The 144179-nt window shown below is 38.2% G+C and overlaps 1 pseudogene; it reads left to right on the forward strand.

Annotated features, from left to right (window-relative positions):
• Positions 1–2094: 2094 nt before the first annotated feature.
• LOC140518086 (small ribosomal subunit protein eS17-like) lies at positions 2095–119296 on the forward strand (annotated as a pseudogene).
• Positions 119297–144179: the final 24883 nt, after the last annotated feature.

Below are 144179 nucleotides of genomic sequence, written 5' to 3' on the forward strand. Positions count from 1 at the left end.
AGAAGGCAGATCTAGGTGAGGTTACTTTAACTGCTTGCCTGTGAAATAACATATCTTTAGCATTGGCTGTAGCTTTATTAAAAAAACTTAAGACTGCTTCAGTATTTTAGAGTAGCCAAGAAATGGTTTTATCTAGAGGGAGATTAGAATGGCTCATAAAAGTAGAAAGTGGTTTGTAATACAGACAGTCTTCTAAAAGAAACCACTGGCATATGACACTCTACTTTGGAGTCAAAAGTTTCCTTGGACACGTGGGTGTCCTCTCACCAATGAAAATTGTGTATTGGAGGGAGAATATGACCTAGGTTTATGCTTAGATTGGTATATTTTTACTATTCTTTCTTTTGTCTTCTATTAAGTAAATGATATTTTATTACTGGTATATATTTTTGTCTTCTCATTTAGTAAATGTTTCATGTTTAAGAATTAATGGTGCCATTGTAAGCACTTCATGTAAATGGGAAATACCAATAGAGGCTCAGGAGCTACAATGGTGAATAGTAAGAATTTATCCTCTTGCCCAAACCTTTAGGACCATGAAAGACTGAGTTGTAGCTGTGTGTTTACCCCTCCTCAGACACCACCCAAAACAACCAGTGTTGGTGGAAATTTTGAATGAGCAAACTAGCTCTAGCCTAGGAAGAGAGACAGTCTGAAAAATAATTTATGTGTTGTTATTATGACTTTACTCCACTTATATACATACCCAGAGGTAATTCTCTCTCTCTCTCTCTCCAGCTTGGTTGCAGAGTGAAAATGGGGCTGGGCCTAGAGTCAGTCTTTCTGAGTTCAAATTTGACTTTAGACATTTACTATCTTTGTGATCCTTGACAAATCACTTAGCCATGTTTGTCTCCATTTCCTCATTTATAAAATGATGTAATGAAGGAAATGGAAAACCATTCTAATATCTTTGCCAAGAAAACTCTAGTTGGGGTCACAAAGAGTTGGACATGACTAAAAACTGAGCAACAACAACTTTCTTTTTATCTATCCATTCATCTTTGTATGTGTGTGTGTGTGTATTTGTATGCTTATATGTATCAGCACATACATGTATCTGTGTGGGTATGTGTGTTGCACATGAATTTTCACAGAGAATGTACAGATATCCTCTGTGTACTTTATGTGGGAACTCTGGAATTCCTATTTCTTACTATACGTGACTCAAAAGGGGCTTATAATTGGAGTTGTCAGAGAGCCCTAATTGACTGCTCAGTCAAATCAGTTGCTATCTCAGCGACTCACTAAAAGATAAAACAGTCTTTGGGTAAACCTCTCTTGAATGCAGTTCTCCAAGTGGTCAGATGTAATTCTAGTAAGGGATGAGGAAGAAAAAATCTTCCTCTATCCTGATGTCATAGTGATCCTATGCATGTGAATAAATGAATAAAATATTCATTAAGACCTTACAATAAGCAAAGCACTGTGTCAAGTGATGGGGTTACATTTGGAAATGTAAAACAGTAACAGCTCTCAAGAAGCTCCAAATGTATGGAAGAGACAACTCATATGAAAGGTTTCAGCTGCAAGTCAGGTGGAAAGGTCCTGTGGTCCTTGGGGTGCAACAGCAAAGCATACATTAGCGCATTTTCTCTAATATCATTTCCACCGACAAAATGATATCAGTTTGTCATGTTGAACATGGACAGTGCCAAGAGCTCTGGTGGCAAGATCTTTTCTGGGTCTCCAGCAGCTGTGGCAGTAGAGCCTATAGGAGCAGTTGCCAGCCTGCCTCTATTTCCACAAGGGTTATTGTTTTTCGGAAGGATGACTGAGGGCAGTGGATGGGAAGCATTGCTATTCCAAGGTTCTTCAGTCCATGATTCTGGGCTGTTCTCATAAAGCTCTAAGATGAGATGGTGATCAAGGTAGTGGTAATGGTCTGACTCACCTGGCACAGTCTGCCTCCTGTCTCCATCAGGATGTCTTACTGTTTCAGTTAAACTGACATGTCCACTCTATGTGTGGCAGCTGATTGGAAGCTGGCAGGGCTAAAGTTCCTATTATGAATTTAATAGGAGTTGCTTCCCAGGATAATGTCTGTGAGCACTGTGCTGGAAGCAGGAAGAGTGGCTTTTTCCAGGGGGTACCATGACTCCCAGGGGTTCTGTGCCCATCTTCCTATTGGTGATAATTGACAAGCAGTTAATGCTAGTGAAGATGTCTAGTGCTGGGGAAATAAAACAGGTAAGCATGCCAAGAATAACTGGCTACTTTTGACTCTGTTTTATGGTGGTTTTTTCCTTACCTAGTTGACCCTGTGAGTACGGGCAGTGTCTAGGACTGAGATAAAATGTGAAATGGTTAATTAGAAGTTCTTCAAGTTGTTTTATGACCTGAAGAGACTTCACTGCCAGCTGTCCAACAGATTATAACCAGAGTTGTAAGTTAAATGACTGGATCTTGTTTAAATCATTCTGTTAATGTGTGTTATGCTTCTTCTAAGATTAACCTTTCTTTATATAGAGGAATAAAGGACTTGCTCAATATCTGATGTATGTTGTACAAAAGTCTTCGAAACGCAGACATGAACCATAATTCAAACTATAATTAGCATTTCCCCTTGGGATTTTCTAGGATGGCAATGAGTATCCAAGGAGGACACATAATGCTGTTGATCTGGCTTCCCCAGAACTGAACCCAGATAAACATGAATGACTGAGTATGGAGCTATGACTCAGGTTGCCAGTTCCAGGGGCTTTTGCAGAGAAATGTCTCTATTCTAGATGCATTTTCGTTTATAATGGATTTCATTTTAGAGGTAAGACAAAATTTAAGGACTGCTTATATTTGGAATGATAATGAAGGAATGAAAAAAATGTATTAAGGAGTGTACTAGGAGCTAGAAACACAAATACAAGAACATGGAGAGGTTCTGCTCTCACAGAACTGAGATTCTAATGAGGAGGAATACAGCACATTTAAGGAAGCAGTGGTCAGGGAAAGGTGAAGTTGGATGGACACCAGGCACTGTGCTAAGCAATTTACAAATATTATCTTATTTTATCCTCACAGCAATCCTGTGAAGTAGATACTGTTATTATCCCTATCTTACAATTGAGGAAACTGAGGCAAACAGAAATTATGTGACTTGTCCAGGGTCAGATAGTTGGTGTCGGAGGCTAGTTTTGAACACAGGTCTTCCTCAATCAAATCTCATCACTCTATCTCATTCAGTATGTAGGTGTCATGATGGTATTGACATGATTTACTATTCCTAGTTCATGTGCTGGGGTGGTGGGAAGGAGGTGTTAGGATAATGCACAGGAAGATGACTAGGGGAAAGCCTGAAGATGTGGAATGACAAATCAATACAAAACGAACTCTGATTAAATGATTGCTATGTTGAAGGCAATGTATTTGGTGCTGGAGATTGAAAACAAAAAGATAAAAATTTTTGCCCTCAAAGAGATAAACCTTACTTTGGTTATACATAGCAATCCATACAAGACAATTTGAGGAAGAAGAGAACAGTAACAATTGGTGGGGGTGAAGGAAGGCTCTACCTAAAAGGTGAGATCTAAGTTAATATTGAATGAAGATATAATTCCTCTCCCAGAGCCCATTGGTACTGGACTCTCCCCTAATTTGTGAAGATGAAGGCCTTGGCCTATGTGATGTGTGGGGCAGAATCTTCAAAAGACAGAGCACTTTAGCTCTCAGTTGTCCCCTTATCAGACTCTCCAAGCAAGTGTCTTCTGCTTCAAGGGTCAAGTCAGATTCAAGCTTCAAGAGAGAATATGGAAGAGGCCAACCCCACTACAGATTGCTGAAGGAAAAGACTAAAGAAATGAAAAATGTGGGTAGTCTCCATCATGCCCCTATCCCCAGCTGACTACCTCTAGAGACTTCTGAAAGTATCTCTTTGACTGAGAACCAAGACCCTCTCTATTGGTTGAGCTAAGTTACCTTCCTCCCACTGGAAGAACTCTTTCATTCTGTATTGTCTCATATATACTCTCCCATGGGCATCTTCTATCATTTCTGATTTGCAATGATTTGAAAAAAATAGGTTTTTTGCTATGTGTGTTCATTGTGGAACTGATTGTTGTTAAGTCATTTCAGTCATGTCCAAATCTTTGTGACCTCATCTGAGATTTTCTTGGCAAAGATACTGGTGTGGTTTGCCATTTCTTTATGCAGTTCATTTTACAGATGAAGAAACTGAGACAAACAAGGTTAAGTGACTTACCTAGGTTGACTGAGGCTGGATTTGAATGAAGATAAATCTTCCTGACATCAAGCCCATTGCTCAATCCACTGTGCCACCTAGTCACCAGTAATACCAACGTGGAGCTAGTATTACATGGGAGTTAGGTCAAGCCATGGATATAGAGCTTACAATCTTTCTCCTCCACCCCAAAAAGACAAAGCACATTGGAAGAAATCCAATCATAACTCCCACATGAACAATATTTAAGTGAGCTAATAGATACAGGTCTAGCCTGGTCATCCCCTCACTCTAAGAAGAGCAGAATGACCCCTGGCCCCAACCTTCTGCTTCACCTCCAGGCGTGAATGAAAGATTCCTTTGGAGAAGAGGCTAGAGATATCTATTCTGCTTCCCTTCAAGCCACACCATAATCAGTCTATGCTACACAAGGGGTCTCATTAAACATGGAATGCTGACTTGTTTTCCCACACAAGAACTTGTCCATCCTAACAAAAATAAGGATTCTGAGAAGAGGAGGCATGAGAGACAGTCTATAAAAACAACCCCCTATAATTACATATTGACTTACAGATTTCAGGGTACCTCTTCCTATTCTGTCTCCAAGATCACAAAAACTGAGAGAAATGCAGAAATTCCTAATGATTCCCATCGATGAGGAAATTGATACCCAGAGGTTGTGATTTGCCTGAAGTTACACAGATCAAAAGTAATAAAATTAGAATGACAGTAGAAATTTCCTGGCTCCTTGCCCTTCTCTAACGCACTGCACATACTTTACTTTGCCTATGCTTGCATATAGCATACTTTTTCTTACAAAAATGTGGCTATTGAAATGAAATGCAAATAATTAAATAACTAACCTCTAAGGGATGAATAAAATTAAAACTGTATAAGGAAGGTGATATTAAAACAGCAACAACAATAATAGCCAGTATTTATATAGGACCTTGAGGTTTGCAAAGTATTTGTAGATATTAACTCATTTGATGAACACAATAACCTTGGGAGGTAGGTATTATTGCCATCCCCATTTTAGAGATGAGGAAAATGAGGACAGAAGACTTTCTCAGGGTGGCAGAACCAAGAAGAAAATTGCATTTGAACTTGGTTCTTCCAGACTCCAGGTATGATGCTCTCTATCCATCATGCCATCTTGCTGCCTCCATTGAGATCACATGAGCCCTATAATTAATTATAATTATGTCTTGCATAGATATTATTTATATGTGATTAAAGTTAAAGGGAAGCTCAGAGACATCTAGCTTAACTCCCCTTTCTTAAAAATAAGGAAAGTGAGGTTCAGAGAAGAAAGTACTTTTCCAAGTTTGTCCAGCTTGCGAGCAGAAGTAGCACTTGAAGCCAGATTTCCTGAGATCGAGGCCAGCATCTAACACCACACTTTATAAAATGCAATTGAAGGCACATTTCACCTTTTGCCTATATAAGTGAATACTATGCAGCGTTGTCTCTCATCTGCCTCTCCACCTGTATTCTCTTTGGGAGTTGACCTCAGTCCTGTGACTTTATAAAATTAGGGGTGACCACACTCAAGCTGCCTTCTCTCCATTCAGATTCCTGTTTTCCCCTTGAAAGGGAAAGATTCCCTCAAATGAGGAGCTTTCTTTTTGAGTAGTGTTAGTCACCACTGACATCACATCAACTTCCAGATAGGGTTTGTTACATCAAGCATCAAGACTGGACCTGGGATATCATTAGTATATGGAAGTCCCAAGTGAGAAAAAAGTCTTTCTCCCAAAGCAGGTCAGCACCTTCTCTGAGACTGAAGATCTTAGAGAATTGCCTAGAGCATTAAGAGGTTACATGAGTCACACAGACAGGATGTGTGAGAGGCAGGACCTGAATCCAAGTCTTCCTGGCTTTGAGGCCAGTTGTTTGTCCACTATACCTTGATGTTTTTAAGTTAGTCATTTAATAACTTATTATTTCTGAAAGAGTTATCTTGTTATCACAGTCAAGAATTTTATCCACCAAGGAAGCTAGATAGCCCCTCGGTTGCTTGGTAGATAAGTCCTGAGGTATTTGCAGAAGCCCAGAAAAGTTAAAAGACTTGCCCAGGGTCACACACAGAATAAGTGTCAAATGAAGGATCTGAAAACTGATCTTTCTTAATCCCAACCTAGCAATCTATTTAATATACCACACTGCCTTTTTATAAAGTGAGGCATGTACTTATTCATTCAATAAACATTTATTAAGGACCTGCTATGTGTACTTGTACTATGTGTATATATGTTTGCATGCATGTACATACACATATGCATAGACTCATGTGCACATATAATATATGTGTGCATGTGTTCATTATTATCATTATTATCATCAATCAGTCCTAGATCTGATAACAGGTCCTGTAATTTTGAACAACACCATGAAAGTCACTATATTCTTCCATTAAGAGGGGTTATTGTTTCCCTCCCCTCCACCCTGGCCTTTTTTGCCAGAACCTTTATTTTCCTCTATTCTTCTTAATGTATAGTGGTTTTAAAATAGTTTCCCACCCGCCCTCTGACCAGCTGTGTGAACACATTGACAAACATCTGGATGCTGGGAAACATCTGGATGACTGGATGAATTTCTCAGTTTTCATCAGACATCACAGTGGGCATAGTCGAATTTTCCATTACCAGGTTTCCTGACTTGCTTTAATTAGTCAGATTTTTTTTTAACATGCTCGTCTTCAGTGCGCTAGGTGACTTCAATAAAGTATTATTTATGAAGCACCTATTAAAAATGCTATGGGAAAATAATTCCTGGAAAAACCTCATCATGTGTCTGTAAGTGATGAAGCCTTGCCTGTTGATTTAGTGGACAAGGACTTAAGAGAGATGTGCCCTGTTTTATCAATTCTAAACCTTCTGCCCTCCTAAGAAGTTATGAAGATTTTATTTGCATAAGGATTTCCTTGGACTGAGGCTGTGAAAATCTTCTACAGAGTATTTAGACCTCTTGTAAAGAAGTTCAAATTGGAGAAAGCTGAGATAGAGGCTGTAATATCCTTGCTATGGTTTGAACTAATTCTGATGTAGAAATCTGAAGCTAGCCATGGCCCTCTTCTGGTCATGGAGGCAGGAAGCAAAAGGGACTGATTTTCTCAATCTGTGGGACAAAGGAAAAAGGAAATTAATGGATTCATTGAGCAAATGTTTACTAATACCCTACATGTGAAATTCTTGGTACTAGGTTCTAGAGAAATTTACTCCAATATTCTAATGAATTTGTGATATCATTGATCTACAACAGTACAGATTGCCACCATCCATATATTTCTACACATCTCATGCCACTATTCTATATAGCCTTCTCAAAATCTTTCCTATAAGGGCTGTAAAAAGTCTACCCAGTGTGCTAGGGTGGCCTTCCTTGTATTTTCTTGTCACTCAATTGATAACAATTGAGGTGGTAAACATTGCATTGGTTATTCTTTGTTCTTACTATGAAAAAGTCCATTTTAAAGAAGTATCAGACATCTTTCTGAGGACATCATTCACACCACTTCTATATAATTCCTTATTTATAATCTTTTATAGCCTATCCACATTCACCATACACCTCTCTATTGCTATCTGAGGCCATTCCTCTACTGTAACATGTTGGAGATTGTTTCATTCAATGAGGCAACAGTAGAAGAATGCTGAGGTTAAAAAAAATAAAATGGGACTTTGTTTCAGGAAAAAGTATTGGGTGATTAAAAGATATTACATTTCACAAAATCTTTCAATCAATAAACATTTATTAAGTACCTTTTATTTACCAGGCACTGTGCTAATCACCAGGGATAACCAGAAATACAGAAAGTGAAAAATAGTATGCTTTGATTTGAATTCAGACTTCATCAGTTCTTTCTCTGAATGTAGATAGCATTTTTTATCATGAGTGCTTCAGAGTTATTGAATCCAATTGATCAAGGAATTTCTGAGAATAGCTAAGTCATTCATAGTTGATTATCACACAACATTGCTGTTACTGTGTACAGTATTATTCTGGTTCAACTCCTTTCACTCACCATCAGTTCATATAAGTCCTTCTAGGTTTTTGTGACAGCATCCTGCTCATCGTTTCTTATAGTACAATAGTCTTCCATTACATTCGTATACTAAAACTTGTTCAGCCATTCCACAATGATGGGGATTTCTTTAATTTCCAATTCTTTACCACTACAAAAAAGATCTGCTATAAGTATTTTGGTACATGTAGGCCCTCTCCACCTTTTTGATGCCTTTGGGACATGGACCAAATAGTGGCATTGCTAGAACAGAGTATGCACAGTTCTATAGCTCTTTGGGCATATTTCGACATTGCTCTCCAGAATGCTTGGATCAGTTCACAACTTCACTAACAGTACATTAATGTCTCAATTTTCCCATACACTCTCCAACATTTGTCATTTTTTTCTTTTTATGTCACATTAGCCAATACGATAGGTGTGTGAGGTGGTATCTCAGAGTTGTTAAAATTTGCATTTCTCTGTTCAATAGTGATTTAGGATGTTTTTCTCCCCCTATAACTATAGATATCTTTGATTTCCTTGTTTGAAAACTCTCTGTTCATATCCTTTGACCATTTATCAATTAGGGAATAACTTGTGCACTGATGAATTTAACTTGTTTCTCTATATAGTTGAGAAATGAGACCTTTATCAGAGACACTTGGCACAAAAATTGTTTCCCGGGTTTCTGTTTTCCTTCTAACCTTCATTGTATTAGTTTTATTGAAGCAAAATACTTTTTGATTAGATATAATCAGAATTCCCATTTTACATCTTGTAATGTTCTCTATTCCTTCTTTGGTCATAAATTCTTCTCTTCTCCATAGATCTGACAAGTAAACTATTCCTTACTTTCCTAATTTGCTTACGTTATCACCCTTTACATCTAAATCCTGCACCCATTTAGACCTTAAAGTTTAAATGGGTACAGGTGTATATGGTACATGTATATGGTGTAAAATGTTGATCTATACCTTGTTTCTATCATACTACTTTCTATTTTCCAACAGTTTTTAACCCCTTCAGATAGCGAATATCTATCCTAGGAACTTGAGTCTTTGGGTTTTTAAAACACTAGAATATTGTGATCATTTATTATTGTGTCTTGTGTACCTAAAATATTGCACTGATCTACCACTCTATTTCTAAGCCAGTACCAGATTATTTCTGATGATTATCACTTCATAACAATATTTTGAGATCTGATGCAGGTAGCACACCTTGCTTTGAATTTTTTTCTTTTTCCTTTTTTTTTTTTTTTTTTTTTGGAGGGGGAAAGGCAAGGCAATTGGGATTAAGTGACTTGCCCAAGGTCACACCGCTAAGGTCAGATTTGAACTTGGGTCTTCCTGACTCCAAGACCAGTGCTCCACTCACTGTGCCACCTAGCTGCCCCCTTTACTTTACATTTTTTAGAGGGCACTAGAATTAAGAGGGATTGGGAATGACTTTTTATAGAAGATATACTTTTAGGTGGAATTTAAAGGAAACTAGGGAAGCCAGAAGGCAGAGGTGAGGAGGAAGAGCAGTCCATGAGCAGTCAGTAGAAATAATCCAGAATGGGAAAATAGAGTGTCCTATAAGGTGGGTGGGGGCAGATTATGAAGGTCTTTGAATGACAAATAGAGGTTTTTATATTAATGGTAACCATCACTAGCATTAGGGATGGGGAGGGAAGAAGAAAAAGAAATTTACATGATAACTTTATTATATATTTAAAAGGAATAGTAAGTTGTACATAAATTATCATACATAATAGATCATCTTTTTAATTATACTATGTTATGGAAATGTTTGTTTTATTCCAAAAATTAAAAATAAAATAAATTATAAAAAATGATAGAGAGGCACTAGAGTTATTGAATGAGGGTGGGTTATATGATCAGATCTTCACTTTACAAAAATCATTTTCACACCTAAGTGAAGGATGAACTAAAGCGGGGAGAGACTTGTGACATGGAGACCAATCAGCAGGCTATTGCGACAGTCTGGGCTAGAAGTGAAGAACACCTGCACCTGGGTGGTGGCAATATCAGAGAAGAAAAGGGGGATGTATACAAGAGATACTGTAATCTTAAAATCAGCAGGTCTTGGCACAAGATTGGCTATGGAGAGAGTGGGAAATTAAAAATGACACTTTGGTTGCCAGTGTGACTGACTGGAAAGATGGTGATGCCTTTGATGGTAATATGGAAGCTTTGAAGAAGGAAGAGTTTGGACAGAAAGACAACAAATAAAGTTTTGGGCATGTCAAGTTTATAACATCTATATAGAATGTCCAGTTTGAAATGTTCAATTAGAGGTCCAAAAACAATCCAGATCACTTTCTTCATGTCCAGTTTGATGCCTGGTTAACTGCCCATTTTCAATAGCTTTCCAAATATAGGTACCAATGCATCACCTCTATAGGTTTTCCATCAAGCTTCTTCTCATAATCTATACAAAAGACATTTTTCTTTCATGTTTTTTCCTGTGTAGATAGCTAGGCAAATTTCTTTTGAAATCATTCTGGATCTTATTTTAGAGGTTTTGTAATAATTCTGGGTGGCATGCAGCAACACAATTTCATCTCCAAGTAGAGAAGGACTTTATCATGTATAAGAAATAATTTTTCCATTTGTATGCAATACTGGACACCATACACTGACAACAGCAATCACTTTTTGTTATCATTAACCTTCTTGCTTTGTGTCTTATTTGATATTAATATGATATGATTAATATGATCTTAATAATTACATGATATATTAACAATTATTTCTGCTGCTTCATCTTTCAAGGAATCTTGTTTTATATCGCTAAATGCAGAGAACAATGATGATAGAAAAGAATACTTTGTTCAGTTATTTTTCAGTCACATCCACCTCTTTGTGACCTCATTTAGGGTTTTCTTGGCAAAAACGGGCAGTTAAGTGATGCAGCAGATAGAGTTTCAGGCCTGGAGTCAGGAATCCTTGTCTTCATAAGTTTAAATATGGCATCAGACACTAGTTATATGACCCTAGGGGTCATATGTACGTAAGTCATTTAACCTTATTTGCCTCAGTTTCCTCATCCATAAGATGAACTAGAAAAGGGAATGGACAGACACTCCAGTCTCTCTATGAAGAAAACCTCAAATGAGGTCATAAGGAATCAGATGCATTTAAAAAGTGACCAAATAAGCAATAGCAAAGATACTGGAGAAGTCTGTCATTTCCTCCTCCAGCAAGAGAACCTGTAAGGCTATGTATTTTTCTCTATTAAATCAAATATTTGCATTTTTTAAAATTCATATAGTCAAACAATAAAGATTGAGATATTGCACCCTCTGTATTTTTATGAAATCGCACAACTATAACATTTATGCAAGAGTATCATTTCAGAAAGTCTGACAATACTTCATAACTTCATCAAAAGCATCATCTAGATGAATGGGGGCAGAGCCAAGATGGCAGAGTAGAAGCAGGAACCTGCCTGAGCTCTCCCCCAAAACTCCTCAAAATACCTGTAAAAGATGACTCTAAACAAATTCTAGAGTAGCAGAGGCTACAAAATGATGTCGAGTAGATTTCCAGTCCAAGACAATCTGGAAGGATGACAGAAAAGGTCTATTCCACCGAGCTTGGAGTCGAACGCAGTCCAGGGTAAGACACACCAGTGCTGACAAGACTAGGGTAGGCCTCCAGGAACTAGGTTGCTGGCATCTGTGGTGGTTTCAAGATATCTCAAACCACATACACCAAAGAGAGTCTCAAAGGCCAGTGGGAAAGCTCTCTTACCTTACGGAGAGAGAAACATGGTTTGGCCTCAATTCCAGTGTGGCAGCAGCCACTGCCACAGCAGCTGGCTGTTTCTGGAGCTCTCAGCCTACAGATGGTGGGGGAATCAAGCTAATCTGGGTTTTGGTCCTGGGTTGCAGTCCTGGGACATGGAAGAGTGTTGATGTCACAGAGCTGATGGTGGCTGTGGAAAGGGAGTCCTACTCACAGTTCCAGGGCAGAATACAGTGCTTGTGGTTGCTCACATACCAGCACAAAGGTTGGGAGAGCAGTAAGCATCTCTCCTTTGATTATACCACTTTGGAGAAACAGAATTTACAGGTCCCTAGAGATATCTCTGAAAACAGTTGCACAAAACCTCTGAAACTTGAAACAGTACACATCCAATCAACAAAGACCTCAAAAGTCAAGTAACTGACTATGGAAATGACCAAAAAGGGGGAAAAATAAGACTATAGAAAGCTACTTTCCTGGTGAAAATGTATTTTCTTATGTTGAGAAAGATCAAAGTATACAACCAGAGGGAGACAGCAAGGTCAAGGCTCCTACACCCAAAGTCTCCAAGAAAAATATGAAATGGTCTCAGGTAATGGAAGAGCTCAAAAAGGATTTTGAAAATCAGAAGGCAAATTAGGAAGAGAAAAGAGAGCAATGCAAGAAAATCATGAAAAAAATGAGTCAACAGCTTGATAAAGGAGACTCCAAAAGATGATAAAGAAAATAATACCTTTAAAAATAGACTAACCCAAATGGGTTAGTAAAAAGTCATTCCAAAAAGCGAATGAGGAGAAGAATGCCTTAAAAAGCAGAATTGGCCAAATGGAAAAGAAGGTCCAAAAGCTCACTGAAGAAAACAATTCCTTAAAAATTAGAATGGAACAAGTGGAAGCTAATATTTCAGGAAATTATAAAACAAAACCAAAAGAATAAATAAATAAAAGGCAATGTTAAATATTTCATTGGAAAAACAATTAACCAAGAAAATAGATCCAAGAGAGAGAATTTAAAAATTATTGTTCTACCTAAAAACCATGCTCAAAAAAAAGAGCCTAGACATCATCTTTCAAAATATCATCAAAGAAAGGTGCCCTGGAGGAAATAGATGTGGAAAGAATCCACCAATCACCTACTGAAAGAGATCCCAAAATGAACACTTCTAGGAATATTGTAGCCAAATTCGAGAGTTCCCAGGTAAAGGAGAAAATATTACAAGCAGTCAGGAAGAAACAATTCAGTATTGTGGAAACACAATCAGGGTAACACAGGATCTAGCAGCTTCTACACTAAGGGGTCAGTGGGCTTGGAATATGATATTCCAGAAATCAAAGGAGTTAGGATTAAAGCCAAGAACTACCTGCCCAGCAAAACTGAATATAATACTTCAGGAGAAAAAATGGAATTTAAGTGAAATAGAGGATTCCAAGCATTCTTATAATTGAAAAGATCAGAGCTCAATAGAAAATTTGATTTTCAAAGACAAGAATCAAAAGAAGCATGAAAAGGTAAACAGGAGAGAGAAACCATAAGGAGCTCATTAAAGGTGAGTTGTTTATATTTCTACACAGAAAAATGACATTTGTAACTCATGAGACCTTTCTCAGTATCAGGATAGTTAGAGGGAATATATATATATATATATATATATATATATATATATATATATATATATATATACACATACATGCTTACATAAATATGTATGCATGTATATACACACATACATATATGCACATATACACATACACATACATATGTGTATGTATATATGTATATGTGTGCATATGTATGTGTATATTTATATGTGTGTGTATACACACATAAAGAAGTAAGCTGAATATGAAAGGAAGATACCTAAAAAAATTAAGTGTTGAGAGGAATGTACTGGGAGAAAGAAAAAGGAAGAGGTAGAATGTAATAAAACATCTCACATACAAGAAGCAAGAAAGGGCTTTTACAATGGAGGGGAAGAGGGGAGAAGAGAGAGAGGGAATAAGTGAGTCTTACTTTCATTCAATTTGCCTTAAGGAGAGAATAACACACTCAATTGGGTATGGAAATCTATCTTACCTTGCAGGAAGGCAGGGGGCAAGAAGATAGGAAAGGGAGGATAATAGAAGGGACAGCAGATTGGGGGAAGGGGTCATGAGAAGCTAACACTATTGTGGGGAGACAGGTTAAGGGATAGAATGGAATAAATGGAGGGCAGGATAGGACAGAGGAAAATGTGGTTAGTATTTCACAACATGACTCTTATGAAAGTGTTTTGCATGGCTACACATGTATGACCTATATCATATTGCTTGCCTTCTCAATGAGGGTGGGTGGGGAGGGAGGAAGGGATCAAATATGGAACTCAAAACTTTGAACATGAATGTTAAAAATTGTTTTTTGCATGCAACTGGGAAATAAGTTGTACGGGCAATGGGGTATAGAAATCTCTCTTGCCCTACAGGAAATAAAGTGGAGGGGGATGGGAGAATGGGGGAATGATAAAAGGAAAGACAAATTCAGGGAAGGTGTTAGGTTGCATGGTGTCCTGGGGTGGGGAGAGGGGAGACATGGGGAGGAAATTTGGAATACAAAATCTTGTGGAAGTGAACGCTGAAAACTGAAAATAATGTTAAAAAAGCATCATCTATTCATGTCCAGATTATTTTCATAAAGGTTTTGTAGAACCTTGCACCATGTACCACAATAAATGCAAAACAGATGTTCAATCTGAACGTAAAAAAAATCACAGTATTAAAAATTTAGAGAGAACAATATCAGGTGCCTTTTAGCGATATAACTAGTGAAAAATTCCAAGCCCCGAAATGACATAAATGAAATTCTAAAAGATTAAATGGATTTTTGATTACAGTATTTTAAGGTTGTGCTTAAAATCAATGAAAATAGAATTTGAAGAGATATGGTAGAGTAGGAAAATATTTGCATCAAATATCACTGGTAAAGTCTGACACACATATATAAATATATATACGTATGTATGTACATAAATATATATATATCGACAATACACAAGGAATTGAAAGAAATATAAAAAGAGCCATTTCCCAACAGATAAGTGGTTTATATACACATTCATGTGAATATATGTGTATATATATGTACATACATATATGTTACATATTTATGTATGTATACTTATATATATGTATATATAACTGTGATATACATACGTATATCACAGTTTTCAAAAGAAGAGTAGGTTAATTATCAGATCTGATCAATATTTTAGAAAGATAATTTTGACAGCTGTGTAGAAGGAATTTTCATAGCAAAGAGTCTAGAATAAGAGAGGAAAAGGGAAACAAATTTGCAAAGCTATCATAGTAGTCCAGGGAAGAGGTAATGAGGACCTCAACTAAGGTGTTGGCTGAAAGAAGAGGAGAGGAGAAAGAAAAGGAGAGAAGCATATAAATTTGAGAATTTTTTTTTATTTTGCTCCAAATCTGTGATAATAATGAAGAAGGGAACTCCCAATATGGAAACTCTCTACCAGCTATAGATCAACAACATCACTATAATTTTGTTTGTTTGGTTTTTTTTTTTGCAAATTGCTTGTAGGCACTGAGAAAGTAAGTGACTCAGTGATGACTACACATTATGCATTAGAAATAAGACTAGAACCCAGGATTTTTTGAGTCTTTGCTGATGTTTAGATTTGAGGAAATATAATTTCATCTGAACAGATAGGGAAATCTGGGAGGTGTTTTTGAAGGAGATAACATTTGAATTAATCCTTGAATTAAAGAGGAACTTCCAGAAGCAGAGGTGTGATGGAAAGAAAAGTCTATTCCAGGAATGGATGGTAACATAAACAAAAGCAGGGAGGTATGACAGAACAAAATAAAAAGAGACAGAAAGAAATTCCACTTGATTGGATGACAAAGTACTTGAAGAGAAGGATTACAAGATACATCTAGACAGGTAGGTTGGAGCAAGACTATGGGACATTTTAAATGCCAGGTGTAGGAGTTTACCCCTAACTCAGCAAGCAATGAGAGCAAGGAAGGCTTTGTAGTAGAGAAGGTATGTGGTTAGAATGGTGCATTATGAAGATTACTTAGGTAGTGTCTGGGAAAAGTATTAGGAATTAGAGAGGAAATAGACTGAAGGAAGGGAGACTTCCAAATAATGTTAACAAGCAGCTAATGGTGTTTATTGTTGAAGTAAAGTAACTGAAATTTTAGGACTAACCTATCTATGATTAGAAATTACACATTTCTTTTTTTCAAATTGGGACCTACAGTACCTTCTCCAATGAAGAATTTGATCTCTACTTCCCTCCTCCTTTCCATCTTTCAGATTCCTTTTTCCATTTTTCTCTCCTCTCCCCTTATCCTCTTCAGTTTCCTTCCTTCTCTCTTTTTTTCTTCACTCCTCTCCTCTCCCCTTCCATCCCCTCCTAATTCCTTCTCTATTTTTCCCTCTTTTCTCACCTCTTCCTCTACTCCTCTTTCTTCTCTTTCCTTTCCCCTCTTTTCCTTCCTCTGCCTTCCTTCCCCTTCTACTCTTTCAACTTCCATCCTCTCTTTCCATCTCTTTTTTACTTTTCTTTTTTACTTCTTCCTCTCTAATCAGGCCCATTCAGCAGGATGCAGAGCATTATCTTAGCTGCCTCAATGATGATCTTATTCATTATCAGATAGGCTATTACAGGGAATGTCTCAAGTTACTCATCAGTCCTTCATGACTCCATTTTCAGAAGGCAAGAGCTGGTATCTGTTGTCTATCATAAAGCAAATAGGAAAGATTACACCAAATCTGCCTGCCCTAGTAATGATTTATAAATTCCTTTCAGGGACATTAAGGCAAGGGATTGAGCTGTAAATAATCTGACTTCACTTACTGTTACAGAAATTGAGGTAGTATGGTGTAGTGGGAAGAGAACTGAACTTGCACTCTAACCATCTCAATTTAAGTCTTAGCTCTAGCATTTTCTCAATTCCTTTCTTGGAGGAAGAAAGAGAAAGAAGAAGGAAGTAGGTATTTACATAATGCCCACTACATGCCAGGCTCTGTGCTAAAAGTTTTACAAATATCATGTCATTTGATCCTCCCAACAACCCTGCCAAGTAGGTGCTGTTATTATCCTCACTTTACAATTAAGGAAACTGAAGCAAAGTGACTTGCCCAAGGATACACAGCTACTTAGAGTCTAAGGCCAGATTTGACCTCACAGCTTACTGATTCCAGACCCAGAGCTCCATACCATCTAGAACCACAGTTTGTTCCCTGTAAAATGAGTGATGGGACTCTGCATCCTCTAAAGTCAGCTCTAGAATGGTATTGTAGCATTCTACTACTTTTTTAACTCTCATTTGCATTGCAGATCTAGGTCCCAGAGTCTCTAGTTCTCCACTCATATACTAGGAGTGACCCACAAAGTCTGAGGATTCTAGAATTGTTGTTCAGAAGTCCGGTATGGATGTACTTTCCATTACTTATCAGAGAGGCAATTAATTTTTAGAAAGTTTCATTACTAAGCAGGCAAAATAAAGATAGTTCTTTCAGAAACAATACACCTACCCCCACCCCCAAGTCAGGCTCATGCTCTCTTCTTCCAAATACCATGATTCTAGGGGAAAATGAAGCTTACAGCAGAAAAGTAGTGAGATACACATGTAGAGAACACATATGGAAAAGGGGGTAATTCACAGCTCCTGGTTATTTGGAGTCCTTTTATATCTTATATGTATTTATAGTTATACATATTTATAGTTTTATATCTTTTATATAGTTTTCCCAGGATGTTGCTCTATGCTGGTTTCTGAGAGTTAGTATCTTTACAGAGTTCTTAGTCGGTACTTCTATGTGACAAACGGGGTTGTGATCCCTGAAGCTGCCACTGTTCTTAGGTGACTGGTGCCACCTTGTTGAAAGTGAAAGGATGGATGTAGAGAAACTGTCTGTACTACCTCTTCCCTTCCTCCCATTGTGGTCCACTCTCAGGAGGTGAGTGAGCAGATCATTCCAGTCCTGATTATCAGGCATATAAAAGGAATGGAAATGAGAGATGGAGTGTCATTTTTAAGGAACTATAAGTAGTCTAGTTTAGCTAGAGGTCATGGTTCCTGAAAGAGAATAAACTATAAGAAGCCTGAAAAAGTCAAAAGAGCCCTGATTATGAAGAACATTAAATGCCAAAGATTTCATATTTGATCATGGAAGTAACAGGGGTCCACCGGAGGTCATTGAACAGGGAGGGTGACATGGTCAGTCCTAAATATTAGAAAAAAGAATTATCTTGCCAGCTTCACGGATGATGAGTTGTAGTAGGAAGAGTCATAAGACAAGGAACCTAGTTAGAAGGCTATCAAAAAAATTCAGGAAAGAGGTGATAAGGAATGAACAGCCTAAGTGGAGAGAAAAAAACACATGTGAAAGTTATCATGAAGATAAATGTGATGAAATTTGGCAATGGAATATATCTGTGAAATGAGTGAGAATGAAGCGTTGAGGTTTGGTCCTTGGTTTTTAAGTCTACTGACAAGTATTGTATTTATTTTATAAGAAACAAACCATAAAAATGCATTTTATTGTTCTTTTGTTTTACATTGCTGCAGAGGCATACGTTGGGTTTTTTTCTGGTTTTGCTGGCTATACTCTACATCTGTTCATGATCTTCCTACATTTATCTGAATTCTTCATGTTCCTGAAAAATTATTACAGTGTAATAATTTGTTACTACATTCATGCTCTGTGATTCGTTTACTCATTCTCCAATTAATAATTTGCAGGCCTATTTCCTTTTTTAAAAGTGGAATGCTATTGCTATATTTTGTTTTTATATCACATAGATTTTCCCCTTTATCCTTCCCCTCAACCTTTTTAGAAATCCGTTGCTTATAATGAAGTACTAAAATAAAACAGAAAAAAAGATAGAAAAAAGGAAGAAAAAAAATCACTAAACTCAGTCACCATATGCCAAAAAGCAAATGTTATAGGCAATGTGTCAGATCTATGGATTCATTTTTTGGGGGGGATTGCTTTTCTTTTTATTGAAATTGCTGTGGTAATTTGTTTTTTTTCATTTTTGTTTTTGTTTTGTTTTCTTGGCTCTACTCTCTTTATATTGCATGAATTCATACACCTTTCTATGCTTCTCTTGCATACATGATGCATGTTATTTCTTTGTAGTCCTATGATATTCTATTGCATTTATCAATATCTACTTTGTTTCTAGTTCTTTACTATAGTAGCACAAAAAAGTGCTACTATAAATATTTTGGTGTAAGGAGAATTCTTATTATTAATAGCTTCTTTGGGGTATATTTTTCAAAGCCATTCTTTTTTTAAAAAAATAATTCATTATTTATGTTTAACATTCATTTTTTAAGAAAAATTCTTAGTTCTGAATTCTTTCACCTCCTCTAGCCTACGCACTACTCATTGAGGAGACAAGAAATGTGTTATCAATTATACAGATGAAATCATACAAAACATATTTCTATATTAGCCATGTTGTTAAAAAAAAGTAAAATAAAGAAAGTGAAAAAAATTATGCTTCAATCTGTACTCAGATTCCATCAGTTTCTTCCCACCCCCAGAAAGATAAAGCATTTTTCTTCATAAGTCCTTAGAAATTGTCTTAGATCACTGCATTGATCAGAATAGCCAAGTCACTCAGAACTGATCATCATAAAATATTGCTATTATTGTGTACAATGTTTTTCTCATTCTGCTCACCCTGCTCTGCATCATATCTGATGTCTTCTCAGTTTTTTTCTGAAACCATCCTGTCCATTATTTTTTATAATACAATCATAACCCATCACAAACATACCACAGCTTTTTCAGCCATTACCCAATTGATGGGTATTGCCTGTATTTCCAATTCTTTGCAACCACAAAAATAACTTCTATTCTATAAATTCAAAAACATTTTGTACAAAATGATCCTTTTTCCTTTTCTTTGATCATTTGGGAGTACAGATCCAGTACTGGTATTGCTGGATCAAAGGCTATGCACAATTCCATAGCCCTTTGGGCATAGTTCCAAATTGTTCTCTAGAATGGTTGGACCAGTTCATAAATCTTCTGACAATGCATTACCATCCCAATTTTTTCACATTCTTTCCAACATTTATCATTTTCCCATTCCATCATGATAGGTATGAATAATACCTCAAAGTTATTTTGCTTTGCATTTCTCTGAGTTCAAATCTGGTCTCCGACACTTTCTAGCTCTGTGACCCTGGACAAGTCACATAAACTTGTTTCCCTCAGTTCCTCATCTGTAAAATGAACTAGACAAGGAAATGACAAACCACTCTAATATCTTTGCTAAGGAAATTCCAAATGCGTTTATGAAGAGTCAGACACAACTGAGCAATAACAAAAATCAATAGTGATTTAGAGCATTTTTTCATATGATGATAGATATCTTTGATTTCTTCTGAAAACTTCTTGTACATATCCTTTGATCACTTATCAATTAGGGAATGATTCAGTTTTTTTTTTTTTATAAATCTAAGCAGAGAAACACATTTGACAAATATCCCTAATGAACATTGAAGCAAATCTTAAAAATTAAATATTAGCAAATAAACATCAATATACACAAACATTATATAATATGATCAAGTTGGATTTATATCAGGAATTCAGAAATGGTTCAGGATTAGAAAAACTAAGTATGTTTATATCTGAGAACAATAAAAATCACATTATATATCAGATGTGCCAAAAAACTTTTGAGAAGATGTGACATTCATTTATGTTCAATACAACAGAAAGTATAAGATAAATTAACCTTCTTTTATATGATAAGTAGTGTCTATCTAAAAACAAGAGCTCAAATTATATGTAATGGAGATAAATTAGATCACCATTATTATTTAATATAGTTCTAGAAATACTAACTTAAATAATAAGGCAAGGAAAAAACTGAGGGAACAATCATCGGTAAAGAGGATACAAAATCATCACTTTTGAAGGTGATGTGATGGACTTAGAGGACCCTAGAAATTCAACAAAAATAGTTGAAATGACAAGTTCAACAAAATTTCAAGATATAAAATAAATCCACATAAATAATAGAATTTCTGTATATTACCATCTAAATTCAGCAAAAAGAGGTGGAAAAATTCTATTTAAAATAATAACTACATTCTGTCTAAAATACTTAGCAGTTTACTTATCAAGAAACACAAAAGGAATGAATACAACTAAAAATGGAAATAAAGACAGCCCTTAATAATTATAGAAATATTAATTGCTTAAGGGTAGGTGAAATTAATATAGCAATGACAACAATACCTAAATTAATTTATTTATTCAATGTCATACCAATCAAATTGTCAAAATATTGCCTTATAGATCTGGACAAATAATAATAATAATTCATCAAGGGGGGAAAGGTTCAAGAATCTCAAAGAAAATGAAGAAAAATGAAGGAAAGGGAGCTAGCAGTATCAGATTTCAAGCCATATTACAAAATTATAATCATCAAAACTAATTTCATACTAGGTAAGAAATAGGGAGGTTAATCAAGGAAAGATCAGCATGCAATATGATGAAGCAAAACAAGCATGAGAGCTTAGTGTCTGATAATCTCAAAGACCATACCTACAGGAGTGACAGCACACTATTCTGTAAGAATTGCTAGGAGAACTGGAAAGCAGTCAGATAAAAATTAAGTCTAGGTCAATATCACACACAATATAGCATGATAAGTTCCAGATAATGTCTGATTTATACATAACAAGTTGTATCATAAACAATTTGGAGGAGTAAGGAAGAAATCACCTTTCAGATATACAGAGAGGGAACAGTTCTTGACCAAATAAGTGATATAAAAGATCAAAGACAAAATAAACAAATTATTTTGCAAAAAGAAAACTAATACAGCTAAAAGTAGAAAGGAACATGATCTTTGAAAGTGATTTGCCTTTTCCTATTCTGTTATTATTAGATAAATTGTTCTCCTGGCTTTACTCTCTTCACTTTGCCTCAGTTCATAAAATCTCAGAAGCCTACAACTCTTCCAAGGTTTCTCTGAAACTTTTTGTCATCTCTTACACTATAATAAAATCCCATTATCTTTCTGTGCTTTCATTTGCTCAGTCAAATGACAAGCACCCCCTTGATTTCCAGTTCTTTCTTAATACAAAAATAGTTGATATATATATTGTAAAAGTATGGATCCTTTGTCTCTGATCAAGAAAAGGACCAACTATGATTTTTTTTCCTTTTGTCCACTTAATAGTGTTTTATGTTTTTCCGATTACGTGAAAAGTAGTTTTCAGCATTCACTTCCATAGGATTTTGAGTTCCAACTTTTTCTCCCTCTCTCCCTTACCCCCTACACAAGATGACATGCAATCTGATATAGGCTGTACATATATAATCATATTAAACATATTTCCATGTTAGTCATCTTGTGAAAGAAAAAATCAGAACAAAAGGAAAAAAACAAGAGAAAAAGAAAGAGAGAAAATACTATACTTTGATCTGTATTCAGACTCCATAGTTCTTTCTCTGAATGTGGATAACTTTTACATCATGAATCTTTTAAAATTGTCTTAGATCATTGTATTGTTGAGAAGAACTATGTCTATCAAAGTTGGTTATTGCACAATGTTGCTGTTACTATGTACAATGTTCTCCTGGTTCTGTTCATTTCACTTAGCATCAGTTCATGTAAATCTTTCCAGGTTCTTCTGAAATCACCTGCTCATCATTTCTTATAGAATAATAGTATTCCATTACATTCATATACCACCATTTATTCAGCCATTCCCCAATTGATGGGCATCCCCTTAATTTCCAGTTCTTGACCACAACAAAAAAGAGCTTCTACAAAAAATTTTGTATATATAGGTCATTTCCCCCTTTTTATGATTTCTTTGGGATACAAATGTAGGAGTAGTATTGCTGGTTGGAAGGACATAATTCCAAATTGCTCTCCAGAATGGTTGGATCAGTTCATAACTCCACCAACAATGCATTAGTGTCTCAATTTTCCCACATCTCCTCCAACATTTATCATTTTCATTTTATGGTCATAGCAGCCAATCCAATAGTTTAGAGGTGGTACCTCAAAGTTGTTTCACTTTGCATTTCTCCAGTCAATAGTGATTTAGAGCATTTTCTCATATGACTATGATAGCTTTATTTCTTCATCTGAAAATTACCTGTTCATATTCTTTGACCATTTATCAACTGGGGAATGACTTGCATTCTTAGAAATTTGACTCAGTTCTCCGTATATTTCAGAAATGAAGCCTTTATCAGAGACACTGACTGTAAAAATCATTTCCCAACTGTCTGCTTCTCTTCTAATCTTGGTTGTGTTGGCTTTGTTTGTTGAATATCTTTTTAATTTAATGAAATCAAAATTATCTACCTTGCATGTCATAATCCAACCATGATTTAATAAGACTCATGATAAGACATGTTCCTTGCCTCCTAAAATAGATGTAATGGTCTCAGGATGCAGATTGAAACATGTCCTTTTTGTTGTTGCCAATATAGGAATCTTCTTGTTTGGCTATACTTATTTGTTGCAAAGGTTTGGTTTTCCGTTCCTTCTCGTCCCCCAACCACCATGCCTACCCCATGGTGATGATGGAATGGAGGAAAAAAAATACATTCTTTTTCATTAAAAGTAAAATAATTTAAAGTAAAGACAAATTCAAAGTTACCTGAGGGAGTATCAGAATAAGCAATGAACAAATTTAAGTAAGGGCTCTGTTATATGTGTTGACTTTGTGTCTCCAGGATCTAACATATTGTACACACTTAATACAGTTTTATGAGTGACTTTGAAATTCTAGCAAATGTATACAAACATGGGATATTAAGGTAATTCTCTTGATTTATTTTTACACATATTGTGTGCAAACTCTCCTTGAGGGCATTGCAAAGGAGACTTAGAGGGTGAGGAATGATGATGCACAGGTGTTACCCTAAATTCTCAAAATTTTAAGGGCTTCATTTTACTAAGAAGTCTTGCTTGAGTCTGAGATAGAAAAGGAAGACAGTGAGCTTTGCTATTCCTCCTCAATCCTGAAGAGTGAGAAGAAAAGGGTGGCTGTGTACTACTTCTGAGAAAGCAGAAAAGCAAATGGAATTCAGACTTCTGAGCCACATAGAAGATGCCTGAAGAGGCCAGAGACAAAACTGGATAGCAGTGAGTCAGAGACAAGATTGGTCCAAACCAACAGATCATGGTAGCAGAGTCTGCTGACGGTGATCTCACTACTTGTCTTCCTTCTGACTCCCTGGTAATCTAGCCACACTAGGGAAGTTCCCTTTCCCTGTTAATCACTTTATTACCTGTTCCCTGTCTCCTTGAAACTATTCAATGCCATCCCCATCCAATGCAATTCATATAGCACACTCTTGTGGTTTATTTCAATGATTGTTTCTGTTTCTGTGCTGTTCTAAATCACTATTAAAGTTTATGGCCATTTACAATGATTTTAGCCAAAGTCAACAAATGTAGATTAATTTTGAGAAAGGTGAAGCTAACCCGAAAAGGAGAGGAAGGGGCAGGAAATGGGAAGGTAAAGTTTCTTCCCTTCCTTCCCTCCTTCCTTCCTTCCCTCCTTCCTTCCTTCCTTCTTTTTTTCCTTCCATCTGTCTCTGTGTCTATTCTGTATCTCTTTTTTTTCCTTCCTCTCTCCCTCCCTCCCCTCTCCCTTTCCTTCCCCTTCTTCTTTCTCTCTCTCTCTCTTCCTCCTCTCCCTTCCTCTCTCCCCCTCTGTCTTCTCTCTTTCTGTCTCTCTCTGTCTCTGGCTTTGTCTGTGATATGTGCACCCATGTGCACATGAACTCGCATGCACACACACTCACTTCTCTTCAAGTACAAGTCAGTTGCTAAAAACTATGGTTTCATTGTTTCTGTTCCATACATCATTCCCAACTAAAAAGCCTCTGGAATCAGAAGCAGTCTTGGCAGTTGTGTTGATCCATGAGGCAGAACAGAAGGCAGCTCCATCTTCCCCAGCTACAGTACATTGGTCCTGCAGTGCTGACAGGAGGAAAAACGTGTTTTTCTCAGTCAACAAAGCAGTTGTGACTCAAACATGGACACCCAGGGTGCCCTGGAGCATGGACAGTCAGTCATGAGCTATAGTTAAAGCTTCTGACCATAGTGTCACTATAAGAGATCTGGGAGATACTTTCCCAATGCTCTTCCACTGGTTCTTGACATTAGTAAATGACTAGGAATCCAATCATATTTATTCATGATTGGGACTTTTGTAAAAGGTAAAGCCATAAGGAGAAACAAAATTTCCCTTTAAAAACCAAAAAAAAAAAATTAGGATAGGCAAATAGAATATCAACTCCACAAGAACAGGGACTGCTTGATTTTCATTTATATATCTCCAGCTCCTACCATAAGTAGGTATTTAGTAAAACCTTGTCAAATGAATAAAAGTTCCACTACAGATGAAAAACATAGTTTCCATTCTAAGCTCCAGTTTACTTAGAATAGAAGGTGAATTTCAGAGAATAAAAAGAATTCACTAAAAAGAAGTTCTAAATCCCACAGATATAGTTGTTTAAACATATGAAAAGTAAATGATCTATTTTACAGCATAGTCACTCTTCCATTTAATTAAATATTTTGTTTAATTGGCTAGTTGGTTGTTGTCCTCCATCCTCAAAAAAGACCAAAATGACATCATCACGTTAAAGTCAAGTTACAGTATGCCCAACAGTAGCTGATTAAACCAATATGAGTATGGACTACTCTTCCCCAGGTGGGGCACAAATAGTCTATGTGAACATTTGGGATAGATTCTCTAAATTTTTGCATATCACATTTCTTTTGAACTCCTTCAATTCTGCTTTTCTCATAGAACATAGTACTTTCTCTGATGAGGGCATGCCATGCTGGGCAGTCCTATGCCAGTGTCTGTCATGTCATGCAATTTTGTTTAACAAAGAAATAGCATATGCATGGCTTACCAATTTTTAAAGAAAAAGAATACAATAAAAACATTTGAAATTCAAAACGCTGAATATTTAATCTCTCTTAGATGATCAGAGGACACTTGAGAATCTTACTTAGCCTCAGGGCATTTTTTCTGAACATGAGTTCTCATAATGAATATGTGTGGAAATACTGGTTAATAGTGAGTCCTAGCTCATATCCTTTTAGACTTACTATATTTTAAAATAACCTGTGCTCATGGGGCTTAAAACCATTTAAGTGAATATTGAAAGAATGCATCAGATTATGAAAAACAAATCATGGTATCAAGTATCTGTTAAAAAAACTATCAAAACTTATGCAAAATTGACATACATGTATCAAATTAACAGCTACTCTGCCAACAGACAGTTACTCAAAGAATATACACAAATAATTCTCAGAAGAAGAAATTCAAACTATCAACAGCCTTATGAGAATGTCAAAAGATGATACACTCAGAGAAATGAAAATCTGAGCTTCCTTTTTATATCTATCAAATAGTCAAAAATGGTAGAAGTTGGGAAAAAATCAATGACGGAGAGGCCATGGGAAGACAGATACACTAATTCACTGTTGGTAGAATTATGTATTGTATTTCTAGCAAAAAATGGTTATTTGAACAGGAGACAGCTTCCCCACCTCCCAATACCTTCTCCATCAAAATCCTGAAGTTCAAATCAGACTAAATAATGATCAAGAAATTCAGTGAGAAGCCACATGAAATGATTTCATCACAAACTGAACAGGAGGTTAGTCAGAAACCTGAGTTAAGTAGGAAAGGGGATCTCAAAAACTCCAATGCGGGGTAGCTTCTCAGCACAGCCAGAGACAGTCCAGAGACACTAATATCCTCTGTGTCTAAAGGAAGAAAGGGCCAAAGGCTCCCCGGGAAAACTCTAGGGTGGTCAGAAAGCCCCAGAGCAGGAATCTTGGAAGCCCTGAAAGAAGTAGCATAGCAGGCAATGAACAACAATGCAGCAGTATTCAGCCTGGGATAGCCCAGTGTCTCTGAGGTACCTAACATTCTGTTCTGAGATACAGAGAGCACTCCAAACATCCAGTGCTCTTTACCTGAAAGATCTTGAAGGAGCTAACATCAAGAAATAGAGATCAATAAAGTGCCTATATGCTAGGCAAGACCCAGAACTGTCTGCCACTGCATCACAAAAACAAAGCAAAGGATGATACCTGGTCCTAGCACAAAGCTCCAACTCAGAAACTGGAGTTGAAGAGATGAATAAATCAAAGACAACACTGACTAGTATAAAAATGACTACATAGCTAGAGATTCCCCCAAAAGAAGGAGTGCGTAATCCTATAACAACTGCAAGGAGAGTCTCAAAGAAGAAGAGCTATATATATGTTCAATCAGTTTGAAAAACAATTTCAAATAGTGAAGGAAAAAGCTACTTAATTATTCATACTCATGCAGCAGTCCCACTACTGAGCTTATATTACAAGGATGTCAGCAATGGAAAGAAATATCCCATATGTGCCAAAATATACGAAGTAGCTCGACTGGTAGAAAACAAAAGGCTGTCATTGAATCATGTGCGCAAGTACAAGCTAATAAGTGAACAAACTATATGTCTGAATATCATGGAAGATTACTGAATTTTAGGTAAAGAATCCAGAGAAACCTTGGAAGACATGTATGAACAAAGTGAAAAAATTAGAATTAAAAAAAAAATTCTATGGCTATGATGTAAATGAAGACAAGAAAATTCAGGTTAAACATAAGGAACAATTTTAACTCCAAAGCATTAACACAGGCATTCCTAAGGCATATCAGGGGTTCAGTTCCAGACCACTGCAATAAAGTGAGTCATATCAATTTTTTGGTTTCCAAGTGTATATAAAATTGTATTTCTACTGTAGTCTATTCAGTGTGACATAGTAGTTTGTTTTGTTTGTGTTTGTCCTTTGTTGCTGTAGCAATATGTCTTATATGTATACACACACACACACACATATGTATATATCCTAATTAAAAATATTTTGTTGCTAAAAAAAGCTAACCATCATCTGAGCTTTTAGAGAGTCAAAATCTTTCAGCCGATGGAGAGTCTTGCCTTGATGTTGATGGTCGCTGATTGATCATGATGCTGACAGATTCAGGTGCTGAAAGCTGGGGCGGCTATGGCAATTTCTTAAAATAAAACAACAATAAATGTTGCCTTATCAATTGACTCTCTTTTTCTCAAAAGATTTCTCTGTGGCATGTGATGCTGCTTGTTGGCATTTTACCTACCGTAGAACTTCTTTCAAAATTGGACCAATTCACTCAAACCCTGTTGCTGCTTTATGGAATATTTTCATGGAATATTTTCAATATTGTTGTGTCTCTGGTAATAGGAGGCCCAAGGAGAAGGAGAGAGACAGGGAAATGGGTGGTGGGTGGGGCTGGCTGGGACTGTCAGCACCCACACAGCATTTATCAATTAAGCTCACCATCTTATATGGACGTAGTGGTGCCCCAAAGAATTACAACAGTAGCATCAAAGATTGCTGATCACTGATCATGTAATAGGTAATAGCTAAAAGTAGCTAAAAAGTTGGAACTATTTTGAGCTTTACCAAAATGTGACCCAAAGGCATACTGTGAGCATGTGCTGTTGGAAAAATGGCACCAATAAATTTTCTAGAAGCAACGTTGTCACAAACTTTGTTTTTTTTTAAACAATATCTGCCAAGATCAATAAAGTGGAGCAAAATAAAATGAGCTGTGTCTGTATTAAAGCCTATATCCTTTCTGTTAACAAACGGCAAATTTAAAAAAAGTCAATTACATGTGCCTTCATTAGTCACAGCTTACTTTTACTTAATTTTTTTTAAATAGAAAAGTCCATGTGGTAAGGGTCAGGGTGAGGGTTTCATAGGGTTATAATTATTGTATTTAGAACTCTTCTAGTCCAAATCTCCCATTTTATAGATGAAGAAAGTGAAGCCCAGAGAAATTAAATGACTTGCCTAAACTCTCACAGGTAGAGTAGAAAAGCTGGGATTTGAAATGGTGTCCTATGACTTCAAATTGAGAATTGCTTCCATACTGTATTATGCTGTTTTTCAGGAAGTGGCTGGTGGCACCAAACAAAATGCATTGATACTTTTTTTAAAGGCTAGTTCTTCGATGCGTTCAGGTGTTCCTGGACTCTCAAAAGCTAAAGCAGAAGAAATCAAACTCTAAAAGCTCCAACTCTGCTAAAAAGCCTTCAAGCATGTTCCTGACAAAAAGACCTAATGTCTGTAATCAGGGGGCTAGTCTAACTAAGTGTAAAGAGACCACATTACTTGGGGATAATTTTTATTTTTTCCAGCTATAGAAAATTATGTCTGTAAAAATGTGAAGTTCGCCTCTATGACAATGGAGGCAATGCCCACAGTGATGAAATCAGCCTTCTTTTAAATTTGAAATGTTGAATTTTGCCAAATATTACTGCATGTGTAAAGATTTAAAAAAATAAACCAAATGCTCTCCAAGAGATTTTTCACCATAAACCAGTCCCATCTTGGCAGCTGGTATAAGATGTCAGCCATGAATGAGTGAATGAATGAATGAATGAATGAATGAATGAATGAATGAATGAAAAAGCATATTGTAAGTGCTTGCTGTGTTCAAAGCATTGTGCTAAACCCTGGGGATACAAATGGAAAAGTAATATGGGAGGTAACATGGTGCTGTAGAAAGCACTGAGAGTCAGAGGACCTGAGTTTAAATTCTAGTTCTTCCATTTACTATTTCTATAAGCATCTCTATATCTATAACGCTATGGAACATTCGAATAAAGGCATGAATATTTCTGGCATAGTTACAGTAAATCAAGTTGGTCCAGTTTCAGGATAAGTCATACCTAGCACCACACACTATTCTATGCCTTGTGGAGAGACCAGTGCTTGAAGGTCAGTGTTGGAGAAGCTTCGTAGCCAATCTATGGAAAAAAGCCACTACGCTACTTTTTTGAGTGTTTCCCAAATAGCAGAGAAATTCTGTTCAACTGTTAGTTTTCACTCTCACTATAGGATTCAACCATGTGCTGCACTAACGGTTTAAAAAACAGAACAAAATCCCTTCTCTCTCTCAGTCTCCCTCTATCTCTCTGTCTCTCTCCCTCTGTCTTTCTGTCTCTGTCTCTCTCTGTCTCTCTCTCTCTCTCTCTCTCTCTCTCTCTCTCTCTCTCTCTCTCTCTCTCTCTCTCTCTCTCTCTCGTAACATCATGGATTTAGAGTTTAATGATCCTCAGAAGTATCTAGTTCAACCCTTTCATTTTCCCCATAGATAAGGAAACTAAGACCCAGAAATGTTCATACTTACCTAAGGGTCAGAGGTAAGATTTAAACCCAAGGCAGCTAGAAGACACACAGAGAATAGACTGCTGAGCCTGGAGTTTGGAAGTCTTATTTCCCTGAGTTCAAATGTGGCCTCAGACACTTATTAGCTGTGTGATCCTGAGCAAGTCACTTAATCAAGTTTGTCTCAGTTTACTCATGTGTAAAATGAGCTGGAGAAGGAAATGGCAAGCTATTTCAGTATCTGTACCAGGAAAACTTCAAATGGGATCATAAAGAGTCAGACCAGACTGAAATGACTGAACAACAAGAACATTTGACTAGAGCTGGCCTTCTCCCTGCTGTCATTCTTGTAACATGCACTGGCTTACATTCACTAAGTGTTTTTCTGTGACCCTTTGGGCCACCTGAAGTTCTGATTCTCCTGAGCACATGGCAAACACTCTCTAAGAGTTAGGTGGATTACAGCACACTGCACTGTGCACATTTGCTCCTTCCTCCCTAAAGTACCTCCAGCTTTGTTGACTCATTTCCTTCATCAGGGGTCTCTTCTAGAAGGGGTCCTGTTTTTCCTGAGGTGAACTTTCCTAGGATGGAGAAGCCAGACGTACATTCATTCCGGGAATCCTTCAGCGGGCAGACAGTAAAAGCCATTTAGAGGTTTTTGAGTCTAGCCGGTCTTGGCCAGAGCAGCCTGGAGCCAGGCAGGATTCCATCCTGGGCCTGAGGTGACCTGCAGGGGATTCCTGGGAGTTAAGAGGTAATGATGAATGCATGATTTGGGGGAGGGGTGAGCTAGAGGGAAGAAGGAGAACTGGATGTGTGAGTCTAGGCTAGACATTCCTTTTATCCTTAACCCCTTTCACCCTGGACTGAGAGAGTGGTCACAGACATTCTTTTCCCCAGCATCGATTGAGATGCAGGGATTCACTGCTGTACTAGAGCTTTCTGTGGTTTCAGAGAGGAGCAGATCTTTGCTTATATTAAAATTCCCCAGTGGCTCTCCATCTCTCTTTCTGAAAGGAAGGAGAGCATCTGTCAGTAGAGAGAGGACATGGATGAGAAGGGGAGGAGGGAAAAGGGAGAATGGAGAGAGGAAAGAGCAGGACCCTCCTCTGGAGAAATTGATGCCCAGCCCTAGAAATTACTCCTTTTTATCTCAGTCGGGGGCAGTGACCCTTGGACAGCTACAGACTCACAATTCTAGCTGATTAAATTGGCTAGAGAGGCTGCTTGGTGAAACAGAAAGAGCAGAGAGTTTGGAGTCTCATCTCCCAGCTCTGTCATTCACTAGCCCTGGGACCTGGGATCAATTCTCTCAGTCTTATATTTGGGTTACGAACATGAACAGAGAAGATTAAATTCAAGATATATTCAAAGTAGGTTTTTATGGGGGGGGCAGAAAATTGAATAGAAATTGAGGAGATCAGGGAAGGATTCTTGAAATGGATGGAATATGAGTTGAGTTATTGAGGAGGTAAGGAATTCTATGAAGCAGGGGTTAAATGATATTTAAAGTGACATAAAATGCCAGCTATTGTGACTGGCATGCATTTGTCTGGGAATCATCATAGATCTAGAAATAGAAGGGACCTTAGAGGTTGTCTAGTACAACCCTTTCATTTGTAAAGGAGCAAACTGAGACTGAGACATACAGCTGGCACAGTGGACGGAGGGTCAGACCTGGAGCCAGGAGTTCAAATCTGGCCTCAGACATTATTAACTAGGTGACCCTGAGTAAGTTCCTTAATCTATGTTTGACTCAATTTTCTTCATTGTAAAATAGGGATAATAATAGCACCTATTTTCCAGAGCTATTATGAGGATCAATTGAGATAATACTCATAAAATGCTTTAGCTTAGCGCATAGTAGTCACTGTAGTAATGTTTATTCCTTTCCCTTTTCCCCAAAGAGAATAAATGCCTTGCCCAAAGCCATACACAGGCACAGATGAAATTTGAACCCTGGTCCTCTGATTCCATGTTTGCTGCTTTTTTATATTATACCATGTTGATAAGGACTAATTAGGGTATATTGTAAGGTGAATCCCAATGAAGGGACTTTGGCAACAAAGAAAACTCTTGTGATAGATATGTGCAGATGCAAGCTTCATGTAATTAGATAAAAAAAAATTTAATAAGACAGACATTATATGTATGTATATATATTTAATTATATTATTGATCATATTATATATAAGATTTTATATATATATATTTACTGTGGTTAATCACTACACAGCAATCATTTCAATTTTATCTGAGTAAAAGATCAATGATACATCTGTTATCTATAGGTTTGAATTCTGGGAATCTTTTGATAATATAAATAGCTCCAGAAGACTCTCTTTGCATTTTCCTTGGCAAGAAAGAAAAGAAAATATCTTGTCCTTTTTTCCTTTATTTGAATGACGAGTGCTTGGCACAATTCTAGACCTCTGCTAAATGCTCATTGAATAGAATTATTTAATTGAGTTGAATCAAACAGAAACAAATTTAATACAAGTATTAGAAGGACCCCAGATCTCTATTTGAGCTTTTATGGGGCAATGGTTGTGAGATACCTTAACCCAAGAAAATAAACCTTAAAAAGACAGACTCCCCATGTGCCCCATGAGGAAAAAAAATTCAAAATACAAAACAATTGTCCCAAGCTATTACTGGATGAGATTCTGATGTCCAATGATGGTTCTTCATGTGTTGTGTTGGCAGGACAGCCTTCTGCCTTGCATCTGGGACTTTGTAAATGGACTCTAGGCAGCTCAGAACTCTTTGTCTCCGTTTCTTAATTAGTCATTTGTGTTCCACCCAGTACAGGAGTCTACCACTCAGCTATGCACTGCCAATATGGCAAGCATCTGTAGCCAAGGGAAGCAGAGGCAACAACAACTGCAGCAACAAAAACAATCTTCTGTTATCCTGAAAGTGGCTGCGGTGAGGTCAGAGTGACATGGCTGTGCACGTCAGAGGCCACACAAATAAGAACATCGTGATGATCTGGATGTTTCTCCGTGGCTCGAGGCCCAAGCACTGTCCTGAGGCTAAATTCCTATTCCCTTCCCAATTTGAGGGAAGACAATGTCTTGCTGAGGGAGAGAACATAGTCTAGCGGAAAGAGCACTGGACTTGGAGTCAAGACTTGGGATTGAGAAACATGGTTCTATGGAAAGACTCATGGATTTGTTCTCAAAGTACCCAAGTTCTAATCTTGGCTCTTCCTTGGATAAGCTATTTCATTTATCTAAAGCTCAATTTTCTCATATGTGGTTGTTGTCCTTTGTTCTCAAAGAGGAGCAAAATGACATCACTATGCTGGAGTCAAGTGTTAGTGTGTCTGACTGTGGCTGGTCAGACCAATATGAGCTCAGAATGCTCTACCACAGATAGGGCACAAATAGTCCGTGGGAGCGTTTGGGGTAAATTCTCTAAATCTGTGCATTTTACATTTCTTTTGAGATGTTTCAATTCTGCTTTACTTATAGAGTACAGCATCTTCTCTGGTGTGGGCATGCCATACTGGGCATTCCTGTGCCAGTGTCTCCCATGTCATAATCAATTCCAAAGTTCTTAAGAGAGACCTTGAGAGTGTCTTTGTATCTCTTCTTCTGACCATCATGTGAACTTGTCTTATGTGAGTCCTCCATAAAACAGTCTTTTTGGAAAGCATATGTTTTGCATTTGAACAATGTGGCCAGATCATCAGAGTTGTGTTCTCTGAAGCACAGTGTGAATGCTTGGCAGTTTAGTTCAAGAAAGGACTTCAGTGTTTGGCATCTTATCTTACCAGGGATCTTCAGAATCTTCCTAAGACAGTTCAAATGGAAGTGATTCAGTTACCTGGTACGGTGCTGGTATTCTCTCCAGGTTTCACAGGCATACAATAATGAGGTCAGTACAATAGCTGTAGACCTTCAATTTGGTAGTCAGTCTAATACTGGGGTAGAGTATTTTTCTCATATGTCATGTCAGGTAGAAGGATTTGAAGACTTCTAATGTCACTTCTAGCTCTAAATCTATAATTCTAAGCTCTGTCCATCATTCATAGATATATATTGATTAACATATATAGTACTAAAACACAATTAGAGTGAGAATGAATCAAAAAGCATTTATTAATTGAAGCTGGACTGTACAGTGGCATAGTCCTAGTGTCAGGAAAACCTGAGTTCAAATCAGCTCTAACATACTAGTAGTATGACCCTAGTGAGTTGCCTAACCTCTGTGCCTCAGTTTCCTCATTTGCAAAATGGAAATAGTGATAGCATCTGCCTCCCAGTATTGTTATGAGGATGATAGACATAAAACAATTGTACTCATTTCAACCATTAAAAAGGTTATGCTAAAGATTCTGCAAGCTAGGCTTCAGCAATATGTGAACCAAGAATATTCAAAGGTACAGGCCAGATTTTAAAGAGGCAGAGGAACGAGAAACCAAATTGCCAATATTTGTTGGATTATGAGGAAAGCAAAGAATTTTCAGCAAAGCGTCCACTTCTGCTTCATTGATTATATTAAAGTCTTTCATTGAGTGGATCACAACAAAATAAGGCAAGTCCTTAAGTGTATGGGAGTAGCAAAACATCTTACTGTATGTGGACCAAGAAGCAACAGTTAGAAATTAACATGAAGCAACTGATTGGTGGAAAATTGGGAAAGAGAATACCAAGGCTGCATATTGCCACTTATTTACTTAACTTATATGCAGAATGCATCATGTGAAATGCCAGGTTGGATGGATAAGAAGCTGGAATGAAGGTTGCCAGGAGAAATATCCATAATCTCAGATGTGCAGATGATAACCACTCTGATGGCAGAAAGTAAAGAAGAATGAAAAAGTCTCTTGATGAGAGTGAGAGAGTATGAAAGTTCACTTGAAGTTTATCATTAAAAACTAAGCTCATGGTCACTGGTCCCATCACTTCCCGGCAAAAGAGGGTGAAGAAACGGAAGTAGTGTCAGATTTAGCATTCTTGTGCTCACTAAAGATGGTAACTGCACTCATGAAATTAAAAGACACTTGCTCCTTAGACAGAAAGCTATGGCAAATCTGGACAGCATACTAAAAAGCTGAGATATCATCTTGCCAACAAAGGTCAATATAGTCAAAACTATGGTTTTTCAAGTAGTAATGTACATCTATAAGATGTGGCCTATAAGGAAAGCGGAGCTAAAAAGTACTGGAGAAGACTTGAGAGTCTCTTAGATAGCAAGGATATCAAATCAATCAATACTTAAAGAAATTAGTTCAGACTATTCATTAGAAGGACAAATACTAAAATGTTGATGTCAAATTCACTAATTCACTCAGCATGGCATGCCCACGTAAGAAAAGGTGCTATGCTCTTTGAGTTAATGTCGAATTCCTTAGTTCTTTCCTTGGATGTGGAAGGCATTTTGCCTTAAGACACCATTTGGAAATTATTTAAGTCTTTGCATTGCAATGAAGTACTAAATCTTCCAGAAAAATTCCTAGGACACTATGGTTGTTGCCATGTACAAAGTTCTCCTGGTTCTGCTCCTTTCACTCAGCATCAGTTCATATAAGTCTTTCCAGGCCTCTCTGAAGACTTCCTGTTCATCATTTCTTATAGCACAATAATGTTCCATTACATGCATATACCACAATTTATTCAGCCATTGCCCAATTGATGGACATCCTCTTTATTTCAAGTTTTTGGCCACCACAAAGAGTGCTTCTATAAATATTTTTGTACATGTGGGACCCTTTCCCATTTGTATGATCTCTTTGGGATACAGTCCCAGAAGCGATATTGCTGGGTCAAAGGGTATGAACATTTTTGTAGCCCTTTGGGCATAGCTCCAAATTGCTCTCCAGAATGGTTGGATCAGCTCACAGCTCCACCAACAATGAATTAGTGTTCCAACTCTTCCCACATCTTTTCCAACATTTATCATCGTCCTGTTTTGTCATGTTAGCCAATCTATTGGTGTGATGTGGTATCTTGGAGTTGTTTTGATTTGCATCTCTCTAATCAATAGTGATTTAGAGTATTTCTCATATGACTATAGATAGTTTTAATTTCTTCCTCTGAAAACTGCCTGTTCATATCCTTTGACCATTTATCAATTGGGGAATGTTCTTGTACATTTGACTCAGTTCTTGATATATTTTAGAAATGAGGCCTTTATCACAGACATTACAAACTCCTTTCCACCTCATTTTACCTCTTATCCATTTACCTACATATATTTGACATGGTTTCCCTTTATTTATTCTATGTTCCAGGTAACTGAACTATCAGTTTTTCTTTGAACTCCATGTTTCATCCTGTTTCCCTGCCTTTGCACACACTGTCCTATGATCTGGTGATTAATTCTATCATCACTTTCTCCCAAAATGTATCTTCTTCCAAGGCTCATCTTAGATGCCACTTCTTCCAAGAAGCCTTTGCTTATCTTCTTAGTGCTTTCTCTCCCAAATTCCCCGTACTTAATTATTTGTGTATACAAGGACGAATAATTTTGTTTTTATCTTTATATGCATAACACCTAGACAGAACCCTATAGATAGCAGATCTTTAACAAGTATTTGTCAAGCAATCAGCCACATTCCACAAATTAAATGCTTAATCAAATAAGTAAGGGAGGAGAAGATAATAATAGATTAAAATGGATAATTTTGATTATATGAAATTGAAATTTTTCTGTCTAGTAAAATCAATGTAGCTAAATGCAATGTAGTAAAAAGGAATACAGTCAATTGGGGAAAATACTTCCATCAAATATCTCCAAAGATCTGATATTCAAGCTATTTAAAGAATTTTAATACCAACACATAAGCCTCTAATAGCCCTTTCCCAAATGGATAAATTGTCAAAGAACATGTACAAATGGCTATCAAAGGATGAATTAAAAAGTATTAACAGCCAAACGTTTTTTCTAAACCATTGGTAAGATAATTGGAAATCAAAATAATTCTGATGTTTTACTTTACACCTAGGAAATTAGTACAAGTAACAAAAAAAAAAAAAAAATGCAATTGTTGGAAGGGCTACAAAAAGCCAAGAACAATAGTACATTGTTAATAGGGCTTTGGTTTGGTCCAGTCATTCAGGATAGCAATTTAGGATTAGCTTGAAAGAAGTGGTCAAAATGTCATGCTCTTTGCCCTAGTTAAGGATATATGCCAAAGGAAGCAATGGATAGAAAGAGAAGTCTTGTACATGCCAGAATATTCAGAATAGTTATTCTGGTAGTAGCAAAGAATTAGACAAAGTAAAGTACCTATAGACTGAGGACTGACTACACTAAATGTGGCACATAAGTGTGATGAGATATTATTTAGACTTTAAAAAATCCATATATGAAGAATACAGAGAAAAATAGGAAGACTCATTTGCAAGGAGGTAGAATGAAATAAGCATAATCAGAGAAAGAACATTTCTGTATATCTCCTATCCCTTTTATTGGAAATATAGACTGTATAATTATAATGAGCAAATTGGACCTGGAAAAAAATTTGGAACATGCATCTTATTCCCTTTCTGCAAAGGTAAGGGACTAAAAGTGAAAAATATTGCACATATTTTATATAGGTTGCTGTCATTGGACTTATTTTTCCCTCTCTCTCTCTCTTTTAAATCTTTATGCAACAAGGCTTTGACGTATATCCAGATAAGGCATCCATGTGGAAGAGTCAACCTACTTTGGGGAGGAGACATTCTGTATTCTCCTACCACATGTATAGGAACAGATTTTTCCATTGGTTCTGTAATAGGAATAGGATGCATCTTTAAAACTACAAAAGTGGGACAATATCACTCTCTTTCCAGTAGTATTCAAAGGGTGAAGGTGCTGTTTACTCACAGAAGAGGAGCCATGAACTGAACTGGGTAAAAGGAAGAGCTACCTTCTCCACTTTGGGCCATAAGAATCAAACTTGGCATTCTGATATATCTCATTTATCCTTTTTAGTTCTAGGAGAGGGCAGTGAAGTCCTCCGCTGCACAAGGTCAAGAGTGACCTTGGAAAAAGGATGCAAAGTCAGATGTTACTGCCAGCCTAGTGCGGAAATTTTGAGATGCCAGGGTGCCAGAATTTGAGTCCAGCAGGACTATGGACTTGGAATTTGGTAAGGTTGTGCTTTATGTAACTGAGCTAAGCTACGAACTTGATTTCCCTTCCATATTCAGAAAATTATATAATAATGGGGATTATATCCCATTGGTTGGGGTAGGGAATGTTTATATGTTTGATTTTAGTATAGCTTTGGAGTAAATATTTCTTGGTACAAACGAATCTGACTGTTAATTGGTTAAAAGTAGCTAGGATATAGGGGACCCCTAAAATTGGGAGAATAATATCAGTGAAAGCTGGAGCCAGTGGTAGGAATAAGAGATAATATAAACCCTTTAAGGGATATAGGTATAGGCAGTACTGGTGACGACAATTATAAGGGATCACATACTGGATGTATGTGGAAATAAATGTGATATAGCAACAGAAACATTAAAAACATTTGAAAATGTATAAAGTGTCAAATTAAATTGAAATATAATCAAATATTGATTACATATTCATTACAGAGTTGCCATCCTATTTTACTTTGGGTTAATGCTTCTCCAACTAGTGGTCAGGAGGAATTAAGTGGAGTAGATCGTGGTAATGTAAATGCCTGTAATAAGTTATAAAATCAGAGGAGTGAAAGGAAGCCCTATAAAGGGGCTTGTATATAATGGAAGAGGTATTTTGATGATATCCTGGGGAGAAAGCTGTCGTATTTTTCATTATTGCTCTTCTAGGCCATGTGTTATGCTTTGTACATAGTGAATGATTAATAAATACATGACTCCAGTCCATTCAATTCAATAGTCCTGGAGAGTAGAGTCATCCATAACACTTCACAAGCATATCAAAATCAGGCCATGTGGCAGGAATGGTCTAAACTTCACAGCCCCTCAATGCCAGTGTTGCTTTAGGAAGGGTATGTGGTGTCAAGAAGAGAACCTTCTTATTGCTCTATCAGAACAGCACTGTGTCAGTTGGTATCTAGGTACATTTCATCATATACTGGAATCAGAAAATGTGAATTGGGGGGCTTAGAAAAAATGCATGTGGGGCATTACTGTCTAATCCTTAGACCAGTTTCCAGACAAGTCCAAGGAGGAGTATACATTTCATAGAACATTTGGCTAAAGACTGGAGCTTTTTCAGACACCAACTCCAAATTATCTAATCATGTATTCTAGAATAATTCAACTGAGCAAGCATTTATCAAATATCTACTGTGTGTTAGGGCAAAGGGCTAGGCTCTGGTGGGTCAAAGACAGAGACAGCCTCTACCCTCAAGGAACTTACATTTGAAGAGGACCATAGGAAGAAAAGGCTGGAAAGGTAGGTCAGAGTAATATTGTCAAAGACCCGAAATACCTGGCTAAAGAGGCTGTACTTCAGCCCAGATCAAATGGCAAAATACTGAAGGCTTTTGAACAGGGTAGTTATATGGTATGCCTTTAGCTAGAGGATGTCTTGAAATAAGTTTATTCCCCATTTCTGACTTTGGGAGAAGTCACTTTTCTTTTCTGATGGTTTCAAGAAATCATTGGTTTATGTGGAGGGATGAATTCACAGAGATTCAGAATTGAGCCACCACACAAAGGGAAAAGAGCTAGCTAATTGAGGATACAATGGGATTAAAAAACAAAAAGGGAGTCAAGAATTAGAAAAAGGAATTTCTGGCCCATAGAATCACCAAGGCCTCTGACAACAGCACAAGCGCAGTATTAACTTGAACACCTCTAGATCATCTGCTTTATGAACCTTGGCTCTTTTGGGCTTCTGATATTCAGCTCCCATTGGATATTGGTATTTTCCAAAGAGTTTCGTCCAACAATAACTTCCAGAAAAGGGCAAGGACAGCAGAGAAAAAGAAAGCTTTCTCCTCCTTTGCTAAGGGCAAAGGCCACAACTTTTTCTCACCCAGTTGGGAGAACATCCCTTTCCCTTTCCCTGTCTTGTTTGAGTTTTCTCCCCACTTTACCCCCCCAACCTCCAAAGTTAAAGTTTTGAAGATTTTCTGGAATAAGGGTTTCTCTACTTTTGCATAAGAAGCCCTGAATTTGAAATCAGAGGAGCTGATTTCCAAACCTAGCTATGCTATCTGTTGTCCCTATGAACTCTTGCAAATCACTTCTCTAGGCACCTCAGGTACACAGATTCATGTAAGAACCCTGTGTAAGAAAACATACACATCAGCTATTCACTCCCTTCAATTTCTTGAGGATGAAATTAAAGCTCAGAGAAGTAGGAAGAGCAGGATTATAGAAGAAGAACGTGTGACTTGTATAAAGCTAAGTATGTGTAATAGTATCTTTGGAATATTCCTTCAATTTGCACTCACATTTGAGTGACTACAAACCAGAGGGAAAACCCAAAGTTTAACTCCTCAAAAGCTGCCCAGAGATGGCTACTACTTTAGTCTCTAGTGCTATCTTGTGCATGGATACTCCTATTACTGTGGCTCACAAGGCCCCAGCATTGTGCTTCTCGTTAACAATCCATCAGTAGGAAGATATTAACGAAGATATTTATTAAGATGACATAGTGAAAATAGTAACTACAAAACGTTTCCTCCATAAATCTGAGATGTACTCTTTCACAAATGCAACTAGAGTCTGTGGGAAAAGTAGGGACAGAAGACTATAGAAAAGTAGAGGAATAAGTCTAGGGAACACATTGCCAAAGTAACTGACAACTTTGGAACTACGGGGTGCAACTGTCCTTTCTATCTTAGTGAAATCATCTCTGCTGCTTACCTCTCAGCATCGAGGGACACCTCTGATTGAGTTCGTATCCTATTCTTCTCTGCTGCCAGGAATCATGCTCCTATTTCCCTCTCCAGGAAGCTTTCTCTTTGTAGCCCCTACAGTATAGTGCATGAACTCTCTCTAATTGTCTCTCCAGTTTCTAAATGGAATTATCTCCTTCTGAATGACAAAATTTGCTACTGAAGTCCATGGCTTTATGGAAGCGATAAGAAACAAATTCCTCCTTTCTCTTCTTTGCAATTCTTTGAAATTAGCCTGGACTCCCTCTAACTCCCCAACAGAACCTAGGATTTGGCTATTTAAAGTTCAGCTTATACAATGAGGTTGGTCCTTTACATTATTCTTTTTGAGGGGGAGGGAGTCAAAAATTACAATGAGATCAGTTGGTATTGACATCTTGTTATATACTGTGGCAACATCAACTGGAGTAATAGAAAGTACCCATTTCTCACATGTGGTGCAGCAAAACAAGACTGGATTTGTAGTATGAAAGCCTTGACTACTTGTTGTCTGTGTGATCTTGCACAGCTCAGTGTGCCTCTCTGGCGTCTGTAAAAATGAAAGGGTTAGACTAGATAATATTTAAAGTGTCTTCAGGTTGAAATAGACAATCAAGTAGAGGTAACATAATTAATAATTTGTAGAGGAAAACTTCAGCTCTAACCTCCCATATTCCCTCTTGATTTTGTTCTTGGTAAAATGGGGAGGTTGGACTAGGAATATTCAAGGTCCCTTCTAGCTCTGAATTCTTGATCCTGACATTTGATTCAAAGGGTCTCCATCTGAGGCTCTAAAGTTTAACTTTGAAAACTGTTTTATGTCTATTCAGTCTGGAAACTATAAACACTGCTTCTGTCTGGGACGGCAGGGAGGGGGAAGCAATCATAAATGCCTGTTTCCCACCTGCTGGACAAGCACAAAGCATGGAAGAGAGATGCTAAGAGAGAAAAGGGACTAGAAACCAGAGGAAAAACTCAAAGGTTAACTCCTCAGAAGCTGCTCAACTTTATTAACCTTTGTCACCAGTGGCATCTGATTGAAGTTCTTGAGTTTTCCTGCTTCCATAGGCTAGACTAGGAGGAGAGGGTTAGGAGCAGACAATAGAATAGATTTCTGTCAATTCTAAGGAATTAATTCCTGGGGAGAAGGACGTAGCTATTTGAAATGCAAATGTTTTTTCCTCTTTTTTCTTACCTTTCTTACTCTTTCACAAAAGAGTATGTCACCTCAAGGATTGAAGCCAAGATATACTTTGCTATTTTTTGGCGGGTGGGGGGGAACCATATTGAGATAAAAAAATCACAGAATCCAGAACTAGAAGGAACTTCAGAGTTATAGAACCCAATCTCCTCATTTTACAGATGAGGAAATTGAGGTCCAGGAAAGCTAAGTAAGTTTCTGAAGATCATACAGGGAGTTAGCTTGAGATGTGGGATATGAACCTGGGTTCTCTGCCCAACTCACCAGAACCCCACGCAACATGGCCAACTCCAACTGCAGAATGAAAAAAATGGTAGTACATGAATGCAATAAAATATTATTACTGAGCAATAAGAAATAAATATGAGGAATTCAGAAAAACAAAGGAAGACTTCAACAAATCAATGCAGAGTAAAATGAGCAAAGGGCAACTAGGTGGAGCAGTGCATAGAACACCGTGCTTGAACTCAGGAAAACTTCTAATTTGACCACAGAAACTAGCAGTGTGACACTTTGCAAGTCTACTTAACCCTTTTGCCTCAGTTTCCTCATCTGTCAAATGATATGAAGAAGGAAATGGCAAACCACTCCAGTATCTTTGCCAAGAAAATCCCAAATAGAGTCACCAAGAGTTGGATGTGACTGAAACAACTTACCACAAAAACAAAATGAGCACAGTCAAGAGAACAATTTAAAGGATTATACTAAAGTGGAAATATCTCTAAAAAATAAGGTTGAACTCTGAATAATGTGAGGGGAAATATTTCCCAGAAAACAAATAATTAAGTATGATTCCTCTCCTCACTGTGGAGAAGTGGATGTCTACTAGGATAGACTACTGTATAAATTGTCAGTTTCTGTATTGAAAATTTTGCTTAATTTATTTTCTTATTCCCAAGCTAGGATTCAATCTGGGGTGAGAAGAAGGTGAGAAATTGTTTTTATTTAAATGGCATCAATAAATTCTATTTTAAAAATAAATAAATAAAATGTGGAGGTTGAACCAGAGGTGCTCAAAGATCCTTTAAAGGTGTAAATCTATAAATCTTTGACTCCACTTTAGAGCAAGTGATCAGGAGGCAGAGTGGATTTTTCTGGCTACCGATTGGTGAATTCCTCCAGTCAGCTGACTCTTGGATAGAAGGAGCCTGTAGCTAATTAAGAATAGACTTTGTAAGAGACAAGATAATTTTTCTAAGAGAAAGTGGTCTCTACTTTTATCCTAGTCTCAAAAGGGAAAATGTGTGTGGATGACAGCTGTGGCACAGACATGGGCTGATTGTGTTATTCTAGCTTTATCCAGTAGTCTAATATAAGTTATTTTTTTTTAAAATCAATTGTTACATTGAATTTTCTGAACTTCTGCTCTCTTCCATTAGTGTAGGAAATTAAAAGTTGATCGTAGCATCGTGAGTTGCATTCTTGGAGATCCTAAATCTTATACTTATCTGAAATCATCATTAGGAGACATTTTATTTGCTTCATGTCTGCTTTAGACAGAGAGAGGAGACTCAGTCCTTATTTATCAGTTATATTTAAACATCACATGTAGGCAATGGGAATGCCTCCTTAGAGCCATTGCTTCTTTCTCTATTTCCAATCATTCTATCAGATAGCATGCCCTAGAATTATATCAGGTATAACCTTCAGGCTAAACAGTCAACAGTATCCACAATTCATCCATTTCTATTTAATAGAAAATTGAATGTTTTTATGCATCTCTGATCATATGTTTCTTCTTTTGTGAAAAAATGAATGGAAAAGCAGTTATTTAACTCTTACTGTATCTCTGGTACTGTATTAAGTACTAGGGATACAACACAAGCAAGGAAGACAGTCCTTGCCCTCAGTGAGATTATACTCAAACAGGTGAAGACAGCACATACCAGGAAGTGGTAGATAGGGAAGGAAGTATTAATGTGATTATTAATCTTAGAACTGCAGTAGGGGAAGGGGACAGTCTGTATGTGTGTGTTTGTGTATGTGTATGTGTGTGAGAAAGAGAGAGAGACAGAGACAGAGACAGAGAGACAGAGACAGAAAGACAGACAGAGAGAAGAGAGGGGGAAGGAGAAATGGGAAGAGGGAGGATGAGAGAGAGGAGAGAAAGAGAAGAAAGGAGAGGGAGAGGAGAGACAGAGAGACACAGACACAGAGAGACAGACAGAAAGAGACAAAGAGATAGAGCTAGAGACAGAGAGAGAATTGCAGCATAGCAAGAAGGAATCAAGGGAATAGAGTGGTGTGAATCTCACTTTCTGTAAACACTAGATCTGTGATCATATCTACAAATTCTTTCCATTCCTTCTAAGGTAAGTTATCTGGCCTTGGACTGAATTTACTTAAGATAATTGGGTCCTTTCTTAGGATTATAGATTATAGGGTGATTATATGATCAGATCAAGAATCAGAAAGGACCTCTGAGTATACCTTATTCAATCTTCACAGAAGAAGAAAATTGGCCTAGAAAGGCTTAGTGATTGGCCCAAGGTCACACAGGTGGTGGGTACCAGAGCCAGAATTTAAACTCAAATTCACTGACTTCAAGTTTAGTGATCTTCCCAACCACATAACATTGCCTTTCAAAAAACAGATTTTAAAAAATCCAATTATTAAAAACTTCTTTGAAAATTATTCAATTTGTAACAAGGGATGGCTCTCTGGAGAGGGAGGGAGAAAGGATACATGTGTGATTTTTTTTGTTGTTTTTGTCTATTTTCAGAAAGCAATTCAATAATCACTCAGAGACAAGCATTCAGCACTTTTAGCTAGCATTTACTACTCACAGCTTTCCATGGAACCATAGAATGCTAGAGCTGGAATAGTTCTTAGAGAAATCTAGTGGCTCGGTGACCTGCTCAAAGCTGTATAGCTAGTAAACAGCAGTCAAGATTCGGATCCAGGACTGGGGGTCCTGGTCCAGTGTTCTTTCCACCATATACACCATCTCATGCTTCCTCTTCCCATGGCTGCAATTCCCACTTAATTATGTGAGCTATTGTCTCCAATAATGTAAGTAGTAGAAGCTCAATAAATGTGTTAGCTGAAAATGCTATCTCTGTTTTGAGCCAGGGCGCAGCATGGGAGATCCACACAGTTTCAGGTTGAACAGTTTCATCCCTGGCAGAAGTATCTTCCTGTCTCCTTTTCCCAGACCTCCCATTGTGCTAGAAAGACACCTAGGTCTGCACCCTCTCACACACACTTTACTTCTCTCTAGTCCATTGAAGAGTTGGACTCTCCTGTCTCCACTACCAGCGCCAGCTTGATGAAATGGGGTGGCTGCTGACAAGTCCTCTAACCTCCTCACCTCTCCCCTTTGTCCTCTGTCTGGAGCTTGAGGCTGTTAGGGACAGTCCAGAGAGGTGGGAGAGATTAAATCAGGTGGTCAAAGAGAATACCATCTCTAGCAGTGGTATTCCATCTCTTAGCAACCCTTCCCAGTTCCCTGGGAATGTCATCTGGAATGCTATTTCCTAATAAAAAGAGAGACTCCTAGAGCTTATGCCTAAGGCCAGAACTTGGGCCCCCATTGCCATGATGTGGACTAGGATGGGGCAGTCTGTGGAGTGGGTGGAGAGGGGATGATGGGGGTCTAGGGCACATCTGTCAGGAAGCTGTGGAGGAAGGTGCAATGTGTGCAAACATGTGGGACCAATATGGGGACCCAGAATGTCTATAGAGAAGCCAGAATTTTGAAGGAATTTGAGGAAACAGCTTACAAGTGTGTGGAAAGCATATATTGCTAGAAGATAGATAGATAGATTAGATAGATAGATGGATAGATAGATAGATAGATAGATAGATAGATAGATAGATAGATAGATAAACAGATAGATAGATAAACAGATAGATAGACAGACAGATAGATAGATAAACAGATAGATAGACAGACAGATACATAGATTAAGAAGGAGGGATTAAATATCAGTCTCTTGTAGACAAGCCAAAGGAGCACTGTATTTAGGGGCAAAAGACTAGCACGTGAAGGCTAAATCTATTGCTTTGAGAGAATGGAATTTAGGGGCCAGCACTGTCATTTAACAGCCTATATGGCCTTGGGTAAGCCGCATTAACTCTCTGGTCCTCAGTTTCTTTTCCTGTGAAAAAGAGTAGGTTGGACAACAGAAACTCTAAAGTCTCTTCCAGGTCTAGATCTGCCATTTTCTAGACCATAGCTAGATTGATAGATAGAAGACAGACTGATAAATAAGGAAATAAGTAAATAGATAGAGAAATAGAGAGAAACAGACAGAAATAGACAAAGAGAGACAGAAAGGGAGAGACAGAGAGGAAAAGAGATGGAGATAAAAGAGACAGGAGAGACAAAGAAAGACAGAGAGGGAGAGAGATAAAGGCAATATATCTGCTAGGATTGTACATGTATAGCCTGTATCAGATTTCTTGCCATCTTGGGGAGGGGGAAGGGAAGGGAGGGAAAATTTTGGAACTCAAAATCTTATAAAAGTGAATGTTGAAAACCATTTTTACATGTAATTGGAAAAAATAAAATACTATTAAGTGGGGGGGAGGGAATTGAACCTCTAGGGAAGGAAAGCTCACTTCCTCTTAAGACATCCTTTTCTGCTCTTGCACAGTTCTATGGTAATGAAATTTTTCTTTTGTTTGGTAATTCCCATTCCTTGTCTGATCCCTACTCTCCCCTTTGACAAAGAATATGTCTAACGCTTCTTCCCTATGACAGGTTGTCAGCTAATTGAAGAAAGGGGTCATGATTGTCCCAAACTTCCCTTCACCTGGTCTTCACATGGACCATGCTCCTCCTCAGCCTTGCTCATGCTTCATTGAACATGTTCCATCTTATCAATATGCCTAAAGTGTGACCCCCAAACTGAACAGAGTACCCCACATATATGCAGTCTGAAGGACATCAACAAACAAAAATTCATTAAGTGCCTAATTTATGCCAAACTGTTTGCTAAACACAAGTATCTATGGCAAGAAAAAAAGTTTCCTACTTCAAAAATATTATATTCCAGCAGGGTAGAGACTTGTATACCTTTGAAAATATAGTAGATAGAGAGTCAGGAAAACTTACTAAGGCTATTGGACCCTGGGCAAGTCATTTAATTCTTCAGTGTCTCAGAAATTGCAATGCAGGGGCTGATCTGCCCTAATAAAGGATTTTCCTCGTTTGGACTTACTTGTACCAATGATCTGGCCAAAAAAAAAAAAGTCATGTTAGGTTATTAGAATGAATAAACATGACATCTCACTGTTTATTCATCGCTCATCCTGAGGTTGCAGTCCACTACAACCTCCAGATCTTTTTTACCAACCTTAGCCTCATATTAGCCTGTCATAAATAGGGATACTCCTTCCTGTTTGCTTTAGACTCTGCTGCAGAGACCTGCAGCAGAATGGCATCCCTGGAAATGGCAGTTTCAGCATCCATAACAGTGGCATACCTTACCATAAGTGTATGCCATTGTCAGGTATCTGTCATAGTGCCAAAGCTCTGTTTTGTTCTCAATTGCTCTTTGGCTGCCTTCCATCCTCTTTCTGCTTTCTTCAAGCCTGGCCCTAGGCTTCAAATCTCTTCACCTCTCTACACACCCCTACAAGAACCAGTCAGCAGCAAGCCAAGCGTGGAGGAGGCCCATGAGGAATTGCAGCACTGGTTGTCTTGGCTTGAGAGCCTTTCCAGGGGCATGTGGGTCTCATTAAGGCTGCACATCAAACAAGGGAGAACGCCAGTGCCCCCTTGACATACATGTTGCCACTTCATTAGTGACTATTTTAGGAAAGTTTTTACGAAGTATCAGAGCAGATGTGAACAGACATAAGGAAGTGAATGTCTCACTGCCGACATCACGAAGGGTGAAATGAGCAAGGCTGACCTCTCTGTTATATTCTGTAATCAGTCAGCAAGCATGTTCTCAACACATTCTGTATGCCTATGTTAGGCACTTTCAGGAGACATAAAACCTACTAATCACAATCCCAGGTTCTCTTTAGAAACAGGATCCTAGACTCAAATAATGGCAGACCTAGACTCACTCAACAAGCCTTTATTAAGCACTTACTGTATGCCAGGCACTATGCTACATTTTGGGAATACAAAGAAAAAAAATGAAATAGATCCTGCTCTTGAGTGGTTTGTATTTGATTTGGGGGGGGGGGTGCCATGAATACATATATTTATATGATACAAATTACAGAGAGATAGATAGATAGATAGATAGATAGATAGATAGATAGATAGATAGATAGATAGATAGAAAGATAGATAGATAGGTTAGATGGATGGATGGATGGATGGATGATAGATGGATAGATATCAAGGTAATCTCAGTGCTGGTGTGAACCTTTAGTGGAGGGATCAAGGAAAACCCCACATAATATGCATGGGCTAAAGAAAGGATTTTAGGAATTACTTAACCAACCAGCTGGTTTTATATTTAGGAAAACTGAAGCCCAGGGAAAGGAAAATTGTCTATCTAATTCAACATTTCAGAGAATAGAGATTTAAACTTCTCTCTTCCATTCCCTTCTCTGATACTGCCACCATGCTGATACAGGCTCTCATCACCTCACACTTTGATTATTGCAATTACCTGTTGGTGGGTCTGCCTGCCTCAATCTCTCCCCATTCCAATCCATCCTCTATGCAGCCACTAAAGTGTTTTTCCTAAAGCACAGGTGCAATCATGTTACTTCCCTATTAAATAAACCCCAGTGGCTCCCTATTGCTTCCAGGATCAAATAGAAAACCCACTTTTTAGAGTTCAAAAGTCCTCCATAGAAGACCAGAACTAAAGCAAATATTGATTTCCAATATCAATACCCAAGAGAAGTATAAACAGGTAAAAAGGTAAAAGAAAATATAATTCAATAGAGCTAAAATATTTTACATCCCTGAACGGGAAGAGGATACTTGTAATTCTTAAAAATTGTATCACTAATAGTACAGCTAGATGGAATATACATTGACAGAGGGTATGAGTATAAGATGAACTTGAGGGAATGATAAAAAAAAAATTAAAGGATGAGAAAGGGAGTACAATTGGTGCAGAAGGAATGGGGAGGTAGAATGGAGTAAATTATTTTACATGAATACATGCAAAAGACTTATTACAGTGAAAGGGAAGATTGAAGGCAAGGGCAATGAACATCTCTTGAATGTTACTCTCATTAGTATTGAATCAAATATGGAATCATATACTCAATCAGTTGAATATAGAAATCTATCTTGCCCAACAGAGAAGTAGAAGGGGAAGAAATCAAGTACGGAGCAGGGGAGATTGAAAGAAAGGAGGGCAAAAGATCAGGGAAGGTGGTAGACAGAAGTAAAATACTAGTGAAGAGGAATGCAGTGAAAGGAGAGAGAAGACAGGAGAAGAGTAGAATGGAGTGGAATACACAGCTAGTGTATTCATCATAACTATGAATGTGAATGGAATGAACTTTCCCATAAAACAGAAGCAGATAGCAGAGTGGATGAAAACTCAGAATCCTATAATGTGTTGTTTACAAGAAACACACTTGAAACAGAGAGACACACTCAGAGTAAAAGTAAGGAGCTGTAGCAGAATCTATTATGTTTTAGCTGAAGTAAAAAAGAAGAAAAAGGAGGGGTAGCAATTCTGATCTCAGACAAAGAAAAAGCAAAAATAGACACAATTAGGAGATAAAGAAGGAAACTATATCTTGCCAAAAAGTACTATAAGCAATGGAACAATATCAATACTAAACATATATGTATCAAGTGATATAGCATCCAAATTATTAAAGAAATTAAGTGACTTGCAGGAAGAAATAGATAGCAAAACTATACTTGTGGTGGACCTCAACTATTCCTTCTCCCAACTCAAATTTTTGGCGTTATTTAGATATAAAGGTGATACCATAAGCAAATTTGAAGAGCATGGAATGGTTTACGGGGAGATCGATAGGGAAGGGAAAAATTCATGACCATACAAGAGAAAAAGTATCAAAAAATGTAAAATAGATGTAATAATGTAATTTTGATTACATTAAACAAACACAACTAATGCAACCAAGATGAGAAAGGAAAGTAGAAAGATGAGAACAATCTTTACAAATATCTCTGATAAATGTCTTATTTCTCAAATATATAGAGAAATAAACCAAATTTACAAGAATATAATACATTCCTTAATTGATAAATAGTCAAAGGATATGAATAGGCAGTTTTCAGAGGAAGAAATTAAAGATATGTATTGTCATACAAAATGTTCTAAATCACTTCTGATTAGAGAAATATAAATTAGCTCCAAGGTACCACCTCACTCCTATCAAATTGGCTAATATGACAAAAGAAAGGAAAATGACAAATGTTAGGGAATATGTGGGAAAATTGGGACACTAAAGCATTGCTGATGGAGCAGTGAACTGACCCAACAGTTCTGCAGAGCAAAGAGAAGTCATAAGGGACTTGCTAAAAAGTTGAACTGTTTACATTCCTACATGGAAAGACAATCTTTGTACCTCTTGAAACTTTTCAGTATCTGGGTAGTTGGTGGGATTACACACACACACACACACACACACACACACACACACACACACACACATACACGCACACACAGAGACAAAGAGCACAGAGTGAATTGAATAGGATGGGATCATATCTTTAAAAAAATGAAATTAAGTGGTGAGAGAGAAATATATTGGGAGGACAAAGGGAGAAATGGAATGGGGCTAATTATCTCTCATAAAAGAGGCAAGCAAAAGACTTTTTAGTGGAGGGAAAAAGAGGGGAGGTGAGAGAAAAACATGAAGTTTACTCTTATCACATTCGACTAAAGGAAGGAATAAAATGCTCACTCATTTTGGTATGAAAACCTATCTTACAATACAGGAAAGTGGGGGAGAAGGAGATAAGCGGGGGGGGGGATGATGGAAGGGAGGGCATGGAAAGGAGGGAGCCATTTGAAGTCAGCACTCTTGGGGAGGGACAGGATCAAAAGAGAGAATAGAAGCAATGGGGGGCAGGATAGAATGGAGGGAAATATAGTTATCTTATATAACACGACTATTATGGAAGTCATTTGCAAAACTACACAGATATGGCCTATATTGAATTGCTTGCCTTCCCAAAGGGAAGGTGGGCAGGGAGGGAGGAAAAGAAGTTGGAACTCAAAGTTTTAGGAACAACTGTCGAGTACTGTTCTTGCTACTACGGAACAAGAAATACAGGTAATGGGGTATAGAAAGTTATCTGGCCCTACAGGACAAAAGAGAAGATGGAGACAAGGGAAGGGAGGGATGATAGAAGAGAGAGCAGATTGGTGATAGGGGCAATTAAAATGCTCAGTGTTTTGGGGTGGGGTTAGGGGACAAAAGGGGAGAAAATTTGGAACCCAAAATTTTGTGAAAATGAATATTAAAAGTTAAATAAATAAATTTAAAAGAAAAAAAGATAGATGTAATTTATATATAGGTTTGGATAGATGTAGATATTGTTGTTTCTCCTTGATCTTCAAAGGGACTAATGACATCACAGGGTGATGTCTTGACTTGCAAGTGAATTGAATTGGATTAAGTGAGACAGAGTTGCACAAAGTTGTTGGCTTCATTTTCTCTTTCAAAATCACTGAAGTTTAGTGGCAAGAAAAAAGTGAGGCTGTAGTGGATGACCTTAGCATCTCTGATGTCTGATCACACTCCAAGCACACCATGGCACCTTCTTCAGCTGCCACTGGAACAAATTGTTCTCATCTGCCCATTCCAACGGGAAAAGTCTTCACATGCTTTACCTTCTGCTAACTCAGAGACAGTTTTGAGGCTTGTTGGTTACCCTCAACTTAGTTTAGCCTGGCTGCAGGGTGTGGCCATTGCACATGCTACAGCTTCTAGAAGTCACAAGTGAGAGTTGGGTGACTGGTTGGACACCAAAGATGGATGAGCAGCCCTGAAAAGGGCTCAGCAAGCCCTCACACCAGAAGTGTTGGTCCTCCCTTAACACCTCACATACCCTATGTAGATATAGACACACATATATCTATGTACATGAATAAGTACTTATATATGTATCAAGGTTTTATTGTGTGTGGTTCATAGGGAGGCAAGAATAGATACATTTATCTTCTCCTCCACCATTCTTCTCCAAGGAAGATTTTAATTCCTGTCAGGAAGAGAAACAAGAAGTAGATTTAAGGCTGGACATTATGCTCTTCTCTGAGAGGAGGGGTACCAGGCTGGAATAGGATCTTATCTGTTCACTTAAATTTTGTTAGTTTATGGGAAGTAATTTCAGAGTTCAAGCTAAACTTGGGATCTCTATTCATTAAGGGGGAAAAAGAGGGGCAACCTTTATAGCCAAGGCTTGACTCCCTTCGCACCAAATACCAGTTCTACAATGAACACACATATAGCAAATGGCAAAGAAACCCATTTATTCAAATTTAATGCAAAACAGAAAGTAAAAAAAGTATGCATATGAGAATATGTACCAGAGAATACAAACTGAAGCTTTCCCATTGGGAGTGAGGTAAATTATTTCAACCAAAAAAGTAAGTCCCAGATCTAACCCAAGGGGAAATTTCCTGAAGTCTCTAGTGTAGTAACATGAGAATAAAGACATGATCGAAGTTGTACATGTTGGCTTCTGCCCAGTCTTTCTTCCTTCATGCCCCTGAAGAGAGGTTGGAATCTTGCCCATCTTTTCTCTTGGTGCTAAAAAGTATAAGAAGTTGGAAAATACTCAGGAGCCTGTATTTCTCTTTTCTTTCACTATTTTCAATTTATCTCCACCCTTCATGCAGGCATAGGGCATTGATCTCCAGCAATAAAACAGAGTCACATACCAATGGACTTTGAAACATAGATTACATACATGTATATACATATATACATATATATATATATATATATATATATATATATATATATATATATATATATATATATATATATATATATATATATATATATATATACATAAACACACAGATACACTCACCTATCAGTGTCAAGGGTTGTAATCCAAGTCTTCAGGAAGGTAGAGGAGAAATGAAAATGATGACCACAGTATGCAAGACATAGTGAAGAGACCGCCAAGAAGTGATAATGACAACCATGCCAAACTGTGATCACTTGAAGGAACTGATGATATTCTGTCTGGAGGAGATAAGGTTTAGAGGACACTTGATAGCTTTCAAAATTTGAAAGGTTGTCAAGTGGAAGAAAATGTTTGCTTTACCCTCAAGGTCAGGATCATGGGACTAATGGATGCACATTACAGGAAGACATTTCAGATCAGTATAAAGGGAAAGTTCCTAACAACTGAATTTATCCAAAAATGGAGATAGCTCTCTCTAGAAATGATGAATTGTTCATCATGGAGATTTCAACAAAAGTCCAAATGACCACTTGTTGGAGATGCTAAAAGGGTATATCTCCTTCAGGTAGAAGTTATTTTGGATGGCACCACCATATCTTCCTTTTATACTACCTAAACCCACTAAAAAGGCTAAAAAAAAATAACCTCTCTGTCTGAGGGAGTACAGCTCACTCCCCTCAGAGAAGACAGCTTTGAGGGACAGGGACAGCTCATAGTCCAGTATCATTTCTTAGACAGACAATTTTTGGGGGTTACACTTAGATACCACTGAAAAAACATTTACGTGGTAGATCAGGAAAAGTGAATTTACCATTGACTTTCTTTTACCAATAGCCCCTTTTCATTATGACATAGAGGGGAGGAAAGAAGCAGGCTAGTATAGAAGTGACATGAGACTTTGGGAATTAAGACTCTTGTTCATGACTATTCAAGGGTGACATTTCCTGTCAACCCTGGAGTGCTGGAAGCCCAAAACACCCACATGCAGTTAGGGAGGAGGCGGGAGGGGGAGAAAGGGATAAGAGAATCTCATTGTACCTCCAAATCTCCCCCATATTCTGACCCTTGGAATGTCTTCAATTCCCTTGCCTTTGACCAAATATGACCTTCTATTCTATTTTAGAATATTTTGGAGACATTAAATAAATTTCAAAATTTTATTTCGATGATATAAGTGTAAATGAATCAAAAAGCAGATGGATTAAATTTCCCTTGCAATATATATATGATTAAAAATTAAGGAGAAAAATGTTTGCAGTAAATATGTTTTGGATTTCCTGAACCAAAAGCACTTGCAAAATAGTTTGAAACTTCCCAAGCACCAAAAGTCAGCTGCTTTGGCCATTCTTCAATGGAACCATCAAACTGCTCCCAGTTGTCTTGGAAACCGCTTTGCATCCAGGGATGTGTTCTCCATTGTATTGCTGGAATGGCACGAAGTCTTCTAGGGTAACATGGCTTGACTGTAGTCTGTCTCTTGGGAACCTCCATAAAAACAACATGACTATCTCCTGAGCCCATGCCAGTGAGCAAAACCACACAAATACATAGAACAGAAAGAGGGATGAGTATTTGTTTAACGTCTTTCCTCAAGGAAAAAGAGCTTCTGGGATAAATAGTACTTGGGCCCCAGGGACAGTTCCCTCCTGGGTATCCATGCCAAGAGAGATGGACTCTTGGAGCTAGCCCAATGGAGCAACCATGATGTCTCAAAGTAAGACCACCCAGGCCTCTTAGAAGATCTCAAACAAGGATGTCCTCTGAAGATGCTATGATCCATTCTTTAAACTTAAAGCCCTGAATTCTAATTTTGACATTTCTGGATATTTAATGTTGTCCTGGTTACATGCAAAAATAATCAGAATCACAGCTTTAGAGCTGGAAGGGATTTTAGAGGCCACCAACTCTAACCTTCTGATTTGCAGATGAGGAAACTGAAGCACAGAGATTCTATTATGCAACCCTCTCAGCCGGTATTTTAGTTTGTTGACTCTTAGCAGAGAAGATATGTGTACTTTCTTTGACTTAGAGGCCAGCTGTAGAGGCCAGGTTCCCCATAGCTCTGCCTCCACCCCTCTCCTCCACTCCCATCTCCTCCTACAAGGAAACTGGTAGTTGCATTTCAAGGAATCAGCCCATAATTCCCCATTGTGGCCAGGATTCATTTCCAGGGAGGAGATATTCCTCTTTTTGTTGTCCTCACTGTTGTTGTGACTGTCATGGAAGATTGCAGTTGTGATAGTTTGGAAGTCACTCTTTGACTTTCTGGCCAATGACTAGGGAGGTCTCACTCCAGTTTGACTGATAATCCACTGTCCAAGATATTTGTCTGCCTTGTAGAATCATAAGATTTAGATCTGAAAAGATTCTGAGAGGTCATGTAGTCTTACTCCCTCATTTAATACTTGGGAAAACTAAAGTCCAAAGAAAGTAATTTGCCCAAGGTCATATGGGTACTAAGTGGCAAAAGGGAAAAAAAAGTTTAAGATTGCCATTTTCTGACCCCAGAATCATAACTATGCCCAAGCAACAGTACTGGCTCTGACTTGCACTTAACTCAAGGACTGAACAGCTTTTGTTTCAGGCTCTTCCCAATTTTCCCACCACAATGCTTCTTAACATTAAAATTATTATAGTTTAAGAGCTGGAAAGGACATTAAGACTTCATTTAGCCTGACCTCATCCTTTTAGACATGCGGAACCTGGGACTCAGATTTAGTGTTGAAATACTTTACTTCAAGTCTTAAGCCCACATTTTCTTAACCATGTGACCCTAGAAAGTCACTTAGTCCCCATAAATTTTACTTTCCTCATATGTAAAACAGGGATAACAACACCCAACCCCCTTCACAAGATTGATGTGAAGATAAAATGAGGTGCAACTAAACCAGTCCCTAGGGGAAAATATTTCTCTAAATACTTCAATCAACAAAGGAGAGAACAAATCAATGTCTAAGTCATTCAAGTAAAATTAAATAAACAATAAACCCAAACCTAAAAATTCAACAAGTTAAAAAAAAGCAATTAAATATCACTACCAGAATCACAAAAAAGGAAGGAATGCTTAATAGAACTGAAAGGGAAAGACTGAATGAGACAACTTAAGTTAAGCACTTTGTAAACTCTTATGTACTATACAAATGAGAACTGTCATTGGTTGCTGATATTATAAAATGAATGAGATTTCGGAAGTTTGCGCTTCATAACAGCCCATGTCCAAAGGATACCTCACTGAGATAAACCTAAGGAATAAATATTCTCTTATGAGAGACTAGAGAATTACACTAGTCCTTAGCAAGTGAAGGGTGAGCCCTCCCCTCTTGGCTCCAAATTCACTCAGGAGCCAGTACTCACTAGGTCATCCTAACCTCCCATGATGCTTAGGGAGTTGACCCAGAGTAACTTTCCCTGAGCTGGCTAAGACATGCCTATAAAACTCTCTTTGAGTCGTATCAGCTGTCTGAGTCTACAAGGACATCATTTAATAAACTTGTAAACAGTGAACCCTCAGGCGCTCTAAACTTCAAGCAGGGCTTTTTCTTTCTCTAAAGAATTAGGTCCTTGATAATAACGAATGTGTTCATTTGGCAGCATCTGGATTAGCTATTTTTTCTTAAGATTCAGCGACATTTGCACAAAGCAAAAAAAAAAAGGATAAAAAACACTTCTCACAATAATCTGTACATATGATTGCACAAATTTCTTCAACTGAAGATAACCAAGAAAGATGGAGAGCCTGTATGACTTGGCTCAGGAGGGATTGGGGGATGGGAGTTAGTAGCCTCTGGTCCTTTGGCCATTGACTGGAGTTCTGATTCCAAATAACCTCTGAACTTCCCACTGACCGGATCTGATGGCTCCCTGTCAAAGTTGGAATCAAGCCCTGGAGCTGAGTGGATCCCAATGGGACTCGATGGACTGACTGCTGGCAAACTGATTAGATTCACATAGAGTGAAAGGAGTACATGAAAATAGGTCAGTGATTATAGAAAAACAGCTCTCAATTGGGGACACTGATTTGATGCCATAGCCTAGATTGCTTTCTAGAGCAAAGTAATGGAGGATAAACAGATGACTCAGTCCCAAGAGTCTCGATGTCTGAGTCAGCAGCATCCACAAATAGTCAGGCCTCCTATTTTTGTTCCTATCTCTCATTTAACTGCTGCCTTATAAATATCTCTCTTTACAGATCTCCCTTCCCCTCCCTTGCACCCACAACTTTGATTTCCTAAAGCTGGCAAGTAGTCTCTGCTTACTTTAGGCAAATTGTCCCAGTGTTTATTCTTCCCAAGCATGAAAAGTTATGTCAGAATTTCAATCAGTCAAAGACATCCCAGGCCTGTATAGGTGGACTTCCATGGACAGACTGCTCCCAAAGAGTCTCCAGTCCCTCAGGAATAAACCCCAGCCCCTGTGCCTGAACCTTACTACCCACCCCTTCACTTGCCTCTACAGTCTGAGACAAAAGGATGAGACTATACCACATTTCATTTTTGTGCCTCTCATCTCATAGGTATGTATGTTTTTTTGAATGAATGAACTAAAGTGAGTCATGGAAAGGAATTTTCCAAAGACAAAAAAGTATAGAAATTAGGAGTTCTCCTTATGGGGAAAAAGAAATAAATTTGAATAATGCTACAAAAGGTTCTCCTTTTCCTCTGTTTTTAATGTAGAAAAGGTTAACATGAAATATCTATGTGGTAGACCAGAGGATCACAAATTTTGTGCCAGAAGGGAGCTCTGATTGTGCATCTGCCCCCTTGTCTCCACTCACATAGCCACCACCCAAGGTCAGGCCATCATCACCTCTTCCTTGACCAGGTACAGAAACCTGGTTCAACTGGTATTTGATTCAAGCCATTCCCTTCTCTATTCCATTTTCCTCTTAACTACTGAACCTAAATCCTAAAGCACAAGTCTGACCATGTCACTCACCTGCTTGCCCCTCTGCTAAAATATCAACTCCTTTAGTCTTTAAAGACCTTCCCAATTTGGCTCTAGACTCTCTTTCCAGGATTTTTCTCCCAGGATATATTATTTCCTTTTGAACACTGCCATACTTGCTAACCCCAACACATGACCTTACATCATCCATTTGTGAGCCTTTACACTGGTTGTCCCCACCTCCTCAACCAACCATTAAGCATTTATATGCAAGTGCCTACTATATGACAGGAACTGTGTTAAGTGCTAGGGATACAAAAAGAAGCAAAAAAAAAAAGTTCCTGTCCTCAAGGAGCTGATAGTCTAATGGGGGAGACCACATGCAAACAATATATGCAAAGCAAGCTGTGTACAGGATGAATAAGAAATAATTAAGAAGGAAGGTGCTAGAATGAAGAAGGATTGGGAAGGGCTTCCAGTAAAAGCTGAGATTTGAGCTTAAAGGAAGCTAGGAGAAGTCAGGTAGGTAGGTAGATAGGTGGAAGTAGGTAGAGGTGAGGAGAAAAAGCACTCCAGACACAAGGGACAGCCAGAGAAAATATCTGGAGTCAAAAAATGCTTCCGAACAGCCAGGAGGCCAATGTCACTGGATCAAAGAGCACATTTTGGGGAGGAAGACATGAGATTGGAAAGGTAGTGGAGGGGCTAGGTAGTGGAGGACTTTGCATGACCAACAGAGCATTTTAAATTTGCTTTTGGAAGCAATAGGAAGTCACTGGAGTTTATCCAGCCTGTGTATGCATGTGTGTGAAGGTGGAAGAGGGTGACGGAAGCGGGGGAGGGAGAGGAAATGGTGTGACATGGTCAAAGGAACATCACCTTGGTGGCTGAATGGAAGATGAATTGGGTCAGGAAGAAATGTGAGGCAGACAAACCCACCAGCAGGCTATTGCAGTAATCAAGACATGAGGTGCTGAGGGAATGCAAGAGAATGGTAGTAGTGTCAGAGAAAAGAAGGGGGCATATACCCACCTGCAATGCCCTCCATCCTCACCTCCATCTCTTAGACTCTCAAGCCTCCTTCCAACATCAGTTCAAGGTTTACCTCTGGGCCTTTTCCTTTCCCCTCTAGTTTTCAGTGTCCTACCTCTAAATTTTAGTTGGTCTATGTTTTATATTTAATTATATGTATAACTCCTGTTTCCCTTGATAAAGTTTAAACTCCTTGAGGGAAGAACATGTTTCATTTTTGTCTTCATATCCCCATTGCCTAGCTCAGTGCTTGGCATATAATACATAAATATTAATACACATTTAATGATTGAGTTGAAGACATCCAGACAATCCCCCTGATTTTACAGATAAGGAAGCTGCAGCCCAAAGAAGAGACTCATTCGTGCTGACTTTATTACACATGTATCATTCACATCTTCTTTACTGAAGAGCTACTTTCACCATCTAGGTCCTATTCCATACTCCCAGATTCTCTGATTTTATCAGTAGATACTCCCTCTCCTCAGCCAAAACTCAGCCACTCTATGGTTTAGCAGACAAACTTTGAGAATTGTGGAGGCTGAAAAATGCATCACTCTTGAGTACAGCCTGACGCTGCTGTTCTGCTCTAGGCTGGTCTTCAGAGGGCAGGAATACAGTTCAACCAGTAGTATAACCTTCCAGGAATTAGGGTCATCTGCACACATAGAGTCAGCCAGGAGAGGAGGACTTTAGTGGAGGGTTTCCATTTAAAACCAACGTCCCAATGGTGCCACTAACACCCTGCATCATGGGCCCAATCATCCAAGGACACATTAATCTAAGCAGCCACATTTTCTTCCACCTGGGAATACAGAGCCTGCTCACTTCATCATTGCTGCCATCTCTGTCTCTTTTGTCCTGATCTCTTTATTCCAAATTCTGCTTCAGAAAGGAACTCTGGCTCCCAACTTTTCCCCTCTAAGAATGTCTCTGAAACAGTCTTCCTGTTTAATTTTTTGTTTGTGTATTTGTTTTAGGTTTGTTTTGCTTTTTCTGCTAGTGACTACAAGGAGATAGCCTATCAGCCTGGAAACCCAATTGTCCATGCTCTGATGACAAGAGCATTACTGGATTTGGAGATCAGATGCTCTGAGTTTGAATAGAGAGTTTGCTAGTGATGGTGTGACCACAAACAAGCCATCTATTCCTTTGGGTCTCTTTTTCATACATAAAATGAGGGATTTGAACTTAGAAAACCTCTAACAATTCTTCCAGCCCTGAATCCTATTTGTTTGTTCTTTTTTCTTTTTGGTTTTTTCCCTACCTATGGGACATTGTTTTAAATGGAAATGGGCAGACAGTAAACCAAACCACATTCTAGTATTTTGCAATGCCCACTTAGTCTGCTCCTACTCCTATGCCACAGAAAGCTACTAGAAATTGGAGAATGATTCCAGTCCCCCACATCCCAGGAGTAGGTAAATCAGTCCAACCACCAAGTTTTCTTTCATGAAATCTCACAACTATTCATCGTCTTACATTCATGTCAATGGTCTTCCTTTCAAACTTTTTAACAGGGCTATTCCAAACCTTCTCTTTTACAGCTTTGAGTCAATTTTCCATTCCCACTATAATCCTCCTCTTGGCACAATCAATTTGATTCAAAAGCTTTTATTAATCACCTACCATGTACCAGTATGCTGTGATGAATAGAGAGCTGGTCTCAAAGCCAAGAAGACTTGAGCTCAAATCCTGATTCTAACGTAAAGTAGCTTGTGTGACCATGGGCAAGTTATTCAACCTCCTTCAGTGCTGTAGGTCAGAGATATCAAACATGCAACCAGCAGATCAATGCAAAGGGCCACTAGATTAAAATGCATTTGAAAAATATTTGTTGTTTTTGTTCAGTTGTATCCAACTCATTGTGACTCCATTTGGGGTTTTCTTGGCAGAGATACTGGAGTGGCTTGCCATTCCTTCTCCAGCTTATTTGACAGATGAGCAAACTGAGGCAAATAAACTTAAATGACTTACCCAAAGCTGCACAGCTAGTAAGTGTCTGGGGCCAAATTTTAACTCATGAAAAAGAATCTTACTGACTCCGAGTCTGTCATTCTATGCACTGTACCATTTAGCTGTCAGAAAAATATTTACAAAATAAATTTTAAGATACAAAAAAACTTAATGTTAACATGTGGTTTTAAGCTAATATGTGGCTGGTTTAGTGACCCTGTTTCTATTAGATTTTGATACTGAAGCTCTAGGGACTCTCTAAGATTATAAGTTGCAGAGATGGTTCCCACCTGCATTTGTGGCGGTAGTTTTCTCACCTGGGAGTTGCCTGGGTCGATTAAATTTCAGGTCCCTTTTCCTATAGTACTATGTGCTAGGCACTGTTTTAGGTTAGACAAAAACATAACAGTTCTTTCCATCAAAGATCTTATATTTTACATCAAAGAAATGGAATGGACAAGATACAGAAAATAAAAACACCCACACACATATACATATGGATACATGTATTTTTTTCTATTCAAAAAGTAATTTCTCGGGAGTAATAACACTTGACCAAACCAGAAAAGGTTTTTTGTAGAAGGCAGGATGTGATGACTTGACTTCCTACTTTATGTAGAAGATTAAGACTATTCTGTTTGGCTCTTTTATGTCCTTGTGTCTTTACCTTGACAAATATCCTTGCATCTGTCAGCCACACTAAGTAATATTGTGCTAATTGGCACTGTCACAGGTATTGAAGCATCTGGCTCATTTTCCATAATCAATACCATTCAAGAAAATTTCTTTCTTTCCAAGGTGGCATAACTTATCAAACATACACAAATATGCACTGAATTGTTAATTGCTAGACCTGATTGGTGATTAAATTTTGTTTATGACCAATCACTACTTAAGATTCCTCATAAGATGTTCAAAGCAAACTGCACAGAGATGATAATGAGGATTTTCATCCAGTGCTCTAATGAAACCAACACTCTGCAATGTTCCTTTGGAATCCATATTTTCAGAAGGAGCCAGGATATTTCCAATAGAAGAGATGTGACAGACAGAGGAGTTAGGTGGCCTGACAGTAGTTGAAAAGATTAGTAAGACAAAAGTCAGAGTGAGATATTTTTCCAGCATAAGAAAGTTTAGGAGGTCAGCAGAAGTCTGTGACATTGGGATGAGACCTGGCCCAGAGCACATAGGGCATAGTACCAGGGGTGGGCCTTAGAAGTAGCAGTAGCAGCAGCCAATTTGGGAGCCCTCAGCTCAGAGATTGAAAGGGGGTTGGACAACTAGTCAGCAAGATATTACGGGAAACCCTTTCTCACTGGGAGCAGCTGTCACTGCTTGGAAAGTCTATTGCTCTTCCGCAGTCCTGTGTTGCAGTTTTAGGGCAGAGCAAGGTCGTTGTGGTTAATCACAAGATACCAGGAAGCCTGGTTGCAGTGCTAAGGCAGGGAGAAGCCCTAGAACTTGTGGCTGAAGGAGAGTAGGATACCTGGTCACAGCTCCAGGGCCAAGAGGAGCACTAGTTGTGACTACAGGGGAGCAGCAGGACCCTTCCTAGATAAAGACCACAATACAGAGCAAGAGAGCAACGACCACATCTTTCTCAGAATCACCCCACCTTGGAACCACTCAAAATTTGCAGATCCTTAGAATTAGCTCTGAAAATAGCATCATGAAAAAGACTAAAGCTTGGCAAAATGCCTCCTCATTCCAAGGTGAGCAGAGTCCAACTTTAATATAAAATTCTAAGTCAAAAATAGGTCAGAAAATGAACAAACAACAGAAAAGGAACTTAATCATAAACAGCTACTAAGATGGTGGGAGAAAACAAGACCTAAACTCAGAAGAAGAGACCAATGTGAAAACAAATATAAGCAAAGCCTTAAAGAAAAATGCTAATTGGACCCAAGACCAACAAGAATTCCTGGAAGAGTTAAAGAAAGAGATTAAGAGTGGTAACGGAAAAAAAGGGAAAATAAATGAGAATGCTACAAGAAAATTATGAAAAAAAGAATTAACAGCTTGGTAAAAGAAGCACAAGGAAATACTTAGGAGAATAACATCTTAAAAAGCAGAATAGGCCAAATGGTAAGAGAGGCATAAAATCTACCAAAAAGAAGAATGCCTTGAAAAGCAGAACTGGCCAAATGGAAAAGAAGGCACAGAAGTTCATTGAAGAAAAGAACTCCTTAAAAAGTAGACTTGATCAAATGGAAAAAGAGATTCAAAAGCCCACTGAAGAAAATTTTTAAATTATAATTGCGCAACATCAAGAAGCAATGAAGCAAAGTCAAAGGAATGAAAAGAAAATCAAAGAAAATGTGCAATATTTTATTGGAAAAAACAACTGACCTAGACAACAGGTTGAGAGATAATTTAAGAATTATTAGACTGAAAGCCACACTAAAAAATAAGATCCTAGATGTTATATTTGAAAATATTATTGAGGAAAACTGTCTAATATCCTAAAATCAGAGGACAAAATAGAGATTGAAAAAATCCACCAATCACTTCCTGAAAAAGATCCCAAAATGGAAACTTCTAGGAATATTATAGCCAAATTTCAGAGCTGACAGGTCAAGAGGAAAATACTGCGAGAAGCAAGAAAGAATAATTCAATTATTGTGGAGCCACAGTCAGGATCACACTGGATTTAGCAATTTCTATATTGAAGGGCTGACATTCTGGAAGGAATATAGGAATATATAGTTAGGAAATATATATATATATATATATATTATATATATATATATAAATATAATATATATATATATAAATTTCCTATATAGGAATATAGGAAAATAGTTAGGATTACAACCAAGAATAATCTACCCAGTAAAACTGACTATAATCCTTCAGAGGGAAAAATATGCATTTAATGAAATAGAGGACTTTCAATCATTACTGATGAAAGATCAGAACTGAAAAGAAAATTTGACATTCAAACACAAGACTCAAGAGAAGAATAAAAAGGTAAACATGACGACTAAATCATAAAGACTCAATAAAGTTAAACAGTTTGTCTTCCTATATGAGAAGATGATACATGTGAATCAATTATGTTGGAACAATCTAGAAAAAAAAGACGAAGGGTACCAAAGGGATGCATTGGGATAAGGAGGAAGGGAAAGTTAGAATGGGGGAAATGTTCTCACTTAAAAAAGGAACTCAAGGAAAAACTTTTATAATGCAAGTGAAAATGGGTGGGGTAGCATGAAGTGCTTGAACCTTACTCTCAAGGGAAGAATATACAAACTCATTCACCTGGGTACAGAAATCTATCTTACTCAATAGGAAATAGGTGGGGACAGGGATAAGAAATATGGGGTTGGGGGCAGAACATACCCAAACCTCAGTACCTCCACTGAGCCTTCTCCTCTTCCTCCTCCTCATTCTCTTCCTCCTTCTTCTCTTCCTCAACAGAAGCACCATAATCTTCAACCTCCTCCTGCTCCTATTCCTGCCACTGCTGCTTCTCTCCACCACCAGCCCCCTCCCTCCTTCCCTTGGAGTTGTCCATCCTGGTGCCTCTTTTGTGAAGCCAAGGCAGAAGAGACACCCAGACTCACCATGACCAACGAAAAACCAAGGAAACACTCAGGACAGAAAACAATGACCACACTAATTTGAAGGTGGCAGGGCAAGATGTTTCAGAGGTACAATTTAAGATTAAGAGGCACACACCACTTAGTAAACTAATGAAAGCCTATTGTGAAAGATAGGGTTTGTCAATGAGGCAGATCAGATTCCGATTTGATGGGTAATCAATCAATGAAATAGACATATCTGCATAGTTGGACATGGAGAATAAAGATCCAGCGATGTATTCCAGAGCAGATAGTAGGCACTTGCTAAAAAGAGAGTCTACAACTGTACTCCAGAACTGTGCTGCAAAGGAAAACAATACATTCACAATTAGAGCCAAGATTTGGTTCATCCACATCCTGACTACTGCAGTGTAGTGTTCTCTCTTCTTTGATTCCCTTCCCCCATCCCTTTATTGTACATAAAATAACTGGTTCATGTGCACAGGCATAATGTGTATTTTTTTTTAACTAAATGGCCAATGGTATGTTTTGATCAGCATCAAATGGAGATGGGGAGGGGAAAAACAAACTGGTTCTGTGAAAATATCCCTTCTTTCCATTAGTGGCATGCTCATTCAACTTTTATCTTTATATTCCACTAACTTATTTTGCTCTCACTGTTTAACAGCAACAACAATAAAAAAAAAAACTCACAAAAAAATCCTTGCATATCTTGTTTAATTGGTTAATTGCAATGGTTTTTTTTTTCTTTTATCATTGTAAAACCAAGAATGATTTTATAAGTATTTTGTATACCGCTGTTACATGTAGAGCAATATCTGTCTCTCAGCAGGGATAAATTACTAATCAGAAACTGATCCTAGATTGTTTTCCCTTCAAGTCAAATGTCTTGCTGTTTAGATAAACTTCTTGTTTAAAATTAAAAAAGAAATATGGGGTTGGGGACAGGGAATAATAACAGGGAGGGCAGAGTAAAGGAGGCAGTGGTCAGAGTCCAAATCAACTTTTGAGAAGGAGCAGGATTGAAAAAAGAGAGAAGGATAAACAGAAGAAAGTAGAATGGAAGGAAAAACATAATAATCATACTTGTGAATGAAATGGAACTTGATGACCCATAAAATGGAAGCAGATAGAAGAATGGATTAGAAACCAGAATCCAAAATATTGTTTACAATACACTTGAGATAGAAAGACACATACACAGAGTTAATATAAAGGGCTGGAGGAAAATCTCAGCTGAAGCAGAAAAAAAGGCAGGAATAGTAATCACGGTGTCAGACAAAGCAAAAGCAAAAAGAGATCTAAGTAAAAAAAAAGATGAGTCAAACTACATTTTGCTAAAAGGTACCAGAGACAACAAAGTAGTAGCAAATAATTTTGCCTCAAGTTTCTTGATAAATGCCACATTTCTCAAATACTCAAAAACTGAGTCAAATTTATAAAAATAAGAGCCATTTCCCAATTGATAAAGGATCGAAGGATATGAACAGGCAGTGTTCAGAAGATAAAAATCAAAGCTACCTATAGTGATGTGAAGAAAATGCTCTAAATCCCTACTGATTAGAGAAATGCAAATTAAAACAACTCTGAGATGCCCCTTCATGCTTATCTAAAATGACAAATGCTAACGAGGATGAGGAAAAATAAGTACACTGAAAACTCATTGGTGGAATTGTTGAATAGGTCCAATTATTCTGGAGAACAATTTGAAAGGGTTATAAAGTTGTGCATTTGACCCAGCAATGCCATGACTAGGTCAGTACCTTAAAGATATAAAAAAAAGAAAAGGACTTACACACACACACACACACACACACACACACACACACCTTTACAGCAGCTCTTCTACAACGGTAAAGAATTGGAAGTTGAGGGAATGTTTAACAATCAGGCAATGGCAGAACAGGTTGTGGTATAGGATTGTGAAAGAGCACCATTGTGCTTTATGAAATGATGAGGCAGAGGGGGTTCAGGAAAAAAAAAACATGTAAGAAAGATCTATATGAATACAGAGTGAAGTGAGAACTGGGAGATCATTGTACACAGTAACAGGAATGTTGTAATGATGATCAGCTGTGAAAGACTTGGCTACACTGATCAATAAAATGATCCAAGACAACTTCAAAGGATTCATGATGAAAAAATGCTGTCTACCTCCAAAGAGAGCTGATGAACACTTGAGTTCAAACTGAAGCATAATTTTCTTGCTTTATTATTTTGGGGGTTTTGTAGTATTCCTAACATGGAAATATATTTTGCATGGTTTCACATATACAATTAATATTATTTTGCCTGCCTTTTCAGTAGTTGGGGGAGGGAGAGGGAGAGAATTTGCAACTCGAAAATGAAAAGAATGTTAGAAATAGATAAATAAGTCAATATGTATGTGTATATATATATGTAAAAAGATGTTTATTGAGTTTCATTACTTCAACTCAAGTTATTTTAGATCCACTTTAGGAAATAACAGTTACAGTCATATTTTAAAAAAGGATACTACTAAAATTAATCAAAAGTTCTTTTTTCCAATATGGAAGATGAATGCACATCAAACATTTATACTCTCCATCTTGACTTCTTCTGTGACCAGGGCAAGCATTTATACATTATTTGGCCATGGTGAGGAAAAGAATTATGAGATTATAGTGTTTGGAGCTGGAAAGGGTCTTGGACATCATCAAGTTCAATGCTGTTTATAGTCTAAGGAGGCGTTTTGTTACCGCTGGAGACAGTGGGATGCATCAAGAGTCCAGAAAAATGGATGCTACAAACCTACATGTTATCACGCCAGTCTCAAACATGGTTTCTTATCCTTTCTTGTGTCTTGGGTCCCTTTTTGAAATCTGGTGGAGCCTGTAGACAGCTACTCAGAATTATGCCAATAATGAAATGGTTAATTTCATTTAGAGATTAGTGACATTAAAGGTGTCATTTTTCCCCATCCAAATTCATTAATCTAATGAAATCTATTAATTGACTATCCCATCAGGTTCTGAGAAATCTAAGATCTCCTGAACTCAAATGAAGTATTATTTGTAAAAATATATAATAATCTTTGAGATCAAATAAAAATATTGAAGCACAGTGCCTGATAAATAGTAGGCACTATATAAATGTTCATTCCCTCTCTTCTCACCTGAACCTGGAACTCAAGGCAGAATAGATACATCTGGACCTTGAGAAAAAAAAGAGAAAGAAAAAGGGAGTTCTAGAGCCAGAGAGGAGGACTAGCCTGTAAAGAGACTCATTCTTTCTGTAATTGCTGACACTGTTACTACTAGAGTCTTTTTCAGAGTAGAAAGAATCAGGATGAATTGGAAAGACAACAGAGGGAAGACCAAATAAAATGCTTTGGGTCTAGCCACTGATAATTCTAGAGACCCTGAATACTGTTCTGGTGATGTGTAGACCAGTCTCCTCCTTTTACAGAACTAGAAACTGAGGTCTCTATAGGCACCCTACTTCTCCTAGACTGAACACTCTAGCCACTTTAATACCAATAAGCATGATACTTGCTCAAGACAAACAGCATAAAACACTTTCAGAAACTTGCAGTTGAGACAGCCATGATTGGAGGAGGGGAATGCAGGGGCAGGATAATAGTAGAAGGTAGAGATCATATGAGATTTGTAGCCAGTGGTGTATGCCATCTCTTAGCTTCCCATTTTGACCAATAATTCTTTGTTTTTGTATTTTTAAAATTCATTTACTTATTTTTAGCATGCAACATTTGCTTCCATAAGATTGAGTTCTAAATTTTCTCCCCCTCTCTCCCCTTCCCCTCCCCAAGATGATGTGCAATCTGATACAGGCTCTACATATACATTCGTATTAAACATATTTTCACATTAGTCATGTTGTAATGAAGGGTTAGAACCAATGGGAGAAACCATGAGAAAGAGGAAACAAACAAAAAAATATCAAAAAAGAAGAGAGGCAAATAGTATGCTTCCATCTGCATTCAAACTCCATAGTTCTTTTTCTGGATGTGGATAGCATTTTCCGTCATGAATCTTTTGGAGTTGTCTTAGATCCTTTCATTGCTGAGAAGAACTAAGTCTATCAAAGTGAGTCATTGTGCAACATTGCTGTTACTCTTTGACCAATAATTTTTGCTTATTAGGTGCTAAGCTTAGTTATTCCCTGATAATGAACTGCAAGTGCAGTCAGCACCCTTTAGATTGGTACCTTGAGGAAAAACCCCTATTTTTCTCCAAATCCCTAGTTAATGTTCTGGAAATGAGATTCAAACACATATCTTCTGATTTCTAGACAAGAGTTCTTTTACTGCTCAACATTGCCTGTACATTTTGCCAATTAGCAAAGTCATATTAGTATTTGCTGAGAGAAACTAAATGTTCCAACCCTTCTGTGTGGGCTAGAATTTCTCTTTGGGCTAGGGTCCTCTTCCAGTTTTAACTTGCAAGTATTTTTTTTTTAATTCTCCAAACCTTGAGGACCAAGTGTGCCTATTAACTTTTAGGACAATAAAGCTGTCAAGTGGGTGAGAACTGCTCTACATCCCTATTCAGTGAAATATATTAATCACAGTTTTAGGGGGAATGGAAACACTTATCAAAGGAGTCAGCTTAGGAAGCTCATAAGCATCCTCCACTGGAAGGAATACTTGGTCAGGGGATAAATTTGTAAGAACAAGAATCTAGGGGCCACATTTCAGAGTATCTTTCTGTAAATAATTGTTATTGCTGTGGAGTAAGTTGAGAAAAGAAGATTCTGTGCTTCTTAGAGATGGTATCCTGAAATCAGGCTATAATATATGACTTCCTTCTCTTCTAAAAAAAATCAATGGGAGTCACTATGGCTCTTGATTGGGAGTAGGGGGAAGGATTGGGTCTTTCTGAAAAGAGTTGTCAAAGCATATGAGAGATAGAGATAACCAGTTTATAGATTGAGAGCTAGAAGGAAGTTTGGTGTTTAGCTCCCACATTCCCAATTTTTACAGATGGGAAGTGATCCCCAGAGAGGTCTAGTTATGTGCCCAGGGTAGTAAGGAGCAGGGTCTCAGTCTAAACACAGGTACTTTGATTCTAAGCAAAAGCCTTTTTGGACTCAACTACTTCTGTTTGGTGATTAGTTGGCTAGTCTTGGGCAAGTCACAAAATGTCAGATCTGGAAGGGTTTTTAGAACGTGCCTGATTCAACTCTTTCATTTCATTGAGGAAGAAATCAAGGTTCAAAGAATGGAAGTAATTCACCTAAGATCACAAGGTAACAAGAACCAGTTAAGATTTGAACTCAGATCATGGAATTATAGATTTAGGGCCGATACTGCTGTTGTACATTGTGGTACCTGCCATCATTGCCCATGACATTGCCCTACTGGGCCCTATGCTGCTCTCCACTGCTCTGGCATTCAGGTTGCTGCCTGCAGTCAAGAGGATTACCTTCTTTCCCCCTTATTACCTGGCTGTTGCCTGATCCCCTACCTGTGTTGTCCCCTGAAACTACCTACAGAGCAGAATATTAATGCCCACTTTTTGTGGTTCCTGTAGACCAAGTGATTACTGCCTCATTACTGCCTGGCTGATACCTGGTGCTTCTTAAAATGCTATTAATGTTGTCTATGATGCTTTTTTCCAAACCAATGTTATCACATCAAATCCTATCAATTATGTCAATTTGTCCCAGGACTAGAAATTCTCTTATTTGGCACAACGGACCACTCAGAGATCAAGGTTTGTGATAAATAATCATTTTGACTAAATAGATGTACAAGTGAACACCACTCATCCATGATTTTCCTGTCAAGGAGAACTATTTAACACCTTTGTACTCCAAGGTTAAGGACAAATAGGTGGTGCAGTGGGTAGAGTCCTGGTTCTAGAGTCAGGAAGATTCATCTTTATGAGTCTTTGCTACCTTTATTATCAAATCTGGCTTCAGACACTCTCTGTAACCCTGGGCAAGTCACTTAACCCTGGTTGCCTCATCTGTAAAATGAGTTGGAAAAGAGAATGACAAACTACTCTAATAACTCTGCCAAGAAAACCTCAAATTGGGTCACAAAGAGTAAGACATGACTAAAATGGCTGAACAACAAACAACCCCAAAGTAAAAGCAGCCTCCAGGTATGTTCTCTTGTGTCTGAGAAGCTACCAAACCTAATTTATTCTTTGCCCCACAGAAACCAAGCCTGAGTTTTGGGTCAATATACCTATGTGAGGAAGGGAGAGAGTAGAAAATTTAACTCTTAGAGTGCCTGATCTACTTCATCCTGGCCCTTAACACATACATATAGAATGTGTATCAGAAAGCAATCTTAAATCCAAGCCTTCCTGATTCTAAGGCTGCCCTTCTATGTTAATCTTTCTGGACACTGGCAGTATGAAGAGTTAGCAAAAGCAAGAAAAAGAAAGAAAGCAAAAGAGAGAGAAAACATTTCCGACCTTAGAGTTATTGTTAACTTATATTCATTCCCCTTCGGTTTCTCTTTCAAAGTTTCAGCATCACCACCTCCTAGGAAGTACTTGGCACTGAAACGATATTTGTTTTTCTTCAGTGCATTTTAACTAGGTGAAAGCCATGAGGGGGAGGGGGAGGAGGGAAGACCTACCAAACAGCCTGGCTGCCGAGGTCACAGGCAACCCAGCCAAAACCATGCTCAGGAAAGGCCCATTTGTCAAAAGAGAAAGGAAATGAGGGGCAGGGAGCTGCCATGATTACGGACTGTTCATAAGGAAAGACAGAAGCCAGAGGTTTGATGTACAACTAGACAAGCAGAGGTTATGTGGGGAGCCAGGGCCAAGCTCATTTGCAAACTTGGGTCCATTTCATTAAATGAGTGCAGAGACAGGCTGTCTCAGTCCAACAGAGAAGGATCTCATTATCCACATAGGGAGCAAGAGATAAGAATCTTTTAATAATTGCTGGGAATTTTTTTTTATTCTTATGTGGAATGCCAATTTATGCCTCTCCATACAAGTTGGATACAAACCAGTCTCTTTGGTAGTTAAAACTTCTACCCCCTGGCTATGGTCATTAAAGACAAAGGGGGAGCAGAGACTAATGTTTAGAGACTCAAGAGAGCAGTCTGCTGAGGCAAGTGAAGACCCCTACAGGGAGATCCAGATAGGGCCAATGAAGGCCCTACTATCCATCGTTAAGGATTTGAGTCACCTCTATCTGGTGAGTCCAGAGGAACCCAATAGAGTTTCCCAGAGAGATTTCTATTTAGCTCCTAGAGTTTTAGTTTTAGAACAATAGAACCCTAATATGGGAACTATGAAATTCAAAAGGGAGTCAATCTTAATAAACTAAGGTAAAGTTTCCCTTCAAAGACTTGCTTGATGAAAGCAAAAAGAGTTAATATGTCTCTAAATAGCTGTTCCTCCATCATCTAGCCACAAACTTTTCAGAATCCCCTTTCTTCTCATATATTAGTGGCCATTAATCTGCCAAGCTCCAAGGCAATAGTTCTCAATTATTTGTGTGTCTATGTGTATGTCCTGGATCCCTCTGACAATTTGGTCAATCCTATGGACCCATTCTCAGAATATTTTGTTGCTTACATTTATAATTAGAATGTTAAATTTCAATTAGTAATTAATAAAAATAAATATTTATTTTTCTTTCATCTAAGTTAATGAATTTCCTGAAATTTATACATGGATGCCTTGGAGTCTGATGGACCCCAGTTAAGAACTAATCATCTAAGGAATTCCATACATTTCTTTCTTTCCTTCTTCCCTCCATCCCTCCCTCTCTCCCTATTTTCCTTCTTTTCCTTCCTTCCTTCCTTCCTTCCTTCCTTCCTTCCTTCCTTCCTTCCTTCCTTCCTTCCTTCCTTCCTTCCTTCTTTTTTCTGTCATTTGGGCAGAAGCAAAGTTAATTCCTAAACAGATGTTGCCTCCTCCTGCGAGTCACTTAGATCATTCTTGTGTCTGTTCACTACTCATAGCCTTCCCCTGCTCCTTCTACTCTTAGGGATCTTTCCTATGCACTTCATTCAGGGACCTTGGAACAACACTGAGTGAGGATCCAGGTGATCTCCAAGGATTTCTAAGGTTGAGTATGGTCTCAAAATCTGACTGAGTTCCTTTAGGGCAGAAACTGAAACTTTGTGATAATAACTTGCATTTCTATAGTATTGTAAAGCAGTATATTATAGTGCATAGAAGGGTGAACTTGGAGTCAAAAAGACCTGGGTTCAAATTCTACCTCAGACATTCACTAAATCTGTGACCCTGGTCAAGTCACTTAACTTCTACATCTCAGTTTGCTCATCTGTCAAATGAAGAATTGTGTGTGATGACTTCTAAGGTCCTTTCCAGCTTTCAATCTATTGTTCTATAATGATGTTTACAAAATGTGTTCCTCACTACAACCCTTTGAAGTGGATCCTTAAAAAAATAAATTCTTTTTTCTTTGTTTCTCCTCTCTCTTCCTCACCCCCATCCCTATCTTGTAGTTTAATCCATCTAGAAAATTCTTTTGTTGGACTCTTGCTTCACTGATGCAAATCAGCAAAACATTTACAATCTAAAATTTTAGAGTTACTTGGAGTACTCAGAGGTTAAATGATTTGGTCAAGGTCACATAGCTTGACTATGCCAGAGACTAATCTTCCTGACTCTATGGCTGGCCCTCTATCCACTATGGCACGCCATACTGACTTTTGGTTTTAGATTTGACAACTGATCGGTATATAGAGGCAGGGAAAAGGAGGAGTCCAGGAAAACGTTACAGCATTATCCTAGGGGTGCTGTGTGACAAGTAAGATGATGACGTCTTCGGTAGAAATAAGGAACTTCAGAGGAGGGGAAGCTCTTAGCAATGTAAACCTGTGTAAGGTAGGAGCAAAATTATTACCAATTACTAAGATAGACTTAGCTCTTCTCAGTAATGCAATGATCTAAGACAATTCCAAAAGACTCATGATGGAAAATGCTACCCACATCTAGAGAAAGAACACCACATCTAGAGTCTGCATGCAGATCGAGGCATGCTATTTTCTCTTTTTTATTATTTTTTGTGGTTTTTCTCATTTGTTCTGATTGTTCTTTCACAACAGGACTAATGTGGAAATTTGTTTAATGTGATTGTATATGTTTAACTTATATCAGATTGCATGCCATCTTGGGGAGGGAGAAAAGAAGGAGGGAGGTAGAAATTTAGACTTCAAAATCTTATAAAAGTGAATATTGAAAACTAAAAGTAAATAAGTCAATTTTTAGAAAGAAATTACTACCATTTTACAGATGAGGAAACTGAGGTTGACAGAAGTCACTGTCTTAAAGGGCAAAAAGAAGCGTACATGGATAATCACAATACATAACATAATATGATCAGTATATATTGAAGAGGTGAAAAATCACGTCCCATAGGAGAGGAAATATGACTCAGCCAGTCTATGAAGCCCACTTTTCTGAGCTGAATTTGGCTCTGATTCCATTCCTTCTCTGGCAGGAGTCTCAGCAGAGGGTTAGACTAATTGATCAAATTACAATAGTAGTAATTTCTATTTCTCATAGCACTTTACAATCAATTAAAGTGTTTTCTTCACAACAATCTGAAGAGATAGGTAGAGTAAGTAGTACTGATTCTGTTTTGCAAAAGAAGCAATTATGTCTCAGAGATGTGAGAAGTGGCTTGTTCACATTGGTGCAGCTTGGGAGAGGAGCCCAGGTCTTCTGATTCCAAGTCTGGTGCTTTCCCACAGAATAAGAAGTCTCAGAGCCTAGCAAACCACTGTCCCAGGAGAATATTTGTCTTTGGAATTCGTCCATTTGCAAATTCTCACTTTGGCTGTTAATTTGGCAATAACAATCCCCAGGGTCTGGGGCTTCAGGGCAGGGGCAGGTGCCTAGTATTTGTCAGGAAGGATGTGTCTGCCATGCTAGCTCTCTGCAGGGCTTTTCCAGAGCTCTCTATAGGCCTCTGGAGCAGAGCCAAAGTTCCCTGACCAGGAACAGGGGAAACATTGAGCCTGGTTAGGAGAAGAAAATGTCAAAGCATCATAGAGTCTGAGTATCAGAAAGGACCTTTGAGGTGGTTTAGTCTTACCTTCCATCCCATATAATCATGGTGCAGAAAAAAAAAAAAAAACATTCTACCACTAGACAGAGGTTGTGTTGGTCAGCCTTTTTTCAAGTTTTGTGACCCCAATAGGCATTTCCTTGGCAAAGACATGAGTGGTTTGTCATTTCCTTCTCTAACTCATTTTACAGATGAGGAAATTGAGGCAACCAGGGTTCAGTGACTTGCCCTGAATCACACAGCTAGAAAATGTCTTAGGCCCAACTCCAGGCTTGTTACTCTATCCTGGTTCTTGCATTTCCCACCTGTGTGACTTCTGGAAAGTTCCTTAACATCTCTGGGCTCCAGTTTCCTCAACTGTAAAATGAGGATGTTGAATTGAATGGGTTTTCATGTCCAGCTCCAAATCTATGATCCTAGATTTGCCTCAGATGCATTCCTGAGATGGGGGGGTATATCTGTGATTTCATTGGTATAAGGAGCTCCCAAATGAGAATACTCCCTTGAGAATGCAGATTAGTACCTTCTCAATAACTTATAGCCTTAGAGATTTGCCTACAGGACCTAAGAAGTTAAGTGACTTGCCCAGGGTCACGCAGGTTTTAATGTATCAAAGGCAAGATTCAGACCCAAGTCTTCCTAGCTCAGAGGTCTTCCATCCACTATACCCATTATACATCTCCAACAGAGGGATTAACTGACTTCTGCTTGAACATTTCCAAGAATGAGGAGCTCACTATTTAGCTTTGAATCAAGATGATTTGGCATCTAACTTCAAACATTTCGTGAAATGCTTTCCTTTAAAAAAGAAAAAAAAAAAGAAAATGGCTCCATTCATTCTAAATGAATCAATGCTTTAGGATAAGGTGTGTTTTTCTTTCTTAAGACAAAACAGACTTTGTTCAGGGTGGGGAACCTCCAGGCCACATATGGCCTTCTAGATCCTCAAGTGTGGCCCTTTGATTGACTCCAAACTTTATTCTGTGAAGTTTGAATTCAGTCAAAGGGTCACACTTGAGAACCTAGAGAGCCATATGTGGCCTTGAGGCCACAGTTTCCCCACGCCTGGAAGTCTCACAGAGCATTCTAGAATCTGGGATTTGCAAAAAAGTGTTATTATAATATTGAAAGCTTGACTACATGGGGAGAGCACTGTCAGACAGAAACATTTGAGGAGAGCAGACTCACACTGAGGCCTAGCCAGTAACTTTAATTTCTGAATTTGAAAGTATAACAATTCAAGCAGTTTTAATCTTATATACCTTTACCTAACACCCACCCCTGGCTCATAGGCACACCTGGAGCTGATACCCTGACTAGCTGACTGACATCTGTAAAGTCTATGTATAAATGTGTGGGGAAACCACTCTCTTACCTCTCTAGCCAAGCCATTATTAGAGAAAATTGGGCCCAGTTCAGTCTTTCTCCTAGAACAGCACATAATTTACAGGCACAACATAAATGAGTTATTTGGACTATCAACTGATACACACAGAATTCTTGAGTTAAAAGAGACTTAATGACCTTAAGATTCAACTTCTACTCTAATCAATCCAAACCACACTGATATTCAGCAAGTACTTAATATGTGCCTCTTGATTGATTGGTCACTTCATTTATCAAGCATTTATTAGGTACCTATAATGTGTTAGGCACTCCAATGAGGGGGAAACACACTATGAGACAACCCGTCTTCTTTTAGACAGTTCTAACTGCTAGGAAGATTGTTTCATTTTGGTTTTTGGTTTTCATCCTGACAGGAAGCCTAAATGTCAAAACTTTCATTCAGGGAATGGAGAAACCAGGGATGAGAAACCTGTGGCATTTAGCACGCACGTGGACCTCTAGGTCTTTGGGTGTGACCGTTTGACTGAGTCCAAAGTTTTACAGAATAAATCCTTTTATTAAGGAGGTCTGTTCTGTGAAGTTTGGATTCAATCAAAGGGTCATACTTGAGGACCTAGAGGGCCACGTGGGATCTAGAGACTGCAGGTTCCCCACCCCTGCATACCATGAAAATTTCTAACTCAGTCCCTATCCCTGCCTCTATTCTTTCTGGACTCACAAGGATCCAACAGATCAGCCTCTGGTGTGTTAAACTTAATGCCAGAGCAATGTAGCACTTGACTCGAGAATGATGGTCTTTCTATAGACAGAGAGCGTCCATGAGGTTGCCAAAGTTTGTCTTGTATGTTTCTATGCCTGGGCCCCTGGGGTCGTACCTCCAGATTTCTAGTGTTATAAGCCTTTTTCTATTTAAGGTTAAAAGGATTCATGCCTAGAGATAGGAATATTGGCTTACCCTGTATCTGGAGTCAATTCTGCTTTCCCTCGTATTGAAAAGGGTAGCTACTACTCACGGTCACTGCAGTTGTGTTTAAGTTTTGTTATTTTTGTTTCATGGCAGTTTCTCTTCTCTCCTCAGCTCAGATGCCACTTTCTTCAGTCAGGTTTTCCCAATCTCCCTCTCAGAGGATAAGAAGCCTTCTCCTCTAAGATTCTTTCTATCTTCTCCATACACCTATTCAGGTACTTTTTGTTTCCCCCATTAGAATGTAAGTTTCATTGAGGCAGGGATTATTTCCATCTTTCTTTGTATTTGCAGTGTTTAGCTAATGCCTAGCATATAATAAAGGCATAGTGAAAGATTATTGATGGAAAGATTGTGCTGACTGTATCATAACACATCTATAAACCCAGATTTCCTAAGCAAGGTTTCAAGATCTCTCTGTTTTATTAGTTTACTGTTTTTCAACGTGGTGTCTCCAATGAGTTTCTCCTCTGGATTCTTTCATGAATTTTTCTTTTGCCTTCCCCTTGTGTGCTCAGTAGTGCAGAAAATCCACTCACAGTGGCTGCCCAGACATAGCCTGGAGGTTGGAGGGGGGGGGTGTTGAAACATGTGAGATGAGTCAGAGAATATAACCTGGCTACTCATATTTCAGTGGGAGCTTTCTCCTTACTATAGTCAAAACCCTAATTCCTACCCCCAAGGAGATTCATCTGAATAATCTAAATATATCTAAATGTCTGCTTAGAAATAATAACTCATATTTCTATAATACATTATGGTGTTTTTTCAAAGATATTTCTTCACAATAATCTTTAGAGTTAAAGGCTAAAAGGATTACTATACCCATTTTACAGATGAGGAAACAGTGGCTCACACAAGCTCAAAAGTATTAGAGCCTGAAATTGAGACTAGGTTTTCTACTTCCAAGGTTTATGCTCTTTTCATTATACCACAGTACCTTTCACTTCTCCACACTCTTGCCCCAGTGCCAGAAAGTTGTGCACAAGTGTACAAGAAGGTGGTTATTCCAGTTGGGGCACAAGTTTGGTACAGGATGCTAGGGAGGAAGATGGGGAGAGGAAAAGGAAAGTGAGGGTGTTACTCACACAGACAGTCACTTCAATAGAGATATACCATGGTTAACTCACTCCCCCTCTCTGGCTTATTTCCTTCCTTGTAAAATGAGAAGGCTCTTCGTGCATTAGATCCTGTGAACCTTTAAGTGACATTGCTCACTATTTGTAAAGCATGAAGGAGGTACTCCTCTCATCTCTGGGTAGGGCAAAAACTTTTAGGGTTCATTGAAGGTCTCTAGAAAGGTTGTCTTGTGCTTCAAATCGCTCTTCTCCTGACTTAATGCTTGTCCCAAACTAATGCTATTAAGAATTTGTTCATTGACTGAAGAGATTGCGGCTGTACTAGTTCTCTCATAAAATTGAAAAATCCAAAATCACGGATTCTTAGAGCTGAGAAAGAGCTCAGAACACAGAATGTCAGAATTGGAAGGGGATTTTGTAGAATATCTGAACTGAGAGAGACCTTATAACACAAATTCTCCAGCTGGAAGAGATTTAAGGAAATCTAATATAAAATGTTCGAGTTTGGAACTACATTTAGAACATAAAATGTCAGAGTTAGACATGACCTAAAAGATGAACTAGTCCAAACATCCCATTTTACAGATAAGGTAACTGAGACCCAGAGAGGGGAAGGGATTTGGCCAAGGTTATGCAACTAATGTGTGGTGGAAGTTCAGGTCTTCTGGAACTTTCAACTCCAAATCTGGGTTCTTTCCATTCTACCATATTTCCTCTCACACTTTACCCATAAGAGAGGCAGCATGTTGTGACCTATTCCCCATTAACAGCTTGATTTGGACTAATTTATCTAATGATGAAGGAGGAATAGATCAGTCCCTTCACCCAAAGGGTATGAGGAGATAGAATGTCTAATGAATCTCCATAAGCATAAACTCAAAAGCAGTATATCAACTCTTGTGCTTAGTCTTATCTGATTTATTCATGACTATTTAAAGGCAACTAAAACGTATTCACTCAAGATTGGAGCTTCAAGTTTTGTCAGTCGCTCAATAAGCACTTACTATATGTCAGGCACTGTGCTGAGTGCTAGGGATGCAAAGAAAGGCAAAAGACAGCCCCAGCCCTTGAGGAGCTCACATTTGAATCAGGGAGACAAGCAAACAAGCATGTACAAACCTTTGATATTAAACTTCACAGACTCCTAATATCAGTGGGATGCACCAAACCTGTCCACCCACTATATGAAGCTGGGCTTTTCAGATTCAGCTACCTGTACATGTGCCATAGATTCACCACATCAATCCAAAGCAGAAACCCAGGGCTGGCAAAAAGCTAGAGAATCCCATTCATCTTGAATTTCTTTTTTAATGTATCGACTAAATTTATATACTCTTGATAAATTCTGTAGTTAGATCAACTTAGCATAAGACTTAGACATTTCCTTAAAATTCCTGAAGTCAATTAGCTTATCTCTTTAACTTCTTGTCACTTTGAAGGGACTGGGAATGTGGGATGCGGGTTATTAGGGAGCAGAAGAAGGAAGAAGAGAAAAACAAAAAAGACCAGGATGTGGAAGGACAGGTTTGATCAGTGGGTTGGAGATAGAGACTTGGGTTAGCAGTGGCTTGAAGAGTGAGGAAGGTCCTGAGAAGTAGGTGGGGAACCTCATAGGGCTAGGGAGGGGCCTGCCAAAGATATTTTTCCATCATGTTCTTTTTTTAAAAACAAGTAATTTATTTATTTTTCAGTTCTCAGCACTCAGAAAAGAATTTGAATTCAAAATTTTCTCCACATCTCTGCCCACCCCCACCTCAGGATGGCCTGCACCCCATCCTCCCCTTCTTCTAGTTTGTCCTCCCTCCAATCACCCCCCTTTCAATCTCCCCTCCCCTCTATTTTCCTGTAGGGTAAAATAGATTTCTATACTCCATTGCCTATATATCTTAATTTCCAGCTGCATGCTGAAACAATTTTTAACATTCATTATTAAAGCTTTGAGTTCCATATTCTCTCCCTTTCTCCCCCCCCCACCCACCCTCATTAAGAAAACAAGCAACTCAACATAGGTCATACATGTGTAAAAACTCAAAACACTTCCATAATAGTGATGTTGCAAAAGAATAGCCACATTTCCTTCTGTCCTATCCTGCCCTTCATTTATTCCATTCTCTCCCTTGACCTGTTCTCCCACAATAATGTTTGCTTCTGATTATCCCTTTCCCCAATTTGCTGTCCAATCTTTATCTTCCCTCTCCTATCCCCTTCTCCACTGCCTTTCTGCAGGGTAAAATAGATCTCCATATGCAATCAAATGTATGTTGTTCACTCCTTAAGCCAAATCAGATAAGAGTAAGGCTCACTTATTTCCTTTCATCTTCCCTCTCTTCCCCTCCATTGTAAAAACTCTTGCTTGCTTGCTTCTTTTATGTGAGATGATTTGCTACATTCCATCTCTCTCTTTCTCTTACTCCTAGTATATTCCACTCAATAATAAATTTTATTTTTAGGTATTCTATCTTCATATTCAACTTACTCTGTGCCCTCTGTGTATACATGCACACACACACACATATATACATATACATACACACATACACTCATGTATATATACATACTTACACATATATAATATACACATACATACACATACATACATACCTACATATATATGTACATATATATATATGTACATATATATATATGTATATATATATCTGCTAACTACCTAAATACTCAAAAAGGTGTCATGAGTTACAAATAACATCTTTCGATGTAGGAATGGAAACAGTTCAACTTTAATGAGTTCCTTAAGGCTTTTCTTTGCTGTTTAGCTTTTCATATTTCTCTTGATTCTTGTATGTCAATGTCAAATTGTCTATTCAGCTCTTGTCTTTTCAACAGGTCCTCTATTTCATTGAAACTCCATTTTTTTCCCCTGAAGTATTATACTTAATTTTTCTGGGTAGGTAATTTTTGGTTTTAATCCTAGTTCCTTTGACTTCTGGAATATCATATTCCAAACCCTTCAATCCCTTAGTGTAGAAGCTGCTAGATCCTGTGTTATCCTGTTTGTATTTCCACAATACTTGAATTGTTTCTTTCTGGCTGCTTGTAATATTTTCTCCATGACCTGGAAATTCTTCAATTTGGCTACAGTATTCCTAGGAGTTTTCCTTTGGGGATCCCTTTCAGGAGATGATTGGTGAATTATTTCCATTTTTTTTAGAAACTATTATTTAAAATTTATTTGTAGTTTTCATTATTCATTTCCACAAGATTTTGAGTTCTAAATTTTCTCCTCATCTCTCCCCTCCCCCACCCCAAGACACTATGCATTCTGATTGTCCCTTCTCCCAATCTGTCCTTTCTTCTATCACACCCCTCCCTTCCCTTATTCCCATATTCTCTCTTTTCTTGCAGGGCAAGAGAGATTTCTATACCCCATTACCTATATTTCTTATTTCCCAGTTGCATGCAAAAACAATTCTCAACATTCATTCCTAAATCTTTAAATTCCAACTTCTTTCCCTTCTTCCCTCCCCATGCATCACCACTGTGAAGGCAAGCAATTCAATATAGGCTATACATGTGTAGCTATGCAAAAGACTTCCATGATAATCATGTTATGAAAGACTAACTATATTTCTCTCAATCATATCCTGTCCCCTATTTATTCTATTCTCTCTTTTGTACTTGTCCCTCCCCAAAAGTGTTTACTTCCAATTATTCCCTCTTCCCATTTGCCCTCTCTTCTATCATTCCCCCCACAGCCAACTTATCCCCTTCTCCCGTACTTTCCTGTAGTGTAAGACAGATTTTCATAACAAATTGAGTGTGTATATTATTCTCTCCTTAAATCAAATGTAATGAGAGTGAGCTTCACTTTTTCCATCTCATCTCCCTTGTTTTCCCCTCCATTGAAAAAGCTTTTTCTTGCCTCTTTTATGAGAGATAATCTGTCCCATTCCATTTCTCCCTTTCTCCTCCCAATATATTCCAAATATATTCCTCTCTCACTCCTTAATTTTATTTTTTAGATATCATACCTTTTCATGTAGGAATGTAAACAGTTCAACTCTGGTAAATCCCTTGTGATTTCCCTTTCCTGTTTATCTTTTCATGCTTCTCTTGATTCTTGTGTTTGAAAGTCAGATTTTCTACTCAGCTCTGGTCTTTACATCAAAAATGCTTGAAAGTCCTCTTATTTCATTGAATGACCATTTTTTCCTCTGCAGTATTATACTCAGTTTTGTGGGTACTTACTTTTAATCCTAGTTCCTTTGAATTCTGGAATATCATATTCCAAGCCCTGTAATCCCTTAATGTAGGAGCTGTTAGACCTTGTGTTGTCCTGATTGTATTTCCACAATATTTGAATTGATCCTTTCTGGTTGCATGCAATATTTTCTCCTTGACCTGGGAACTCTGGAATCTGGCTACAATATTCCTAGGACTTTTTCTTTTTAGTTCTCTTTCAGGAGGTGATCTGTGGATTCTTTCAATATTTATTTTACCCTCTGGTTCTAGAATATCAGGTCAGTTTTCCTTGATAATTTCATGAAAGATGATGTGTAGGCTCTTTTTTGGATTATGAATTTCAAGTAGTCCCATAATTTTTAAATTGTCTCTCCTGGATCTATTTTCTAGGTCAATTGTTTTTCCAATGAGATATTTCACATTGTCTTCCGTTTTTTCATTCTTTTGGTTTTGTTTTGTAATTTCTTGGTTTCTCATAAAGTCATTAGCTTCCGTCTTCTCTATTCTCATTTTTAAAGAACTTTTTTCCTCAGGGAGCTTTTGAACCTCCTTTTCCATTTGGCTAATTCTGCCTTTTAAAGCATTCTTCTGCTCATGGGCTTTTTGGACCTCTTTTGCCATTTGGGTTAGTCTATTTTTAAAAGTGTTCTTTCCTTCAGTATTTTTGGGGTGTACTTTAGCAAGTTTTTAACTTGTTTTTTCATAATTTTCTTGCATCACTATCATTTCCCTTTCCAATTTTTCCTCCACCTCTCTTGCTTGATTTTCAAAACCCTTTTTGCACTCTTCCATGACTTGAGACCATTGCATTTTTTAGAAGCCTTGCCCTTATTGTCTTCCTCTGATGGTATACTTGGTTCTTCCTCACCCTAAAGGATGGAAGAAAATACCTTTTCACCAAGAAAATAACCTTCTATAGTCTTAATTTTTTTCCCTTTTGGGGCATTTTCCCAGCCAGTTACTTGACTGTTGAGTTTTTTGTCAAGTGACTTCAGAGGTTTTGTGCAGCTCTTCTCTGAGACATCTCTATAAGTCCTCAGTTCCTCCAAGGTGGCACAATCAAGGGTTGTGCTCTGTTCTGTGAGCAATCACAAGCACTCTTTTCTGCCCTGGAATTGCGAGCAGGATTCCTTCTCCACAGCCACCACTCAGGTGATCCTCCTCATACCAGAAATGCCACTAAGGACTGAAACCCAGAACAACTGCTCAATTCCCCAAGGGTCTGTAGGCCAAGAGCTCCAGAAGTGGCTGCTAAGGCTGTGGGTTTGGCCACTGTTGAGATGGGGCTGGGGCCCACTCACATTTGCCTCTCACTCAGGTGAAAGAACTTTGTTACTGATGTTTGAAGCTGTCTTTGGCATTTGTGGGTTGAGAAATCTGGGAAACACAGAAACTGCATGTGATTCCTCAATCTGAAGTCTGCTCCATCCTGTCTGTACCATGCTGCCCAAGCTGGGCTGCACTGTGCTCTGAGCTCGGGGTAATAGACCTTTCCTGTCAGCCTTCCAAACTGTCTTGGGCTGGAAATCTCTGTCATTTTGTGTCTTCTGCTGCTCTACAATTTAATTAGAGTCATTTTTATAGGTATTTTATGGGCTATGGGGGGAGAACAAGAGTAGGTATGCCCTTCTCCTCTGCCATCTTGGCTCTACCCCCGTCCATCATTTTCTAATTTGTCTCACATCCACCCTAAAAGGTGATTCAAAACCAACTGATGTAAAGCCTGATTCTCAAATATAACGATCCACAGCCTTTCACTTCTTTATGTATTGCAAACCAGGGAACCACATAGGTTACATTAAAGGAAGCTTTCCAGATTTTCTCAAAATGCAAGGCTAGAGTTCTTTGGAGAGAATGGTGACATATTTTCAAAGTCAAAACAACAGGTGGACAATTGGGAATAAAATCAGTCCATCTATTGATTCCTTCGCCTTCCAAATCCTAAGAACCAATGATGTCTTGGGCCTTTGCATAAGTGTATATTAAGGCTTCTACCATTGGCCCCAGAGTAACTGGAACCCTCATAACTACTCATGAGTTACGAGCTTAGAGGCCCATTTCCCTCCAAGCAAGAAGAAGTACTGAACTCCCTACTGCAGTTCCAGCTTTGAATCAAGCTTCTCTTGAAACCTGCCTAAAGAGGAAAAATAGGATGCCTTTGGTCATTAGCTCACCAGAACCTAGCTGCTGCTGTTCCTACTTTGAATTTTCATTCTACTTCCATGACTGGACTTTGGTCTTGCTACCTATGACAATGCTTCCTCACACTTATCCCCGACTTGTCTATGGAATCATACAATAGACTTGTATTGAAGTCATTGGTGTAGGGAATTCCTGATATGGAAACTCCCTTCATCAAAGTAGATAGGCAACTGATCTGTGATTTATAATTTTAAAGAACTAACTGGAGTCCAGAGAGGTTTTATGTCCATTTTAGTAGTTTGCCTCTCATTTATAATATTTTGTTGTTCAGTTGTTCACTCCTTTCCAGCTCTTCATGATCCTATGGACCACAGCACGCCAATATTGTCTATGGCATTTTCTTGGAAAAGATAATGAAGTGGTTTGTCATTTCCTTCTCTGACTTATTTTACAGATGAGCAAACCGAGGCAAACAAGCATTAAGTGACTTGCCCAGGATCACACAGCTAGTAAGTGTCTGAAGCTAGATTGGAACTCAGGTCCTCCTGATTCCAGATCTGGAGCTTTATAAGGGAGCCGCCTAGCTATCTCTCATTTAGATAAGTGGCATGTACTTAATAAATGTTTATTGTATTGAAATTAACTGCCTGGCTACACTCATTCATGATCTTATTTCGAGTATCCCTTTCACTTACTCTATTTCTGTGCCTGTCTAGTTTCTCCTATGGTAGGAGATTTAGTTAATCGATCAATCAATTGATTTAATCAACAAGCCTTTATTAGGCACTTAGCAAGGTATCATCAGAGGTCCTCTCCTTCATTTTATAAATGAAGACACTGGGCCCAGAGAGTTTGCGTCACCCGTCCAAAGTCACCCAGATATTCGTCATCTAATTCTATAAGAAGTGTATTTTCCTATGAAAATCCTACTTTACGCCTGATGTTGGCCTGCCCAATTCAGCTTACTATGACAAGGATCAAGCTACACTATTAAAAGTGTGGAGCAAATTCACATCCAGGAGGAGGGAGGCAGTGGGAATGGGGTGCAATCAACAGAAATCACAGAATACAAGATGTGGGGCAGGCAGCTGATGAGGAGGGGCTGATTTGAAATGTAAATTATGTGCAGTGTGTAAGTCGGCACATCCATTCTAGTATTGATCCCAGCTCTTTGGAAGCTATTAACTTTTTCAGCACACCTATAAGGCTAAGATTTATATCATGCTTTGCTCTTAACTAGCCTCCTAATGCACCATATTGGGGGCTTCCTATTGGTAGATGTATTGTAAATTTTAGCCTTATCATTGCATTGATTTGCTTAGCGGAGTTGAATTTGGGCCTTTAAAATAAATAAATAAAATATATAAGCGGCACTTTCAGGCCCTCACATCATTAAAAATCAACCAGTGGTGCATAGTACTTACTCTTCTGGTCTAAGATTTATAAGACATAACATACTTAGGACATTCAGTTTCCCTGTGGAGATGGAGGATTGGTAGATGTTAGACCCAGTTGGAATAGGATCAGAGACTGAGACTTCATTCACTCTTTATTTATCCATCATTCATTCATGAGTACGTGTATATGCATTCATTCAATAAACATTCACTAGGTGCCAAGAGCTGTGCTAGTCAGCAGTGATGCAAAAACAAATACAATACCCACCCTGGGAGAGTTTAGAGGGTAGAATACAAAGGGCCTTAATTTTAGAGTCAGAGAATCTAGATTCAAATTTCGTCACTGATCCTTGCTGAGTCACCGTGGACATGTCATTTAACTTTCCAAGACCTCAGTTTGTTCTTCTTTAAAATTAGGGGTTCAGCTTCAGTCATGTCCAAGGTCTTGTCTAGTCCCATGTCTGTCATCCTATGAATAGGTAGCAGAGCCTTTGAGATGACTTCCAACTGGAGAGCTATGGCTCTATGAGTAGTTTCTGTGAAATTCCAAGCCCTGCCCTTAGGGCAAAGATATAAAAATGGAAATATGAGATCGGGGAAACATAACTGGACAGCCACTTGTATGAGAAGGACCTGAGGGTTTTAATGAGCTACAAGCTCAGTATTAATCAAAAATGGGACAAGCTTGGCCTCAAATGCAGCTTCAATCTTAAATTGCATTAAAAGCATAGTAACTAAAGTGAGACAGGTGATAGTTCCACTGTACTCTACCCTGGTCAGTCCCCTTCTGAATTGGTGTTATTAATTCTTCAGGAAACATTCTAAGAAAGACACTGACCAATGGGAACATGTCCACCTCATTTCATGACTGACATGAAAAGGAGGTTGGACATAATTCTTTAATAAGAACTAACATCTATACAGTACTTAATATGTGCCAGGTACTACTCTAAAAACCTTACAGTTGTTATCTCATTTGATCTTCACAACACTCATGCAAGGTAGGCATGATTAGTATCTCCATTATACAGTGGAAACTGAGTCAAATAGAGGTCAAGTGACCTGCCCAGGGTCACTCAGCTGGTAAGTGTCTGAGGCTGGGTTTGAACTCAGGTCTTTCTGACTCCAGGCTCAGTGTTCTATCCAGTGTGCCACCTAGATATACTCTCATTATTTGAAGGCTTGCAACATAAAGAAGAGTTAGGAGGACACACACGGAAAGAAACACTAGCTCTGGAGTAATAGAACCTGGGTTCAAATCCTACCACTAGCACTTCTTATCTTTCTGAGCATGGGCAAATCACTTATACTCCTTGGGATGTAGCTTTCTCATCTATAGAATAAAAGGATTAGACCAAGCCTCTGAGATCCCTTCTAGTTCTAAAGCTATTATCCTATGAATAAGTTGATTATAACTCAAAGGCTGAAACACTGAATATAATTGAGAAGGAAGGTCACAGATGTGGATTTTCACTGGATGGAAGGGGCGGGGGAAAGGTACTTTCTAACAATTGGAACCACCCACAAACAGAATGGGCCACCTGGAAGGAAGTGGCTTCCTTCTCTCTGGAGGTCTGGCTTAACCCCTGGGGGCAGTGGGATGTTATAATGGGTCACTACTTTCCAGATGTGGGTTGCACTTGATGTCCAATAGAAGCCAGCACTTACATTCTGTGATATTCTGCTACCCCTTAACACTGTTGCTTGTGGTTTCAGAACTCTCTGGGAATGAAGGTCAACTTTCCAGGGAACCTTTTGTTCCTTCCCACAAGCTTTATGATTTCACGTAAGAATCATTCTTTTCAGACACTCCCTCCTTTTATCTACTGAGGTGGGGGACTACAGGTATGGTTACCTGCATATGACATCAGACTTTTAATATACTAATTAGTTTTGATGGTTTTTCTCCCCTCTTTTTTATCCTTCATTTCAAAAGATTGCTTTCTGGGAATGGAAGAAGAGAGAAAGAAATAACACTGGGAATTGTAGATGATATGAAAACAAAGTAGATGAATAAAAATTTGCTTTAAAAAATCATTCTCTTCAACATCTCCCCCTCTCCACTCTTCTTGGCTGCCCTCCCTCCATGCTCAGTTCCAAAGGAGGTAACTCAACTGATTCACCACAGCCCTCAGGGTAACCCAGCACAGGGCTGGACTCTTCATCACTGAAGAGGCTATAATCATCTCTGACCTATGAACTAACTCCCATGTATAGGGTTAGTAATTAGGGAAAAACAGCACAAAGGAAAGAGCCAGAGGGCCTGGGTTCAAATCCTGCCTCACATGCTCACTACCTGTGTGAACCTGGGCAAATCACTTTACATTCTTGGACCAATGAAGGAATTAAGGTAGAGGACCTCTGAGATTCTTTTCAGCTCTAGTCTGTGACCCTATATATTTTTAATCACATGACTTGATTCCAAATGCCAGATTTGGTACTTCTTGTCTGACCCTGGGAAAGTTACCATCTCTCTTGGGACTCAGCATCATCCTCTGGAAAGTGAAAAGGTTTAGACTAAGGGTCCTTCCAGCTTCAAATCCTATGGTCTTTTGGAAGACATCCAGATTCTACACATTACCCATTTAGCAATAAGCAAAGGATTATTGCAGCCTATGAAGCTGGTAGTTAAGGTCAGAGTGCAAGAAAGTTTCCTTTACTCTTGATATTTGGAGAGCTATAGGTAGGTACACATACAGATGGTGTCTAAAAAAGAGCATGTCTTTTGGACTCACCAGTCCAAGGGAAGGTACTTCCACATGAGCATGAGCATAGGTTATAGATGCCTTGTTGCTGTCTTCATTAGCTCACTTTAAAATGGGGCTTGGAGAGGGGAAGACAGCAAAGTCCAAGGAATAATCAAAAAACCATGAAAAGAAATGAGAGAACTATGTTGTAAAGACTAAAATTTCAAGGAAGTGAGCAATATTGTCAGAAACTGCCATTTTATAGGATGGTAGTGACAGAATGGATTTCTGTCTGCAGCTACAGGTTCTCAAACACTCATCTAGAGGCATTAAGAAAATAAGAAAGAGAGTATGTCATGGGATATATATCCCACGATATACTATCTCTTCCATACACACACACACACACACACACACACACACACACACACATATATGATTAAATTTAGCCCAACAAGCATTTATTTATTAGACGCTTACCAAGCCCTGTATTAGGCACTGGGGACACAAAGATAAAACAAACTAGCCCTTCAAGTCACTTATATTCTACTCAGGAGGTATCACTTGGACTTTGCTATCTTCCCCTTTCCAGGAGGTCTTTCCTCCTCTTGACAGTTGTTATTCCCTATCCCCACCTTGAAATTACATATTTTGTAGTTATCCATATTTGTATGTACGTTGGATCTCCTCAACCAAACGCACACACACACACACACATGCATGCATGCACTTACACACGCACATATATACACACATAGAATATAAGTTCTTTGATGATAGGAACAATTTCTTTAAAGAAATTGTTTTTTTAGCTTAACACCAACAAGCATTTTTCAAAAAGAACAGAAAAAGAGAGTAGCTTATGAAACTGAATTTCTACTATGAACAACTATATAACAAATTCATCCCATCAGTTCCAAACCTGACCTGCTTGTATGCATCTGCCTCTGGCCTTCCTTGTGTTCTCTTCTATGCATTCTTTTTAAAATGATTCAATGACCCTCTTTTCTATATTTTCTCGTTTTTTTTCTCATTGTCAGCAAGAGTCAACAAATATTTGAGTACTTACTATAGGCCACACACTGTGCTAAGCTCTGGGGATACAAAAAGAGGCAAAAAATAGTCCCTGCTCTCACAGTCTGATGGGGAAACTATGTGCAAACAAACTATATGCAGGATAAATAAGAAATAATTAAGAGAGTGAAGGCACTAGAACTAAGAGGAGTTGGAAAAGCCTTTGTATCTCCAGTGCCTTATACATAACATTACCAGGCAATATTTATATAGCCCTCACTATGTGCCACATATTGTGCTAAGTGCTTTACAATTATTTTCTCATTTGATCTTCACTGCAACCCTGAGAGATAGCTATTATTATCCCCATTTTACAAATAACAAAACTGAAGCAAACTGAGGTTAAGTGACTAGCCCATCATCGCACAGCTAGTAAGTATCCCAGGCAAACTTTGAATTCAGTTAACCTTGCTCCAGGCCCAGTGTTCTACCCATTATCCCACAAGAAGTCAACATATTATTAAGTCAACATTTATTAAGTACTTGCTATGTGCTAGACATTGTGCTCAGTTGTGGGGATACAAATATAGTCAAAAAGAAAAACAGTCCCTCCTCTAAAGGATCTTACATTCTGATGGGAGAAGACAGCAAATTAAAAAAAGAGATGCGAAGATAAGGGGGTTGGGGAGGAGGTGGTCTATTGACAAAGTACAGAGAGCCTGAGCAGAGGCAAGAGAGGAGGGCTGCAAGACTGCTCAGAGTACTTTCTCAAAATGGAAAGTCCAAGAGGATCTCACCAATAGGAAAAAGGAGCTACAAGTGGGGGAGGGATGCTCTGGGGTGAGAAAGCCACAGGACATAAGGAAATTTCCAGATTGAGAAGGCGATTGAATCATGGTGGTAAAGTCCCAAAAGTCAGGAGAAGAGCTGAGAGAGGAATCCAGGAAGACTGGATTGGGCTTTTACTCAAAATGGAGGTTCTAAAGAAACTCATGAATGAGTGAAAGGAACTATGAGAGCAGGGATATGATCCAGAGTGAAAAGACCATGGAGGGTGAAGGAACTTCTAAGGTGAGAAGGCAGTTTAGGCTGGTGTTTAATAAGTATTTTTCCTCTCTTTATTGTGGTAGGACATAGGGAGCCATGGCAATTTCTCCAGTAATTAGCCTAAATAATAATAGAATCAAACTGCCAGGAGGAATCTTAAAGATCGTGAGACTCAATGTCACATTTTATAGAGAAGGAAAATGAGTATATTCTCTGAGGCTGCATGATATAAGTGATATTTGAGAAAGATTCATTTGGCAGCAGCTTCCCAAGAATAAAGTGAGGAGACCCTAGTCCAAGAAGCTTCTAGTGGGTATGGGAAGGCAAGAGGAGAATCTGAGAGATTCTGTAAAGGAAGAAACTCTTGGTTCCTTGACCCATTCCTTTCCTCACTGAGGGAAGAATTAGCAAGGAATAGCTCTAGAATACTTTCTAAGTCAGAGAAGCATGAATGGTCTATGACTTTTCTTCAAAGAAGCTGGGGTCCTGAATGACCAGTGGATAGGCCCAAGTCCCTTCTGGAAGGGTGAGTTCTTCAGTGCCTGTATCCAAGGAGGGTGGCACTTCTGAATTGTCTGAGAGCCAGCTCTGGCAAAACCATCCATTCTGGTCCTGATCTGATTTAATGAGAAATTAAGTTATCAAAGTACACATGCTTGGCCCCTCTCCAAGGGAAGCCCTGGGACTTTTCAAGAGCTGTGATTTCCCCTCAGCTAATTGTTGACCACAGACAGAGCTGCAACCTGCCAGGCCCGCCTTCTCCCTTCCTCTGTCTCTCTTTTTCCTGGCCAGACAGCTTCCAGAGCCCTGGTTTTCTGCAGCTGATAAGACGGACCTGTTCAAGCAAGTGCAGCCAAAATCTCTTCAGGAACAGGACAAAGGGAGGGGCAGTGAGGAGTGGGGGAGAAACAGTTCTCAAACATGACTGAAAGCAGGATGGTTCTGGTCCTCTAAAAACTGATAATGTGTTCTCTTTTGTTTCTCATCTACCCTTTCTCTTCTAATCTTCTCCCCTCAAATCTTTAAGAGTGCCAACAAATCAAAGGCAGTTGTAGTAGTACCCCATGGTGTCTTATTCCTAATGATTTGGCATTTACTTGGTTCAGAGAATTTCTTGGCCAACAGAAGTAAGGAACTCCACCAGATCTAATCTCAGTCATTAGGAGAGGGGGAAGGGAAGCATAATCTAATAACTTTCTCTTTCTGAGGCAGTAATTGTGGTAATTATAGGAAGATGGAAGGAAGCTAAGATTTTTTTATACTTAGCTTTATTCCTTCTGGAAGGTCAACCACTTGGCTATGTTGAGAAGCAAATAAGACTTACCTTTATATTTCTAGCCATTTTTACTGTATCTTTGAATCTATTCCTTACTTTCCTTTCTCTTTCAGCTGCATTATTTCCTGAACTCTATATCTATTCTGACCCTTTATATTTAATCATTTTTGATCACTTGACCAGCAGTCTTTTGTACATCTTGGTCCCAACCCTGGAATTTACAGAATCACAAATCAAAGGGAACTCAACAACTATCTAATCCAACCAACATTCTTAAAGTAACTCCAACTATAATATACCTGAAAAGTGGTAATGTAGTCTCTCTGTCTCTGATTGAAGACACTCGATGAGGAGACTACTACCTCCAAAAATGATCCATTCCACTTTGGGATGGCTCTCACTGTTGGGATGTTTTTCTAACAATGAACCTAAATTTCTCCCTCCAACATCAACCCATTTCTTTGGATCCTTCCCTCTGGGGTCAAATAATCCATAATCCTTCTTTCACATAATATCCACGAGATCCTTGAACACAGCTATTACATCCACCCCCTCTCCTCACTCCCTGCCGTCTTCTCTTCTTCAAGATAATCATTCCAGTTCTTTCAACATATCCTCATATGACATGGAGAAGGGTCAAGAAAGATCCTTTGCTATCATAAGTAACCTTCTCTGGATGATCAATGTCTTTCCTAAACTATGATACCCATAACTATTACTGTCTCTCTCATGTCTGACTCTTTGGGGATTTTCTTGGCAAAGATACTGGTGTGATTTGCCATTTATTTCTCCAACTCATTTTATAGACGAGGAAACAGAGGCAAATAGTTTTCAATAATTTGCCCAGAATCACACAGATAGTGTGTGAGGCCAGATTTTAACTATGATCCTCCTGATTTCAGGACTGGAACTCTGTCCACAGTGCCACTTGTATATACTGTCCAGAACTATACACAGTCCATAAAAGTGATGGGGCAGAGTACAGAGGGACTATCACCACATTACTCCAAGAAAACAAGCTCAAGAGTGCATTAGCTTTTCTGGTTGTCTCATCCTACTGATAACTCATCGACATTGTGGTACACTAACTCCTCAAGATTTTTTCAGAAAAGCTGATAATGATACATCTTCCATATCATAATTCTAAGGTTTATTTTAAAGTCCAAATATGACTTTATTTATTCCTATCAAATTCCAACCAAGTGTTTTGGTCTATCAAGGTCTTTGGGGATTCAGGCTGTCAACCAGAACATTCCTTATCCTTCCTAGCTCTATGTCTTCAGCAGATGTGAAGAGCATGCTGTCTAAGTGTTTTTTCAAGTCATTGAAACAAGCTATTAAACAGCATAAGCCTAAGTCCAGATCCCTGGGGCACTGAAGGTCTCTAGCCAAGTTAACATTGACCCATTAATTACTAGTCCATGAGTTTAACTACTCACTAAATTTTAAATCCATATAATTTTATTATCATCTAGTCCACATCTCTGTCCTCTCACCATGTTTCCCTTTCCTCAACTTCCTGTCCAAATAAACCCAATCTTAATTTTCTTCGTCCTCCTCTAAGCTACCCCTGGCCATCAAGGTCTCTCAAGGGATAAAAAAATCAACATGAAGAACTCCACAGGATAGAATAAAGGAGAACAAAAGCACTGTGCAGAAGTTAGATTTCTTCTCCCACTTCTTGGTAATTGTACTAATTCAGAAGGAATTTAGCATTTTGTACATCCATTCTGTCTTATTTCTTTAGGCAAACCAAGGACTTGGACATGGCCATAGACCATACTAAGAAGTACAACAAGATTTCTTTCAGCTCTAGCTATCTTCAGTCTTACCCAACCCCGACCCAGCTCGATTTTCCTTCCTTTTCCTTAACTACCCAAGATTCAGCTGAAACATTCCCTAAATTCTGTGCTTTTTCTATTTCATCAAAGCTTCCCTCGTCTGTGCCTCCAGCAGCCTAAAAGGTCCAATGACTGTTTCAAGTTAAACTGACATGGAGAAGGGAAGCTCCTCAGTCTCAAGTTGGACTTGAGATATTTTAAAGATGATACCTTCTCTCTCTCTTTATATACATATACATATGCATACACATGTAATAATATACACATATATACATACATACATGTGATCACACACATGTATGTACATATACATGTGTATATACACATATGTATGTGGGGTATACTGTGTGTTCAGGGAGGACCAGTACCTCTGGTGTGATGGCTGCTGAGCCCTTTTCAGGGCTACTTTCTACCTTTGGTGTCTACCTGTTCCACCCAACTTTCATTTGTGGTTCCAAGAAGTCGGTGCATGTATAGTGACCATACCCCAGCAAATCATTTTGGCAAACAGGCCAAACCAGGTTGAGGGTAACCAAGGGGTCTCAAGTCCACTGGTGAGTTGGGGCATGCCTACTCCAAGCATCTGAAGACTTCCCCTGGTGGAATGGGCAGATAAGAACAATTTTTTTTTTTCCAATGGACATGAAGGTAGCTAAAGCAGGCAATGTGGAGTACTCAAAACTTGGTTAGACATCAAAGACATCAAGGTCATCCACTGCATCTTGAGCCACTGTCAGTCATCTTGATTGTGTCCTGCCACTGGACTGGGATGACTCTGGAGGAGAGAGTGAGACTGTTGGCTTCTTTATGCAACTTTGCTTCATTTAAATCCAATATATACATGAATCAAAAGACAAATCGAAAGACTTACATCTTTTGTATGTATGTATGTATATATAAGTATATGTGTATATATATATATATATATATATATATATATATATGCATGTATGTATGTATCTCATTAGTACATACCTATCTGCTTATTGTTTCCCCTATTAGACTGTGAGCTCTTTGAGAGCAGGAACTATTTTTTGCTTTTTCTTGTATTCTCAGCACTTAACACAGTGTCTAGTACACGCTTAATAAATGTTTATTGGCTAGGTAGCCTCTGAGACCCTTTCCAACCATGTAATTCTGTGATATTTGTTTCCTGTAGCACATATAAAATACCACATTGGATCAAACCCATGGTCTCCTTGCTCCACAAAAGTAAGGGTCATATCTAGCCTAACTTTGCACAGTTCCCAATTCTTGGGACAATGCTCTGGAAATATTAGATGATTCATTTTTTTCTTTTCTTCTTAAAAAGCTGAAAACAACATGGTATAGTGAAAAGAGGACTGAATGTGGAGTTGAAAGACATGATTTGAAATTTCAGCTCTACTACTTATTATACTGGATAAGTCATTTCCCTTCTTTGAGGCTCAGTTTCTTCTAATGAGGTAAGTCTAGAAAATTTTGAGTCCTTTTCTTCTCTAATTCCTAGAAACCTGTGATGAGAAGGCTTCACTAAACCTGTTCTGTCAGTGACGTGCCACAAAGGAGAAATTCTGTGAGAGGACTTGACTCCTAGGTTAGAGATAATTTCTTAAGTTACCTTAAGTTTCCCAGTAGTTCATTATGGAGTGACTACATGTCAATGTTAAAGACATAAGTAATATTTGGAATTTATCCAGAGCTTTAAGGTATTCAAAACAGGCTTTCACACTCATTTCCTCATTTGAGTCTTCCAACCACCCTGTGAAAAAGGTATACTGGGCATTAATACCTCCATTACGCAGATGAGGAAACAGATTCAGAGATTTTAAATGACTTGCTTGTAATCACATAACAATCCTGGTCCCAAGTCTGACATTCTACCTGCCTTTCTGATCAATATAACCACTTCCTACATGTTGGATACATGTGCTATAGAAGACACAAATATCATAGAATTCCAGAACTGGAAAGGGTCTCAGAGGCTACCTAGTCTAATACACATCTGATCAAAAATCACCGCTGCAACATACTCAACAGTTGGTCAATTCTGCTTAGAGACCTCTACTAAGAAGGAACCCACTGTTGACTGGGGGAGACAATTCCACTTTTAGAAAGCTCTTATTCAGTTTTATACAAACTTAATGATATTTTTTAGGCCATTGATTTTTAGTCCCCAAAAGACTTGAACCATGTCTCATCCTCATCCTCTTGATTACCCTACGGTACTTAAAACATAGTTTAAACAGAAGAAAAGGAAGAGAAAAGTAGGATCCTTGATGTCTGCCATCTAACTCTGCTAGGGCATCAAGCAGACCCATGCAAAGCTGAGCAGCTGGACAAGCCCATCCCATGACCACCACTACACCAAGTACCACAACCACCATTTGATCCTCCTTATCTCTCTCTCTCTTCCAGAAGTCAGTATGACTCTCCAGGCCAAAGACTGCCCCAAAATGATGGTGGAAAATTGGAAGGAGGAAATTCTCCTTGAATTTTTGCCAGAATATCCTACTTGACTTCCCTCATGCGTAAATACCATTTGTAAAAAAAGAGCATTACTTAATCTACCATTCATTTTCAGAAAACCAGAAAGGACTATAATTGGACAAGGCATTCCTGAACTGGAAGAATTAATGAGAGCCCATAGCCCTAATCAAAAAGTACTTTGGAGAATATCAAGTGATATGTGTCTGGAACAGAGACTCTGAAGTAGATTTTGACAGCTGGACATACTTTCCCCAACTGTCTCACTGCTCTGCTAAAATGCTCAGAGACACCTGCTTATCCTCTGCTAATGATCCCTTGGATGACAGGTGATCTCAGGAAACCTCATCAGATTGGGCTGAGTAAGTCAACAAAATAGTTTGCTAGGTGTGATGTAAGCCAAGTGACTAATTCATCTGAACCTCAGCCTCCCAAAGAGTTGATCATGTGGTCTGGGGAAGTGAGATGAGAAAATATTCATATTGCTAGAATCATAGTATTTCAGAGTTAGAAGGGACCTTGGGGACAAACTTACCCTGAGAAGGAATATCCTCTACCACAATGGGTGCAATGAGCATTTATTAAGCACCTACAGTGTGCCAGACAGTGTGCTGGGTACTTAGAATAGAAAGAAAAAACAAAAAAAAAATCATACTTAAAAACTGTAATCCAGTTTCTTCTTGAAGATCTCTGTTGATGAGAAATTCATTTCCTCTTAGAATAATCTGTTTCACTTATGAAATTCATTCAAGTTAGCCTCTGGAGGGAAAAAAAAAGTCATGCCCCTTTTTCACAGGACAAGCTTTTCTCTAAGCTAAATGTCCTTAGCTCTTTCATGTCATCCCTCTTCAGTCTGGTTTCAGATCCCCTTATAATCTGGTTCTATGTTTTCTAAGCTTCCACCTGCTTGTGAACATCCTTTCAAAAATGTTGGGACCCAGACTATAAGCAATGATCCAGATTGTGATCTGATAGGGCAGAGGAGAGAGAGAGAGATTATCAGTACCCTCATATTTATATAAATTCAGACTAAGTCAATTGAACAAGCATTTATTAAGTTTTACGCTAATACTTGAAGAATACAAACACACACAAAAAGAAAGATGCCTCCTGCTCTTGAGGGGCTTACATTTTAGATGGGAAAGAGTACCTAAAAAGGAGCTGAAAGGGGTGAGGGAAGGAGAATGTGGGGGGAGAAGGGGAAAAAGATTGGCAAGTCAAAAGTGGAGCTGGGAAAAGAGGAAATGATGTTTGCCAGCCTGTCCTCTTCATCAGAATGGAGGTTCCAGGCAAAGAGACCCTCTGGGGTGAGAAGGTAGCTGAGACAGAGAAGTCCAGAGTGTCAGATTGAGGTCATATTTTGTTTCATTCTTTTGCATCTGAAAGATCTCTGAATGCTCCATCTAATAGGAGAACTACAGGGGAGACTGTAATCCTTGGCTTTATTGTAGAAACTATTCAATACAATATAATACAATACAACATACCACACAAATAATAAATACCTATGATATTCAGAGAAGGAAAAAAGCTTAGGTAAGGGAGGAGGCCTCTGAACACAAGAAACTTGTAATCTAGTAGAAAAATAAGATATAATAAGCACAGATAAATAAATTTATAATGTTACATGTTAAATGGGTTAAAGTTACACAAAAACCAAATGTTATGTGATTTCTGAGGGGAGAATTTTCTACTTGCTGGGGGTGAAGATGGGGGGTAGAATCAAGGAAGGTTTCATAGGAGAGAATTCATATGACCAACATATATTGAGACAAGGGTAGGATTTCCTAGCAAAGGCAACCTTATACCTAGCTGTAACAATGGCTGTCTATGTGACATGATTGGAGAGGTACCCAAATGGGCTACCGTTAGCCTGGGATGAAGGTTTGGATTCTCACTAGCAGTGATGTTCTTTCAGAGTGACTGTATTGCATTATCTGGATGGGATAACACCTTAAGTAGCATGTTAGCCGCAGTTAATTTGATTCCATACAATTCAATTCAACAAGATTTTTGAAATAACATCACAGAATTTAGAGGTCAGTAAGGACCTCAGTAGCTATTTAGTCCAACTCATGCTCCAGAGGAATCCCTACTACATGAACATACCGGTGTCTAGTTGGAGACCACCAAGGAAAAGGAATCCAATCAACTCTTGAGATGGTACATTTCCTTTTGGACAGCAATAACTATTATTAAAAAAATTCCTTCTGAGGTCAAGCTTAAATATATTAAATTAATTACCTTTTATTTTACCTACTTTGTGACAGCCACTGCATTAAGGAAAATAAAGACAAAAAATAAACAGTTACTGCTCTCCAAAAGTTTACATTCTGCTAGGGGGAGCATCCTGCCCACAGGCAAATGAATACAAAGTCAATGCGAAAATAATTTCAGAGTGGGCAGTAGGGATTGCAAGCACTTGATGGAGTCAGGAAAGATGATTTTTTAGAAGCCTTGACAAAGTCTGGGAAATGGCATGTCACACATGAGAAACATCAAGGGGGATGAGTCAAGGGGTTCTTAATCTAGGGTCCATGACCATGAGCTTTTAAAACTATTCTGATAACTTTATTTTAATATCTTCCCCCCCTCCATCCTGTATTTCTAAGTATTTTATTATATGTATTTAAGAACATTATTCTGAAAGGGGACCCATAGGTTCCACCAGATTGTCAAAGAGGTCTATGACACAATGAAAGCTAAGAGTTCATAACTAGGCAGGGAGGTGGCCCAGTAGGTAGAGTGCTGGACCTGAAGTCAAGAGGATTCAATTCAAATCTGACCTCAGATGCTGGCTGTATAATGCTGCTCAAGTCACAACTTCAATCTCAGTTCCCTCATCTATAAAATGAGGATCATAATAGTTACCACTCAGGATTGATTGGAGGGTAAAAGGAGGTAATATTTGTATTTTGTAAGCCTTAAGGTGCTATATAAATACCAACTATTTATTATTTCTAGAAGAAGTATGATGCAATTAATATGACAAAAGTTTGGAGCCAGATTCTAAAAGGCTTTAAATGCCAAGCAGAGGAGTCTGGCTAACCCAATTATGCCCATTATCCTTGGAAAGCTCTTGGTTAAGCTTTGATAGGAGGCTTTGAAGGTTGTGTGAGGGAGGGGGGATGTCAGAAACCAGGGTTACTTTCCTGGCATAGGACAATACTCAGGACAATATGATGAGGTACTACTCTTTAGCACATTTGTGGGAGCTCTATGTGCTAGAAAGTGTAGGGAAGAGAGAGTTAGAGGTAGAATAATGAAGGAGAACTTGACCTTCATCCTACCCCATTGACAATGTTAGTGGGGCATGACAGCAAAAAAAAAAAAAAGAGGAAAGTAGACAGGAAACGACTTGGCTGGTCACTTCTGGATAACAGAGCTGAGTACTGAGTTATTGCAAACCACGCTGGCAGTAAGTACCATCTGTTTGCAGGAGTAGGGAATATGTGGGTGAATGAAAGAAAGGGTGGAGGGTGTCTGAGTCTGGAGGGTTGGACCATGGTTAAGGGCAGGAGGATCTAGGGATTTAGCAGGGCTGCCTATGATATCCAAGCCTGATATCCAATCTGGTGTGAGCTCTGAGCTCTCTTTCCCCTTGTTTATTTACACTAGGTCCTGTGAATGTTTGCCTTGGCAGCCATCAAATTTAGACCAGTGCCAAGCCCTGATTCCCTTGCCCAACCTGACAGGCCCTGGTGTGCACACCTGAAAGTCATTAGCTCACAGCCCCATTTTATTCTCACATTTCCAGGCAGTGACCTGCAGTCCTGTATAAGACCACAGGCACCCTATCATCATACCTCACCTTACTCACCCCACCCCTACCTTCCACCTTTGCTCTGCACCTTCCTTCACTCTGCTGGACCCAGGAAACACTGAGTTAATGATGACCTTTATAAAGCCTTCATCCTAGAAGATGACTAGAAGCCACTGAAAGTCTCCCCCTAAGACAACCCAGGAGGAACTCCTACAGTCTGAACTGCCCTCTTTGGGGCAGTTGGTGTTTTATGGGCTTTTCCTGATTTTGGAAAAAGCACAGGCACATGAAGGAGCAGCTTGATGGGAAATCAAACTGCCCACAAGAACAGTCAGGAGTCCCTCCTCCTCTCCTCAGCGTTCTTTGCACCGTGGACCATTTTCTCTGAATGCCTGATAGAGTCATATGACAGATTTATGTGGGGATAAGTGAATGTACATAAGAGTAATTTATAGGAATGGGAGAAAGGGGTAAAGAGAGAGGGAGGAGAAACAGAATTTTCCATCAAAATTTCAATCCCTCCAGGTGGTAGGGAGCTGCCCAGGGAGAGAGAGAAACAAAAATAAAGAATATCACACTGCTGCAGATGCTGAGTGACAGCAGTTTTCTCCAAGAGAGTGAAGGTTTCAGGGACTAGAGAGAAGGGACAGCTCCCCCTTGTTCCAGATCTGTCGGTACATTATAGAATCAGAGGATTTAGAGTTGGAAGGAATCTTAAAGAATATATGATCTAATCTTCTCATTTTACAAATGAAACTGAGGTTTGTAGAGGGAGAACTGGTAAATATTCAACTACCAGTGTACACAGGACACACTTTCAACTTTATTCGACATATTTTTAATTTTTCTCTGTCTTTTCTAAATCTCAACAATGAAGAAAACAATAAGCAAAGTCCCAATTTGTAGTATTTACTGATTTCTGAGGTGTAAATGCTCACACTAAACATTTAACAATGGGCTCTCTCAAGAACTGTTCAAACTGACTTCAACGCAGCCCTGGAAGGATCTTGGCCAAGGTCACATGCATTGTTAGTAACAGAACTAAGATTCAAAATCAGGTCCTGGAACTCTAGAACCAGAGCCCTTCCATTAAACTCTGATGCCTATTCATTTCACCAAGCACATTGATAATCTTCCAACTCAGAGACTCACACTGTTTCAGGAATGACCTTCTGCTTTCCCAGCATCCATCTAAAATTGAATTTCCTTGCTTGGATGTTTATGGCCTTCTCATTGATTACTTTGATTGTTTCATAACAGTGGGTGATTATATTAACAATATAATAACTAACATTTATAAGTAGGTAAAGGTTTAAAAAGTGTCACATATATTATATTACCTCATTTGGTCCTCACAATAACCCTTTGAGGTTTTTCCTTATTTCTCCATTATCCCCATCATACAGATGAAAATATTTAAGCTGAGAGATCAATAATAACAGTAAAAATAATAATATATTTATGTAGCACTTCAGGGTTTGCAAAATACATCATGCATATTTCTCATTTGATCCTCACAACAAACTTGAGAGGCAAGTGCAATTGTTATCATTCCCATTTTATAGATAAGGAAACTGAAGATGAGAGAGAAGCTAAATACTTGGGGTCACTCAGCTAAGTGTCTGAGGTAAGACTGGTCTAAGATCTTCTGAACTCTAAGCCTAATGTTCTATTTACTAACTACAAACAGAAGTCATTTATCTATGCAGAGGTCAAAGATGAGTCTAGGATGACATATCCTCATAGCTACAAGTTGAGAAAGAGATAGATTGTTCAGAAAAGATGACTAGAATGAGCCCATTTGAACTTACAGAGGCATTTAAATTTAAAAACCATCAAGGAAGAAAAGGTAACAAGAGATGTTTCTGGCAAGATGATTAGATACAAATATTTACTTGGACGCCCATTTTACTTAGGAAAATCACTAAACTAGGCCTCAGTTTCCTTATCTGTAAAATGAAGGAGCTTGGGATAGGTAGCCTTAGAGCTATCTTCCATGTTTCAATCTATGATGCTATAATCCTGTGCAGGACAGATTATTTATGCAGAATTTGTTGTGGGATGTAGACTGCTGTCACCCAAGAGGAAAAAGTTTGAAAGAAGTCAGGCCTTTACTGGGCAAGACAGAAGCAACAACAATGGATCAAGATCTATTAATGGATCTAAGTATTCTGGCACTAAGAAAGGCAAGAAGACAAGAAAAACCATAACCTCTATGGTAACTGGAACTTTGTCTTGGCGTACCTAATTTAGAAGATGCTAAAGGCATTCATAGTTCTCAAAAACTTACAGGCAACAGAACTCAACATCTAGTGAGCAGTATATCTAGTAAGTATAAATAGACCAACAGTTGGCTTGCTGCTTTCCTATCCCATACCTCTACCCCTATTAACACTGAATTTTGCATCAGAGGACCTGAAACTGGATACTAGGACAACTTGTACCTGTTTGATTGAGGGAAAATTACTTAAAATTCAAGTTGCCATATCTATAAAATGAAAGTCCTTTCTCCAACTTCCAAGGTCATTTCTACCTCTAAATCTATGGTCTTTATAATCTTATTGTCTTTTCCCTGACCTTACTCTACCTGATGTTTTGGGTCATACCTGAGTCAGATCAATCTGGTGATTCAGCCTTGGAAGTGGAATGAAATGAGATGCTCATAGATAACATTTAAAAAAAGAAATTTCCTTAGCAGGACTACAGAAAGGGTATTCATCAAAGATATGGCATTGATCCAGCTTGACAGTTTCCCTACTGTTGCATTTGCCAGACTGTAGTACCTGGTCAGAAGAATGTTTCAAGTCTGTGGAACTTATAGGCTATTATACGTAAATGACTAAGAACCAATATCAAAGATTCAAGCATTATTGCTCTAGAATTCCTCCTAGGGATTTCCTTTTGTTTTCCTTTAAGGAAAAGAAAAAAAAACTAAACTAAACTAACCTAGTCTATGTGTGCTTCTACCATACTTGGATAGAAAAAAATTATAGTAAATTCTCAACTTTAACGGGGGTAGTGTTCCTAGAAAACAGCATGAAAGTCAAAAACGCAAATGTTGATACATTGAACCTATGAGAAATAGGGTTTAGGTTCCTGTGGCCACCAAAAACTGTATTTTTTTCTTCTAGAGATTGCTGAAAATATACTTTTCTGCATGCAATTCTTTATAACAAAATATTAATTCTGATAATATGCACTGCTCCCATAACAGGACCATAAAATAACCCATAAAATTCAGTAAACAAAATAAAATTGGCAACATGCAAAACATTTTTTCTCACTGAAAATTGATTGAGAATTTTGTAGCCTTTTGTACTAACATCCCATTTTTTAAAGAAAACATTGATTTCAGACAATATCCACTTTTTATAACATGCAAAACTTTTTTTCACTGAAAATTGATTGAGAATTTTGTAACCTTTTGTACTAACATCTCATTTTTTAAAGGAAACATTGATTTCAGACAATATCCCCTTTTTATAACACATGAAATATATAAAACCATAAATGCTGTATAGCAAATAAAATTCTAAATTTTTACCTGAATCTTACCTTCCACTGTATCATCTTGTGCTGTGAGAGTGTTAAACCATATATTATGCTGCTACAAAACTCTCTGAAAAACAAGGAAGAGGTTGCTGGGATTTAGGCATTGCTTTTGGAAGATATCAAGAACAGCAAGATGTTGACAATATCTTAGAGCCCAAAGGACTTGAATTATATTGTGGGGTCATAAGTGCAACACAAAACTTGATTGTTAAAGGCAAACAATGAAAATATGCACCTAATATTGAAGAACTCTTCACAATGGTAGGGTGAACAAAATCAGGGAAGTACCTAATAGGCCAGTCCACTTGCACATGTCACATCTCATTTTTTTTTCATCTAGTGCACATCGCTGCAAATGTGAGTGGTTGCCAATGTGAAAGTGAAAATGAAATTATTAATAAAATCATGTGAATGCTTTAAGTTACAAAAGTGAAATGTAAGAATGTTGAGGTTTGACTACATATGCTAGTTATGGCTCTGGAACTGGAATATGATCTCCACATTAAGTGTTACATCTATTGGATTTTCTGAAGTTTAATCAGTCAATTAATCAGTCAATGACATTGCATGTAGTAAGTGTTGACCTAGTACTAATCAGCCTATTGTGTGAATTGTTTTATGTTTTTTCCAAATGATTGTCTATACAGCCTTCAACCATCCTAACAGAATCTTGAGACATGCCATAATATCTTGCTTTACCTCCAAACTCATCTAGCTCATGATTATAAAGGAATATTCTTCTCCATGCTCCATTTTTAACTCTCTCAACTTTCTCTAACCAGACACAGAAGCTTCTTCTTCCTAGCAGATTATTCTTCCCCATGGCCCTTTTTCTGATTGACTGATTCTTGTCAACACCCCCATCTTAAGGAAATCTCCTAGGTGAGCCATGTCTCTATTACGCCCCTAAATATGCCCCCACACACTCATCCCTACTGATTTATAGCTTTCTTTTATAGATTGGCATCCCTTATTAGAATGTAAACTTCTTCAGGGTTGGGAGCTATCTGTCTTTTTGTTTGTATTTCTATTCCTAGTATCTTTTTGGAACATAGACTTACTGTGTTGAGGGTTCCCAACCTTCTCATTTTTTCTCCCACCCTTATAAAGTGTTGTCATTACCCTTAAATAATTATGAGTGTGATGTTTACATCACACTCTTATAATTATCTCCATTTACAGAGAAGGAAATGGAAGCTCAGAAGGGGTGAATAAGAAAGTTACTTTTCCATGGCACCAATCACCACCTGAAAAAGATCCCAAAAAGAAAACTCCTAGCAATATCATAGTCAAATTTCAGAGTTCACATGTCAAAGAGAAAATATTGCAAGCAGCCAGAAACAAAACATTCAAGTACTGTGGAGATACAATCAGGATAACACAAGAGCTGGAAGCTTCTACATTAAAGGATCACAAGGCTTGGAATACTTTACTCCAGAGGTGAACGGAGCTAGGATTAAAATCAAGAATCACCTATGCAGCAAAACCGAGTGTAATGCTTTAGGGGGAAAAAATGGTCATTCAATGAAATAGAGGACTTTCAAGCATTCTTGATAAAAAGACCAGAAATGAATAGAAATTTTGAGTTTCAAACACAAGAATCAAGAGAAGCATGAAAGGGCAAACAGAAAAAAGAAATCATAAGGGACTTACTAAATTTGAACTGTTTACATCCCTTCATGTAACTCTTGAGACTTTTTTCAGTATAAGGGTAGTTGAAGGGATTATACACACACACACACACACACACACATAAATAGAGGGCACAGGGTGAACTGAATAGGTACGGATGATATCTAAAAAACTAAATTAAGGAGAGAGAGGAATATATTGGAAGGAGAAAGGGAGAAATATAACAGGGCAAATGATGTCATAGGAAAGACACAAATATTTTTTTCAATGGAGGGGAAGAGGAGGGAGGTGAGAGGGAAAGAGTGAACCTTACTCTCATCTCATTTGGCTTAAGGAAGAAATTTGGTATGAAAAAACCTATCTTACACCTCAGGGAAGTAGGGGAGAAGGGGAGAAGGGGGGTGGGGGAGGTGAGAGAAGGGAGGACAAATGGGAGGAAGGGATAATTAGAAGTAAACATTTTTGAAGAGGGATAGGGTCAAAAGAAAGAATAGAATAAATGGGAGGACAGGATAGGATGGAGAGAAATACAGTTAGTCTTTCACAATATGACTTTTATGGAAACATTTTGCATAACTACACATATATAAGCTATATTGAATTATTTGCCTTCTCAGTAGGGATGTGTGGGGAGGGAGGAAGGGAGAGTAGTTGGAACTCAAAGTTTTAAAAATGAATGTTAAAAATTGCTTTTACATGCAACTGGGAAATAAGATATACAGGCAATAGGGTATAGAAATCTATCTTGCCATACAAGAAAAGAGAGAAGATGCAGATAAGGGAAGGGAAGGTTGTGATAAAAATGAGGACAGATTGGGGGAAGTAATAATTAGAATGCATGCTGTCTTAGGGTGGGTGTAGGGGAGAGATGGGAAGAAAATTGGAACTCAAAATCTTGTGGAAATGTCTGTTGAAAACTAAAAATAAAAAAAAAAATTTAAAAAAGAATTGATGGAGTCTGAATGCAAATCAAAGTATGCTTTTTCTTTGCTTTATTTTGTCTTTTTTTGTCTGTGTTTTCTTTTACAACATGACCAACATGGAAATATGTTTTTCATGATTGCACATGTATAACCTATATCAAATTACTTGCCTTCTCAATGGGGCAGGAGGAGGAAAGGAAGGTAGGGAGAAAATTTGGAACTTGAACATTTTTAAAAACAAATGTTTAAAAAAGAAGGTAAATGCCACACAGAAGACAACAGAGACGTTTATGGTGTGGATAGGCAGATCATAACATATAAGCAATGAGGAGCTTTGGAGAAGAAGAATAGTAAAACATAGCATCAGAGGAATTCATGCCAGACAGAGAAAACACATGGAGAGGAAAACAGATGACATGCAGACAGCCAGATATCCTAGTATCCTCCCCATTTTAGAAGAGAATAAAAAAGGTCTCCAGCTTATTGGGTGAACTTCTTCTACCTTCCTCCTTCAGCCTGTTTATCTCCCCAGTGACTATCTATATCCCTATCTTTTCTTTCCTCTGAAATTTTCCCTCCATGTTCCATTTCTTTCCTTCAGTACTCTGCCAACCCTCAGCCCCTTTTGGCCTAATGAGATCATAGGCTCCTCTCTTCTGATCCACAAATATATACAAACTCATTCAGACGTGCATGGGAATGGGACTTCATATAACTCTGCAATAGGAGCTTTCAGCTCCCAGTCAGGTCAGGCTCTTATTTGTGAATCCCCATCCAATCTCAAGTAGCTTTATCAAAAATAAAAATGTGGATGCACCTGGTTCTTCAGGCCATTTCTAACAGAACTCTGTGAGGTCTTGTTATAATTAGGAGTTTTGTTCCTAGACAAAGTACCAACAATCATGTCTGGGGCAAGGAAAACAAAGCACGCCCTCAAATGAGTGGAATAGTGGAATGAGAGTTGGAGATGAAAGGAGTTCATCCTAATCTGCAGTATAATAACTTACAATTTAATTAGTTATTTTTGCTAAGTGGTAAGTTCTCTTGTTTCCATGATGTTTAAGGGACTTCATGTGCCAGATCAAGTCTTCCAATTTCAGCACCCTGGGGCCAAGTCCTGATTGCCCTACCCTGGGTAGGCCTCTGAGGTCTCTCACTTCTCACTTTTCTAAAGATAATAATCATTTTGGAGCACAGAAATGGAACCTGTTGCCAGCACATACTAATAAATGTCTAATCAAAGGAGGAAAGAAATAACAAAGATTTGTTAACAACTGTCAAATCCTATGGGCAGCTGTTCTCTAATACTTGAAGAGTCCCCAGTGACTTCAGCTCATTCCCATACACAAAGAATGATTTACTCCATCAGCTTTGTTGAAATGGTTGTGAATGTTGGAACTGTATACAGTCCTTTATATTTCCTGTTTGGTAGAGCTGCCGTGTATCCAGAAAGCCCCCTTGAATGGGAATTTCTTTGTAAATTCTACATCAGGACCTGGGCTGTGAGATTGTGTTACAGCCTTGGTTTACTAATCCCAGCTTTTCTTCCCTGATAGCATTTAAACTTAAATAGCTATATAAGTTCAAACGTTCTTTTATAGGGTGAAATAAACAGATTTTTATGGCTCAAAAGCTGCAAGCTTCAAAATCAGGCATTCACCATTAACTCAGGCAGGTTGATGCTTAAGAAATGGGTTGGCATCTTCTTTGCCACAGTTAGTTTTTTTGTTGTTGTTCTGTTTTGTTTTGTTTTTAAATTTACATTGAAGATGCCACATAAATTAGCTACTGTCTCAGTTATCAAGGAAGAAAGCTGACACTGCATCAGGACATTTTGCTACAAGGCTGCCACCCTCTGGCTCCCACTACCAGAGAAATCCCAGGGAAGCTTTGTCTGGGTAGCTCTTGGGACACCATCCAGGGTCCTGGCAATTCTAGGTGTTCTCTCAGAGAAACAAATTTTAAATCAGAAGAGACCTCAGAGGATGTCTAGAGTGTGACTCGTTCCTGAATGGAATATCCTTCTTAAACCTTACCCCCAATCCCTTTGTCCCTACATAATTCCTGCCAGGCCAGCAATAAGCTTCAAGACCTTACTGATGGGAAACTCACTGTGTCCTGAGGCAACTGGTTCATCTATGGGACAATTGTTGGGAAATTCTTTTTTTCCTTTCATTAAGTAATCTATTTCCCTATAACTTCTGTTCATTGCTTCTAATTAAATGCCTAGCAATCAGATTATCACAGAAGAAGTGATCTCATCCAATCTCTACCTGAGTGTTGTTAGATATTCAATCATTTTTCAGTTATGTCTGACTCTTTGTGACCGCATTTGGGGTTTTTTTGGCAAAGATACTAGAGCAGCTCACCATTTCCTTCTCCACCTCATTTTACAGATAAGGAAACAGAGAAAAACAGGATTAAGTGACTTGCCCAGAGTCACACAGCTAGTGTCTGAGGCCAGATCTAAACTTTTGAAGATGAGTTATCCTGACTCCAGGAATTCTATCCACTGCACTACCCTTAGGTGGTTAATCAGGCATTCACCATTAACTCAGGTAGGTTGATGCTTAAGAAATGGGTTGGCATCTTCTTTGCCACAGTTAGTTTTTTTTGTTGTTGTTCCAGGAATTCTATCCACTGCACCATCCTTAGCTCAGTTCAAATGCTACTTCCTGTCTTCTTTGTCCTTCAAATCATCAGAATTTTCTCCATGCTGAAATCATCTTACATTTATTTTGAATTCCTTTTATTCATGTTATTTATATGTGTACATGTTCTTTCTTCTAGTAGAATGTAATTTCTCTGAGGGCAAGGAGTCTTCCATCTGGGGTTTTATATCTCCAACTGCCAGCACAATGCCTGGCACACTTCTGTCATTGAGCTGTTTCAGTCATGTCCGACTCTTCATGAACTAATTTGGGATTTACTTTCCAGAAATACTGGAGTAGTTCACCATTTCCTTCTCCAACTCATTTTATAGATGAGGAAACTGAGGCAAGCAGGGTTAAGTGACTTGTCCAGGGACACACAGCCAGTAAGTGTCTGAGGCCAGATTTGAATTCAGAAAGATGTCTTCCTGATTCCAGGCCCAGCCTTCTATCCACTGTATCATCAAGCTGCCCACTTGGCACACAGGAAGCATTTAATAAATATTTGTTTTTTGAATGATAAGATATGTAATAAATGGAAGTATCTGAACTTGGATCTAGGTTTTCTAACACACACCTCAAACCTCCACCCCTGAATCCAGTTCTATTTTTAAATTAATTTATTTTTTTCAGTTTTTAACAATAATTTCCCTAAGTTTTTGAATTTTCTCCCCCTCCTTTCCCTCTCCCTCCCCAAGATAGCATGCAGTCTTAAATGGGTTCTACATATACATTCTTATTAAATACATTTCCACATTAGACATATTGCATAGGAGAATTAAAACAAATGACAGAAATCATGAGAAGAACCAAATCAAAACATAACAAAAGAGAAAATACTCTGCTTCATTCTGTATTCCAATTCTGTAGTTCTTTCTCTGGATGTGGATGGCATTTTGCATCGTGAGTCCTTTGGAATTGTTTTATGTCCTTGCATTGCTGTGAAGGGCTAAGTCCATCAGAAACAATGCTTGCACACTGTGCCTCTTATTGTCTATAATGCTTTCCTGGTTCTGCTTCTTTCATTCAGCATCAGTTCCTATAAGTCTTTCCAGATTTTTCTGAAGTCTGCTTGTTCATCGTCTCTTATAGCACAATAGTATTCCATTACATTCATATACCATAACTTGTTCAGCCACAACCCAACTGATGGGCATCTCCTGGATTTTCAGTTCTTGGCCACGACAAAAAGAGTTGTTATAAGTATTTGTGTACATGTGTGTCCTTTTCCCGTTTTTATGATCTGTTTGGGATACAGTCCTAGAAGTGGTATTACTGGATCAAAGGGTATGCACATTTTTGTAGCCCTTTGGGCATAGTTCCAAATTGCTCTCCAGAATGGTTGGATCAGGTCACAGCTCCACCAACAATGAATTAGTGTTCCATTTCTCCCACATCTTCTCCAATGTTTATCAGTTTCCTGTTTTGTCATGTTAGCCAATCTGATAGGTGTGATATGATACCTCAGAGTTGTTTTGATTTGTGAACTTAGATCTTGGTTTTCTAACACACATCAATAGTGATTTAGAGCATTTTTTTATATCAGCATAAATAGCTTTAGGTTCTTCCTCTGAAAACTGCCTGTTCATATCCTTTGACCATTTATCAGTTCTGAACCCAGTTTCCATTAAATCTCACTGCTTCCCACTGAAGGGACAACCATCATTATCATCATATCTGAGTTATCCAGTGCTTCTAAAGCACTTTCCTCACATCAATCTTTTAGGCAGGTAGTGAGGGTGGTATTTTCTCCTTTTTTGCAGATGAGAAATCATAATAACAGTAGTTTACATTTAGGTAGAACTTCCTATGGGCTTATAACCTCCATGCCTAATCCTTTGTTGCTTCTGAGTAGAGGTACAAAGGATCTACCTTCTATAAAAACTCCTGACCTTGGTTCCCAAGGCAATTGCTGAAATATCCTCTGATGTACATAAGTCAAAGGTGAGCCTAAGTTTTTGGACTAATTCCAATACTTTTTATGGGCTGGTTTCCTCTAGTGGTTCAAAATACCATATTCCCTTTCAATTTGATTAACCCAGTTGTTGAATCTAGTTACACCTTTGATTGATGGATTAATTCTATAACACAAAGAGCTGTTCTTACCCAAAAAAGGTATCAGAACTAAGAATAACTTGTTACTTACTTTCATTGTTATTGGAGATTTTGAAATACCCTCTCATACCAACATTAGTTTTGCTTTTAATTCAGTTTTATTTTTCTTTCAATTTTGAATTCTCTTCTTGCATCTTCTCCATTCCCTAGCCCACCAGCAGAACTAAGATCAAAGAGCAGAAGTTGTAGTTGATGAAAGCAAAAATTTTCCAATAATTCTACTCATTCAATTCTACTCAAAAGTAGAATGGCCTTCCTTGAGAGGTAGTGGGTTTCTTCCCCTGGGGAGGTCTTTAAGAAATCAATCACCAATTATTATTTATCAAGCACTGAATGTGTGCCAGTCACTAGAGGAACAAAGGCAAAAGGTAATTCCCTACCATCAAGGATCTTTCATTGTAATTGGGAAGAGTAGAGAATGGATGACCACTTGTCTTGAGTTTTATGGTGAAAATTCCTTGGGAAGCGTATGTTGGACTAGTTGACCCCTGATATCCTTTCCTTGCCTGAAAGTCTGGGATTCAGTGATCTCAAGGAGATGTCTCTAAAGTTCTATATAAATACCAGCTATTTTTCTTCCTCTGCTTCCCTGAGAAGTCCTTTTCTTCTCTCTCCTTAATCCTAGGCTATTGCCCTGCCTAGCGACTCTTACCTGTCTTGTTCTTCTTCTAAATCAAGAACTTTCTAGATCTCTAGCTATTTCCTTTCTTTACCCTTCTGAGATAAAGTAGATGCATCATTGTGATTCTGACTATTCCCTAGAATTGATGGACTCTTTCACTCATAAAGAGTTAAATGGTTTCGCTATCAACACAGAAGGCAAGAAGCTAATTACTTCAACTCTTTATCACCCCATCCATGCTTGTATCACAGCATCACAGCTTTAGAGATGAAAGGAACATTAGAGGCCATTGAGTCTCACCCCTTCATTTTACAGATGAGAAAAATGAGCCTGAGAGGGGTTAAGAGACTTGGCCAGAGTCACAGTGCTAGTAAGTGTCTGAAGCAGGATTTGAACTCAATTCCTTTTTGACTCAAAGTCTCTACTTCTCTATGCTCTACCACCTAGTCATAAAAGATTCCCTTGTGGTATTCCTTACAATTCTTTGAGGTGCTCTTCATGGGCTGTCAACTGAATGATGAGATATATGAATGAGATAACTTGTCCATTCTCCATTTGGTGTACTGAGGTGATTCCTGCAACGGTATTTCCTTTCCACATTCAATATTGTTACCTCATTATTGCCCTTTACTGACACTCCATAGGGACACTGAAGAGATACCTGGAGAAGGGGATCCTGATTAGAGCAAGCACTTTTACTTCAGTCTAGAAGTACCTGAAACTATAATCAAGCTAGGGATGATCAGAATTCTGATTTCAAGTGCTGGTTTGAATGCTACCTATGCAATCTTGGGCAATTCATTTATCCTTTCTGGTCCCCAGTTTCCTCTTCTGTACAATGAGGGGATTAGATTAGAAGATTCCCAAGGTTCCTCCCTACTCTAGAACAATGTTCTTGTGATCACAGGTTAAACTCTTAAGCTCTGATTCTTTTCTGGATATGCTGCTCACAACTCTAGGAGACAGACCATTCTAATCCCCAAGGCTGGCACAGCTCATGACAGTGTAATCAGTAGCACCAAGAAACAAACAAATTTCAACTATTCCAAACCAACATTCTGAACATCTTGTAACATTTTTTCCTTGGGCCCTCAAATTATGAAGTTGTTCTGGTCTGTTGCTTTGTGGTGAATAAATCTAGGATAGTTCCCTGGAAAGAGTGAATTGTAGCTTCCTCAATGAGCTATTGAGGCCAGAGACCACAGTCCTCAGCCCCACCCTCATGTTCACTGAAACCAGCAGGGTAAACAGACCAGGGTGTCCGCACCCTAGCGGATGGTGAGGGAGGATTGCTTGCTGATTTCTAAGTGATCAGATGTTATAGAATTGAAGCAGATCCTCAAAAATCATCTTGTCTCCCCCTCTTCATTTTACAGATGAAGAAGCTAAAGTCCAGAGGAGAAATGACTTGACTAAAGTCATACAGGAAATATAATATAGTATGGCACATACTATACAAAGTAATAATAATATAATGAAACACTATAATAAATAGAAAAACAAGATTCAAAGCCAAATCTTTCTCTAATCCACTGCTTTCTACATCAAGACCCCATTCATCAGGAGAGAACATAGCAAATGAAATGCTTGCTTGGTGATCACAGGATCTGAGCAAAAGGAGGTAGATATTCCTAAGGGACATTTTTATCAAGCTAGGGCAGCTAGGAGGTACAGTGGATAGAGTGCCAGGCTCTATCCTGAGAGGAGTCAGGAAGACCGAAGTTCAAATCCAGTCTCAGACACTAACTGTCTTACCCTGGGCAAGTCACTTAACCCTGTTTGCCTCAGTTTGTTTATCTGTAAAATGAGCTGGAGAAGGAAATGGAAAATCATTTCAATGTTTTTGCCAACGAAACCCTGTATGGGGTCATGACAACTTGGACATGACTGAACAACAACAATAACAAAAGACATCCTGGTGAATCATCCTCTCTCTCTCTCTCTTTCTCTCCTCTCTCTCTCTCCCACCCTTATTTCCTTCCCTCCCTCTATCCTTTCCTCTTTCCCCTTCTCTCTCTGTCTCTTCTTTCTTATCAGACTTGTAATTCCATTGGTATAGGAAACTCCTGATAAGGAAACAGTATCAGTTCAGATAGACACCTTGAAAGAGTTGCTAGATCACTGAGAAGACATGTGATTTGTCCGGGGTAACACAGATAGTATGTGTCAGGTGCTAGACTTGATTCCAAGAGCTAGGTCTCTGTACAGCCTCTCTCTCTTCATCTGTGTCTGCATCTGTGTGTACATGTGTGTATGCACGTGTGTGTGTGTGTTATGGTCTCCTTTGGTAGTCTAATAAAGCTAGAATCATGTTTTTAAATGCAAAAGATAAAATGCACAAGATTACAAAGGAACCCAGTTATGTTTCAATCTCTCTCCATATACATATGTATGTATATGTGTGTATACATATATATGTATGTGTGTATATTTCTACATGTAAATAAATGTATATGTATATATATGAGTATATATTTACATGCACATATATACATATATATGCACATACATATTTTAAAATTCACACTTCTCAGATAAAGAATTCCTGCCTTCTCTAGAGGTATTTTTGGGCCTACAGAAATAATCTTGGTCATTTCTTACTAAAATACTCTTCTTCCTGTGCAATATGAGAGACAGATTGAACACAGTTTTGCTTTCCAAATTTGCTTCATTAATTTAAAGCAATCATTTATTCATTCATTCAATAAGCATTTATTGAGCATCTATTATTGGCTCAGTGTTGGGAGATTCTGGGAGATGTAAATAGCATGAAGCCACTGTACTTCAAGCTCTAATAAACCTCACAATTTGGGGGTGGGTGGGAAGCGGACAGATGACATATACACAAAGATATAATAACTATTCCATAACTACAATTAATTGTGTGCAAGAATAAAATTTAATTGGAGTTATAAAAAGAAGCATTAGGTCCAAAGTTAGAAGAAAGATCGTTTTTGATATAAATGGAAAAAAGGTTGTAAATCAGGAAAGGTTTCCTAAAGGAGATAACTTTTGTGTTGTACCTTAAAGAATTAGTAGGATTTCTGAAGGCAAGGATGGAAAGCTTAGAAGAAACAGAAGAAGGACAAAGATACACAGTTAGCTAGGGAAAATTGCACGAGGCTTTAAAGAAAGCATACTCTATAGGACATAAGAGGACTGGCTACTAGTCTTGCCCCTGCTACCTATTCATCAGATTTCACTGGTTTCAACTGTAAGGATCTGGTGAGAAGGCCATAGATAGACACAGGGTAATTTATCCATGAGCCTCACAGCAAAAGTTCACTTAATTCATTCTCTTTGAAAGGTAATGCTTAAGGAATTAGCCAACCTGAGAGTTCAGTAATATAGTAAACCTGAATGAAAACTGTAAGGATAACTCTGTGGTTTTGATCACATGTCTATCCTTTTTCTGAGTCCCTTATTTACAAGTCAAAAGACTGTTTTTTTTTGCTAAGTACCTTACCATGGCTGCAAACTCACCCTGAGATCGGAAAATACAGCTGTGTTCTTTCTGCTCCATGCATTACAACGTTTCCGCAATCAAAGAAATTTCACTGATGAAGCTATTGATGATACATACATCAGGCGGATCTGAATTCCACTTTGCTCTCCCAAAGGTACGCAGACAAATGGAACCCAAGATGGAAGAATATCTGTATCTGTCATTTAAAAATGCATATCCAATTGGAAAAAAAAAAATAGATTGAGAAGAGATCTTGAACGGGTGATTTTTCAGAAAAATAACCAAGCACTTAAAGTCTCTATTTTCCTGCCAGGTGAAAACCACCATATTTCAAGAGGGAACTTGGGTACTGCAAATTGAAAGTACAGTGCTCACTTCCTGTGACTTTTCCAAGGGAGGTGGGAGCTGCCAACATGGAAGGAATGGGTGTATTTTGACATTGTCAATACTTCATATTTCTTTGGAGACGGTCATAAAATTGGGAGAGAGGATGGAATTTCACAAATTCTGCCTAACTACAAAGAAATCTATTTGAATTAGGAGCAAGGCTTAGGAAATTTTTTTTTTCTAAAGAGAAAGTCACTTAAGTTACATAAATTATAAGAAGTGCAAAGAAGATTAGATTCTTGGTTTGACAAAAGTAAGAAGTAGGAGAGACTGATCTCTGAAAGAATAAGATGTTTTGTACAAAGGCATAGGACAATAGTAAGCCAGACTTAAGCTACTAGTATTCTTTCTAGTAACACACTACAACATATTACTTTTTACTACATAGAGGCTGAGTGTTAAAGTTAGATATCTTACTGGCAATGATATGCAAAAAGCAGCTGGATTCAAATAATTTCTCTAATACAACCTGTGTGGTACTGTGGGAGTCAATTAACCTCTTTGGGCTTAAGTTTCTTCAAATCAAAAAAGAAGAAGTTGGAATAGATGACCCTAGTACTGTCTGGGATGCATTCCTGATTGACCCTACGATGCCACAGAGACTTCTTCATCCAGAAAGCTCACTCTGGACCTGAAAATCACATATCAGAAGTATCCTAAGCTGCTGAGTAACTTCCCTCTGTTTGGATGCTTCCTCTGAGAAGCATGTCAGTAAGGCGCCCATGCGACTCATGTCTCACTCCTTTCCAGGTTTTACTCGACTTCCTCTCCCTCTTCCCTTTTCAATTCCTTTTATTTGTTCTCTTTCCTCTTAGAATGTAAGTTCTTTGAGATGAGAGATGGTCTTTTCTTCTGCTTGTAATTGTGATTTCAGGGCTTAGTACAGAACCTGGCAGATAGTAAGCATTTAGTAAATGTCTGTTGACTTGTTGTTGACTCGAGACCTTTCCAACTCTGCAATTGAGCTCTCAGAAGTAGATGGTTTTCCCTAGTAAATGTTTTAGGGGAATTTATTTTAATGGTTAAAAGAGAATATGAACATTGCAAGGGCTAAAGAGTCAGTATGGCATAATGACTTTATCTCCTGAAACCAATGGAATCATGAAGATAGGGGCACAAGTACTTCCACGGACCAAATGCTAGTTATTTGTCCTTGCACACACTTAACCCTTTCACTGACCCCAGGCAACTCTCTGAGACAATAAATCACAGAACAGGTACCAATCTCTCTTGGTAGAGAGAATTCTCTCATAGTTTAATCCATTAACCTCATCCCTCCCAAAAAAAAGCATTATAATTTGATTTGTGGACACATGTGGAGTATCATCAAATCTCAGAGTTTGAAGGAATGTAATAGAGATCAATTTCTCCAATCTTTAATTAAAGAGGGAAGCTTCCTACAAAGTCCTAGACAAGTGGTCCTCCTACCTCCTCTAAAATGAGGAAGAACATTTATGCTTCTAACTATCTCTCCCCCAATCTTCCCTCACCCATTGGTATATTTTAAGAAGGGCAGATAGAAGTGACAGGGAAGCTTTGCCTTCTATCAAGATTAAATCTGTCTCTCAGAAGCTCTGAAAGAGTGAGGGTGGGGGTATGGGTAGGGTGGAACCAAGAAGGCAGATTAAGGCAGGAATGCTCTTGAATTCTCTCAGATTCACCTTCAAATGGCTATAAAATAAAGGCTCAAAATGAATTCTGGAGCAATAAAACCAACAAAAGAATGGGGGCGAAACAATTTTCCAGCTGAAAATGACTTAGAAAGTCAACAGGAAAAATCTAGCTTGCTTGGGTCAAAGGGGAACATGGTCCAGCGTAGGGGGCATCTGCGTAAATCAGGAGCAGGCTGTATCTAAGAAAGCCAACTGTGAATCCTGAGCCCCAGAGCAGGTCAGTGGAAAGGTCCTGTTATCCTGGCCAAGCAGGCTAGTAGCCAGGCTTGGTGGCCCCAGTGCAGCAGGACAGTGGAGGGGCCCCAGGTCCCTGGTACATCAGACCAATGGCAAGGCCCTGGACAAGAAGATTGGGATGGTGCCACCTCTACCCCATGAATAGAGCACAATTTTAAAAGTCATGAAATAATAAAATTGAGCAAAAAAAGTACCAAGAAATGGAAGATAAAAACACTAACTGAAAAAAGGATAACAATGTCAAAACACATACATGTGAAGGCTCAAAGAAAAATGTGAATTGGTCTCAGACCCAAAAAGAAAATATGAAAAAGTTCAAAATTGTAAAAATCAAATAAGAGAGGTAGAAGCAAAAAGAAATGAGTGGAGCAAGAGAATAATGAAAAAAGAATCAACAACTTGGTAAAGAAAGCACAAAAAAGGGGAAAAGATGTGGAAAAATTCACTTAAGAAACAACTTCTTCAACATCAGTTCATATAAGTACTTCTAGGCCTCTCTAAAGTCCTCCTGTTCATCATTCCTTATAGCACAGTAGTATTCCATTACATTTCTATACCACAATTCCCTAATTGATAGGCATCCCTTTGATTCCAGTCCTTGGCCTCCACAAAGAAAACTGAAAACAAATTAATTAATTAATTAAAAAAAAAAAGAAAGCAACTTCTTAAAAGTAGAGTTGGCCAAATGAAAAAGGAGGTACAAAATTCACTGAAGAAAACAACTCTGTAAAAAAGAAATGCCCAGATAGAAAAGGAAAAAGTCACTGAAGAAAATAATTCCTTAAAAATTAGAATTTGGCAAGTGGAAACTAATGACTCTATGAAACATCAAGAAACAATTTTTAAAAATCAAAAAAATGAAAAGATATTGAAGAAAATACAAAATATCCACAATGAAAAATTGCTAACCTGAAAAATAGACCCAGTATATATATAATTTAAGAATTATTGGACTATCTGAAAATCATGATCAGAAAAAGAACCTACACATCATATTTCAAGAAATTATCAAGGAAAGCTGCAGCAATATCCTAGAACCAAAAAGTTCCACATTAAGGGACCAAAGGGCTTGGAATATGCTATTCTGGAGTGCAAAGGAGTTAGGACTACAATGGAGAATCACCTACTTAATGAAATTGAGTATAATTCTTTAGGCAGAAAATGAATATTCAGTGAAATAGAAAACTTTCAAGCATTTCTTATGAAAAGACCAGAAATGAATAGGAAAATTGATTTTCAAACATAAGACTAAAGAGAAACATAGGAAAGTAAATAGGAAAGAGAAAGCATAAAGGATTCAGAAAGGTTAAACTGCTTGTATTCCTATACAAAAAATTATATTTTTACCTCTTAAGAACTTCATCACTGTTAGGACAATTAGAAGGAGGATAGATAGACAGACAGACAGACAGACAGATAAATAGATAGATAGATAGATAGATAGATAGATAGATAGATAGATAGAGTAGATGTGAGTTGAATTTGATGGTATGATATCCCAAAATACCAATACGACCAAGAACAAAGCCAAAGAAAAAATTAAAAGGTGAGAAAAGAGATTTCACTGGGAGCAGAGGAAAGGGAGAAATAGAATATGGTTATTTCACATGAAGAGGCACTAAAGACTTATTACAGTGGAGTGAAAGATTGGGGGTGGTCATTTTTTGAACCTTACTCTCATCAGAATTGGCTCCAAGAAGGAATTACATGCAACTCAGTTGAGTATAAAAATCTATCTTGTACACTATAAGGAAGTAAGGAATAAGAGACGGGGAGACTGATAGAAAGGAGGGCAGATTGAGAGAGGAGGCAGTCAGGAGCAAAATACTGATGAGGAGAGACAGGGTGAAAGGAGAAAAGGAAAGAAAGATAAATAAGGAGAAATAGGATGGAGAGAAATATGCAGTAAAAATTATAACTGTGAATGTGAATGGGATGAACTGACCCATAAAATGGAGGATGATAGCACAGTAGATTAAAAATCAGAATCCTACTCCCTTCATCCTCTGGGGCCAACATGGATTCAGACCAAGACCATGAAGAAGGTGACACAAATCATCATCCAAAAATTCTACACTCACCTGGGCAATGACTTTCACACCAACTGTGTGTGCAAAGAGATCACCATCATCCAAAGCAAGAAGCTTCTCAACAAGAACAAGATCAGGGGACATATCACTCATCTGATAAAGTGAATCCAGAGAGGCCCTATGAGAGGTATCTCCATCAAACTTCAGGAAGAAGAAAGAGAAAGTAAGGATAACTATGTCCCTGAGATCTCTGCTTTGGATCAGGAAATCATTAAAGTGGTCCCTGATACCAAAGAAATGTTGAAATTCCTAGACTTTGGCAGTTTGTCCAACCTAAAAGTTATCCAGCACCAGCGTGGGATGAATTTCAAAACACCAAGAGGAGCTGTTTAATATTTACTTTTGTCTTCTTTCCAGTTAACATGGAAATGCCCTGAAAAAAATTAGAATTCTACAATATCTTCTTTACAAGAAACACATTTGAAGCAGAGACACACACAGAGTAAAGGCAAGGAGTTGGAGTTATGCTTCAGCTGAAATTAAAAAAAAAAAAAAAGAAAAGCAGGAGTAGCAATCATAATCTCAGACAAAACAAAAGCAAAATATAGACCTAATTAAAAGAGATAAGAAAGGAAACTGTCTTGCTAAAACAGATCATAGACAATGAAGTAACATCAGTACTAGACATACACAAAATGATATACCCTCCATATTTTTAGAGAAGTTAAATGAGTTATAGGAGGAAATAGATAGTAAATCTGTGCTAGTGGGGGACCTCAATTTTTCCCACCTCAGAACCAGATAAATCTAACCACAAAATAAACAAGAAAGAAGTTAAGGAGATGAATAAAATTTTAGAGAAGTCAGATATGCTAGACCTCTGGAGAAAACTGAATGGAGATAAAAAGGAATATACCTTTTCTCACTGGTACATGACACCTACATAAAATCTGACCATTTATTAGGGCAAAAAACCTCATAACCAAATGCAGAAAGCCACAAATTTTATATTAATCTAATCCTAAAGAATGAGTCAGACAAAAAACAAATCATAGAAGCAATCAATAATTTCGTTTAAGAAAATGACAACAATTAAACAACATGTCAGAATTTATGGTTTGCAGTCAAAGCAGTACTTAGAGGAAAATTTACATCTCTAAACACCTACATCAGTAAAGTAGAGAAAGAGTAGATCAATGATCTGGTTACACAGCTGGAAAAAAAACTAGAAAAAGAACAAATTAAAAATCCCTAACTAAAAATCAAATTGAAAATCCAGAAAAATCGAAGGAAGGATTAATAAAATTGAAAGAAAACCACTAAGCAATAATAAATAAAACTAGAAGCTGGTGTTATGAGGACAAACAATGATAAAATATATAAACCATTGGTTAATTTAATTTTTAAAAATTAAGAGGGAAAGTCAAATTAAGAGTATCAAAAACAGAAAGGGTGAATGAAAATCAAATTAAAATAATTATGAGAAGTTATTTTGCCCAGTTATACACCAATAAATCTGACAATCTCAAAATTATTTTAGAAAAGAAAATTGAACAAGCCATAAATGAACTCTTAAAGAAAAAATCCCCAGGGTCATATGAACTCACAAGTGAAGTCTACCAAATATTTGAAGAACAATTTATTCCAATACTATATAAAGTAAATATATTTTTAAAATAGGTAAAAAAGAGTTCTACGAAAATCCTTTTATGACACTGGATACCTAAACCAGATATGGAAAAACAGAGAACAAAAACTATGGACTAATTGTCCTCATTAATATTGATGTAAAAACTTTAAATAAAATAGTAGCAAGGAGATAATAGCAATATATCACAAGGATTATACACTATGACCAAGCGTGCTTTGTGACACAAACACAGGGTTGGTTCAATATTGGAAAAGCTATCAGGATATTTAACTATATCAAAAACAAAACCAAGAGAAATCATATAATTATCTCAATAGATGCAGAAAAAGCTTTTGGCAAAATACAGCACCCATTCCTATTAAAAACACTAGAGAGCATCAGAATAAATGGAGCATTACTTAAAATGATAAGTACTATCTATGTAAAAACATCAGCAAGCATTATATGATCCCAAAAAGATCAGGAGTAAAGGAGGGGTGATACCCATTATCACTATAATCATTCAATATTCCATTAGAAATGTTAGCTTTAGCAATAAGAGAAGAAAAAAATTGAAGAAATTAGAATAGGCAATGAAAAAACAAAACTATCACTCTTTGCAGATCATATGAGGGTATACTTAGAGAATCCCAGAAAATCAACTAAAAAACTAGTTGTAATAATTCACAATTTTAACAAAGTTGTAGGTTATAAAATAAACCAAGTCATCAGTATTTCTATATATTACCAACAAATTCCAACAATGTGATAGAAAGAGAAACTACATTTATAATAACTTTAGACAATGTAAAATACTTGGGAGTCTACCTGGCAAAACCATCCCTGGAATATTGTTTCATACAAATAAAGTCAGATTTAAGCAAGTGGGGAAATATCAATTGCTCATGGGTATGCTGAGTCAATATAATAAAAATGACAATTCTTTCTAAATTAATTTACTTATTCAGTGCTATGCCTATCAAACTACCAAAATTATTTTATAGAGCTAGAAAAACAATACAAAATTAATCTGGAAGAACAAATGGTCAAAAATATCAAAGAAACAATGAAAAGAAAATGTGAAGGAAGATGACCTAGCAGTTGTGTTGTTATGTTTGTCCTTCATTCTTGAAGAGAACCATGACATAAGGGAATGATGACATGACTTGCAGTTGGCTTGGATTTGAGTGAAGAAGGACCTTTCAAGGTCACCAGCCTCACTTTCTCCTCTAGAACCATCTGGCTCCAGTGGCCTGATATTCATAAGGACTACTGGACTTGGCACAGGATGCAATAGGAGGCTCTGGTCTTTTCACATTAAGGTCTTTTCAGGTTTTTACTTTGAGTGAGGTAATGGCCATTCAGTGAATAGGCCTCTTTAAGAAATTAGTCAAAGGATGGTCCATTTAATAAAAAAAAAAAAAATCAAATTAGGAGAGGAAAACCCTCAGGGTTACTGGTCAAAAGATAAACAGTTACTATTTACTATTTACATTCACTCTGTGCTAGGACTGCAGGGACCTATTGTTATCCAATCTATATGCTCCAGAGTAAATTGGGTTTAAGGCTTGGTTTTTTAGAAAGAAATCTAGCCCATAAATCCCAAGTTAATGAGGTAGCTTTCAGTAAACAAAATTTAACTTCTTTTGGGCAAATCACCCTCAGATGGGGAGAGAGAGGGGGAGGGAGAGGTAGGGAACATCAGCCTCACTTTCTCCTCCAGAGAACACTGTATTAAAAATGATAATCATCAAAACAGACTGGTGCAGGCTAAGAAATAGAGTGGTGAATCAGTGGGATAGATTAGGTACACAAGACATAGTAGTAAATGACCATAGTAATCTAATGTTTGTTTAGCCCAAAAACTCAAACTTGTGGGACAAGAATTCACTCTGACAAAACTACTGGGAAAACTGAAAAACAATATGGCAGAAACTAGGAATAGACAACCATCTTATACTGTATAGCAAGAAAGGGTCAAAATGGGTATATTATAGTCAGGAGGACCTGAGGTCAAATCCAGCATTAGATACCTAATAGTTGTATGACCCTGGCAAGTCACTTAACCCCCATTGCCTCCAAACCCAAAATAAAATAAAATAAAAGGATATGTATCGAAAATGGAAGCAAGGGCTAGCAATGGAAGATGATGGTAAAAGCATGCCATAGTTCTGTAAATTCAAGACAGGAGAACTCAAGTTGATAGCAAACTGAAACAGAAATGTTAAATGTAAATACTGGATGACAGCACAGGGAGAGAGTTATAAGATGGCATATTAAGAAGATAAACATAAGAACCAAGAAAGAAAAACATCATGGAGAACATTTAGGGGAAGGGTAAGGAAGAGAACAACAGGAGAGATATTGTTATGGGGCCATCCTATAGACCACCTGGAAGAATTAAAAAAGGAACTTGAAAAATGGATCACAGAGCTGTCCTGGAAGAACAAAGCATCTCCTGAAACATTCTTTCTGCAAATACCAGAGTAAAAATAATATTCAGTTTTGCTGCAGAGAATAGTTGGGAAAATACTGCTATCTCCCTTCATTGCCATGGTGGAGGACTGTGGGTATGGAATAGTACATACTGTCAGATATGGTTGTGTAATGTCAAAATCAGTTAGTTTTGTTTAATTGATTTTTTTTCTTTAATATTTGTTTGAAGGGAAGTTTTGATAACAAGGAAATAGGGAAGAATAGATTCAGAAATGTAGATGGTGTAAAGCCAAGGCACAAATAAAAAGATTTTTTTAAGGGATACATGATTTAGACTTAAAGGGTGATACCAAAAATAAATTAGGAGAGCAGGGAATAGTTTATGAATTTGTGACCAAATAAGAGCTAGAGAGCATTATGAAATATAACATAGATAATTTTGATTGTTATATTTTAAAACTTTTGTACAAACAAAATCAATGCAACCAAGATTAGAAGGAAGCAGAAAGTTTGGAAAAATTTTTACAGCAAGTATCTTTGATAAAGGTCTCATTTCTGAAAAACTTAGAGAACTGAGTCAAATTTATAAGAATACTCTAGGGAACCCTTGAGGGTCACCACAGTTCCATGAGTTCATGATGGCCTGATAAGCCCACTCTATTGTGCAAATGGAGCAAAGGTTGTTGGTTCGGCCCTCTGGGATCTTATACAATAGCCCCAAGAGGCTTTCTGGTTTGAGGTAAATATCTTAGTATTTGACAAACATCCTGAGACAGTCATTGGGACTTGTGTTTGTTCATGAAAGAGGATTGGTGAAAATAATCACAGCACGAGCTTGCCACGGGTATGGAACTTATGGCTGCACAGCATATAAAGCTTGTACTTGCTAATAATAAAAGGAGCTTGTAACATCTCTGTCTCCTGCTTCATCATTGCATGCCTGAGATCGAGAACTCCCACTGGTCAGGGGTCTCTCCACTGAACCAGCTGTAGCAGAATACGAGTCATTTCCCAATTGATAAATGGTCAAAGGTTATTATCAGACAGTTTTCAGATGAAATCAAAGCTATCATAATCACAAAAAAATGTTCTAATTAACTATTGATCAGAGAAATATAAATTAAAACAACTCTATGGCACCACTTCATATCTATCAGATTGGCTAAGAAGACAGAGAAAGGAAATGATGATGTTGGATGGGATGTGGGAAAATTGGGACACTAATGTACTGTTGGTGAATTTGTGAACTGATCCAATCATTCTGGAGAGCAACTTGGAACTATGCCAAAAGGACAATCAAATTGTGCATACTCTTTGATCCAGCCAATACCACTAGTAGGGCTGGATCCCAAAGTGATCAAAAAAAAGGGAAAAAGTATCTATACTTACCAAAATATTTATAGCAGCTCTTTTATGATTAAAATTGCCTTTAACTTAGAGAAGTTTTTCTAGATGAAAAGAGTACGTGCTTCTAGTGTTCTTTTGTGACCCTGACCTTGTTTAGCAGATAACCTGGGATCTTAAGGCCTTTGGGCACCTTGAGGGAGAAACATTTAGCCTGAGGGAATCTATTCTTAAGTGCTGAGGGACTCTTGCACAATTTTTTAAACATCTGAAGGAAATATTCTCTCTGATGTTCCCTCTATTTGAGTAAACACTATTCTTCTCTGCCAACTTTTCTTTTCCCTCAACTTTGCCCTGATTATCCTAATAAGCTATCCTAAACTCACTATGAGAAAACCTATTTCTTAGGGAAAGTACCCATGATTATTACTGAAAAGTCTTTCAGTACAGACCATTCTAAAAATAAAGTGAAGGTTTTATTTGATTTGTTTTGTTTTTCTCTGGTTTTGTTTTAAACTTCCGATTACTTGGAGTTCTTTGAAGTAGGTTAACTGAGAAAACACTGGAATCATGTAAAGACCTGTGATTTTATCTTCATAGAAATCTCTTGATTGAGGGTATCCAGATAACCTATCTGGTGTGCTAAGGCTACTTCTAACTATGACTTAGTGGATACAAGCTATGGAATAGGCACAATCTGAGAGGGATGCCATAAGTGCCATTCCCAGAGCCTTGGGCCATGCTGGAGTACCATAAATTTGGCTGGCCCCTCTCAAACTGAAAAGAAGACTCATATAGACTTGGTGACGGACTTTGCCTACATCTAATACCCAAAGATCATCTTACCTAAGTCTAGAGAGGCTAATCACCAGGTTGGCCTCAGGGTGAAGACTTTTTCAGCCAGGGTTGGTAGTAGACAACTCTCAAAGATCAAATATATTCACAGACAATTTTGCATGGTGACTAGATCATAGAGCTTGGAGTCAAGATATTTGAGGCCAGATCCTGCCATAAATCTCTTATGAGCTTTGGGATAAAACACAAGTCATATAATGCTCAGTCTCACTTCCATCATGTGTAGAATAGGGATAATAATCCTTGCCTGTCTTAATAAGACAAGAGTGCTTGGTAAATTGTAGAGCGCTCTACAAATGTGAATTATTGTTATGAATGTGATCTGGGTCATTGAAGGGGGTGAATACAGGTAAAATTATTCTTCTTGAGTAATTCAGGTGAAGCTTCAACTTTGATGCCTCATAGTGGTATGGAAATGACCAAGGACTCTTGAAGGCTATTTGAGTAAAGTCTCAATTCTGCAGAGCAGCTCATTGCTGAGAAGCTTGGCACCAAGGGACTAATTCTTATGGCCACAAAACCCTTGGATAAGGCCTGCCATCTTTGGTAGACTGAGTACTCATGCTGATAAAATCATGATTCTTCTGAAATATTAGTATCATCAGCTTTAGACCCAGAGTTTGAAGGAACCACAGAGACCATTTGGTCCTCTTTCCTCACTTTACAGGTAAGGAATCTAGGGCACAGAGAAATAAAGTGACTTGTCTAAGTTTGCACAGTTAATAATTATCAGAGGTGGAATTTGAACCCAGAACCTCTGACTTACAGTGTCCTTTTCACTGTATCATTTGGTCTTCTCTTATTGAGAATTTTTTTTTTATAACATGCAGCATTTATACATAAGCGCAGAAATCATCTTTCTGAAATGTTTAAACTTGAGGAATATCGCCTGAGAATCCCCACAAATTTTGTTCCTCCATTAAATTAAAATCTCCTTAAGGGTCAGGATGATCATTTTCCTCTTAAAGTAGAAGGGTAGACCTCATACACAGTAGAAACTTAGTATATATCCATTGAATCTTTAACTTCCTTTAAAGCACAACTATGGTGGCACTTTCTCTACAAGGTCTTTCCTGAAGATTGCCTTCCTCCTTGTTATTATCAATCTCCCAAAATTATTTTGCATATTGTTTTGAATTATCTGTGTATGTCTTGTAATCATCCAAGAGCATGCACACGCACACACACACACACACACACACACATACATACATACATACATACATAAACACACAATGTAGTTCCTCAAGGTTAGGGACTGTTTTATTTTAATCTCTGCATCTTCAACTCCTAAAAAGAATGCATGTTGCATAGTACAGCTGCCTTTTGTTTTAAAATTATTGTCATCACCAGATATACTCCATCATCTTCAACTTTTCCCAGCACTCCACAAACCTTCCCTTACATAATGGGTATTTAATACATTCTCATTGAACTGAATTAAATTGTTCATTTACTTTAATAGTTCCATGAAATCACTTACATTATTTCCAGATGCTCATTCCATCTGTAGATGTTCCAATCCTACCTGAGACTGAATGTATTATTATAGTCTCTTATAAGACTTGTTTACACTTGTAACCCATGGTCTAGTATCTGACAAAATTAAGGGTTCAAATAGATTGATTCACACCATGGGAACTGTCCCAGAAGGGTAATTTTTCCCTCTAACTTATCACTTCACCTGGAGGTAATTCCAGGAAATATTCAAATATAAGTTAATTTGTATGGCTTGAGTCTAGGTTTCTCTAAATGTGGGGAGCACAATCAGCAATTCCTGAATAAGTAAATGGAAAGAGGACGGTCTTTATTATAACCGCTGATGAGAAAGAATCACAGGAGCCTATAAACATACTGGAAATATGTAAGGAACTCAAAAAGATTACTGTAAAGAAATTCTCATAAATAAATACAGAAAACACATGAGCATTCAAATAACCTTCCATCACAAAGCAAACATTCTTTAGGACAACTAAACAATCTCCCTCCTGTTGGATGTATACCATCCAAATAATTCACCATAATTGCTGTAGACAGGGCTGATTCCAGATTTTGTGCTTCATCAATCCATGTGTCCCCTTCCTTGATCCTCCACTTAAAGATGCCCACATGGATAATCGTTTCCTTTCTCTAGGAAGTGTGTTCATCCTCCGTTGCCAAAGAAGACCATGCCATCAGAGAAGTAATGGCATGACTTGCACTTGACTTTGTTTTGAGTGAGGGAGGGCTGTGCAGGTTACCAGCCTCACTTCTCCTCCAGAGCCATCTGAGTCCAGTGACCATATATTCATCAAGATGACTGGAGATGGCCCAGGATGAGGCAATTGGGGTTAAGTGACTTGCCCAAGGTCACACAGCTAGTGAGTGTCAAATGTCTGAGGTGAGATTTGAACTCAGGTCCTCCTGACTCCTGCACTGGTGCTCTGTCCACTGCACCACCTAACTGCCCTCTTCTAGGAAGTAAGATTTCTCACAAAATCTCTTTCTTTCTCTAAAAGTACTGATTCAAAGTCTCTCGAACTTAGAATGTCTTAAATTGAAGTTTTCATATAATTCAACTTTCACAGCAGTTGCTGCCTAAGGAATATCTTTTCTCTCACTAGACAGTGAGATTCTGAAATCATACTCTCCTGGAAATTGAAAATTCCCTCCCCATTTTACACAGAAAGTCGAGATTTCTGGAACATCTTGTTGGGGTGGAGTGAGCATGTACATGCCTGTTTAGCCATGTGCTTCTTCAAGAAATCTGTTAGGATTTCAGAGGACAGTGCCATAAGAAAAAAATAAATATGAAGAATACCAAGACCTTTGGGAAAGGCATACATAAAACAGAGTCAAGTAGATGGAGCCAGAAAAACAATATACGAAATTGGTGTATAAGAAGTTTTTAAGGCTTACCATGTGCCAGGCACTGTACTAAGCATTTGGGATAAAGAAGCAAATCAAAATTTCTACTTCCTTCAAGAAGCTTACATCCAATCAGGAAGACAACATATACAAATATAGTTATATATAGGTGCAAGGGGGTGGGGAATTTGAGTTCATCTCAGATGTCTAATGCAGTCACAGGATGTAATCACAGAGTTGTTAATAGAGTTTGTCATTAATTGAGTTGTTAATAGGGTTAGAAGAGGTTAACACCCTGTTACCCCATCAAGAAGTACCAGAGACACCAGCCCAATCAGGTGGAGACAGTTCTGGTAAGATCCATCTGTAGAGGAAAAACCCAGCTCTTGAGAGGGAGTCACTAAGGGGTGGGGTGAGGGATTTCTGTCTTATCTTCCTTTCATTGAGCATGGCATCTAGAAGACTTGCTCAGAGAGGGGGAGAGAGAGAGAGAGCCCATATAGCAGTTGGAGAGAGTTAAAGTCACAGATAAGGTATTATAGATTCTCTCCAAGGAGGCAAGGGTACAGAGAAGCAGTCATATCAAACAAGAAGCAACTTCAAGAAGCATGACCTCTGGCAGCAAAGGAAAGAGCAGACGATGAGCTCAAGAGAGAGTTAACCCTGGCAATTGTGAGTTGAGCTACTGATATGACTGCATAAGGAGAGAAAGGAATTAGAGGTCTGACAGGACAAGATGCATGAATAGTCTGAACCACATGTATTCCCTACACATTTGCCACCTTTGGGGTCTCCCTTCCCAAGGAGTGTATTAGCAGAGAGTATGTCCCAGGTTTATAGAGAGAGACAGAGACACAGTGAAAGAGACAGACAGAGATAGACTGAGGAAGAGACAAAAAGAGAGACAGAAAGAGACAGAGAGTCAGAGCTGAGAGAAAGTAAATAGATATTGAACAACAGTATAAATAGAAGGAGCAATTACAATAAAATGTGTTGTGTAAAGTTAATGACCAAGCTTGTTTCTGAGAATGAAATGAGAAAATGCACCTCCCTTCCCTTCTTTGCAGAGGCAGGTGATTATGTGTATGTAATATTGTGTAGACTATCAGACTCAGTTGAGGTCAGACCATGGTGAAGCCAGAGCAAGTGTTCCTTCATCAGGGGTACTCCTTCTAATTTGTTCCTTCCTCATCACCAGGTCTCTCAGAACCTTTAGGGCACTGAAGAACCTTGAAGATCAAATATTTCAATGTGTCATTCTCTCCAACCTTCCCCTTCACACTCCTTCTTCCTGGCTGGACAATAACTCCTCAAGCCCTCCAAGGGAGAATCCCAAAACTTCATTCCCAATGGATTGTCAGACCCACTGAATCTTTCCAATTGTGATTAACTGGACCTTTGTAGATTCTTCACCTTGCAGAGTGGCTATGACTGCTCATGCCATTTGGATAAGCTTAGAATCATCATCTACAATCATTCCAAGATAAAGACCACCAGTCCTTAAATTTCATCTTTCTCAAGCCACTCATGGTATTTTCTCCTTCTCAAACTTCTCAGTTCATGGCCTAATTTATACTTAACTGAAAGAGCTCCTTTGCTAAGGGCTCTTTTTTTCCCTTCTCAGGTGATATTCTTCAGATATTTCCTTCACTATCTTTTCCTCCCCTGTCTCACATGAGAAAGTGGTCCGCCTGCTTGCCAAGGCAAATTCCTGTACAGGAACCCTTGATCCCATTCCATCAAATCTTCTCCAGGAAATTGATCATTTGACCACCTCCACTTTAATCTTCAAAGTCTACTTGTCTACTGTCTGCTTCCATGCTACTTACATATGTCCATGTCTCCCCCATCCTTTAAATACAGCTAGCTCCTGATTAATAGGAAGAAAGAATAATGAAATAGTCAAATTGTTCCACTTCTCACTATTTAGAATTATTCGTATATGTAAATTTTGATCAATGGAAATATGTAATATGTCATGAAAATATGTAATGAAAAAATTTTAAATAAATTTTCATCAGTTTATTGACCTAAGAGTGAAAGAAAAGAAAAATGTATCTCTACTTCAAGTTTAATACAAAGTATTTATAGAAAATAAAATTTTTAAAAACCCTGAATATTGTACCTAAAGATAAACCTACACTGATGATATAAGGAAAATGCCATATTGTCATTTAAAATATTTTAAAATAATTTTAAAAATAAAATATTATTTAAAAAATAAAATATTTTAGCATAGACTGAATTCTCTTCTTTTCCTTTAAATCTTCACATACACACTAGTAGGTTCAGAGAGTTTTATCCACATACCAACCGATTTGCACACATATTCTCACACAATGAGCCAAAGTGTAGTTGGATAACATGAGATAGTGTCTAAAATTAGCAATGATTTAAAGATTTTATTTTTTACCCTTGCAATATTTTTCAACAGCTGAGCTAAAATAGATTGAAAGTCAGTCTTCACAAAGTTATTTTAGTCATCCATACTTTCTTATCACACCACCAACAAACTGGAAGCCACCAAGGATGGTAGCATCTCTGATCAGGTTACCCTCCACACTTCAAACTCCAGTGGCTTCCTATTTATTGTTACCTCCAGGATTAAATATAAAATCCAGTGTTTAGCTTTTAGAGCTCTTCACAATCTGGCCTCTTCCTACCATTCCTTTATTTTTATATTTTATTCTTTCTGGGTACTCTATGGCACACTGGTTTCTCTCCTAGTCCTTGCAAACCACATTCACACTTTATTTTTGTGCTTTTGCACTGGCTGTGCCTGGACCATTCTGCCTCCTCACAACTCTACCTCCTACTTTGCTTGGCTTCCCTCAAGTCTCAGTTCAAAGCCGACTTTCTACAGGAGCCTTTCCCAGTCTCCAGTCCTGCCTCCACCTCCAATCCATTGTTAGTGTCATTCCTCCTACACTACCTTCGCTTTATATCCTGTCTATCTGTCTGTCTGTCTGTCTGTTTATCCACCTAAACATATATAAACATACATATGTATATAAATATATGGTCATATATATGTATACACACACATACATGTGCACATACATACACATATATATACCACACACATATACACACACCATATATACCACATGGTGTATGTATACATATGTACATAAACACACATACATATACATACATATATGCACACATAGAGTACATTTTTTTGCATGTCATCTCTCCCATCAAAATATAAGCTCCTTGATGGCAGGGACCATGCTTTTGCCCCTTTTTCTCTACCCCAAGAACTTAGCAGAGTGCATTCAAATCCTATCTCTGTTAAATGTGACTTTAGGCAAGTTATATAATCTCACTGGGACTCAATTTCTTCAACTGTAAAGTAAGAGGGCTGGACCCAAAGTCCCTGGTAGTTCTTTATCTATCATACTACCAAACCTGCCAACATTGAGATTCTATGATTCTTCACAGATCTCTGGTATCCTGTGTATTATCTAAGTCCATTTGGGAGCTTGTCAGGACAACAGATTACACAAACTCACATTTTTATTATCTGGTTTCTTTTCACCAAATTTCTCTGATATTTCATATGACCTTCAGCTTACCTTCTCTACCCAGAAGAAAAAGGAACAATAACTTATTATTCAAAGTGGAAAAATTACTCTTAAGTTTCTTTTTTCTCCATAAATGAGTGCTTCTCCTAAGAAATGTAAGTTGAAACTTTAAAAAAAAAATGTAAAGGAAGCTGATTATACACAGTGAGCCCCAGGGAAGTTTCCCTCCCCTTCTTCTATACCGGGGAACAGTAGGGGCAGCAGTGCCAGATATGGAAATCTACAGGATTGTTGTGGCAACTCATCATGGTGGTGGGGATGCAGAGCTCATCAGCTGGGAAAACATCAAGGGCCAGGTTCAAGAATCATTATGAGACTGAGACAAAAAATTTTCCAGAATTAAGCATTAAAGAGTCTCTCTCTCTCTCTCTCTCTCTCTCTCTCTCTCTCTCTCTCTCTCTCCCCTTTCCACCCCAAGGCATAGGCTTATTAACACCCCCCGACACACGCTCTCCTTTCTGGATTATTTTCATATTGTTTGAGGGAGTCAAGCGTCACTTTGCTTGACTCTTGCCAATCTTTGAGGCTAGTGGAAATTGACCAACCTGGACTCTGCAGCCTCCCAAAGTTAGAATATCTTTTCACCGTGGATAAATTTTTCAACTACCCCCAGGAAAGTATGTACAGCACACTATATTTTAAATCATAAGACCTGGGTTTGAATTCCAAATCTGCTACTATACATAGCTGTGGCAACCTTGGGCAATAGTTTCCTCTCTCTGAGTCCCAGTTTTTTTTTTTTCCATCTGATGATGGGGGTGAACCAGATGACCTCCAAGGTCTCTTACACCTCTAAATTCTTTGACCCTGCCAGAATGGACTGGTGCCAAATCCCCCACACACACCCTATTGGGTTCCCTGCAGCAAACCCTCAGTGAAGAAGTTTCACAGATTCATCAAAAAGTGAAACCTAAGTATTAATTGGTTTCCATTTCCCCTAATTAGCTTGTCATCCACCTGGATGGTTGCTTTGTAGCGGGTTGGCAGGCCCAGTGCCTTCCAAGCAGATTTCACAACTCCAGAGTTAGCAGTTTATAAGTGTGAGTGTAATGACAGTCCAGCACAGTATACACATGCATGCACAAATCCACACACTTGAACACACATAGACACACACACGCACACTTTCTTATGAAGATGCAGCAATTATAGCAGGTTCTCACCATGTTGCTAACAATTTCATTAGGCTGTATTGTGTTAAGAAGCAAGAGAGTTGTCTAACTTTGCTGTAATAATGTCTATGCCAACTCCAAAGCTATATCCTCCTTCAGAGCTGGCTGGCAAAAGTCTGGCAAGATGAAGCCAAGTTTCTGTCCCTGGCTCTGAGGTCTCTGCATCTGTGGCAAGATCCTATCCCTTGGGAAAAGCTTAGCGACCATAGAACCAGCCTTTATAGATACCAGTCTATCTACTCATCCACTCATGGCTAAGGCAGGCTCCTCAACCACTAGAACATATCCCTTTAACCAGAAGAGATTATTACCTTGCTAGGGTTTAACAGAACTTAGAGATATAAGTGACTGTTAGTTGTCTGTAGGGGTCTCTCTCTTCCCCCCATCTCTTTAATATTTGGAATTGGAATAGCTGTCCCAACCCCTTCATTTTACAGGACAAGTAACCAAGGTCAGAGAAAAGAGCAGGGATCAATCCCAAATTGCCGTGCTAAAACAGAAAGAATGATGAATTAAACATCAAAGAACCTAGACTCAAATCCCAACTGTATCTTTTAGTACCAAGTAGTTACTTTTGTGACTTCCAGCATGTCACTTGAAGTCTCTGGGCCTCAGTTTTCTCATCTATAAAGTAAAAGGGTTGGACTAAATGACATCAAAGATCTTTCCCAATTCTAAATATATGATCCTTATATTACACAGAAACTGACCCCCCAAAAAATAAAGACTGATCTCAAGGTCCCCACAGGTCAACTAGGGGTGTTGGGATATGGCCCTGGAAAGGAGGTCCCACAGAGAGCTTGGGGTTCAAGTGGATCAAGAATCTGCATAGGAAAGTTTGGATATGATCCACAAAGGTTTTGCACTAACCTTCATCTAGTCTGTAGCAAAGTTAGGATTACAATCTTGTACTAGTTAGCAAATCTATTTTTAAGCTTTTGTGCCTTTAGTGGTTTATTCTTTCTGTCTTTTTCTATTTCTTAATAAAAGATTAATTGTGGCAAATTTCAATCTGTTTTGTCTTCCTTAAGAGAAGGAAGGTATGTACATGTTACTTCCATCTTTCCCAGCTGAAAGAAGAGAGAGCACCATAGCCCTTAGTTCCCCCAACAAGAGTCTGCATTTGGAACCAGAGAACTCCAGCTTAAATCCCATCTCTTCCGCTTACTGCCTATGTCACCTTGACAATTTATGACCTTTCCAGTTTTATTTTGTCCTCTACAACATGAAGAAGTTGAACTAGATGCCTTACAAGGTCCCTCCCAGCTCTGTATCTATGATTTCCCTAAAAAAAGCAGGGGGTGGGGGAGTTCTGGTTAATGAATAGATCTCAGAATGTCTGTGACCTTAAATGGGGGGTGGGGGAGGAGATGACATTTTTAGTAGAATTGGTTTCCTTTGTAATCCTTTATATTTTGTTTCATGCATTTAAATATTTTGAGAAGGGCTCCAATAGATGGCTAGAAGTGTCTACGACACAAACAAGGGCTAAGAATCTCTGCTCTACAGCACTCTTTGTAGTTGCCAAAAACTGGAAGTCAAAGGGATGTCCATCAATTGGGGAATGGCTGAATAAATTATGGTATATGAATGTAATGGAGTACTATTGTGCCATAAGAAATGATGAACAAGAAGACTTCAGAGAGGCCTGGAAGGACATATATGACCTGATGCTGAGTGAAAGGAGCAGAACCAGGAGAACTTTGTGCACAGCAACGACCAGTGTGCGAGAGTTTTTTCCGGTAGAGTTGGAATTTCATAATAACGCAAGAACTTCTTAAAAAAAAAAAAAATCCCAATGGTGGTTCTCTAAAGCAAAATGCCTTCCACACTCAGAGAAAGAAATATGGAAGTCATTCACAGAATGTAGCAGATCATGTTTGTGTATGTGTATGTGTTTGTGTATCATGTTTTGATTTGTTATGTGATTTCTTCCATTTATTTTAGTCTGACTACATAGCATGACTATAGTGAAAATGTACTCAATAGGAAAGTATATGTAGAACCTATACAGAATTGTATGCAGTCATGGGGAGGGAGGGGGGTAGTGGGGGGTAGGTGTGGGGGGGATAAAATCTCAATTGTATGGCAGTGATTGTTAAACATTAAAAAATAAAAAAATAAAAAAAATTTAAAAAAAGATAACTTCCAAATATGTATGTATCTTAGATATAAAAGGTTATATCATAAAAAAAATAAGAGAAATGTGAAAAAATATTACCTATTACTTCTATGTATAGAAGAAAAATTCATGATCAGACAAGGAATTATATAATATGAAATAGGTAATTTTGATAACATTAAACTTAAAAAAAACTTTCATTTTATTATTGACCATTTTATAATTATTAAAATCTTTTAATCTTTATTGTTTAAAAAAAAAAGAATCTCTGCTCTAGCAGAACTCAACATCTTGGATATCACTGAGAAAGCTGGCATAGAGACAGTGAGAACTTTCCCAGGAACAATGGAACTGGAAGCCTCCCTTTCGTGGAGGCTGGAGCCCTTTCTTGCCTGGATCAGCCCCTCTCCATTTCCTGATTCAGCTGGTTAAACTTCCTGACCCACAGGAGTGAGCTGGTGCCAGGGCTTAGGTCCCCTTTTTGCCAAGGCAGGTGACTCACTCTATTGGATCAGCAACTGGGGGGGGTGTGGGGGTAGAGATGGAAGAAACTTCATCAGAACTAATGCCAGACCCCTTGCTGAGTACAGAAAATAAGCTTGATCAGCTTTAGTTTTTCTAAGGGCCTGTGTCCCATATAGAGAACTCCATTTCTACCTGCACCTATTTAAATTAAAGGAGCAATTCAGTCTATTTCTTGTACTTGGGCATTGGGTACTTTTGATTTATTTATTTTTTAGCTTTACTTTTAGGATGTTAGAGCATACACCTATAATTCTAGGTGAGAGGCTGAAGAAGGAAGGAAGAGAAATGAGAAAAAGAAAAGAGAAAGAAAGGAAGGGAGAAAGAGAAGAAAAAGTAGGAAAGTAAGGAAAGAAGGAAGGAAATAAAGAGATAGAAAGAAAAAGGAAAGGAAGGAAAGAAAGGAAGGAAAAACAATAGAAGAAAGAAATAAAGAGAAAAAGAAAGGAAGGAAAAAATGAAAGAAGGAAGGAAGGAAAAAAAGAAAGAGAAATGAGAAAAAGAAAAGAGAAAGGAAGGAAGGGAGAAAGAGAAAGAAAGAAAAAGGAAAGGAAGGAAAGAAAGGAAGGAAAAACAATAAAAGAAAGAAATAAAGAGAAACAGAAAGAAAGGAAAAAATGAAAGAAGGAAGGAAGGAAAAAGAGAAAGAGAAATGAGAAAAAGAAAAGAGAAAGGAAGGAAGGGAGAAAGAGAAAGAAAGAAAAAGGAAAGCAGGGAAAGAAAGAAAAAACAATGAAAGAAAAAAGAAAGGAAAGAAGGAAGAAAGGAAGGAAGGAAGGAAGGAAGGAAGGAAGGAAGGAAGGAAGGAAGGAAGGAAGGAAGGAAGGAAGGAAGGAAAAAGGAAGAGAAGGAAAAAGGAAGAGAAGAAAGGGAAGAAAAGAGAAAAGAAGGGAAAGGAAACAAAAGGAAAGGAGGAAGAAGAGAAAAAAAGAAAAAAACATAAAAATAAATAATCTTTTAATAGATTCAAATCATTTATACTAACAATTTACATTTGTTTACTATTTACAAAGCAATTTTCCATACCCTATCAGGGAGAAAGAGTGGACATTGTGTTCTCAATTGTATATATGAGGAAACTAAGTCTAAGAGAAGAGATTTCCACAAGATAACACGAGACAAGCATGTGTTGGTCTTATACCTTAGAATGTGTTTATTCTGTCTCTGGTTCTCCATCCACTCAGTGAGGAAGACTCATGTTTGAATCTTACCTCTGACAATAACTGGGATTCTGGCCCAATCACTTAGCCCCTTTAAGACCCAATTCCCTCATCTCTGAGAAGTCCACCTCTGACCTGGATGAACCCTGAGGTTCTTTCTAGTTCTAACTCTATAATCCAATGATTTTATGATCTTCCTCTAATCCTTATACCCCTAGGCAATCGTTTCTGAAGTAAGCAAGTAACACATTTGGCTGCTGGGTCACTTGGCTCCCTGTGAGCTTTGGCCTGTCCAACCAAATAGTTATTCCATCCTAGAAAAATGTGTACTACCCTGTGTAACCCCCACATTCACCCTCCCCTTATCCCCCAGCACACGCACACGCACACACACACGCACACTCACAGCTGGAGAATCAGAGCCCTGGGTTAGATCTGGTCTCATGATTGAGGGGTCACTTGCTCCTGATGAAGTAGCCAAGTCCCAGAGAGGAAACAAAAAGACCATTACTGGATATGTCCAAGTCAGTAACTTGGGCTCAAATGTGGTGAAATTAAAGTTTTCCTCATCCCTGTAGGAAGTTAGTGAGGTTATGGAAAAGATGACTTGGAAAACACTGGATGTTTCTGGCTGGCTGGCTGTCAAAGGCAGACAAAGGAGTGTGGTGCAGTGAAAAGAGCCTTAGGTTTGCAGTTAGGAGACTTGGGTTTGAATCCCAGCTTCAGCACTTATTAACAGTGTGACTTAAGAACATCTCAATTATCTCTTATGGGGGCCTCAGTTTCCCTATATGTAAAAAGAGAAGGATGAATGAAGTGATCTCTATGTTCCAGTTCTAAATCCTATGAATGACTGAGGAAGAGAATTTGCTCAGTTCTGAGGTTCGAAAGATCTTTTTTCTTTTCTCTGTTTTGACCTTGGAATCACCAGCAATGGACAGACCCACACCTGTCTTCAGGCTTGAGACCTGTGGAGTGGGACATTCCCAGCAAAAACAGATCCAACTGCTGGTTACTTCCATGCCAAAACACTTACAGATTGAAGTAGAGTGAAGTAAGCAGAAACAGGAAAATAATACATGGGATGCCTGCAACAATGTAAATGTAAGAGTATAAACTAAAAAGGAGCACACATAATGGTAATGATCAAATTTTGTTCCAGAGCAGAATTTTTTAAATCTACTTCCCTCTCTTCATTGCAGGAGTGGGGGACTACAGGTAAAGAATATTGTACACACTATCAGACCCAGTCAATGTGATAGTCTTGTTGAATTTTTTTTCTTTTTTAATCTTAATTATAAGGGATGACTTCTTGGACATGAGGGGGAAGAAAGTTATATATCTAGAAATGCATAGAACAAAAAAGTGCAAATTAAAATTTTTTTAAAAAAATATAAAAATAAAGTAAAACTGCTGAGTTTTGCCTGCAGGATCAAGTCATCCATTTCTTGAAGGAGTTAGCGGTGCCTTCGGGTGTGAGAAGATGGTGAATTTTTACCCATATTGGCAAATACCTCCTAAATGCAACACTTACTAGTTTTAAATCATAGAAAATTAGAGTGACAAGAAGCTTCTCCTTCATCAGTTATTAAGAAAGATGGTTATAATCACATAAATTCACTTAAATTGCCATGAGTTTATTTCATCAGCTAGCCTTTTCTCTATTGAATAATAGTGACTAGCATTTATATCAGCTTTAAAGATTACAAAGCACTTTATATACATTACCTCATTTAAATTTCACAACAACTCTGCCATTTTTACTACAAGTATTACTATTGCCATTTTATAGATGAGTATACTAATGCTCAGAAAATTTGATGGACTGGCTCTCAGTTGAGATGAGATTTGAATGAAGCCTCATTGACTCTAAGTTGAGTACTTGATCCACTATTCCATGTATTTCGGAGTCCCCTGTGAAGTCAATCGATCAACCAATAAGCATTTATTAAGTATTTTACTACATATCAGGCACTGTGTAAAGCACTGGAGATACAAAAATAGGCAAAAGACAGTGCCTGTGAACCATAAATCTTGGCACAGATTGTCTTTTTTAAGTGGACAAATCCCAAGAACACTGATTGCCTGCAACCTCTGATATAGATACATATCTGGAATTGGAAAGAGCCCAGAAATGATTGTGAAGGCTATAGCTCTTCTTCACCTTGTTAGGGAGTCATCATTTCCCATCCTTTTGGTACACTAGAATCCTGACCTCCCCCCAACAACAGAAGGAAGTATAAACATAGAAATACTGGGAAAGCTGTCCACGTAACCAGACTCCCCAGGGCCATCGACAGTTCTCATCTGTCCGCCTTGCTCTCCTTTCTCCCAAAACACATAGCTCAACCACTATAGTTATGGTTTAAGAAAACAAATCACTAATTTAGAGTCCTAGCCTCCCTTTGCTTTAAATTGCTATAAAGGCAGTTTCAGAGTGGAAGAAAAGGGGACCTCCTTAGGAATATTGGTAACATTTGCTGCCTTCCTAACTCACAGGTCAACTGTCCTGATTCTCTGATTCTAGCAACATTCAGTACCCTTCTTCCCCTTCCCCTTCCTCTTTCTCTTGTTTCCATATAGGACTTTCTTTTGAGCCACATGGGGTGGCCTAGTGTGGCATGGGAGTTTTTTAATCTTTCTCTTTTCTTTATCAAAGCTCACCTATTTTTTGATCCATCCCCCTAATCCAATTTAATACAATTTAGCAAACTGAGGAACTGAAACTATTTTGACAAACTGATTCAAAATGCTAAAAATTGACACCACTCGTCCTAGTTTGTCCCCTTCTGGGTCATATGTGAAAAAAATGTTAAGTCCTTACTATATTCCAGGTGCTGTGCTAGGTATTGGAGTACAAATGGAAAAATAAGACTGTGTTTTCCCTCAGGGGGCTTACCTTCTAATAGGTGACCTCAGCACATGTACAGAGTGGTGCCAGGTAAAGAGAGTTTTGGTCCGAGGAGTCTCAGAAATTGTGAATGGAATCCTAGGGCAGTCTGTAGTGATGGCCTCTCCAAAACACAATGATAGGGGTGATTTCATGACTGTTCCTTGAGTTACACATATATGTACATTGCAACAGGGGCTTTCAATGTCTGAACCTAAATAATTAATGATAAACATTTTCAAGCTCTGGGGCAAGCTATAGGTGGGGGCTGGGGGAGAGAGAGGAAGGTGGGAAGAAGAATATCTGTATGGAGAATCTCAATTCACTGCATGTAGCCAGCAACCAGCTCCTACTATATGTAGGTTGTCCCCTCCCTCTCAACCCTCCCATCCCATTCTTCTCTTATTTATACAGATGGCACAAGTGAATATGTGAAATAAGGACAGCATTGCATGATACCCAATAGGTACCACATTTGTGATTACTGCTCAATATGGAAAAAGATGGGAGAGTTTAGGTTCTGAAACAGATCCCCGCAGATCTAGGAATTGCATCCAGTAGTATGCCTGTTACAAGAGCCTCTCTTTTCCTAATGGAGATTATCTCTATGAGAACATATCATTTCCATTTTAAGCAACAAAAATCCAAAGTTGGGTGCTGGGATTCAACAATGGGTATAAACAGTGGAGAGTCAAGACTGCCTTTAGTAATAGCTAGATCTCAGTACATTCGAACTTAATTAAACTAGCCAGCCAGATTTGGATCCTAAAAGGTACCAAAAGTGAAGTACTCATGGGGAGGCCATAAAATAACTCATTTTTGTCTATATTCCTTGCCTATTATCCTCCTAAGCTATATTCCCTTTCCCCCCTCCCCCTTGAATGTTTCAGGGGCTCCTTATCTCTCTCATCCAATCCCAGGGATCTTCAGTAGTCAGTCCTCCTTTCTGACAACTGAAGTGCCTAAGTCTGGAATTTAAGGTGAAAATAAAGATTGAGAACTGTGACTTTGGCTCTCAGGGTCCCATCTCAGGGGTCCCAGACCAATTCTCTACCCAGGGGGAAAGAAACTAAGGCTGATCTCCTTAGTTCTGTTAACCTTAGAGGCCCTAAGGTCCTTTCCTAGTGAGCCTGCTGGATAATTCATCTCTGGATAGGATGATGTAGTCCATGGAGAATTCCTGGCCTATATAAATGCATCTGGTGAAGGCCTGGGCTCTGAGTGGAAAATGAGATGATCATGAGTCAACCATGGAGCCCTATTATTTTTATATGTGTGTATTAAAAAGGCCTGATCCTGGGATACAGAATAAGAAGCAGACCATGTATGAGCCATGAGGTAATTCTCCCATAGAACTCCTGGCCACATCCTTAGCAGCAGAGTACTTCACTGAAATGGAGAAAATGCTAGATTAGGAGTAGGGAACCTGAAGTCCCAGTCCAGATCTGCCATGATCTGCCACTCATTATCTGAGTGGCCTTGATCTAAACACTTCACCCTCCCCACTAAAATGGGAGTAGAACAGAAACGAATGGTGATGTAGAGAGGCTGTCAAAGCCAAAGGGACTTGAGAGTGTCCTGGATATCACATCCAGTTTGGGACTCCTTGCATAGAGAAGGGATAGTGGAGGCGAGGCAGAAAGATGATTACAGGGTTGGATAGTATGATAAATGGAGAGAGATTAAAATAATAACAGTTTCTTTCCACTAGGATTATTAATCTAGAAAAAAAAGGCAGCTATAAAGCAGTGTAATACTGTACTTAAAATAGCCAAAAAGCTAATATGGTAAATGAGGTGCATCTATCCTTCACCTCTCCTGAGTCCAGTATAAGAGAGAACGAACTTAAATAAACTGTGTTTGGAAGAACTAGAGAGGGAATAGACTGAAATTAGAAAGACTTTTCAAACAGTAATGAGAGGCAACAAATGGGTGTTTGTTTTTTAAATGAATTTAATTGCACTTTTGGAATAGAAATATTAGACTAGAAATTTCACCTAAAAAAAGTTTGACCCCAAATTGTGACCCATCATTACTCCTCTAATGAAAAATTCAAGCTCTCTACCTCCCCCCTCCACTTCCTCTTTCCTGTATTCCACTATTGATCCTTTTTCTCTCTTCTCTCTTTTCCTCTCCTTTCTTCTCCTCACCTCTCCTCTCCTTTTTTTTTCCATTTCATCTCTCATTTCTTTCCCTCCTTTTCCCCTTCTTCTTCTCTTCTCCATTGCTTCCTTTTCTCTCCCCTTTCCCTTTTCCCCTTTTGTCCTCTTATCCTGTGTCCTCCTCCCTTCCCCTTATTCTCTCTACTCTGTTGCCTTTAGTTGCCAACTGGAGACCTCTGTTTCTTGTCACTGGGTTATGTCATGTCCAGAAAACAGAAACTGAAATGAGCCTTTAACCTGGCTGAAATACCTGGCAATAGAATAATGAGCAAATCGGTCCAGAGGTCTCTGGGATACAAATTAACAGCTGAAGGTGGGAGCACCAGGGGTTTGGGAACAGCTAAAAGCAGGGGACATGAAATTTTCCATAGGCTCCTACTTCATGTTTTAAAAATCATTTATTGGTACAGAAAGAAGTGGGGGTGGAGTAGCAGGTGGTAGAGGGAGAAACTTATGAAACAATTGATGTTACAATAGAAATGTAACTTGGCTGATTTTCCCCATGGAAGCAAAATGTCATGGGGGCCAGGACAAGAGCCCTCTTCTCAGACTTCTCCAGAATCTAAAACATCTCCTATCCACATTTGTATAGCACCCTAGGAAGGGAAAGGACACAAGGTCAAGAAAGCAATTTTTTAATAAGCAGGAGCAAAGAGAAGGAATCATGGTCAAGCAGGACAGTTTTGAAAGTGACATTGAATTTATTATGTATTTAAAAAGAAAACAAACCACATATAAAAAAATTTGTGATTTCATATGCAATCTTCTTTTTCAGTTCCTCTTTATATGTGGAAATGCTCATTTTATTTGATATATGCTCAGTAAAGGATAAAAATATTTTAATAATAAATTTTCAAAGAAAAAGAATCTTATCTTGATTCTCATGGGCATCATAATCTTCAGCTCCCCCTACCCCTTTACTCTCTTGAGTGACTAATTTGTGATTTGTGGCATATTGGACATTATTTTAAATTAGCACTTCATATTTTCACACTGTAACTCACTTTCCCCTCGTCTTTATGTGGAACCTTGGGCATATCCGTCTGCCATTTAGGGTCAGGGGGAGGAAGGCATCATGTTTAAGACTGGTCGGAGACAAATTAAGGGAAGGAACTTCTATGTTGCTTCCATTTGTGTTTTTGAAGTTCCTGACAAAGAAGTTTGTCCTTGGAACACGTCCTCCTGTGTGTCCTCATTACTCTAAAACCTCTGTTAACTGTCTGGCACAACTTTACAGCAACATAGGAACTGGTAACAAGCCATAGATATCATTCAACACAATGTTTTCTTATTCAGATTGTGCCAAAGCAGCTAATCTTGGTTCCCACTGATTGTATGAAGGTGAAGAGAACAGAATCACTGAGAAGGAGAAAGAATACCGACTGGAGCCTGAAGAGCTGGGCCAAATTATGCTTTTGCTCCTTTGAGCTTAAATACATTCTCCTCTTTGGGACTCAGTTTCCTCATCTTATAGTAAGGTGATTACCTTAGATCAGGAGTTCTTACTATAAGGGCGACAAACTTTTATTTTTATTGATAAATGTATTCTGATATAATTGGTGTCCTTTGAACTCGTAGGTATTTTGTTTAAAACATTTCAAACACATTATTCTGAGAAAAGTTCCATAGGCTTCACCAGACTTCCAAAGTGGTCCATGACCCAAAGAAAATTAAGAACCCCAGGACTAAATAACCTCTATGATTCCTTCTAGTTCTAAATTCTATGATCCCACGAGATAGGAGACTCATGGTGAATTTGAACTTGTGGGAGAAAAGGTGGAAGAGATAAGCATGATACAGACCAACCACACTACTCTGTACTTACAGCCTGTTTTAGGCTTGAATACAGAACAGTTTCTTCTCTAAGGGAAGACCAAGAGGAGTGTTGCTCCAGAATGTCCAGGACACCCAACCTTTGCTCTATACACATCTGTGCTGCCTGTGTGATCTTGGCCAACTAACATAAATTCTTTGAAGCTTAGCTTATTCATCTCTAAAATGGGAATAAAAATAGTACCTACCCCAATATGAGAATTGAGAGTGTTATGAGAATTAATACTAATAATAGCTAATATTTATATAGCACTTGCCTTGAGTCAGTCACTATGTTGAATGTTTCATAATTATTTTCTTGCTTGATCTTCAGAACAGCCTTGGGAAATAAGCATTATTATTAGCCCCATTGAATAGATGAGGAAACTGAGAGGAAAGAGGGTTAAATAACGACCAGGGTCACATAGCTACTAAGTGTCAGAGACTAATTTCAACTCAAATTTTCCTGACTCTAGGCCCAAACTGCTATCCACTGTACCATCTAGTTGCCCATCAAATGAGGTTGAGTCAAAGAATGTTTAGAATAGTATCTGGTACACAGTAGGTGCTCTATAAATGCTTATTCCCTTCCTACTCTTCCTTCTATTAATCCCTACAAGAGCCCATTTTCTAGCACTTTAATTCTCCTGGGTAATTTTATTTACCTATTTTTTTAAATGAAGAAAGGTGAGAAGAAAGGGTTATGATACTTTCATTCTGTATATCCTTGGGTGAGT

This window comes from Notamacropus eugenii, chromosome 1, assembly GCF_028372415.1.
Source record: "Notamacropus eugenii isolate mMacEug1 chromosome 1, mMacEug1.pri_v2, whole genome shotgun sequence".
In the NCBI taxonomy this organism is placed as follows: domain Eukaryota; kingdom Metazoa; phylum Chordata; class Mammalia; order Diprotodontia; family Macropodidae; genus Notamacropus; species Notamacropus eugenii.